Below are 144,179 nucleotides of genomic sequence, written 5' to 3' on the forward strand. Positions count from 1 at the left end.
TGAGCTAAGAGCATACCTTTTTAACATTAGCCAGTAGTCACATAACTTGGGCACCTGGGCCCCCTTTCCTAATTTGGTCTGGTGAGCCTCCTCAGAACTACATGTTCTTAAAGGGGCCAGGCCTTAGGATAGGATCCCCATTACCCTTAAAGGAGACAGGCCATCTTTTTACAAAGGGCTTTGAGTTTGGGGAGAAACTGGGCTTTTAGGCCCCCAACTCATCAAGGTATTTCAGCATGTGCATAACTGTATTCATGTGAGTATTCATGTCATTCTGCACGTGCTGAAGTACCTTGCTGAACTGGATCCAGAATGCAAAGTAATCATAAACCTTTAAACCACTCAGTGGCTACCACTACTCCATAACTTTAAGTCTCACTCACAACAAAATAGTACCTCCCATCAGATCCAGCATATGTATTGCTTCTTGAAATTTTAAACATGATATTAAGCTCTTTATATTACATGAATAGATTAAAAATAGTCATCAGTGATTTTATGAGATCAGCTTGACAATAGATCTCTTTATCCTTCCATTCTAAAGATTTTTTTCCCCTCTCCTTAATATGCAGGGCAGGGTGCACATAAATCCCCCCTGAATCACTGGGAGAATAAGCCCCTAAATTAATGACTGTTGAACCTCTTCCAATATAAGCATTTGAAAGAAAGATACTTAAGGGAAATAGAAAATGACTTTTTTTTCCTGATCTTTTGAAGACTGAATGATTTCCCCCCGCATTCTACAGAAACAGATTCCAGACTAATTTTTCCTACTAGAGGCTTTAAAGTATAAAACTCATCAAACATCTTGTCCTCTGAGACAATGTCATCTAAGTTCAAAGGATGTATAGCCCTGCAAAACTGATGTCTTATTTCAGAGCTAACGCCTTAGCTTTCATTGAATGTTTGATTTGATGAAATTAAACCAGTTTTTACATATTCTATAAATATGAAAAAAATTTTGAAGACAGCCAAATCTCATAGGCCTCTGGAAAAGATTATATATATAACAATATGCAACCAGAGGTAAAACATCCTTTTCAATCCATTTATGCCTATCTTTTTTCCAGGATAGATTTATAAGATACTGTATTTTGCATTTACTTTTTAAATACTATGACTGAAAACAAAAGTCATGCAAGTTATTCATTTTAATGAATGTCATTAAAATGAATGAGTCTGTTTTTCACAATTAAATATCAAAAAGAAAAACTCTGCAGTACAATCATGTTCTAATTTAGTGATGGGTGAACTGTAAGGAGTTTGGAGATTTTGTTTGGTCTGGGTTGCTAAGCAAGAGTCATTCAGAAAACCTCAAGATAGCAGACTCCATTGTCTGAATTTTGATAATACTGATTCAAGTTAGGCTTTTCTCACAGTATTTCCAGACTTTTGGTGGTATTTTAATATTTTAGTTTCCTGTCTCAAGTGAAACAAGGAAGTGCAAAAATAATGAAAATTAGAGATGTATTATAGACCTACACTTCCTCAAAGATCAGGCTTTATAATTCATTGCTCCAAGCCGTGGGCTAGGTAAAATGAGGGACTAACCCCACCTCTATCTCTGTCCACACCTGATATGGAACAATAACCCTTGATTAATTGGTTTAATTTGTAAATTTGAATAAAGAGGTATTTCTTTTTCCCAACCTCACCCATTCTCAGTGACTTTTTTCAATCCTCTTGTAGCAGGTGAGGCTTCAGCTGATAGACCCCTACACATTTAATGACAGGAGGCAATTAGATGCTGTAAGAAGATTTGAAAGTCCATCAGCTCTGAACCAGCTGCTTAACTATGGCTTCACTCTATAATATTATGTATTTAATGATAGCAGGTGAGATTTTTCAAAAGCACCTAAGTGCACAAATCCCAAAAACTTTCAGTGGAACTTGTGTTCCTAAATCACTTAGGGTTCAGCTTTCAATGAGACATAGGTCCCTAAAGAGGTTTGGGGATCTGGACTTACTGACAATTCATATTTATACACTGACTTTCATCTAGAAGGATGTAACCACACATACAGGAGGAAACACCATAATTAGTTCTAACTAACTAAATACAGTCAGACTTTCAATCCCTTTATATTCTTCTTGAGGCAGAGCTCCTTTTCCAAACTGGGATTCTAAAGAGTCTTTGTGGCATCTCTCTTCTGAAGAAATGTTTACTTTTATTCATTCCACTTTGGTCTTCATCACTTCTGACTCCAAGCTGGGCCTCTCACCGATTTGGTCTCTCATTCCCTAACTGCACTCCAAACCATCACCTACAGCAATTCTGCAGTGGACACGTCTTCCCTTAGTCTCATCAAGCCTGAGTTCTGAATCCTAAAATCAGTGCTCTGTCCTCAGTCTCTAACTCTTGACTGATTCCCTAGAAAATTCCTTGCAGTGGTTTTTTTTGGTCCTTTTTTATTGGCTCCAGCCTTCAAGGTAAGAAACATCCAGGGCTCAAATTGAGCTAATACACCTGGTACCTCTTTTACGCTGCCTTTCTTGTTCTCCAGAATTTAATCTTTCACTTTAAAAAAAAAGTGTCTAGCCCATATGGTTCCCGAGATACTCAGGTCACATTTTTCAGGCTAATGGATTGCAGTGATGTCTGTCTGCGCTTCAGAGACTAGTTCTAAGAAGTGAGATCTATTCCCTGGTGATAACTCAGAAGCCCAGCAGTACTACTTTCAGTATCAACATTGTTAACTCACTGCTCATCGAGGTATGTAAGGAAGGAGAGAGGGGATCAAGTTATGCAGCTCTGCACTGTATCCTGCAAGAAATGGAATTTGCCTTTTTGGCAGTACCAGTGAGCAGGCTTGGTAGAAACCACTACTTCCTCTTTGCCTGATCAAAAAGGAACCAAGTCCAAGGAGCCATACACAGCCTACTAGGGCATTTGATCTCCCTATCGGGAAGGCAAGCTCAAAAACCACGTCGGATCATATTTGCCTCTCTGAGGAGAAGACACCTGAGGAGCCCAGCACAGCTCACAGATGTTTTTGTGCTGAATGAGGGGGACCCAAACCCAAATGATCCTGGAGAGCATGCAAGGCCATATTTTTAATCATTTACTGTATATAGCATCTCCTTGTGGGTGGAGCTTAGGAGAGTATCACAATTATTTTGTGTTCCAGTCAGAACCTTGGAATCATCATGCCTTTCCTTTCCTAGGCTGGGTCCCTAGAACTTACTTCCTCTTCTCTGTGTGTGCCAGAGATACTACTGCTCACAGAAGATAGCTTCTACATTTTCTAGTTCTCACATCAACACCTCACCTGTCCTACTCCATGCTGCAGCAACTCACCCCAGGAAAGGGAGTACTAGCCCTTATAGAGTCAATTACAATAATACTTAGCATGTGTTAAGGGTGGCCCTTCATGAATAACTAACTTCTCTCAAGAGACCAGCTTCCTGCTTTCTGGGCAGGAAGTATCATTACAGGAAAGTCTAGCATCATCTCCACAGAAGTGTTGACATTTCCAAGTCCCCTAGTTGCAAGGATCTGAAGTGCTCCAGTAGGCTAAAAATAGACGAGTATTACTGTTGGTGTCTGACACCCCACTTTGGAGTATTTGATATAGTACACACAAGATAAAGTAAAATACTACACTTTGGGGGCATCCTAATATGGCACATTACCAATGTTTTAGTTGAAAGACACTTCCATTCTTATCTTTCTACTGCCTATCTGAGGGTCCATATTCTGCTGTTCTCCTTTCTTTCTTTTGTCAAGATCCTGAACTTGACCATCCCATCATCACTGCTGACCAGGTTACCACCCACTTCTACTTCCCCTACCAATTCTTCCCTGTTTGTGAGCAGCAGGTCAAGAGGAGCATGGCCCCTTGGTGGTTTCTCCAGCACTTGTACCATGAAGTTGTCCACAACACTCTTCAAAAACTTCCTGGATTGTCTGTGCTCTGCTGTATTGCTCTCCCAGTAGATGTCAGAGTTATTGAAGTCTCCCATGAGAACCAGGTCCTGTGATTAGGAAACTTTCACTAATTGTCTGAAGAAAGGCTCGTCTACCTCATCCTTCTGTTCTGGTGGTCTATAACAGATGCCTACAATGACATCACTCTTGTTGCTCTTGCCTCTAAACTTAACCCGGAGACCCTCAACAGGCTTATCTTTGCTTTCATACTGGAAGTCTGAGCAATCATACTGCTCTCTTACATAAAGTGCAACTCCCTTCCACCTTTTCTCCCCTGCCTGTCCTTTCTGAACAGTTTATACACATCCATGACAGTGCTCCAGTTGTGTGCGTTACCCCACCAAGTTTCGGTTATTCCAATTACATCATAGTTCTTTGACTGTGCCAGGACTTCCAATTCCTCCTGCTTGTTTCCCAGTCTTCTTGTGTTCATTTACAGGCACCTAAGATAACTAGCTGACTGCCCTACTTTCTCAGTATGAATCAGGGGGCCTCCCTTGTTGCACCCTCCTCCTTGCACTTTATCTTGGTGTCCCACTTTCCCACTTATCTCCAGGCTTAGGTCCCCAGCCCCAGTGAACCTAGTTTAAAGCCCTCCTCACTAGGATAGCCAGCCTGCCTGTGAAGATGCTCTTCCCTCTCTTCATTAGGTGGATCCCATCTCTTCCTAGCAATCCTTCTTCCTGGAACAACATCCGATGGTCGAAGAATCCAAAGTCCTCCCTCTGACACCACCTGCATAACCACGCATTTACTCTTGCAATTCAATGGTCCCTACCTGGGCCTTTTCCTTCAACAGGGAAGATGGATGAGAACACCACTTGTGCCTCAAGCTCCTTTATCCTTATTCCCAGAGCCATGTAGTCTGCGGTGATCCACTCAAGATCGTTCTTGGCAGTATCATTGGTGCCCACATGGAGAAGCAGGAAGGGGTAGCAGCTTGAGGGCTTGTTAAGTCTCGGCAGACTCTCAATCACATCTTGAATTCTAGCTCCAGGAAAGCAACATGCTTCTTGAGTTTCCCAATCTGGACGGCAGATGGATGACTCCGTCCCCCTTAGGGAGTCCCCAACCACCACCACCCATCTCTTCCTTTTGGGAGTGGTGGTCGTGGAACCCCCATCTATAGGACAAGGCATCCCAGACCTTCTGATTAATGGAGCCTCCTTCTGATCCCTTCCCTTAGCTGAATCATCCAAACCATTCACCTTTACAGTACCTGTGCAGAGAACCTGAAAACGATTGTTTACCTCTATCTGCACTGGGGGTAAATGGGTTCTCCTCTTTCTTCTTCTGGAGAACACATGCTGCCAATTTTCTTCCCCATTCTTCATTTTCTCCTGCACTGCCCTCTCTGATTCTTCCACATGCTGTGTCTACTGTAACAAATCATGACTTCTATCCAGAAAGTCTTTGTTTTCTCTGATGCAACGCAGGGTTGATAGTTGGGTCTCTAGCCCTTTAACCTTTTCTTCCAATATGGAGAACAGCTTGCACTTCATACAGTTAAAGTTGCTTCTAGCCTCTGGAAGAAAGACAAACATGGCACATCCTATGCTGGTCACAACAGCTGATCGCTCACTTTACATATTTTCTTTCCTCTGAGAGCCTCTTCAGATGATGTATTTACTGGTCACCGAAGCCTGAAAGGAAAAACCCTGTGAGGGATCTCCCCCAAGGCAAACTCCCAGGCAAACTCTCTCTGTTTGCTTCTCTTCTCTTCACAGCTCACTTAGTTCGCAACTGGCTGGTTCTATAAGGCTGCTGGCTTGAAGCAGTTGCCCGGGCTAAAGACTCACTCTCCAATCAACCATTTAAGGCCAATCAAAGCCCACTTGGAACAAAGCACTCCCAGTTCACACTTTTCAAACAAATGAGCCCACATTGAAACTGTCAAACAGTCCCTGCAACTAGCACCAGTCACACAAATGGTCTCTCAGATACTCACCCCTCTAGCATACAACACAACTCCTGGTACATATCAGGGATTCTTAGATTGGGTCAGAATGGAGGCCCACCAGAGAGAGTCATTACTGTCAAATTTTGGTAGAATCACCAGTTGGTCTTTTGTGAGTGCTCTTTTTTATTCAAGTGATCTATCAAAGAAATTGCTTTGGTTTCCACATATATCTTTGTATTTATACCTGTCAGTGATAAGAATGTAGTTTCCTTTTATTTCAAATGAATTATTGTCAGTCTTCCTTGTCCCCATGCATACTTTGGAATCCTGTATAAATCTTATCCCATCTAGAATACACTTTGAGTGTATTAGGCATTTGTGCTATGCCTCTTTTGCTTTGATACTGCCTCCTAAGAGAAGGAAGTTTGCTGGATATATGATTTGTTCATCTTTTAACATTATAACAAAGTATTTCAAATCTTTCTGTAAAACGCAAGTAACAAATAAATAAATACTCTGCTTATCTTCCCTGATGGCTATATGCACTGTACCCCACAATCAAGTTATAATGTAACAACTTTTTGATGCATATTTTGAATGCAGAATTTATTCCTCATTTTCTAAAGCAGTTTCATATTGTTTGATTAATTGCTGAAAACTGAACACAGAGATAAAGGGAACTTTGAAATTCATACCTTGGAGTATTAACATGTACTCAGGACTCGATGTAAATGTCAAAGAGAAAAGAGATCTAATGAACTCTTTATTGGTGAAATACATTATTGCAGCTGCATAGAATTCGAAATGGTTTGTAGTTAGCATGTGACTTTAAACCAAAAAAACCACAGAGAAGCTTACTTACTACATGGACTCTCATTCAACATTTATAATGTCTTCTTTTAGGCACCAAAATCATTTGGTGGGCTAGAAGTTGTAGCAGCTGGTCACTTAATTGAGGTTTAGTGGATTTTACTAAGGTTAGCAAATTGTCCAGGAAAGAAGCTGTGTAGCCATACAAGTACTTTTCTTGCTTGAAAATTACAACACCATAAGTTTTCATTTTCCCTGATGTCTTCCCTGCCATAATAATGGCTTCAGGATTTAAATCCTTTGCTGTTATTGTGACTTCAAAGCCTGAAAACTGCAATTGAATGAAGCAGTTCATCTGTCATTATTCAAATATGAAGCAATTATGATGAAATAAAGATAGAATTCCATGGAGAAATACCCCAATCAATTTTCATTTATATTTAACTAGAAACATAAAATGATACTTAGACAAGTAAGTTAGGTATTAAAAACTAAGAACATAAAAATATGAATTACTGACCTTTAACTTATTCATTTCTGAATGTTAGAAGCCCTGTAAATATATTTCACAAATGTTGACAAAAGTCTCGGCTTAGCATGAAAAACTATTCCTTGATTGGTTGGAAAAAGTGTTCAACAGCCTTCTGTGGGTTCTAAGACTCAGATCCACAAAAGGACTTAGGCATTGCAATGCTCAGCACTGACCTTTAGGCACCTAGGAAATCACCTAGGCTCCCTGTACAATGTATGGGGAGAGATACGCACCTTGGAACGTGATGCACAAAAGCCAGACCATGAGGCAGGGAGCCACCTGCGCTAGCCAATAGGAGATGCTGATGAAAGGGGTGTGTTCTAAGCCACATCCCTCTCAGGGAGTATGGCACCTGTCTCTGCTCACAACCCAAAACTGGGTACCCATCTCCCAGAATCAGACAATTCAGGGGCCTAAGTCATTTCTTGCAACTAACTCCACACAACATGGTAGGGGAGGAGGGTAAGGGACGTACCTTATGACTTTTAGCTCAGTGATTAGGGTATTCAGCTGGAATGTAGAAGACCTTCAGGTCAAGTCCCCATTCTGCCTCATGAGAAAAAGGGATTTGAACAGGGATCTGCTAACTCTCAGCTCTGTGTCCCAGCAACTGGCTCATTCTCTCGATCATTAGATCATTCTCACTCTTCCTCTGGCCCAATTAACATTGAATTAAAGTGAAATTTCAATTGGAGAGGTTGGGAATACCCCACATCAGAATATTCCATGAACCGATTGCTGGTACTTGGTACAGGGATTGATCTGAAATTCCCATTTTCCCATATCAGCTGGGGGCAGCTATGGAGCCAGGTTCCAGAGGGACCTGAAGCTGCTGTGGAAAAAAAGGGCCTCCAGTCTTCATGCATATCTTGAGAGATGCACACTTTCAGGGGACTGAACTCCCTGTTTGTTCTGAAAGGAGAACTCTGCCCTCTGTCACCCTCTATCCTTCCGATCACAGAATCTGGGCAAAATTCTGCAAGTGGAACTTATGCAGTTTCTACCTCCCCTGGGTTTTTCAGAAGTTGGGCATGATTTGAGCACATATAATTAAGGAAATCTACATAACAGTAAATTGTGCTGCTCAGAGAATGATCACACACAACTGACAGACTCCTCTTCTCTTTGGTATGAGATTCCCAAATATTGTCATGAATCTGGGTCAGTCCCGTGGGCATTTTTTTCTAACTATACCAAAGTATTTTTTTCCTCCTGCATCTTTAAACACTTACATCTTGTAGTTTAATTTAAAAACATAATTTCTTAAGACCAGCCTAAAATTAAATCTGATCACAATTAAAATCCAGTGGTACTGAATACTGAATTTAAAATCAGAGCCATAAGTAACAAGAAGCATTTTGGTGTATATACGATTAATTACTTTAGCACATAATTATTTCTGATTTTACTTTGACAATCATAACTAAAAGCATTTGAAAATGTAGTTTATAACATTCATTTCTTATACAACAGTTTTTCCACTAGATGTTCTCACTGAATAATATGTAAAATACTGACACCTAATGTTAACTTTCAGTATTATTCATTTAATAAAACTTTTGTATTAAGTTTGTGGGAAAAAATTAAAATTAATTGCTGAATTGTAACTTTACTTTGGTAAAATCTTTATAGCCTCTAACATTTTAAACATAAGATGTTTGGATATTATGGATGCCATCTTATAGGCAGACCCTGAATATATGTAAGAGAATGGGGATTGTATTTATCCTCAGGACTCACTAGTGGAAGTAAGCATAACTCAGAAAAGCTGAAGCATCAAGTGAATTTTGCTTTGCCAAACATCACTCAAATAGACTATACATCCATGTTTGTAGAATTAGTTAGGCAATGTTTACCCTGAGCTTTTTAAGTGCTACAAAAGGGCAAAGTATATAACATTCATTAACAAATTGTTTTCAGATCATAAGTCAAGCTCCACAGGGACTAGGAAGAAATTTTCCTCTGCCTGCAGGTTGTCCACTATCCAATAAAATATTTAGGCACATGCTTAACTTTAAGCATGTGAGGAGTCATGTTCAAGTCATTGTGTTGAAAAAGCTATGCAAATCCTGAAATGCTTTACTAGACTGAGACCACAAACTTCTATCTCCCACTAAACCAAAGGGACTAATGCCTGCTAGTCACTTGTATTTAGTTATTTAGGACTAGATTCCAACACCCTTACTCACCCTAAGTAGTTTGTTATGTAGTCCTGCTAAAAATCAGTGGGACTACTTGTAGAGTAAGGTTTTGTTCACCGTGACTAATGGTGTCAGAATCTGGCCTCTTAAATTTACTAAAAATTATATAGAAGACAAATTGTGTTTACTCCACGGTATTATACAGCAGGTGCTAGCAGAATTTCTCTTATGGTCTATGTCCTACATCATATTCAGTAATTTTTTGCAATCACCACACTATATGCAAGGGTCCTTTTCTAATTTTATGACATGATATACACTCAGGTTTTCTCCCACCTACAGTGTCATGGATTTTATAGTGAAAATATCTGTCTCTTAATAAAAAATGAAAACAAAGCTGTAACTACTGATGCACAGATACCTGAGCTGCAATTCAATAAAGCTTCAGTTTAAATAAAAAGAAACTATTTTAATGTCGCCATAACATCTTTATTATCATGCTTTCCAGAGAATTAAAATCCTCTATTCCTTATATTGGCATTATAAGAAGGTGAACTTATTTTTGGCAGGCACTGATAATATCAAGTCATGATTTATTTTTGTAGTTCTTTTGCATGAACTGACCATAGCCACTGAGCATTACATTCTCTGAAACTGGGGTAATGTTAGTAACAGATACCACCACAACTAATTATTTAACCATCCTGTTCTGCTCTTGGATGGTTTCAGATCATGATACCATAAGGGCAATTGCTGTGCTATCCCCGCAGATCCTGGAGGAAGTTCACAAGGCACAGGACCAGAGCCTCAGTGCTTGATCCAGACTTAACAGACAAGGCTTCTGGGGTGCCCCGTGTGCCATGCCCCTTAACATAGGATCTTGATTTTGCTCACTGAGGTTCAGAGGTGTGTTACAATAGGTGGGGGACATGCCTAGTGCTTTGGGATTCCTACCCTAAAAACGGCCTGTGGGGGACTTTTACCAGCCAATGTAGTTTAGTCCTAAGGCTTCCCCCACTCCTCTTTTGGCTTAAAATTCCAATAAAAAGATGTGCTGAAGTAGCCCTAGAGGCTGTTTTCAGGAAGAATTGAACATCTTATCAAATGGATTATTACCTGTCCTGTTTGGCATATCCTTGAATTATAGATAATCTGTGAAGAACTATAAACTCTTAGGGTCTTGATTTTCATTTACACAAAGTTCTTGTCTACATAAGAAAATTCCACATTAAACTTGAATCAGTTTTTTAAACTGATTTAACTGCACTGGGGCAAATCCCTGTGTGGACGCTCATATTTGAGTTTACCAGTGGCTTATCTCCATTTTGTCAAAGACTGGGAGGTGAGTAGCCATGCCTGGTGGTTGGAGCAGCAGTCAGCAGATAGACGCCAGTGCCAAAGTCAGAAACCAGAGCAGAGGATCAAAACCAGGTTACCTGGTGTTAGGCGAGGTGGGAGTGGGGCTGGATCCAAGGCAGGAGCAAGGATCAGAACAAGCAAGATAGCAGGAAGTGTTTTGAACCACCACCAAACTGCTGCTCTTGCTTGACTTAAGAGATGGTCTGCTAACTTTTCCCGCCAATCAGGCAGTGTACTACAAGCCAGCGGCGCTTGTTACATTGCCCAGAAACCAGCTTTGCTGCGGTTCCTGATTCCTAACATGTTTAAGTTAAGCCACTTCCTAACTGACTTTGGCTAGACCAAAATAAGCCTTGTTTAAACTAAAGAAAGTGTCCTTACAGCTTTTACTGCTGATGTAACTAAATCAGTTTAAAATCTCAGTTAGATAAATCAGTGCAACTTTCTCATGTAGACAAGCCCTGTCTACATAGGTGCAAATGTATTACTCCCCTTAAAGATCCCTTCATGCAGCTAGAGTGGTGTAAAATGACTGCAATATAAATGAGAATTCACCATTTAGGTCTTTTAACTGAACCAAAAATTCAAAACGTTAGGTCCATTTGAGATATTCCCCAAGCACCAACTAATGACTTTACAAAAAATGTAAAAAATTAAACAATCAGATTTTCTTTTAAAAATTTACCTATGTATTTATTTAAACTAAATTTAAACAGAATTGATGCCAATTAAAAATGTAAAAATTGGTTGCAAACTTTTGGTATATTAGTAAAGTAATATGCCTAAAATTTCCATTCTGTGTTACACATCACATTGTTATAGTACAGAGAGATTTTATTTTTCATTTATTGTGGTCTTTACCTGTTCCACTTCTCAACCCTAATGGAATAATACTATATAAAATGTTTTAGAAAAGCCCCATTAAAATGGACAGCACATACAAACTTATGGAGTCAAAGTCAAAGCAGAGAGGAAATATTAGCTTTAATAAAAAGTACAGTCTGTTGTAAATAATTATTCAAGCACCATCTCTTTTTTTGTTTTTGTTTCCAAATTGCAGGGAATATCGCCTAGTCTACTATTAGAAGGACAGAATTGCTCAGAAGAATAAATGCATCTTAGTCAGAAATAGATTAAAAGATACAGCTGAGCCATCAATAAGATCAGGATAGCGCAGCATTGTTTGCTGTTTGCTTTGCAGATGTAATTGCAGATCCCAGGATTTCAATAAATCTGTGTACATCATGGAAAGAATTGTAGAGAGGAACTGGGGCAACACGAAGAGCATTTGGTTCTCGCATGTCACACTGCAAAACAGAAAATGAATGTTCAATAAATTAATGTCACTTCACGTTTATTTTTCACAGCAAAATGCAAAAAGCTCAACTCTTCCTTGCCTTCATGCAGTAACATTAACTAAAAGCCAGACCATCCTCTCTTCCCAAAGTCTTGTGTGTACACCTTTAGTTTTGAGACAATAAAGATACTATGAATAATCGCATATTACAAGAACCTGGGTGGGGGGCAAGATCCTGGCCCATGCTGCTACCGCCTTTACACCACTCTGGTGAAGTAAAGGCCTCCATGGAACATCCCCAATGGAGAAACAACATAGGCAGCCCTAAACCACCCTCCCTTCTATGCAGCCACCAGCATAGGACATGTTGTGGGTAGTGGCCAGCACACTCTGAACTCTGGCTATTCTGTGCTGCAGAGCTGATTTATTTCAGGATCTACATTGTCCCTTGGAGCAGCCCAAAATTAGGGAGGCACATAGCTGGCAAAAAAGCCGCTCTTGTCTCTCACCATGGCCTACACACCTTCTGCACTGTGAATCCTGAGAGGCACAGCACTGAATCTGGCCCAGATTCTTGATTAGAAGTATGCACCAAGTACAATAGTACATTTTAAAATAAGGGTACAAATAATGCCATAAGACGTTATGATTCTGAACTGAAATATTTTGCTGAATAGCATAATCTTCTAAAAATGAAACATTACTGTGCCCAATGACAAGGCTACGGCATTGTGCCCTATGCCATCTTAAAAGCAGTAGTTCCTGGAATTCCTTGGCAGCATCAAAACACATAAGCGTATTCTGCCTACAAGTATTGCCCTTTGGAAACACAAGTCACCAGCAGAAATAGATCTACTATATCATTTATATGGATTAGACAGTCGTCCCTCCAGCACTTCCAACCTCCAAATACAACACATATTACCTTAAATTCACTTTTTTTTTTATTCTGTGCTCACTGGTTACTAGCATGATTGGCTTTGAGTTGCCTTGCTATCTGAGCTCTAGAATATTTCTCTAAAGAAATGACAGCTTTTTACCTCTCTAGTTGTATGCATTGCTAACAATAAGGTTCTGGCTTTTTGAAGATCATTAAAGGAATTGGCTTTGTTTGAAAGCTCCTTTCTGAGCATTATGCTTTATTAGTGTTTGTGTAGTCATGTTGGTCCCAGGATATGAGAGACAAGGTAGGTGACCTAATATCTTTTATTGAACCAACTTCTGTTGGTAGAAGGAACACACTTTTGAGCTTCACAGAGCTCTTCTTCAGACCTAGAGAAAATAACCTTTTAGGTTATTGTAGTTTAAGGCATGGGGTTTGGGTTCATATTTCTGACAGCCACAGCCACTGTGTGAGCTTTGACAAGTGACTTCAGCTATCTGCGTCAGGCTTCCCATCTGTAAAACGTTTCTGTTTTTTCTATGTAGATTACAAGCTCATTGGGGCAGGGACTGTCTCCCATTATGTGTGTAGGCAGCAGCTTCCACAGTTGTGATTAGAGGTGTGTGAATGATTGATTTTTCGGATTGCTGTCCATTCTGGAAAAAAAATCAAAACCAAAACCAAACCTGTTTCAAGGTCAACCCAAAACACATTTTTTAATAGTTCAGTGAATTGAAAAGTCATAAAAAAATGTGTTTCAATTTCAGGCAACTTGAACTCTTTGCTTTTATATATACTTTATATATATAATTTATATATATATAAGCAAAGGAGATTCACAAGGAGACATAGGTTGCTATTCTTAAAACAAGGAGAGTATAGTGGTGCCCTGCTTTTACTCATGAGTTAAGGCACTCACCTGGGAGGTGAGACCCCCTCCCCCAGGTTTAAATCCTTGCTTTAGGACAAGGCCTTAAACCCAGGTTTGCTACAGGCCCAAATGAGTGCCCTAAGCACCACACTATTGGCCACTTTGGTGTGGGCCTCTCTCAGACTTTCCTTTTGAAGCATTCCACTTTGCATAAATAATTAAAACTATCCCTGGTCAGCAGACTAGAACCCAGATATCCCTCTCTCCCAAATGAGCACCCCAGCTACAAAGACATTGCTAGCACCACCACCTCAGTTTTGTGAATGGTGCCTAAGACCCCCTTGTGACTCTAGCCTTCCAAAAATCAAAACATTTTGGATATATCAAAATTAACCATTTGAACATTTCCAATTTTTTCCCATTTGACTGAAACAATTTGCCAAATTAGCACAAATTCATAAAATGTTTCAGTTGACCCAAATCAGAATTTTTCAGGGAAAAAAAAAATCAGACACAAAATCTCAGCTGAGGCTTCCAGGTAGTACTGTAAAACTACTGTTAATGATAATAAATCAGTGCTGTACAGAACAGAGAGAAAGAAAGACCTGGTCTGAACAGCCCATAGTCTAGCAATTGATCTAAAAAACAGGGGTAATAATGTCCATTTATATAAATTGCTTTCACAACAAAGGATGAAGTGTTATGAAAGTATTCTATTATTCCATTTATTCAGTACATAAAAATCTGAAGGCTTTTCTGAACTAGCCATACCTCTCAGTCAACAGAATTAGCCTGGAAATCTCAAGACCTTCTTGTTGAAATTACTGGCACTTTCCAAATGGGTTGGAAATATATTGGGAATAGCCTTCCTTTGTAGTATATTAATGTCAAAACGTTTGGTTTTGACTGGGAGAAAGTAGAGCAGTGATGTATAAAGTAGCAGAATATTTGTTTATGGTGTCTGTGGGGGCAAGGAGGAAGGGGGAAAATGAAGTGAGGAACAAGTTATCCAAACTGCAAAAATATTCTGTTCAAGTTTTGGGTGAAAAATTCATATTCTTGTACTCTGAATATTGATAAATTTTCTCTTTTATTAGAAATGAAAAACTTATCCTCAATAGGCCTGATCCAAAGCCTATTGAAGTTAATTGGAGTCTTTCTCAGGTCCTATATGAAACTATACAAGAATAAAAACAAAATTATTAATTTGGTGCAGTAGAGTCATAAAACAAAGCATAAGAAAATGAGCATCAGGAAGACTGATTTACTTACAGCTACTCCTCTTTTTTCCAGTTCTTTAAATATATATTTGATTGGAGCAGAAAAAACTAGTGTGAGCTGGCATCCTCTTTCCTCAATCTGAGGTGGTGTGATTATTTTTACAAAGGCTTTCTCTGGATTTGCTTTATCCTCGCTGTAGTAATGTTTTATCAGGTACTCCAAGTAACCCGTAAGCAGAATGGATTTCCTTCTCAGTGCTTTCATTGTAGTTTGACCAAAGACCTACAAGGATGTAAATAATAAGAAAGATAAGCTATTGTTGCAGTTGAAAACAAAAACAATAAAATAGAAACCTTCCAAAGAAGGATGAGGCCATTTTTGTCCTTTTCAATAATTTTAATCATTTCAAGAGCCACAATGCTCTGAGGCCTGGATTCCGCCATCCTTAATCATGTGAAGTAGTAGGTTTCTCTGAAAGTAGTGCCACAGGAACTAAGTAGCAACATGCTACCCAGTGCATAGGTGCTGGAACTAAGGGTGCTGTTGCACCTCCTGGCTGGAAGTGGTTTCTATTATATATAGGGTTTACAGAATGGTTCAATGGCTCTGAGCACCCCTACTCTACAAATTGTTCCAGCACTCCTGACCCAGTGTGAATGAGGGTAGCAGAACTGGAAAATACAAGACAAGACTATGTATTTTAAGGCTAGATGAAAAGTGATTCCTTATCTGCTGCTACAATAGTTCTGAGCACATTTACTCATGCACATGGAAATCTGCACACACAAATCAAGTGCCTAGCAGATCAGGTATCTGGTTTGTACATGTAAATATTGTCCATAAATACTGCAGGCTTAATAATGCAACTATAATAAAAAATGTGGGTGCTGGCCCAGGACTGAGAATGCAATAGCAGTTTTAAAAATCATGGATCAGGCCCTGGAACATCCTAAGACTGGCTTTAAAACTGTTTTGTTTTTAATAATAATAAACTTTGAGTCCTTTTTATTTGCCTTCTGGTCTTTGGAGCCTTTAGGATTCCTGTTTTTAAGCTTTTCTCCACAAGTATAATGTTTGGAAACTTCTTTCTTTCTTAAAAAAAGATTCTTACATGACTCCAGGAACTGATGTTTTAAGACAAACTCCAAATTTCACAAGACGCATGATAAAATTGTAATAGGTGGTAACACTGCTTATCCTTGCTGCCACACTGAGGGGGACAAACCATATTGCCAAAAACTGATGAATAAAAAGGAGACATGTTGCTTTCACTTCCCTCAATAGCTGGGCTCAGTTAAGGAGGAAAATTGAAAATATGATTTTAAGGCCAAGTTAAAAAAAAACCAACATTTTTTTTTGTGCATGTGGCAGGGGCAAATGTCAAAATATAAACATCCAAGTACTGATTTTCCCCAAAAATCAGGTAGTTAAATCTAAGGCCAGATTTCAGACCCTAAATTCTAATATATGTACTTGCAACTGATTGTGCCCTCTACTGATTGCAGGCTCAAAAATCAAAACTATGAGGGAGAAATTTCAGAATAGTATTTAAAAATAATACTACATTATAATATGAAAATAAAGGGTCTAAAGTAATTGCAGGAAGAGATAACCAAGAGATCCCACTTAAATTACAGTATGCTGTCTGGAGACTACTCTCCTTCCTGCTGAATATCCACAGTGCATTGACCCCCAACACCACCATGGGCATGGAGTGCCCTAAACACAGCTGAAATGCCACATTTCCAGTATGCTCTGGTGTGCAAGATGTGGCAGGTCAGGCTGAGGCCTTGTAGGAGGATACTGCCACAGTGGAAGTGAGTATGGAATGCGAAAGGAGCAAGAGTGATAAGGGACTAGCACCTGCATGGATTGAAAACCTAAAACTAGACCCATTCCTGTGCAGGAGGTATACAGAAGACTTTGTCGTTACTACAGAACTACTGGATTTACCAGATGGGCAGATTGCCATAGGCCCTGGGGGGTTTTCGCCTTGCTCTGCAGCATGGGGCACAGGTCACTGTGGATGCTAGTGGATTCTCTGGTGGACTCTCTGTACCTTGAAGTTTTTAAACAATTATTTGAGGACATCAGTAACTCAGTCATAGGTTAGGGGTCTATTACAGGAGTGGGTGGGTGAGGTTCTGTGGCCTTCATTGTGTAGGAGGTCAGACTAGATTATCATAATTGTCCCTTCTGACCTTAAAGTGTATGAGTCTATGAGAAAGCCACTAGAAAGCCTGGTTACTCAGGTTTTGTTCAAGGAATATTTGCCCTCTGAGTGGAATTTTTCAAAAAGATTCTTTTTAGTGTGGCCATGGAAATCTTCCAACCCCACACACTTTAACCCATAAAAGAGAACAGATTGTGCCATAACAGTCGCTTTAAGCATTATTAAGACATAACATGCTTTAACACTTGCAGTTTTCATTGTTTCCATTCGAAAAACTGCCTTCTGCTTAATGGGTCCCAGTGTAGGATGGCATACAATTTCATAAGCCATCTCTTGCCAGACATGAAAACTATTCTGTTTCCCACTGTCCTAGAGCACTGGGAAATCCTGTCTGTGCCAAAAGGGTAATGCAGGCATAAAAAGGGGAGTCAGTGGGATATGATCAGATATCACTGTTTGAGACTCCCTGAGGTGGGCTAAATTACATGCACCCACACAAACTGGAGCAGTGACAAACTGGGTCATAGCAGAGTTGTTTTTAGCTTATCTCTAAGGTCACATAAAGTTTAAAAATATATTGAATGTTTAAAGACTAACAAAATAAATTGTCAAACAGAACAAGAAGTATTGCTGTGACCTTTTCAGTCCTTCAATTTAGTATGTAATGCTGGAGAGAAAAGATAGGCTCAGCTGGCGATTTTCTGACTTTAATGGTTTATTTTGTACATGTCTAAGATACTTTTGTTTTTCATAACAAACAGATGGAAAGATAGTATGAGGGGGTTGGTTTTTTGTTTCAGAATTGACTTTACCAGTACAACTAATGCTAATAAAATGGTTTTAGAAACTATTTTTAAAAATTATGCCCTGTTTAGACTGGCCCTCAGAACATTGCTAACCATGACTGTTTAAAGTCAGGGTTTTTAAAACAGTTTCTGAAGACTGAGTATTGCAGCATAGAGCATTCTATGCATAACTGCACCTTTCATCCACAAAGGATCCTTGAGTGATTGATAACTCATTTGTACAAGGATAAATTCACCCATCACAGAAATGCAGTCATGTCTGGAGACGAAGTGTGGCAATATGTGACTGCACCACTACACAGTGCATCTAAAGGAGTCCTGAATGCTTTTCTGTGTGGGCTGAATTCTGCTTTCAAGCTCTCATCATGGGACCATCTGTGCATGGATTACTCCCATCCTACCATCATGGCAAAAATCTCCCGTTCCATGGCTATCAGTGGGGGCAATGTCCTGGTCCAGGAATTAATGCAAGAGGAGAGATCATGGAATATGTGGGCCAGGGAGGTGGATATTATCCTTCCATTGCTCCCATGTACTTCCAAATAAAACAAACAGCCCCAGGCTGTATTTCCTTTCCACCCCCAAACCTATAGTGGTAATCTCTCTTTGAGGAATGCCTCAAAGGACAGATACCAGCTACTGGAGTTTTGCTGCCAGAGAATAGAGGAGATGGGTACTGGGTTCCCAGAGCCAGTGCAACCACCCAAGATCCATGACAGTGGGTGGCCAGATCCTGTTTCTTCCATTGGGAACAAACCTCACCCTCCTGACAAAAGAATTAAGAAGAAACTCTGTGAAGGGAACCTTGTGGAGTTTCCTGGACCTTTCAGAGGTAAACTACGGTGAGGCACAATCTACCCATCAGTTACATTAGTGTGAATCTGGAGGAACTCCACTGAAAACAACAGAGTAAGTTGAAGTCAGGAAGAGACATTATGGAGCTAGAAGTGTGCAACTGAAAACAGAATTTGACCCAGTACATTAAGAACCCTGAAACCTTTGAAACGAGATGTCAAACCAGACAAGTTCAATGAAGCCTGAAATCAGATTAAAAAATTGCCTGATTCTGGGTTTTGAGTCCCGCCAACAAATACTGCCAAGATTCATTTGATTCTTTTGGCAAAGGCAGATAAAATGATTCCAATAAAAAGCATGTCTGGAAAAGGTTAATTTTACCACAATGATTTTACACCAATCTGGCAAGGCTCCTTCAATTTCATCTAATTTTCACTGAGTTCTTATATTCAGATCAACCCAAAATGCAGAACAAGTTTGGGGCCGCAAATCCCACACATACTGAAGCTAATAGGAAGATTTGTGAAAAGTCAACAATAGCTCTCATAACCACAAGTAGTCCTGGTCTAAATTTTACATTTTCAAGAAAGACAAGAATGATGAAACATCTAAGATTACATTCTACAATCTGTAGACTCTTAAAATTCAGAATCATAAGAAATCTAACTACTTACCTCTAAACTAGCATGCAGTGCACAGACCAATAAAATTGGAGGATTTGATAACCGAAATCCATTGATTCCAGGACTTAGTTGTAATTCTGGAAAATGAATAACTACTGTTAGTTGGGCCAAATCTTGACTTTTTACTCAATTAAAACTTTTATTAAATTAAGTGGGTCCTCAGGATTTGGTTCATCAACAGGAAACATGTTTACTCCATTTGCAGCTATTATCCTTTGCTTTGGAGGTGCCCAAATTTTACACAACTGAAGGTTACATCAGCAACTTCCCAGGAGCCAGGGGACTGCCATTAATTTGCATAAAATTGAACATAATAAAATTGCTTTTAGGCCTGATTCCCCTCTCACTTACACTGGTGTAAACTAGTAGCCTCTCTATTGAAATCAATGAGGTATAAATGTAGTACAAAACCAGAGTAAGTGAGAGGGGACTCAGGCTTTTTGTCTTTAATATGAAGAAGTGGCTTGTGGAGACCTCAGATTGCAGTTCTTCATCTTGAGCTAAGCAAAGTCCACTTGGATCAAATGGATTATTACATACAAGGGAAATGTAGTGTCCATAAACCACCCATCTTCATTAAAGTGGCTTTAGGCCACTACAGAACTTGACTTCCAGGCCAGATTTTAGCTACCACTGCTTTAGGCTTTGAAATTTCATGTGATGTCTTATATTGCATTCTTTGAAATATTGTTATTGTTTATCTTTTCAGAGCAAGCACCACAGTTCTTTGATGGGAGGGAGCACCTCTCACTCACTGTGAGGACTTGCTAACCTCATGTAGTTTCTCCCTATCCTCCTCCTGTGAACTGCCCCTACAAAATGTCTTAAAGACAGGCCTTCCCTGAGTAGGAACACAAGGGAGAGGGACTGGGAAGTGTTTGAGGTGACAGATTTCAACTTTTTATGCTTTAGAAGATGACATGTCTGATCCTGGCTCTTCAGTAAGACTAGCCCAGCCCCTCTCTATACTTTTGCCAGAATCTTGCAATATCTCAAAGAGAGGACTGAGGCCAGCAGTGTTGACCCAAAATCAAATTGGCAAGGACTGGCATGAGAAAACCACAAAGCACGTTTCTCTCCCTCCTGCAGGCTGAGGTCTCCTCTAAGCTGGTGTTGGTGGAGGGACTGACCTCCAGATTTAGAAAGTATGTCTGTGTGTCCACATACAAGGCTGGAACACAGACCTTTAGCTTCTTTTGAAACAGGTTATTGTTTTATTTTATATCTCATGAAGTTCTAGCTTGGGGTAATGAAGCAAAAATAGATGGCTATTTTCAGTTAGGGCCAGATTCTGCCGCTTTTATTCATGTTTCCCATTAATTCCAATGGGACTAGCCACCATGTAAGGTACTACTCAATATGAAGGAGAATAGACTCTAGCCTTTATGGGACCCAGTAGGCTAAGTCAGGTGCTTTTGAAAATTTTACCCATAGTTCAAAGGCCTTTTTGTGTGTTTGTTTGAGCAAAATATCCTGAAGCAAAGAACTAGACTGACATGACAATAGACCAAATTCATTCCGGTTGTTACTTCATTGCCTTCAGTGAAGCTGCACAACATCTGGGATGAATTTGGCCTTAATAGGTTTAACACCAGTGAGCAAATATAAAGGCTTATCTTTTCTGTTCAAAATAATGGTGAACAGCAATGCATGCAAGTTATATATCATGTAACATATTTAAAACTGAATGCAGAAATATACATACTGTTTTCCATGAGAAACCTAGTTTTGAATTCATGACCCCACCAGCCTATTAGTCTAAAACATAACATGGAAAAAAAAATGAAAAAACAACAAAATCATGCAATGATATATTTTAAATCTGACACGAGTATTACTAAATAGCTTCTGATACACTAATCAAATTGCATCAGAAATACAGTAAAGTTTGTGGTTAGCTGGCACTAGGAACTTATTTATGTGACTTGGCAATTTCTCTTTAATACTGAAAGAAGATATTTATTATAGTTTTCAAACAATCAATCTACTGAGGATCTATAAAAGTTCATTTTGTCTAAATTCATCTTACAAACTGAAAAATAAAGCAGAAATATTTCCAGTGTTATTTCCTAATGGCTAAAAGCACAAACACAAATCTGCTTTGGTAAATACTGAAAACCAAAGGACATTATAAATCTGACAAATTCAGAAAAGCAAAGATATGAATAGCACACAAAAGATAGACAAAGAGGCCTCAGAGTAAAGGTTGCAGTTGCTTCATCATTCCATTGCTATGTTGTGCTGATGGGAATTCCAACTTGGCAATAAGATTTCAGATTATGAAACTCAGTTACTCAATACTCAATTTACTCAACACTAGGACCCTTTTCTGAATGAAATTTAGTCCAGTTTAATTCACAGCTAGATTTTTGAGACAAAATCCTGAAGACATTGCAGGGTATGGTTTTTGTTATTTTTTTTTTAAATAGCAATTTTACACACATTTAAATAAAATATGAAAACATAAAATTTGAAGTTTTTCATCAAATATTTTGCAATGACCTAGTATTTACCATGAACCAGATGATGGTGCAGCTCATGTGGCCATACAAGGATATGAGGGGAGTAAGACAACCCCACCTCACCTCGTGTATGGTCTCTGTAGACCTGGGGTCTCAGCAGAAAGGGTTAAAGAGTTGCTGGGTGCCCAATACACCTCTCGAAGCAGCTAGGAGGCTTTGTTTTCTGTGGCTCCATCTTCACCATGCCAGCCAACACAACTAAGCTGTCATTGTGTCGAAGGCTTGTATGTGTGTTTGTAATTTGCTACTAGCAAGAGCTAGTAGTAGATTACCTCCTCCTGGAGCAAACAAGGAAGGAAGGAACTGTGTTTCTCTGCAGAACTGCTGGAAAGTCCCAGGCACATGCTGCCCCTTAAAAAGGCCAAATTGGAAAAGTCCAAGACAGATGGGAGTAGACTGGTCAGTTACCCTGTATGTAAAGAATTGTTATACGAGCTAGGTACAGTGACAAGTAAAATGTTTACTTGTTATTTTTGGACAATATGGGTTTCCGTTTCACCCTTATGAATAGAGCCATCACTCTCATCTCATTGTATTATATAAAGCAGTCGCGAGAAATATTATATTGCTGAATAATAGTCTTACTATTCAAAGTCACATGGAATTCAATAGTGAAATATACATTCATTTCAATGAAATTTTGCATGTCAAAAATAATATATTTCAAATAAAACATAATAAAGCTATTGCCCAAATAACTCAAATGCTGATGCTTTGAATCATAAAAAATGCATTAGCAACTGTTTTATGGTACTTTTAAAGTATTTTTCTCTATAATAGTTTACCATAAAACACAATATTACACAATAATATTATTACAAAATCCCATTGAAGTTAACGGTGCAAGTATTCTATTTATTCCAGTAGGCTTAGCATAGCAAAAAACAAACATGAAGTATACTACCTATAATAATAGTCTGTAGTAAGGTTTAAAAAATTACTAAAGAGCAATTTCCCTGTTGGACCATATTGTGTACTCAGGCAATAGGAAACCTATAGACATCATAACTGTCCAAGTAAAGAATGATGAAGGACAACAGATTTTAGTGCAGCTGAGACTCCAAAAGCTTGGAGTTGTATTTGAATGTATTGACTTTGTGCAATTGGCCTAGAAGAGGACCTCTCCTTGGGTTTGTCATATCTAGAACTTGGAAACTGAAATTTCAGGTATTTACTAAAGTTTGGTGATAGAAATGTGTGAAATTTAAAGGTGGTGTAATTTTTTAAAACCATTTTGTCTGTCCCTACCACAACTAAAACACTGACAAGTTGACTTTTTTTTGGCTGTCCTAGCACTCCAGGGGCATCCTACATGATGTGTGGTTAGATGCAGTTTTCATTCTAAACCATCAATCCAATTTTCCCTATGAATGTCACTTTGTTTGATGTACGATATGTCAATAGGCTTCAAAGAGATTACATATATACACACACACACACACACACACACAATCTTTATAAATTAGCGATTAACAGTTAATTTTCCATGAAAAAATTGAAATCAGGGCTGCCACTAGTATTTCAAATTTCAGCCTGTTATGATGTAAAATAACTGAGGTGTTAAATCCTAAACATAAGGGTTTATAAATGTGTAGTAAATATAATAGGCAGTAAAATTGCACGTTAGATGATGTAGTCAAATTTCATATTAAAGAGTAGCTATTTTGCATGCAAAGTGGTATTCTGAAAGGCATTTATTATTTTAAACATTCTAGTTTTCAAAATATCCAGCCTATAACTTTTTATTTCAAATTTGAGCCATGATTTGGCAAAATCTTGTAATAACAAAATGCTTGAAATGACAAAAGCTTTTTAAGTTTCTGTATTTAAAAGTAATTTGTCCCTAATCAAGCAGGGGAATTAAACCGTGTTAGGAGAACTAGCTGTTGTAAACCAGGAATGACTGTTTTATAAACCATGATAAAAAAACCATTTCCGATTAGAGGAGGGACTAGTTCTGGAAACTTGTTTCAATAATCCCTATTGAAAACTAATTTTCATTGGACATTTGCACATATGGTTATTTACACATATAGGTACATTATAACACAATTTGAAATGGCCATTCCAGCTTTATATGTGTATTTGTGCTTCTCATATGTGCTGGATTGACAACCTTCTGCCATCCCACAAACAGCTAGAGAACATGCAACTACAGTTTCTCAAGATTGGCCTGCCAATATGCTTCAGCGCTGATAACCTCCAAGGATGAGAAGGTATTTCAGTCCAAAAAGCAATGCTAATTAGATGGTATTTTTGGTGAGAGGTACATGTGATCATATAACCCCACTTAGAGCTAACTAATGTATTTTCGTTTAAATAAAAATAATTAAATTAAAAAGGGAAAGCACTTTGGTCCATTTTGTCTCTAAAATAAAGCAGGAATCCTAAAGTTCTGCCAAGAAACACTGGGGGGAGGAAGGGATGGCTATCCACTGAACTATACACAGCTACTTTTTAAATGTTTAATATACTATGTTAATACACACTGTTACTTGCCTAATTTTGTAACACAAACAAGGCAGGTAATTAAAGATCATTAATCATACTTCATTGCTCTTGTTTTTACTCAAAAATGTTCTCATTTTACAAATCAAGAGGTAAAGACAGCAGATTTATGGAGGGGAAAAATATGCCAGCTAGTCACATCATCCTCTCATTTGTTCCTATTTCTTTTAAGCACATTTACACCAGGGAACAATCCCTTCAGTAAGTATTTTTATTTAGCTCAGTTTTTTCTCACATCTGTGTGTGTCAGACAGAAGCGCTGGGCATTCATAACTTGAATCATTTCGTTTGTAGTTGCATTAATGATGCAAAAGTGTGGGATATAATGATCACTGTGTATGTGTGGTGAAGACATCAAAGAAGATCCAGTTAAAGAACATAGAAGAAATACAAAAAAAATTCTTTGACCTTTGCTTCTAAGTAACAGATGATCATGCAACTCATTTATAATTTACAACGTGAAGGAACATGTGGTTCATTTGCCTTCTTGGGGGGAGGGGGACCTCGAAACTGTTGAGCAGTGACACAGAAAATAGGCAAACACTGTTAACACAGCCTGACTTTCACAATCCAGGATAAAGCCTTCTATGCACCATTCTGTCATTATATTTTGTGAGGAATCATTTTAAGTGTCATGGGAAAGTATGCTAAAAAGATATAACTGGAAAATAATGTAGAATTAGTGACACTAAATATTAAACTCTCAAACTTCACTGTGTACAGAGCATAATCCCTTTACAAGTCAGATCACAGCCTTGCCTGGAAATTTCTTATGTCTTACTCAGATGATATAGCAATACTATACTACTGAATTTATATAGTTTACCTATGCTTGGCTTTTTAATCCTAATATCTGAATGGATTAAGAAGGATGAGAAAACAAGAGGTAGGAAAATCAGATAAGGAAAAAAGTACAAGAGACTCCTCCATTCCTCTCTTCCCTGCCAAACCTTTGCCCATTCTTAGAAGTAAACTTATGCCTTTAAGATTTGAAATGTTGGATGCTTTCTTTCAAACTACTCTCTTCTGTTATCCAGATGGGAATGCAACCATTAATGCTGGAAATCTCATGAGGAAGTCTGGTCTATGGTGTTGATCAAAACATTTCAGAATTCAAAATTCTGATAAAAATATATGAACTTTTCACAAAAATATTCCTGTCAATTTTGACTATCTCGACTGTTCTCATAAGATTTTCAGTCTACTTTTGGTGACCCAATAGGTGTATATAGTTTGAAAATGCATTTGATTTTTTTAGACTCTTATCTGAACAGAACCAGAACTCTAAACCTCTTGAGATGCTTCCGTCATTAGAAATAATCCTTTTTTTATCACATGATTAACAACTGCTAAAAGGAGTGTTACTTACTTGTAACTGGAGGTTCTTCGAGATCGGTGGTCCTTATCTGAATTCCACTGTGGGGACTACATATTCTCACCATGCATCCCAAATCAAAGAATTTGAAAGTAGAGTCCGTTGGGCCGTGCATGTGCCCTGGCTCACCTCATCCCTCCAACCAAGACGATAAAGGGTGGGGTTGAAGTTAAAGAGGCAGTTGGTCCGCCCTGCTAACTATTGCATTTGTTGGAGGCATGAGGCAAGCCAGGGCACATGTATAGAACAAGAGACACTACTTTCAAATTTCTCAACTCCGGGTGTATGGTGCACGTGCATAATCCCCACAGTGGAATACAACACAGATCATCACTTGAAGAACATGTACAATATGTGGAAAGTAATGTGGTCTAGTCCTGAAACACATGGGGTATGTCTACACAGATGATGGCAAAGTCGCTGCTCTCAGATCAACCTATCTAGATCGATTGAGCGGTCAGTGAAGACCTGCTAAATTGATCCAGAAGTCGACGCTGGTAAACCACCCCTTTAAGTGATGTAGTGCTGTGTCGACAGGCACGCGGTTCCCGTCAGCGCAGTGCAGTGAAGACGCCACGCAGAAGGGAAGCACAACAGTCAACAGGAGTTATACAAGTTATTCTGTGTAGCTTGCGTAACTCCCGTCGACTGCTGCTGAATAGCCAGGTAAGTGTAAACCAGGGCATGGTCTCCCAGTTAGAACTCTTAGCATACATTCTCAATTTTTTTTAGCTGACTTGCAGTTTGATTTAGGATCTGATTTTCAAAGTTAGGCATGCTCAGTTGAACAGATAGTCTCATATACCTAATTACAGGCACCAAAGAATTCATTATCCTCTCAAACCAGTGTAAGTGAGAAAAAGATCAGGCTCAAACATTTCATATTTGCACACAAATCATGTGTTTGTGTATGTGTGTGGTCAGTTAAGGGCTTACTACAAGTTTTGCAGATTGATTTGCACAATTCACAGACAACAGATTGAAAAGGCTCTAGTTCCAAAAAGCCAGTTTTCCCCTTAAAGTAATTCTCACTGCAAACTCACAGAGACAGGTTAGCTTCTATGGGTTTATCGCAGCACTTCACAAAAATGGTGATAGTGTTAGTGAAACTGTTCATTTTATTGACCATTTTTTGTGTGTGTTATGGTCCATAGGTTGGGGCCCTTGCCTGGGACTGAGGAAAACTAGGTCTTGTTCCCTTTACTGTCACAGACTTCCTGTGTAGCTGTGGGCAAGTCATTTGATGCACATAAGGAGTTAGACACCTAACTCCCAGTTTTAGCACAACTGTGATGCACAAAACTCTCGCTGAACCCTCTAGGCACCTAAACTCACTCAGTGCCTAAGTTTTTGAAGGAAAGATCTCTAGGTAGCTATATTTCTGCCTGTGTGCGTGCACACTGCTGCCTCCCTCTAGGCACCTGGACATTAGCTACTCCTGAAGCTCCAGAACAGTTCACAATCCAAGGAAAGAAAGGCCTTCAGCCATGTGAGTTGCATGCAGGGCCCAATCAGGTAGGCACCTTCTGAGCATGCCTACTGGATCAGACCCTGCATGTGAGACCACACAAAACAGCTGGTGGCGGGGGAGGAGCAAGTAATTTTCATAATAAATTTTAGCCCAGTCTTTAGAATACTCAGCTGGGCTGTGGGCTATGCTCAGTTCAAGTCCTCCTTCTACCTGAGAGGGAGAAGGGATTTGAAGTAGACTCTACCATTATTTTCAGGTGAGTGCCTTAGCCACTAGGCTATAGGATATTCTGAAGTGGGCCTCTCAGTGTCTCTGGTTGAAGCTGTTCCACTGTGGCTAAATAAGTTACAAATTAAGTGCAAAATTCTGAAATTTTATTCCTGCTGCAGATGCAAATCTCATTGTAACCTTAAGTATGAAGTAACTACCTATGGTTCTCTAATATACATGCTTGGCTGAGATTTGCATAGGAGCCAACATCCATTGAATTCCAACAACATTCAGGCACCTAACTCCCTTGGAAAATCCCTGCCAAGGCTCCTAGCAGCTATGTTTAGAACCCTATTTGTTTCTATCCATCCAGGGATTCACTTATTGGAACAGGACATGCCCTTTCTCCCGCATGTTAAGGTTAGACAATTTCATAGTTCTCTTCTACATTGGGTCAGTGCTTAATTATAAGTAGGATGTCTGTGGCATTTGAAAAGCTTTGGAACCACAAGTAATTATTAGTCTGCTATTAAAGTAGTTTTGGTCTTTCACATACACTGATGTGCTTTCTTTTGCTTTTTCAAATTGTTACATACACTTAATAATTACAAAATATTTGTAACTAATGAATATTGCTGTACATTATTAATGGACTGCTCTCTTAGAACTCAATAAAAATCCTTAAGAAAGCTGTTACTGTGAAAATACTGCAGGGGACTTTTCATATTTAGCATCTCAGAAGCTTTACTTTGTCAAAAGGCCAAAACAATAGGATTATGTTATAGGCTAATAGTGTGACATGTCTTTCTGTTGAATTATTTGCATTTTCAGTAGCATCTAAAATGATTTATTTTATTTTATTTTCTTCATTTTGGTATGAATGGCCAAACTAACTTTCAGCCCAGAAGCAAATTTTAAGTGCACAAATCTAAATCTCTAAAAATAGTTTTATAACTCAAGTAGTGATGCAAACTCAACTATGGTCATGGTGGGTGATATTATAAATTGACCTAGATTTGAATAATGTTCCTCCTCCTCCTTTCCCCAAAAGTAATTGGCCAATTCAAGTTTCACTTGTGTCACAGGTGGAAATTTTAATGTAGCAGGTTGCAATAGTCGGGGACAATTTCACAGGTAAAAAACCTAGGCTGTTTGGTCAATTAAGTTCAAGCTAATTTACAGCTGAGAAGTATTTGGAGCTAAAGGTTGCATATATCCTCTTCTTAGACTGATTTTTTTCCTTGTTAGACTTTTAGACTCCATACAACTGGGAATATTCCAGTCTCAGCACATGCCCCTCCATATTACCCCTCCAGGTCAAAACAAACAGAGATTGAATTCACTTTTATAACAGGAAACAAGTTTCTGTGATCAGAGTATGTGAAAGAGAAATGACCATTATGTCGGGAATCCAATCAGGGCTTGGTAAATTCACACAGAACTCTTTGGGAAACCTCTAAGGCATTCACAATGAGGGATCATAATTTCATTCTCAGTGGCCATGCGGAAAAAGAAGTATGATCAAACTGCAAAAAGAGCTGGAGCCTAAATTAAACTCTAAGAAAAGATCTTACAAAAAACAACCCCTCCAAGGCTAATGAAGTTGAATTAAAACTGTTAAACCAGCTCATGAGGAACTATTATTACAGAATGCTCATATATCACTTCTACTAGCCAAATATCAGATATATGAAAAGGGGAAATACAGCCAGGAGTATGTTAGCACATTTACCAAAAGGAAATCAAATCTCCTGCCTAACACCAGGAATTAAAAATCGAGCAGGGAGCCAATTTACTCATAATGGAGATATTAATAAAATTCTCACTGATTTCTATAAAGTACTGGATAATGCTGTATTTTTTTAAAAGAAACATGATCAATCTTTCTAGAGTGTTTCAACAAGATTAAATAAAACATGAAACGATAATCCCACCTAAAGATATTTCTGAACTGTGACTTCGGACTTAAAGGAGACTCAGATGGTTTTGATTATTATGATATATTCATATACTCCTTAACCCCTTGAATGGGTCTTTGAGGGAAAAGTATCTAGATGAAATTCTAAATAATGCATACATCTGACTGAACTATAAAATAAAAATTTAAAGTTCCAGGGAGTTATGCTTCTTGTAGGTCTCGGTTGTTTTTGAATATAGAAATCACAATATTAATGAAAGCCCTCAATGAGATTGCAACCCTTATTAGCCAGAATTTATGAATTATAACTAATGTGGTTTTGTCTGCAACAGGTATCAGTCACATTAGGAGAGGTTTTAGGTCACTGGCTGAAGCTAGTCAAATATTGCAAAAGAGGTGTTGAAAAGACAGTGTAATTGGATAAGTTTCACAGAGCCTAAATTTGTGTTGCGGAATTTTCTTATTGGTGATGATGCATGAAAAGGAAGAAACACAGGACTGGCACTTAGAAGTCATCTTTTTACTTGGAAGCTGATCACATTCAACATGGAAATCATTGTCACCTGAAGGTCCCTCCTCATGGTAGAGCTGCACTTTCATTTTTTTGTTGCATTGTAACGGGATCATCAAAACTTGACTCAAGACATGGTGATGGTTGTTGATTTTTATAAATGTGGCCCATAACTGCTTTCATTTTTGTTAGGGATGGAGACTACAAGTCCCAGCATGCAATTCCCAATTTTGATCCAAGTGACCTAGCACTGGTACTTAGAACAAGACAAATGTGATCTAAACGTAGGTTCCTCTGGTTAGGGCTTGACATTTGCAGTAGGTTTAATTACTTTAACATAAGAATGAGTATGTGTGTGTGTGCACACATAATACTGTATTCCTCTATGTGATGGTCCTCACTCAGGAGTTGGTTGGTAGGGGAACATCACCTAGTGGGTCAAGGCTTAGGCCTATGATGTGAAGGGGGGTTGTTGGTAGGGGAGCCCAGGCTCTCTCACTCGACCAGGCTCTGACCTAGGGCCCTTCGAGGGTTATCAGTAATCTGACAGCCAGGGCATGCTTAAGGCTGTTCTCCATGGGCCACTTCCTATCATCCCCCAGGGATTGTCCCAAGGTCGCCATCTGTGTTAAGGCAGCGTGAAGGGTGTCTGCTCACCGCAAGACACCTTCTGGTGGCTGCGTATAGCATGGTAGTTCTCTTTCTCTCTCAGGCAGCAACTGCCTCCTTTTGCAGTCTGGCTCACTCTCCTGGGCCAGATCAGTCCTAGGCTTTCCCCTACTGGGGTAATCCAAACAAAGTAAAGGGGAATCAACAGAAGACAGAGTCCATATAAGTGGAAGTGGGGAATGCTGTCTCTAGTAGATTCTCCCTTCCCTCAAGGAGGGACCTTTAGGAAGTTGTCATGTGGAGAGATTCTGCCTTCCTTTCAGCTCTCCTCTGCTGAAGCTGCAGATTTCAGGTCTGTTCTCTTCTCTGGTCTGCCATCCCCTGAGCTGTTCCCCTGCCCCTTATCTCTTCCTCCAGTTGGAGCATTTCCTACAGGTGTGGCAAGGCAGTTCAGAGCTGACTGAGCCCAGAGCAGTTCTATAACCCCTTGTTGCCCAGGGTAAGGTTTGTACGCCCCATCACATTCTAGTTTTAGAAATTCTATTACAGCTGCTTTGTGTTATAGGATTTGAACAATGTCTCTTCTTTGTGTGTGATGTGGAGGAATTGCTTTTTTTATTTTCCATATAGATTAAGGCAATGCATACTGATTATTATTTGTAATGTGGTAGTAGCGCAAAAAAACCCAGCTGGAATTAAGACTCCAATGTTCAGGGCACTGTAAAAACCACTTAGGAAGTCAGTAGTTTTAATTACATGAAGCGGCAAACCATTTTAGAGGTCTTAACAAAAGCAACTTTGAAGACTGGACTCAGAGTTCAGGAGAAATTGAACGTAAGTGGAATACTTTATGCTGGTAAATTTTGCTGTGTGTGTTTGTGATGGCTATGGCCTTGACCACCCAAAAAGAATTGTATGTGTGATATAAAAAGTGATGAGAATGAATTAATACTGAAGGATCAATTGTACCCTGTGATTAATTCCCTTTGTGCTGCTCCAGCAGCATAGAGGATTTATAGGTTCCTGGAACAGATTTTGTACTACTGCTTCCTGCCCTTTTTGAATTACCTTTCCACAGCACATTCTGAAATTTTGGGGATCTTGAGAGTTGGGTGTATATATATAAATAGATAAGGTGCCAGACAGTAGATGGCACTCAAGAACAGACACTGTTGTTCCTGGATTTTGTAGGGCCAATAAAGCTTTGTCTTATACACTGCAATTGGTTTCCTTCCAGGCAGCTCTTTACATCAGCCTAAGAAAAGGAGGTGCTGGTGTCCAGAAAAATCTTCAGCCAGTGGAAGATCTCATCTGGAACTGTTCCTGCTGATATAAATTGAACAGCCCCAAGGCTACTGTAATATAGATGAAGGGCCAAATCAGCCCTAGAGTTGGGGGGAGAAACAGAAAGAGCATAACAGCACCTGCATCCTTCCCCTCTTCCATGGGTCAGGTGCACTGAGATCAGCTGTGTGTATCATCTGGCCATTCAGACAGGATTAAAGATGTACAGAGAAAGGTAATTCAGTTTTCTGGTGGATTTCAATATTTCCAAATTTGGTTCGATGCCCATTTGGAACAACCCTGCAACCTTTCAGAATGTGCTGTGGAATGGAAATTTAAAAAGGACTGCAACTGTGGACTTTGGGAGCCTTGGGGTCTCTGGCTCAGTGGCAGTTCATTTGGTGGCCTGTTCCTAAAGCAGACCCCTGGAAATCCTGGGAGTCGAGGCTGCCAAGGAGCCAAAAGCCTGGGAGTCAACAAAACCAGCACTTCCAGACTCCTAGCTACCTGGCAGCATGCCTGCTGGGCTGACTGGCAATTGGAGGCTGTAAGCCCCACTAAAGCCAATATCCTATGGGCTTGGGAACCAGGGATCCCAGGCTCTTGGATTCCCATCAGATTGCCTGACAAGATGCAGAGGAACTGACGCCTAGGAGCTCAGATGCCAGGGCTTCCAAGGTCTTGGCTTTCTGTCAGCCTGCCACATGGGCTACTGAGCAGCGAGGCAGGTGAGCTGGCAGGAAACTGTGTTGCACATCACAACTTACTTGAAACCCAACAGTCTCCATGACACATTTTGATTTTGATGAATCAGCATTGGATAAGAAAGAACTTGTAGAGGAAAATGTCCTAAATAGGATGCTTTTTCACTTAGAACACAAGGCTTTGACCTTTTGAAAGGACTAAAGTTGTCAGAGGGTAACATTTAAAAAAAAACAGACATAAAATCCAAAAATTATATGGTACATGAGACGTCTCCAGCCACACATGGGCAAGTAATACATTTTATCCTTATTTTACAGCTAGGAAATCTAAGGCTCAGGGAAGTTAAAAGATTTCTTTAAGAGGCTGACTGGATAAGTTAATTCAGCATGGGGCAGGAGGAAAAAGTCATAGGCTCTAAGTCTGATATTGAATTACTTTGTAATCTTTAGCAAGTTACCTCCCCCATTTCTTCATTGGGAAATGGAGGTAATATCATCTATATACTAGATAATATTTGTAAAGTTCTGAATAAAGGCATAAAGCAATGTCAACACCAGTTAATGGAAGGGGTGTGAACAAAATTCAGTACCATGCTTTTCAAAATACACAGATACATTGGCAGATTTACATGAAATAGGATTCTCAAGTTTTCACATGTTTAATTGAAAACTTCCATCTCCCCAAAAGATTGTGGAAAGTCATAATTTTGGGAAATGTGATCAGATGCAATGAAATGGTGAAAAAAGTGTCAAGGAGTGAACTGTTGGGTGATGTGGGAGGACAAGGGAATGTGAGTGGCATATTACCAAACACACACAAAAATCAATTTTACCTAGCTGTAACAGGTAATATTACTGCAACACATTTACAGCTATATAACACTATAAATATACACAGCTCTTTGTAAACAGAAAGATACATTACTTGTCCTAGGGATATTAAAATTTAATTAAGTCATAGAAATGTAGGGCTGGATGGGACCTTGAGAGCTCATCTCATCTAGCCTCCTGTGCTGAGGCAGGACCAAGTATACCTAGACCATCCCTGACAGGTGTTTGTGTACCCCGTTCTTAGAAATTTCCAATGATGGGGATTTCACAACCATCCTTGAAAATCTATTCCGGTGCTTCACTATCCTGATGCTTAGAAAGTTTTTCATAATACCTAACTTAAATCTCCCTTGCTGCAGATAAGGCATTACTTCTTGTCCTATCTTCCATGGACATGGAAAAAAACTGAACACTGTCTCCTTTATAGCAGCCTTTAACGTATTTGAAGACTTATCAAGACCTCCCTAAGACTTGTTTTCTCAAGACTAGACATGGTTACTCAAGACTAGTTCTTTTTGGTTTTATTTTTTAAACTTTTCCTCATAGGTCAGGTTTTCTAAATCTTTATTTCATTTTACTTGCTCTCTTGTGGACTCTTTCCAATTAGTCCACATCATTCCTATGAAAGGGAACGCCCAAACTGGACACCATACTCCAGGTGAGGCATCAAAAGTGCCAAATAGAGCAGGACAATTATCTCTTGTCTTATATAAATATATATATATGACACTTCTGTTGATAAACCCTAGGATCTTACTAGCCTTTTTTCAATTATATCACATTGGTGACTCCTATTCAATTTGTGATCCATAATAACCCCCAGATCCTTTTCAGAAGCAATACTGCCTAGCCAATTATTCCCCATTTTGTAGTTGTGCTTTTGATTTTTCATTCATAAATGTAGTACTTTGCACTTATCTTTATTTAATTTCATGCTGTTGATTTCAAACCAGTGCTGCAGTTTTTCAAGGTCCTTTTGAATCTTAATCCTGTCATCGGAAGTGCTTGCAACCTCTCCCACCTGGGTCTGATCTGCAAATTTTATAAGCACACTTGCCACAACATTATCAAAGACATCAATGAAAATATTGACTAGTACCAAACCCAGGACAGACCACTGTGAGGTGCCACTAGATTCGTCCCACCAATCTGACAGCAAACCATTGACAACTACCCTTTGAGTATGGTCTTTCAACCAGTTTTGAACCTACCTTAAAGTAATTTAATCTAGACCACATTTCTCTAGTTTGTTTATGAGAATGTAATGTGGGATTATGTTAAAAGCCTTAATAAAATCAAGATATATCATGTCTACACTTTCCCCCCCATCAATCAGACCAGTAACACTGTTGAAGAAAGAAATAATCAGAGGCCCAAAGCTGAAAAGATGAGAGTGGGACTAGATGGAGTTAACATTAACCTGTTTCTCTTTCCTAACCTAAAACTCCCTCCAAAGCTAAATAATGCTCTTGGATATTTGCCATTCACATGGCGAATGCAAGAACATACCCCTGTAGCCCCATCCTGGGACTAGATTGGCCTAATAAATCACTTGTCCCAAGACAATGCAATTAAACCTAATTAGCCAATGACTTTATTCCTAAGCAGTCTCTTCCCAGGGGACATTTTAGCTTTTGGTTTTTAAATTAGCTTAAGGAGCTAAATTGCTCTCATTGACTTGGCAGGGAAATAGTTTAGTTCTGCCATAGTCTAGGATAGTTTATGCACTCAGGAGACACGTGTTGCATTTCATGAACAGCTTACAGCTACATTACCCAACAATTTGAGTCCACTAGTACCAATGACAAATCTTTCTACAAACTGTACTCTGTACATTTTTATCTGTGACCACTAACTTTTGACCGTGCTCCATTGAGCACAGCTGCTTGGAAGTCTCCCACTGTGCTCCTTCACATCCTTCCTTTGGCCAGATTGCTCTTTATTGGCTTGATTTTCAGAAGGGCTGAGATCTGCAGATCCAATTGACTTCAAAGGGAATGCAGGTCAATTAAAATCAAGCCATGTATCTGTTGTCCTTATAAATACCTTCACAAAAGCAGCCACAGTTTTTCCAGTATAGACTAAGCAACATTGTATGGAAACCATTTTTTCTTCCTTAGAATCTCACACTATTCCCAAAGACGAGCAGATGCAGTATCTTTACAGCAGCTTCACTCATTTTTGTCCCAGCACTAAATGCTTAAATCCCAAAATGTGGGGATGTGGCATTTCCTCAGGAACAAAAATAATAGTAATAAAAACCCTGACAATCTAGGAGAAAATGACACAGGAGCCAAGAATATTTACCAGCTGGAAGGGATGGAGATGCAGCAATCAGATACAAAGCCCACAGTTTATAGGTTTGATTTTCAGAGATGCTGAGCATCTGCATGCTGTCAGTGAAGTTATGGGTGCTCAGGACCTCTGAAAAATCAGGCAATTTAGATGGTATTTGCTTGTCTTTAACCAACTTAAAGGTCTAGCTACCAAGATGACATACTGGGATAAGGTTTTTGTAAGAGGATTAACCCAGAGACTGGAGTTTTTATTAAGGACCATGCAGTCAAAAAGAAAGGCGATCCATCAGAAAAGGTTGAATCCTTTCCTCTATAACAGCCAAGAACTTGTCTGAAGAGCCTAAGCTTTTCAAAGTGGGAGACTGGTATGTATTAAATAGCTATGTTCTTCTTGTTTTTCCTTTGATATTTTGTTTCTGTAATAAAAGTGAGATGCTTTTTGGACATCAGCTGTTTCTCCTGTGCGTACAACATTCCACTACCACATCACAGAAACTTTTTATTTTCAAACTCAACTTTAGCATAGATTAGCAGCAGGTAAAGGCTTGATAAATCCTTTTATTTTAAACACAAGACAGTGTACAATATTCCTTTACTCTTCTGCCAAGCCTTATCTAGTGTTCTCCTGACTGCTTTACATACATTTATTTTCCTTTCATCTTTTTAAATTGTGCTGTATTTTTTAATTATAAGGATTCAGCTAGGAACTTTTTTTTTCTTATTTCCTCTAAACCCGGATGCAGTCAGGTTGTTTTGCATATCAGTTGTGCCAGTAGACAACAGGGTTAAACACACTGTTTGATTATAACTGCAAATACTATAATACTTGTTTCTAGAGTGTCTTCCATTCTGGGCACTTTACAAATATTAATTTTTTCTTATAAGAATCCTGTCAGTAAGTTTTAGTCTCATTTTATAAACTGGGAAACTGAGGCACAGAGAAGCTACGGGGAAGAAGTTCAAAGGCACAAAGGAGTAGGCACCTGTCATTTCTGCCTTTGAATATCTCTCCCTGAATGACCCACGTGAGGCTACACAGAAACTGTGTAGTATAGCCAGGAATATAACACAGTCTTCTCCTATATAGCCTTAAATTTCCAGAATTAGATCCTCTTTCTTCATCAGAAAAAAAGAAACATTTATTATTTGGGGTTTGTTTTAACCCCAAACGTAGGGAATCAAAGGCTAATCACACAGCTTCAGTCCTGATCCATACTCCTTACTCTGAATGTGACACCACACATCTTTACGTAAAATGTCAATGTATACCTAGGTGGGGAAATCCAGGTACATATTGCAGTAGTCCAAGCTGACAATCAGTTTGCATTCTAAAAGGTGGAATAGGTATTGAAAGGCTAAACTTGGAGGAGAGGAAGGTGATCAGGAACAGTGAGCATAGATTCACCAAGGCAAGTCATGTCTGACCAACCTGTTTTCCTTCTATGATGAGATGACTAGCTCTGTAGATGTGGGGGAAGCTGTGGATATGATATACCTTGATTTGGCAATGCTTTTTGTATGATCTCCCCCAGTATTCAGGCCAGCAAGTTCAAGAAGTATTGATTGAATGAATGGACCATAAATAGATAGAAAGCTGGCTAGATCATCGGGCTCAATGAGTAGTGATCAGCGGCTTGATGTCTAGTTGGCAGCCGGTATCAAGCGGAGTGCCCCAGGGGTCATTCCTTTGTTCAACGCCTTCATTAATGATCTCAAGGGCGGGGTGGATGAAGATTGCATCCTCAGCAAGTTTTCAAATAACACTAAACTGAGGGGAGTGGTAGATACTCTGGAGGGTAGGGATAGGATACAGAGTGAGCTAGACAAATTGAAGGATTGGGCCAAAAGAAATCTGATGAGGTTCAATAAGGACAAGTGCAGAGTCCTGCACTTAGGACAGAAGAATCCCTTGCATTGCTACAGACTGGGGACCGACTGGCTAGGCAGCAGTTCTGCAGAAAAGGACTTGGGGGTCATAGTGGACAAGAAGCTGGATATAGTGTGCTCTTGTTGCCAAGAAGGCTAATGGCATATTGGCTGCATTAGCAGAAGCATTGCCAGTTTGATCCTGCTTTGAGCAGGGGGTGGACTAGATGACTTCCTGATGTCCCTTCCAACCCTAAACATCTCAGAATCTATGATTCTATGAAAATGAGCCCTGGTGTAAGAAGTGGTCTCAACTCTTGTCAAAGTGAAGAGAATAGAGACCATTGACATCAAAGGTCAATTTTGCCCAAAGTTTTCACTAAAGGAAGAAAGGAAAGATAAGTTAGAAAAATGCCATCTGACATTTTAGATAAAGTTGCTTAGTAATGCTGATCAGGAATTTTTTGATGACTCCGTTTTTCTGTCAGAAAATGTGGATTCGTCTCATCTGAAACTTTTTGTGGGAACATACCGATTTCAACTGAACTTTTGTCAGAAAATGGTTTCTCAGAATTATGGTAAAAAACAGAGAGCCAGCATGAGACTCTAGAGTAGACAATAGCCAGGACAATCACATGGGATGTGGGAAACACAGCTTCAACTCTCAGGTCTGACTTTGGCAGAACAAGGGTCTTGAATGTGGGTCTTTGACATCCCAGATGAATACCCTGACCACTGGGCTCGAGAGTCAGTCTGTGTCCCATGCTCTCCCACTGGAGCTCTTCTGCTTTGGCCCACCAAATATTTAATTATTTATAGAGAGGAGAGCGACTGACTGCAGCGCAGTGGTTAGGGTACTCTTGTGGGAAACCTAATGACTGTTTAATTATATATACAAAGTGGAACAGCTCCAAAAGGAGAGACTGAAAGAGACCCAAAATAGCCAATAACTTGATGGTCAGGGCACTCAGCTGGGATATGAAGGATCTTCATTCAAATTCCTGGTTTACAGCAGGCAGAAAGGGACTTGGACACGGGTCACTCATCTCCTAGGTTAATGACCCGCTCACCAGGCTATTAACTATTCCTGTATGGCTTTGTCTCTCTCTCTCATTTTTGACAAAAAAACTTTGAAAAGTCTCAATTTCACTGATGTGGTATAGGAAAAAAAATGTTGAAATTTCAAAAAGTTGTGGGATGAGAAAACTATTTCTCACTAAGTACCCTGGTTTACCTTGGCCTTTAATTTATACTCTGTTAATTACTGGCAAAAGGGCCCCTGACATACACCTTGGATCTTCATCTTTGAAAGATGCCAGAATGTACATTTTACATTACAAGGCAATAAAACATTTTGATAAATATAATTAGCTAGTCAATAGCTTGACTATGAAGGATGAGATAAATTAAAGAAATCAATAAGGGTGGTTAAAGTGGTTTACATAATATTAGCCATGGATTAAAAACAATATGTCAAATAATTTAAATGACAGATTAACTAGATTGGAATTTAATTACCCATGTGGGGGGTGGCTGAAAGACAAAGAAATTAAAAGATATTTCAGGCTTCTGTGTTTGAATGAACTTGTCTGGCCACTGGGTGTCATCCTTGATCCAATCGACGATTAAAGACTTTTTAGATACAGCATAAAATCTCCAACTTCAATGGCAGTTAAATTCCACTCTATTTGATTGTACAGCATACAGCAAATTGTTCTGCATTTAAATCAGCTATAAAATTGAATACTTTGACATAGACAAATTCTCTTTTGTCTCACTGCTTTATTTGGAAACCTGAAACGGCTGGGTAATGTGGGAGGGGGAAAAAGGAATGCAACTGAGGCATATTAACCACAAACAATTTGATCTTCAAGTCTCAGTATATACAAAATAACTATAGCTGTTAAGGTCCCAACAAAAAATTACGTCTGAAAACTTGGGCTCATAGTCTATTCCTAAATTTTTCACTGTCCTGCTTTTATGACATTGCATTGCTCTGCTTCAAAGTAACTTGACTGAGAAATGGGCTCATGTTGCAAAATTTGCATCCGAAGTTCTATATCCCCAATATTTGCAGCTGTCTGGACTCAGGGTTCTGATCTTGAATTCTGATTCTGAGACTGTTATAGAGATAAAGATAGGGGCTCACCTCAAAGTTCAGATGCAGATCTTGATCTGAACTTCAAAGTTCTGTGGTACTTGGACCCAGAATCTGGCTTCAGTACCATCTCCAGTTTATACAGAAGAAATCTCTGGGTTACAGGTTGGAAGGTTCTGTAACATGTAGATATATTTGTACTAAAAAATGTTCAGTTACCTAGACGTAGTACAAGACTTAATGACTATGTCTGGCGAAACTGGTTCCATAATAGACTCTAAACTTAGCCCATTCCACAAAGACAAGCAGGTGCCTTTTCCAAGGTTTCAGAAGCTGAGGAAAGGGACCCATCTCCCATGTCTGTTTTTCACTCACCTGATGTAAATCAGTCTTCCCACTCTGTCTCTCCAGAAGGCTCACCGAAAAGTCCCTTTCCTCTCTCTTGTCCCCAACTTTTTCCCTCGATAAGACCCTGACCTTTTTCTCCACCCACCCTAAAGAGGCTTGAAGATCCTTGTAGGATCCAACGGGACTGACCACATTAGCCTCAGAGTGCCCAGTGTGTATCTGACTAGGGGTGAAGCCTAAGAGTACTCAAACACAACAGAAGCAAGAAGAGATGGATATTCTGTATGCCCTGTTGGGACAACTCCACAAGGACCATGAAAAACGGTGACCTTGCCTAGAATGATGGGAAAGTGCCGAAATGGGCTAGGTTAGGTAGCCTGTTTTTTTCAAACCTAAAAGCCTATTGGGATGTTGAGGGGCAGGGAACAGAAGGTGCATCTTTTGGAGCAGATGAATTATTTTTTTGTGTGGCGGAGGAAGAGAAGGGAGTAGAAACAGAGAGAGAGGCCAAAGAGCAAGTAGTTCAGGGAAAATAGTAATGAGGGAGAAAGAAAGATGGGAGACAAAATGGGAGAGAGAAGTACTTGATGGAATAGTTCAGATGAGCATCCAGTCTGGCTGGCATTTACCTCAAGCAAATCAAAACTTGTGAGGACCAACTTATAAATGGCTGTAAGCCCTATAATAAGTTCTAGGTTGTGAGCAGTTGAGATGATTCCAAGAACCAATCAGCATTATTGTGCTATCTATTAGGAGTCTAGACAGTCTAGGAGCTGCACATAATGTAATGAAACTGGTTACAATAATATTATTTCTCTTTGAAACTAGATTTTGTTTTCCTTGTTCCAGCTAAAAGAAAAATAAGTACCAGAAATTTCTCCAGATGTTACATCTGAAAAGAAGTGTTTACACTTGTTGATGTATTAAAAATCACAATCCGACTACTTTTAAAACATATGACAGCATCTATATAATGTTTTTTAAAACAAGTATTTCTTTTTATAAAGCCAATCTCTCTTCAGAGAACATAACATTTAATGAATTATGAAGTCTTTGAGAGAACAGATCTTCATGTAATGCTTCCTAGCTTTAAAAATAGATATAATTTTAATGAAAACATGCCACTATTAGAGAAGTATTAGTCAGAGCTAAAACGGCCTTTGATTTTGTTCACCAACTAGAGACTATGATTTTTTTTAAAAAATCTAATTTTAATAGAGAGACAAGGTGGGTGAGATATCTTTTATTGAACCAACTTCAGTTGGTGGATAGGATAAACTTCTGAGCTTACACAGTGCTCTTCTTCAGACCCAAGAAAGGTACTCAGCATTTAAATTTTAAAAGAAAATTTGATGTATTCTCTTTATACTAACCTGTCTTTTAGACATGATTGGGGTTACATATTTTAATGTTATAACCATTTCCTCTTGTTAGATTGCAATATAAAACTGCAAGCAGAGTCTAAGGAGAAGACCTATTTAGGATGTACACGTTTGTATTATTTGTATTTTAAAACTATTATAATTTGCTAAAATTCTCAGTCACCCAGTTTAGCGTAAAATGAGGTTAATTATTTTTGTCTGAATTTGTGTTAGCCAGTATTTACAGTATAGCTGAAAAGTGAAATTGGCAATTAAAAAAACACCACAGTCTGAAAAACTGGAAATCCCACCCCATTTTAAGGCAAGCATAAGAATTTACTTTCTGTAATCTGAAATCGCTCTCCCTGCCTATATACATTTTTCATTCCAACACCCTGACACACTGCCTCTTATAATTTAGGGCAAAACGGAAGAGTTAAGCAATTTCATAGTAGAGATGCAAGAAAACAACAAGCCACAACCATTTATTTTGGTTCATGTTATGGGTTGGGTGTTTTTGTTTTAAACCAATTTGGCCTCATATCCTGCAATGAACTCTGAGTGGAAGGAACCCCATACGTCATTGATTTCAGTGAAGCATCATACAGACTCCAGGGTCTGCACATGTGGAGCTCATTGCAGCACTGTGACCTTAACCCATGACTCTGTAAGCCACTTGCTGATATGAATAACTTTCATTCACATGAGTAATCCCATTCAAATTTGCAGTGTTGTTACAGTCATGCTGTCCCTGGATATTAGAGAAACAAGGTAGGTTCGTAATATATTTTATTGGACCAACTTCTGTTGGTGAAAGAGACAAGCTTTTGAGGTTACATGGAGCTGAAGAAGAACTCTGTGTAAGCTTAAAAGCTTGTCTCTTTCATGAACAGAAATTGGTCCAACAACAGATACTACACCTCACCCATCTTTTCTCTCTAATCCCATTCACAACAGTGGGGTTACTTCTGAAAGTACATATTTGCTAGACCAGGCCTTTAAACTCAACCTCTGTTTGTTTAAAAACTCCCTGAGGTTTAAAGCTGGGAGGCCACTTGGTTTGACTGAATAAAACTGATTAATTCTAACCACAAACTCATAGCAAAAGTCAAAGGGTGAAAACCAAATGGACTGAAATGGAAAAAAGATCTCATGGACCTTTGGGAAGCGAAACTGCAGAGATACACACAGCTCTATTCCTATCCCCTCAGAGGAAAAAAATAAAGCAGCTTTTAGGTAAGTTTTCAAATGTGGTCACATTCATCTATTCTCTTTTGGGGGAAGGGGACAAGACAAAAAAATTAGAACTCACATACTGATCTAGCTTCTTCAATCATAAGTACCATTACCATTTTTTATTTATATAAGAGAAGGTCAAAAACCGGAACTTTACAATTGAACTCCTTCAAATTTGGGAGTGAGGGCTGTTGATATGAATCCCAATTCTGAACCCTCCTTAGAAAAGCCTTCTGTTTCAAATGAATCTTAAGAGAACAGCCCCTTTAATCAGGAGACGTCAGTCCAAGATTTTGGAATTATCACAATAATATACTATTCTTGTGATTTCCTATACTTAAGATATTGAATTCAGAAGACTTTCAGTATTTGGGGGCAAAATCTCAGAAGAAGAATCTTATGAAATTCTAATATTATTGAATCAGAACTTTAGCCCTGGTTGAACCTGGAACCTGAACCTCTAAAACCTTATCCTCGGTCAGACAAACAGAATAAATCAGCAATGTCACAAAGGCAACAGTGTGTGTTTGACAGAGAGAAAGAGAAGTGTTTTCCCATTTAATCTTTACAACACCCTTGTGGGCTTTCTTCAGTATGTAGAAATACTTACGCCGGTTTTATAGTCTGGGAATGTTTCTCATGAATGTAGGCACCAGCTAGGCCTCCTGCTCCAGAATTTAAATACTGTAAAGAATACATTAATAATGTAGACATTTTCTCTCATTATTTCTCACATGCAGCATTCCCTCATCCACCCTCCATTAACAGAGAATGATTCTACACTTTCAGTAGGCTTTAGTTGAAGCTCTTTGGCCTCATCTCTTGTCTTAAAGTGGTGACCTTGGTGAAAATAAATATTTTTAAATATTTCATTTTTTCAGATTTGTCTTAAAAACCACCATACCCAGGATATCTGCATTTACCCCTTAGACAAAGGTTCTGTTTGAGTCTTGGCCCGAGGTTCCAGATGTGATACCTATTTAATCTGAACCTCTTTGTCCATCCTTCTCTGAAATATAATAATTCAAAACATTCTCAAATATTAGAGCAATTCTCACTTTGTAGGAACACCAGCAGGCAAAATCTACTCCCCAGTCATGTAAATGCAGTTCTACATTACCAACAGCATGAGCCAGGTCAAAGCCAACATAGCAACCCTAGAGGAAAGAGAGGATTTTAATATACTTCCTAAAAGGATAATCACCATAAAAGTGACTCTTCAAAAGATAAATTTATAGCTGTGCACATCTGCTCCCCATATAATAGCACCATCAAAGTCATATCTGTTTGATTTGGTATAGAAACAAGTTTTCTCTACAGTATACACACACACATCTATCCCTAAATGAATAATTGTATGGGCTTCTATTCAAGGACACAATTGTAGGCCCCCAAATTTGATCTGTTGTAACATTATGATGATACCTGAAATAAAATAGTATCTATAATGAATAAACTTATATTTAATTATGTTTAATTTATTAAAAGATACAGTAAGACATGCTGCAGAGACAAGCATAACTAATTTATTTATATCAGTTACACAGTAAGGGTCTTATTTTCAGAGCTGCTAAATATCTGAAGCTCCCATTGCCTTGGCAATTTTGGGAGTTTAGCATACATGGAAATCTGTCCTGCAGAATTTTGTAATGGGTAAGGTAGCATCACATACATTACCATGAATTTTAAAATCTGTTGTACTCATCCCTACAGTATCCTACCACCCCCATTCCTCCCTTTACTCTGTTAAAAGGTTATAGGATGGCCACGTCTAGAACTAAAAGAAAAAAAGTTTGCAATAACTAAAGAGACATGAAACAAAAAAGTTTTTTATACACAAAACAACCACTAGATGGCAGCATTTTTAAATTAAAAGGGTGATCTAAAACTTGTACAATAATGCTACACCATTAAAGTGAAGAAAAATAATAGTGTATTTTGTGCATGGACTACAAATTAATACTATTTTACATTTTTCTCTAAAGACACAAACATCTTTTTTACAAGCAGCATGGTAGAAATGAGAGTGAGAGCATGGACTTTAATACGTCTAAGCCCTGTAATAAAACAAAGGATTTTTTAAATCTCTTTTGCTGCCTCTTGCACAAAAGGCGTCTCAGCTAAATTATTAAAAGAATACTTTAGTATACTTAATCCCCTCTATAAACTATCTAGCTAACCGAATGAAACAGCACTTATAAAAATGTGACACGCTAATTCTAACAAAGCTGCTAATGAAGTTGTAAGGCTGGAAAATTCTCTCAAAATGCTGGTATGAACCCCCACTACCTCATCACTTGCCCAATATAAATATTAATGATGGGTGAACTGAAACAGGGTCAGAGTTCAAGTTTGGTTTGATAAGCATTTTATCCATCACATACTGAGAGCTTGTCTACACAGGAGCATTTAGTTATCGTTGAGATGAATCAACAGAAGGTGTGACGTTAATGTGCATTAAACACCTGTGTGGATGCCCTCATTCAGCAGTAAAGTGGCCTTAGTTTACAGTAGCTTAATCCAAGATAAACTACAGTAAGTGAAGGCCACTTTACTGCTGAATGAGAGCATCCTCACAGGTGTTTAACGAACATTAACTTCACACCTTCTGTTGATTCATTTTAACTTTCCTGAGTGTAGACAAACCTGGAGTTGAAACTCATCTGAACATCTTTCACAAGATTCTCATTGGTTCCAGTCAAAATCAGGACTACTGCAGGAATAGCCTTTCTGAGAGTATTTTGATATTTCTAATCTCAGCAGAAACTGGTAACTGGCCAAGATCATATCAGTAAAAATTTAAACAAGTTACTTATTTAAAAATATTTTTCAAGAAGTTCAGTTCATGTTCAAGTTGTGTGTTAGGGTGAGTTCTTAATTCTATTGAACTGGTTCACCCATCCCCAAGAAACATACCAACTTTCTACAAAGAACACATTTAAAAGCACAAAAAAGAGAGCAAAAAAAGTCTGTAGTTTAAAATGTCTGCATGCTGTTGTTGTAGTTGTATTGGTCCCATGATATTAAAGAGACAACGTGGGTGGGGTAATATCTTTTATTGGATCAACTTCTGTTGATGAAAGAGACAAGTTTTTGATCTACAGAGAGCTCTTCTTCAGGTACTTCATACTGTAATGAGTAAGAAGTTCAGTGAGGTAGGACAAGACTCCTTAGAAGGATGAATGGCTTGTGGTTAAGGCACCAGAGTGGGATCCTGAAGATTGGAATTTAGTGCCAGCGGACTTCCTGTTTGAACTTGGGCAAGTCTCATTTCTCTTTACCTCTAGTTGCCATATCTGAAATGGGGATAATCATGCTTCCCTGTCTATTGTGTGGCACTCAGTTATGTAAACAGAAAGACTCTAGATATATAGATTGTAAACAGAAATTAAAACAAACTGAATGAGATCTCACTGTACTGCACCAGCCAAGGGGAGCTGTGTGGGAACGTTGCTTCCGCAAGACATGGGGAGCTCTCCATCTGCTTTTGGCAAAGCAGAGAGATATGTGGTCCCCACTGCCTACTCCTCTTTATTTCAACCTCTGAAAGGCATTGCTTGAAAGTGTCTGAGTAGCTGCTGATACTGGCAGGTAGCAGCTCAGCATGGTCAATGACATTTGGAGAGAAAGAATTGACAGCTTCACACAAGCACAGCTGGGACATTTTAAAAAGAAAGTCAGGAAGAGAAATGAAGATGAAAGATTTTGAAGCACTTCCTACTGGGACTCAAGAGATTAAAAATAGTCTACATGTTGTACACAGTGGACTGAAGGCACAGTATTTTTATTATATAAGTTAGATATGAAAGTGAACTTGGAAGTTAAAGGTTCCTAGAAGTTGGCCATTACTTCACTGTTTCAGGAGACTAGAGGATCACCCCGCTAAAAACAAGGATGAAAAATGGAAAAAAAAAGGAAAGTACTCTATATCCTCCACAGCATAAACCCTGCTGAGGAGAACTTGGCACAATAGGTAGTAATTTTCATTTATCTGAGAGACCGAAGATGGAAAAATAGCTTGAGGTGATTTTTCAAGCTTAATTTAGTTCATTTAATATTTAATGGCTTAATGAAGCTGTCTGTGTTCAGAGTTTTCACTCTGGGAGGAATCTTAGTTTAAGCAGAGAACTTAGGAAGTTGATTTAAAAAAATTCAAAAGGAAATCAGTAACTTAAATTCATAAATAATTGAACTTAGTCTTCTTAAAACACTTTTCAGACATTTTTGAACTTGCCTTTTAAATCTCTGTTTAAGCAGTTTTCAGGCAAACATTGTGGTATACCATTTAAGATCCATGTTTAAAATATTTTAAAGACTTCTTATGAAAAACATTTCCCTCTGCTACATTGGTTGACTATATTACACAGTGGGTCGTTTTTCAAAATATATTTATTGCCCTTCTCTCTTATCACACTTTCATCTTTCTTTTTAGCCTTCCTTCTTTCTTTTCTCCTTACTATACTTTCTGTTCATGAGATGTGCTGGCTTATTAGTCATCAGTGCGGTGGGTCTTGCATTGTGATCTGAACATGATATGATTATGGCTCATTGCAGTATATTTTAATGTGGCATCCCAAAGATTACAGCTTTCTTTTGATAAAGTTTTGCCTCTGGCTTCTAAGAGTTTCATTCTAGCCACCAACAGTTTCATCATCCCCAAGAGAGGCAGAAGAGATGTGGTCTTTAAGGTTCCTGGGCATCAGTCCACCAAAAACTTGAAAGATTAGGGTCAGAAATTGAATGGGGGAGCCATGGAAAATACAGAGCACAAGCGTAATGTGATCCTGCAAGTCTTCCCTACCTAAACATCAGTCCACTAAGTGTTGACATAGAGGGCCGATGTTTTCCATGGATGAGGAAGAGTCAGCTCAAGATATTTTTTCTAGTTATAATTTCTGTCTTGTCTGGGTACATCTTAAACCAACTTTCATCCATCTGCTTATTTCCATGAAGCAATATGACATCTGTGCTAGTCCTATCCACTGAGGAGAGAAAACTAAGTGTCACTGGCATATTGGTCAAAACCTTTCCAAGATAGTTCATATATAAACTGAACAGATGGGAGGAGGGGAGATAGTTCCATGCAGAACGGTACATGTGAAAGCTCCTGTGAAAGAGGAACAGTTGCTCATCATAACTATCTGGGATCTGTCCAAGATGAATGAGTGAAGTCAGCTAAGTGCTATGCCTGACTACTCTTACTAGGCTCTGTAACTGAGTTAGCAGCATTTTGTCTTCAATGACGTTGCAGGAAGTAGTGTAATTACAAATATTGCATTAATTGCTGCTGGTAGATTGCCTAATCTGAAGGAGGCATTGACAAACTTTGTAAATTAAGGGCTAAGGTGTTCCTTTCTAGTTTTCCATCAGCCCCAAAGACACTATTGTGTTATATGTGAAGTGCTCTGAACTGTCTTCATTGGCCTTCAGGATTTTTGGGTGACAGAGCAGAAAGAATGTATTCCTAAATCTACTCATAACCCAAAGATTAATGTGTGAAAGGAAGAGTCTGGCTTTGGATGTAACCTGACACATTCCTACTGTTGTACAGTGAACATGAGTTCTCCAGTTAGAGAGTCTGTGATGGAATACAATGTAAAGGAATAATTTACTCTGAAGTAAAACATAGGTTACTACACTTTTTTTTTACAGTGTGGACACCATCTCAGCAGAGAGATTATTGACCTCATCTTTTCTCACTGACAACTGAGCAACTGACCCCAGCACAACAGAGATTGCTTAATAGTCCTGCATCAGTTATATCAATAGCTTATATGATAAAGCAATATCAATAAATTATTCATGTATTTTAACTATCTTATATATGAAAAGTGGTTTGTCTTTTTTTTTTAAGTTAATCAAGGTATCTAATTTATTTCTTCAATTCATATCTCCTCCTATTTGTACTATTCTTCCTGCCTCAGCTGATCAGCTCTGCATGCTTTTCTGCCATCTTTTCCTCTTCACCTGTAACTTAGGCCTTGCCTACACAAGGTTTAAAAGCAGCTCATTTCAGTTTAGCTTACACTAATTTCTAATTGACTTCAGCTAAACTAAAATAAGTCTAGTTTAAATCAGAATAAGAGTGTCCACACAAGGATTTTCTCAAGTTAAACGAAATTGGTTTAAAGTCACACCTTTAGTTAAACTGGTGCAACTTTCTTGGGTAGACAAGGTCTTGGTTCTCTTTTCTCTTGAACATTCCTCTCTTCTTTGTGGCTCTGGTCTAGTAGGATTGCTCATGTTTCCACTACCTCTCCTTCCAGATCCTCTCTGTAAGGAGAAGCCTGAAAACCTGTAGAGGTAGCTGCAAACAAGATCTGTCAATACCCACATCACCTATGAGCTCAGCACAGACCGGCAAGAGTTACATGGACCACAGACTGGAAATTGCTGAAGTAAATATCTTCAATACTTCAGGTGTCTGAATAAGGTAGGAGAGTTTGTTTCATGATGCCTTGGTATAAATGTATAGTATTTAGATATTTCAGAAGGCAGTATCTGTAAAGGTCTTAGAATGTCTAAAACTTCTTGTCATGCTTTTAAGGCCTCCCAGGCCAGCAATTCATGAATAGTGCTTAGAACTGCATCTTTGTGTTTCATAGGTATTCATTAAATTTGGGATCTTGAATCCAACCTCCCAAAGTCCTGAAGGTTACTGCATCAAAGGAGTTAAATCACTTGACTTTCAATGGAAGTTGAGCGCCTAACTCCCCTAGGTGCTTTTGAAAATCCCTAGAGGAGCCAATTGATACATGTCTCATGCCATCTTTATTTGGAACCATTAAAGTTTTAGATTTGCAGACAGCATTTGACTTCTAATTTGGATGCTAATGGGGTGGACGACTGCTGGAAATTCACTGTCCTCTTAAGTATTTCTATCAGATAGAAGTAATAAAACGTGTGACTTAGATATATATACAAATCCACTGAAAGTTTTAATGGGGACATTGTGGTCTATATGCCTTCCTATGCACACCTCTAACTCCTAATAATAGCATCATCAAAGGATATCAGGGGATTTTCCTAACATCAAGGGAGAAATTCTGACCTTATACGGTCCTATGTCTTGTAAATACCCCTACGAGCAAGGTAAATTGTCATTCCATTCAGAGACAGGCAACAGGAACACAGATGTTACATGATTTGCCAAGCTCATAGAGCACCCACAATGTCCTTAAGAACTTTTTCTTATTTGAAGACTACAGTTTTCCCTGTGTCTACAATCTATTACAGGCAAACTCACTTTCACCTTGTTCTGCCTACTCATCAGAGTTCACTTTTTCTCTAGTCACCAAGTGCAGTTGCCCCAGATAACACTGAGATACCATTCTCAGAAAATCTTACACACTGTACAATATGTATGACTAACTTTCCCATACCGAAAACATAAAACAGTTAAACACATGCATACCTAAACATACAGGGCTTGACTCTCCACTAGTATAGAATGATCTCTCTCTATTCTTCTGAATGGAGCTACACAGCTTTGCAGTAGATGAGGATGTTGCCCATACTATGGAGAACATCTTTAGACCGACACTAAAGTTGGAGGCTTGCAAGATTACCTGTGTTTATAGTTTAGTAGAAAGCTTTTTGGGCTCTCTGATATGTGTCAGAGACATCAGGAATATGACAGATTTCTGAGAAAGAGCAATGCTCCGTGTCTGAGTGGGCGCGTGTGCCCACATACACATGTGTATGCACTTAGCGCTAGCTCTCTAGTGAGTGAATGGTTTCATCTCCCCCAGGATAATCTTCTTTTATGAACAGACATTGTATACTAGCATTTGGCTGCATCTTCTATCAGATTGTCCTTCCCTTTAACCAAAAGGCAGTGTTGTGTGGCTTGATTCATTAGAGTTAGCAAGGGCTAGAGGGTCCTCAAGAAAGATGCTATAAAAATATAATTATTAGATCTATGTGGCTCTAAAACATGTGAACCTAAATTCACCAAAGTGGACACAGGGAGGTGCAATGTCAGGATTCAGCCTGGCAGAGGGCAGACAGTTCTCAATGCCCGTCCTCCCTGGCAGTTTCTGGCACAAGAGAAAGCAGCTTTATGTTGCATTTAGAAAAATTGGATTGCCAGGCGCTGTTCAGTGGGTGCACTCAATTTTTGCCTCCCATGGTCACTGTAGCTAACTCACGGACCTGCACTGTGCCTGAGGGGCTCAGCAGGGGAGAGACAGAAGATAGAACAACACAAGGTAGTGCAAACCTTGGTGTGATCCAGGCCACAGCCTCTAAGGGGTTAACTGTTCAGATACAGCTACACTGCAGGTTTGTAGGACTCCAGTAACATCCAGTATACTAATTCCTTGAGTATCTTAGGTCAGATAGGCTATATCCAATAAAAAATGTCCCTTCTGAAAAGTCTGCTGATCTCTTGTTGATAAGAAAACTTAATTAAGACTCTACCTTCCCCTGCATTCCTGAGGCAATCAAGATGGTTAAAAGAATCCCTTAGACATAGCCAGAATAAGTCTCTAGTACACTGCCTGCAAGTTTCCAAGGCTGAGTCATTGAAAACAAGTCATCTCATGAAGGTGATATACTCAGTATCCTGCCTGTCTCCTGTTAACTGATCAGCTGAGTCAGAAAGCTGTCAGCTCCACAGGGAACTCACCTTGCCCTGCTGTCTGGAAGCAAAATGCTGTGATAGCAGCTGCCAGTGAGTGGGTGAGAAGAGAGAGAACATATCTAAATTCTGTTTAAATATAGAAGTCTAGCACACAGTGCTATAGGTTTAAACAGAGTTTGGGGTATCGTTTCCTTCCCTATTCAGAACCCTTAAGGAAGGGCCTTTCAGAATTTAATAAAGAATAATAGCCTTTCTGTAGATTTTTAAGCCACCCTATAAGATTTCTATGGGAAATGCAGGAATATAACTTAGATAGAACCCTACAGGATACATGCCTGTCCAGTTCTGTTCCGCAAAAGGTGACAGTTAAAATATTTCATGGCGGGAAAAAAGGATTCTTTAAAACTGATTTTAGAGAAGTAGTCTTGGAACAGTTCTACCTTTTCTTTGCCAGCCTTTGTTATTCTGGGGATGTCAAACAGCTGCCCTGTGTAGTACTGCACTCCACTCAGCAGAATTACAGCAACAGAGTCGCCTTCCTTCTCAATTCTGGCAAGGATATCTTCAATTCTCAAGGTCTCCTCCCCCTAAAATAAAGTTAAAGCACATGTTTTACATCCACCTTGGCAGTAATGAAACTGTCATGTCTTATTTCATAACCTATATTTTACTATGTGCTGTGCCGCTTGCCTAGGGAGATCAAAAGCGAATCCCTAGCACAGCAATGATCTACTAAGATAGAGGCAGGAAATAGCCTTTGAGTAGATTACTTCAAAAAATGAAAAATCATTAGAAAGTTATTGTCAAGGTGGTAGATTCCTAAAAACATTTGTTTTGCTTTCTTACATGATACAGTGCTCTTAGTATTTCAGACAGTTTTAATTTACAATATAAAAAGATCTTGGTGCAAACAGAATATATAATGATTTTTGTGTGGCGTTTGAAACTTATGACACCCACAAGCCTTAAATGCTGTCTATTAAGTCTCATGCTTACTTTTCAGTACACACATATTTATATTCCCACAAGGAGCTATTCTAAATCTGCCATATTTATATTTAAAAAAAAAAGTGAGTCTGACATAATCAGAAGTACAAAAGAATCCAAAACTCAAAGTCATTAAATATAAAGAAATTTCAACAGAAAAAAAATCTAATTTTTATTCTTTGTAGCAAGATTTTCCTCCTCTTTCACCCCACATTTCTTCTTAACAAGGTATCACATACAAACACACTGTCTAGGTGATCCCTTGGCAATGAAAACTTGGAATGAAATTAAACTTGCTACTGCAAAGAGTTTGGGTAACATTTGTTAAATTGGAAGTAATTGCTATTATCTTAATCTTTGAACATCTATCAAGGATTCATTAGTTGGCTCTCTCGCCTCACAAGATAACTCAGATTTTAGAATCCAAAAGCTCATCATCCATATTAGAATTAGGTGGCAAAGTTCTTCATGTTGAGAAGGGATGGCAATGTAATCCTTCAAAATGATCTGAATTAAATATTTTTTGAAGCAGACAATCCTTAGATTGTGGTAATGAAGATACAGTATGTTGTCTTTATGGCAATCTTTTATGACAGAAAATTATAAGGAAGGTACATTCTGATGCTTCTGAGTTCACATTCTTTTAGGAACCTATTGCTTTATGGCAATCAAAAATATACTATAAATAACTGTTTTGAAAGATTATTTTCTTCCTAAGAGATGAGCCCAGCAATCTAAGTCAGACAACAAAGATAATATTGGTCCTTAAAATCAGAAATATATGGAGCGCCAAAGAACAGACAATTAGTGGCAATTGATAAGTTTATCTGAAAATTCTAGGCATATGAATAGAAACATAAGAGGAGATCAATATACATAACAAGTGGACAGCAGATGCTAAAGAATTTGGGAGAAGAAACCTTCATTCTTATAGGAAATACACATATATAGCTAATGTTAACAAGGAGAGCACAGTTCTGATATTTATATCACTCACAAACCTTGCGTGGCTTTATCATGAGCATACTTTTCTCCACATCAAGTCCATGAAGTTGAAGCTGAGACTGGACAGCATACTGAAAAAGAATTTCACATACTACATGTTAGCAAAAAACAAACAAGAAGAAAAAACTTACAAGAAATGGTTGAGATTTTTAGATCAACCACGGAATTTAGACACACATCTTTCATTAAAATTAACAGTGAAATCCTGGCCCCATTACATTCAAAAGGGCCAAATTTCCCATTGACTTTAGTGAACCAAGAAGACTCTTTGGAGTAGGAACTGTCCTTTGTTCTGTGATTGAATAACACGTAGCACATACAGTGGGATCCTAGTCCATGACTGGATCTCATAGGCACTAGAAAATACTACTACTAATTCCACCCAACATCTATAACTCTAAGACTACTTTGAATATCTCAGCCAATGATTTTATCACTAAAGAGACTGTACTGATAATGTCAAATATAGTCTAACAGAAATTCTGTGATGTAGACAGTTAGTAATTATAGTACGGTGGTCTGAAGTGAAGGCAGTTGTACAGGTTATTATTGGGTGTCAAAAGAACATAAATGGAGGGCATAGAGTGTGCAGAAATGAAGTCATAGTGAACAAAGGACTAACATGACTGTTGAGCTCTGTAGCTTAGAATAAAGGCAATTGGAAGTTCATGCATCTGTGCTACCGTCTTTGTAACAAATAATCCTATGAGTGATATTTGGAGTCATTTCATTGTGCTTTAAAGATAAAATTTCTTATCAATTTCCAAGAGTTTACTGAGTGGATGATTAAGTAGCACTGGGCCACAAACTTGAAGATTAATTTGCTGTAAGATGTGATGCACGGACTATTGTCTCCTATTTTATAGCACACAAATTATATTTGAAATAGTAATTTAAAGTGCTAAAAAAACAAGCATTTCCATCTCTGTCTGGGGATATACAAGTGTTAATGTTGTGAGTTTTCTATTGATTTGGTTTCCATAAAGTAAAACAGCAACATGAATTAATAAAACAGCTACAACTTCAGTTGATTTAGGCCAGCAGTTTGCTCAATGTCTTTAAAAAGACTAATAAATCAATGTACCCATTCAATATTTTTCTCTTGTAACATTTTTTATTTGAACGAAAGGAGTAAAACTACAATCTGTAAAACATGCTGAGCTCAAAAGCATATGACAGTTTTTATTTTTATTGTAATGTTACCTGGACAAGATTAGCTAATAAATATTCAAATCAAGCTACTGATACTCTTTCCAAAATATGATTAATAATACAAATATGGTGAAATATGAATTTCTTACATGGTCAGAGGGAAAGGCTTTGGCTTCTTGAAGAATTTTATAGCGACTTGGAGTAGGGCTAAAAAAAGATAACTGTTAAAAAAAACAAGATACGTTGAAACATTTATCTAAGTCGAGACTAAAGAATTGATTCCCATGTATAAGTTAAGAAAAGTACAAACAATTTGCATTTATGTAAAGCATGTCAAAATAATCACAGTACACTTGAAAAATATTCAGTCTTTACAATATCTTTGATGTAGAAAACATTTATAATATTGTACCTATTTTACAGATTTGTAAGGAGGGCCACAGAGAGGTTCAGAGTGAAATCCTAAACTTTTTTAAGTTAATGGTAAAATTCCCACCAAATTCAGTGGGGCCAGGATTTCAGCCGGCTTGTATGACCTTGGCCAAATCATGTAAATTACTGGCCGAGACAGAAATAAAAGACAGCAATCCTGAATTTCCATCCCCTTGTTCTAACCACCAAGGTCCAGATTATTCCCTTCTATAGCAAAGCTTGCAGAGGGAGCCCTGAGCTTTCCACAAAGTTCCCACTATCATCCTATGGTGGTGTTGGTGTTTGCTGCCGTCCTCCTGCAATGAACATTGTAGGGGTTACCTCCAAACCTAGATAATCAACAGAAAGCCTGGGTCATTCATTCATTCAGTTACTGTGTCTCTGTACCAGTTCTTGCTCACAGTATCGCCTGTGGCTCCACAACAGCAAGACTTCCAAGGTGATGCTCCACAAAATATATAATACAGCCCCAAGCTGAATGACTCTTCTACCTGTGCACTGTCTGTAGCCTCACCCACTAACCATAGCCCATCCATTTTCTATCCCCCCTCTCATTTAGTGTGGGATCCAAAGTGACAGAATGTCTTTCACAAGATGCAGAGGAAGTGTGGGCTCGGACTGTTCACAGAACTCGGGGGCCATGAAGTGAACTGAGCCTAATGAAGTCAGCTTCCTAGTTTCATAATGAATGGTAAAAAGATTCTTTACCAGATGTTATATTTATATACTAGACTCCTCCACATGATGAGCCACATACCATGCATGCATTTTTGGCTTAAATTGTAAGGAAGTTGTTAACACATCCATTTCTGCAGATGAGAATCTTCTTGAACTCTGGTGTTTTGAGAGGATTGTCAGAGCAGCTGTCAAAATGTCACTCTGGAAATGCATGTGGAAATTCAAGAAACAAATAATAGGTATGTGCACCCACATCTCCTGAACAAGAGTCTTAAATACTACCCTTTAGTCATTGACATATAGTGCACATGAGAAAAGATCAGATTTGTCCTTAAAAGATTTGAGGAAAGGAGCTTTGCTGCCCATCTTATGTGCTTTGTGTTTCCTATGGGCTGAGCAAGGTACTGTATATACAAATACACAGGTCAGAGCACTCAGCATGATTCAGTCCCTGATCCTCTAGGCATCAAGATCATTCTCCTGTGTTTCCTGTAGGAACCTCCACAAGATATTTTAATTAACAAATTAATAAATGAAGAATAAAATCTTTGCAAATTCATGACATAAGGACAAAGTTGATTTGATAACATCAAATTTACTAAATATTGCATAAAAGAGTGAATTTACCATCTGGAGATGCAGATTAACAGTCAGGCCATTCATTAGGGCTACTTCTTCTTTACGAGCACCTGAAAAGTAACAATACAGAAGTTTCTCTCTCTTTTCACCCTTTGTAAAGTCTGGTAAAATGATGTAAAAAGCAAAGGCATGGTTTTCAGTCAATGTCTCAATAGACTAGAAGGTAAACACGTTTGATGTATCATCCCACTGAAATAAAAAGTTTTCCTGTCTGACTCACTGTGTCAGTCTGACAAAAAATATTTATTTTTCAGGTTTGATATAGCAAATAAGAGATAACGAAGTAGCTTCATTTCCCAGCAAAACACCAGTTGATTTATTGTTATCATTAATACCTTAGCTACATTCAACCACAGTGTATGTTTGCTATAAGTATATCTCAAATACAAGACAAAAAGATATATTAGGGAAAATCATCTATTTTTTTCCCCAAATGGTTAGCTTGTAATGCCAAGCTAAAATGCATCCTTAATAAAAAATAAAGACTTTTGCCAAATATAATTATTCATTATTATTGGATGTGCACAATGTCTTACAAAAGAAAAAAAATATTCACCATCAAGCTTTTGGATTCAGCTCTGAGTACAAAGCTCTGAGATAGCCTCCATACATCTATATTAGTTCATAGGAACCTCAGGCACAACTAATGGATTTTTCCCAGTATTGTTCTAACTGCTTATTTATGAACCAACCCTCAAACTCCTATCCGTTGCTGGGGAAGTTTTAGGCAGGATGAAGGACTACGTGTTATGAAAGGCAAAGCTTAGACATGGAAAATGACTAGTTTCCGGATTTGGTTTCATGTCTTTTGTTGCAAAGAATTACAGACACCTGTGCACCCTAAAGATGAATTAGCACTTTGCCAAATCTCTTTGGCTGGAAGAGGGGCTTGTCTGAGTTGTCTAATCATCTCTACTGAGATGGGGTAAGCTTGAGGAGGGGGAGAAGAAAAAGAGAAGCCATAGAAGAATGAGAAAAGACTAATGCTTGAAGGGGAAAGCGAACACATTCACAAAGAGGAGAAGCAGATGAGGAGAAGGATCTTGCACCATGACTCTGTAACCCATTGTGCTCCAGAGAACTGTTCTGTGGGATTGTCTCTGCACCAGCATTGGAAAAATATAGTGCTTGTGAATGGGCCTGAAGTAGAATGGCACATGGCCAGTGGGTTTGGAAACTACATGTATTTACTGCTTCAAACCTTCTGTGTAAGGGATCACACACCTGCAGTAGGCATCAGTTGCTACCACTGAATGAATGGCTAAGCACTGTGCTGTCTAGAATTATTTATTGTTATTAATTATACAGTGCTAGTCACTGTACAAACACAGTAGCAGATGGTCACTGCCTTGAAGAGTTTACAATCTAAAGAGGTCTTCGGTTGGCATGTCATTCAAGCTACCATTGTACCAGATGGAAGGAACCGTGGCAAGGTTCTATGGAGTCAGGAGATTGCCTAAAGAATTCCCCACATAGACTTTCCAGACTTGGTGGGCAGAGGTTTGAAATACTGTGACGTTTGTGGGGGGCAAGCACATCAAACCTGGATTAGGACTAGGTAAGAAACTACTCCACTCCCGCCCAACCAACCCTTCTCTGCTACCCTTTCTTCTTCTGGGCAGATGCTCCTGCAGGTGCCATGCTGCTATGTGGCTGCTATGTGTGCTATGAAGGCAGCCAAATGGAGTTAGTGCTGCTCAGAGCTGTATGAATTGAATCCTCAATTTCTATATGAAAACATGGGGGCTGAAAAAAGGCATGGCACCATGTAGTGATGGGTCCCCTGCCCCTATCTCCCTACTTCCATAAACCCACAGAACCCCTACTAACTAGGCCCAGAGCAGAGCTGGAACTACCTTTCCTCTGCATGTGTCTTGTTGTACTGTTTGACACATGAACAAAAATGCATGCCAATATCCCAAATTAAATATGACACTATTTATCACAAGTCTTAGTCTCCTGTAATTTATATATTTATTTAAAGCTTTCCTTTATTGAATTTCACAGCCACAAAAGCAAGCCTCATCCAAGCTATAGGGATCCTTTATAACCTGCATTGTATTTAAGAAACAACCCTTGTATGATCTAGTTAACCTATTACTATATTAAAAGACCTAGCATTCAAGAGACAAAATGATGTTTGCCACTGCTATCTCCTAACTTTGCACTATATCGCTTCGCTGAGACAGAACAACCGCCTATATATTCTGCTTGATAAATCTTTTCTCTAATGAAAGGAAGCAGTGTTTGTAAAGTACCATCTTTGTTACAACTTTGGAAATAATTCTGATTGTGTTAGGCAGCCATTGCCAGTCACCCCTCTACCCCCATCACTGCAACAGGAGCCTGGTTCTCACCAGAATTTTTGTGCAATGATTGGAAAAGGCTAAAGGCCCCAATCCTAAAAACAGTTTATCACTCAATGTCACCACAAATCTGCTCAGTCTTTCCTCAACAGAGACATTCCTGAGCCCTGAGCACATTGTACAAAAGCAGCAATACAGTTAGTCTTATTTCATCAGAAGGTGATCCTGCCAAGGTTGTAATGTTTTAATAAAAGTATAGTAGGAAAAGCCAAGATTATCGTTTCCCTCTTATGCTATTTGGCTTAAAAAAAGAAAAGAGCTTTCACGTCTAGTGACCTTGACTCTGCATTTCACAATATATTTACCATTGTAACTTTCATTTAAAAAGAAAATGTGTGTGCATTTAATAAGCAAGGTGTTATAGAACTATAAATCTTTAAATGGACAAAAGAAAATCTTTACAACCTTTAGTCCACTCTTGAATAAATCCCACTAGACAACATACACTTACTGCTTCTCAGAATAAGCTATGACTATTCTTCCTCTTCTATAATATGGTAAATATAAACTACCAAACAGTGTTAACATTCTGTTTATGTCCTCCCATTAAACCTACTAAAGGAAAAATTCAGAATTCAGTCTTCCTCTCTCCTTGACACACATTGGTATACTCAGCATTATATGTTGCTGGGGAGAATGCTTAACTGTAAATACCACATTGGAGGAGAACATTTTAATACAGTGTTTTGGTTCATATTTATTCTCTTTGCTTTGTCACTGTTATATAAAAGGGAAAAAAAGAGCCTGAAATAATCAGTCCATATTATGGAGTCATTACTATTCTAAGTCATTGACAATGCATCCATTATTTGGGGGAGCATATTTATTATCTTAATTTGCTCTTTGTCAAAGAAATAATCATCTAGATTCTGCAAACTAGTTCTAAGGAAGTTTCCCACAAATAAAATCCTGCTGGGCTGATTATCTTAATGCCAAATTCCAATTTAGACCACATTTTACAGCCCAGTTATATTACCTTTGGAAAAAAACAAATAGAACATGGGTACATAATGGACCTTAACTGCCATGGGGTGCTACGGGGCTAGAGAACCCTGCCCATTGAAGAATTGAAAACACAACAAAAACAGGTTAATGGTGTGTTGACCTTTATTCATTGTTCACACTGCTTAAAATGGACGAAGCTATAACAACTTCAAAACATTTTGACTCTGGCAAAAGACAGGCAGAAATGTTTATAAGATACACTATAACGGCTTTACGGGTGCTGTGAAAGAGAAGGGCTGAGCAGGGAGATTGGTAACAGCAGAAATGAGATGGCAATACACAAAGATTTAAATTTCCTACTCAACAACTCTCATCAAGCTGTGCATATTTTCTTTTACTGAAGTACTTTAAAATACACTGATTTTATGGTGGAATACATAATGCAACTCTGCAACACAGAACACATTGCCCCAATTCTCAACTTCCTGCACTGCACTTAACATTTGCAGCTAGATTTATCCCTGCACCAGTACTAGCACAGGGTCAGCAGGGAGGATACATGCACCAGACCTATTGTACGCTGTTGCGGGACAAGGTATGAGCTGGTGTGCTGAGACCTCAGCCTAACATGCTGGCCATTATTGTCTCATTGTCTCTTTATAATCCTGTTGATCTGTTGGTATCCATTTGTTATTTCTTGTCTTATACTTAGCTTGTAAATTCTTTGGGGCAGGGACTTTCTTTTGGTTCTGTGTTTGTACATTACCTAATAGAGTAGGGGTGTATGACTAAGGTTCTTAGGCACTACTATAATACAATAATAAAGGTTAGGTCAGCCCCAGGGCTGCTATAACTTGCATCTCCTGCTGCCATAGCTCATTCAGGGCTTGTGGCAATGGAGAATCAGGATGTAGATCTGCCTTGACTATGTGTGCTCCCACTCCAGTCCACCCCTGGAGTGTCTCCTATGCCAGGGCTTATGTGGAGGCAGTGCAGAACTTGCAAAGCATCTCTGAACTGAATAGGCAAAGGTTGTTCCATGCAGGGGTATGTGTTGTCCCCTTGGTGGTGGCACAAAGTGGCCACAGCGCAGAGATGTGCAGTTCAAATTCTGTTCAAGGTCTCTGTCCTGACTTTTAAAGACCTGCATGGAACTGGTGCTAGCTACCTGAGAGATCACATTTCTGTCATTGAACACAACCTCACACAACAGCTACACAGCACCAGAACAATAAATGTTGGCCAGTGGGAAGAGACTTGTGACTGTGGGAGACAGATCTTTCACAAGACCTGGATCAGAACTATGGAACTCACTGCCAGATGAAATAAGAATGACTACTAACTTCTCTGTATTCAGAGCTAATTGCAAAACTCACCTCTACAAAAAGAGGTATTGTTGTACCTCTTAAGTAGTACTACATAGTATGCTTGATAGGTGCCAGGCTTAGATCCTAGACAGAAAAATAATTAAAGCTGTTCACACTATTCACACTGAACAACTAATCAGACTTGGTTTTTATTTATATTTTTTGTGACTTTTCCATGAACAGATTACATTTACAAAAATCACAATCTTTTTTTGTAATTGTTGGAGAGTCAGGGTTACCAGTGTACTCAGGCTAATTGGGTTGTTCACAAACTGACCTCTGGATATTCATAGCCCTGTGAACAGCCACATAAATGGTATGGGGTTTTGTTCTGTGATTTCATAACATTTATGATCTAGAGGAGAGTCTGAAGAAATCATTGGGGTGTTGAAGGGACGATGTAGGAAAAGCTATAAGCACCACAGAAGCAGTACTAGTGAATGTTAAGACATTTAAAGTCTTGTCCTCTTCTGCATAAAAAACCTATTTGGCTATATATATAGATCCCAAATTTTAAAATAGCTGGATTCCTTCCTGACTGAGGGTGAACTTGTTATATTTACATCAAGTAATGGCTGTGGTTGTTACTATGCTGCCTTCTCCGCATCCACTTCTCCCTGGCAGACACTGCTGCTTGCTGGACCCCATTTCTCATTGACACCACTAGTGGGGCTGATGGCCTTCTTTCCTGGTAGCATATATAGTGCCAGCTTGTGTTGCATATATCCAGGAGTGGTGGGAAAGTGAATATACTTGTTTGTACAGAAAGGGATTCCTGTAGTCTCAAATAAAAGCTCTTGCCCAAACATTCACATGAACGAAAACCAATTGCATGTGTGTTTGAGGGAAATTAAACAAACAAACATCTGCCTGTGAGTTGGCTTTTCAGTCTGTGCCCATGATTAGATTTCCTGCTATTATCTCAGGTCTAGTAACCACTGACAGAGTCCTAGCTGGCTGGGAGCATCACTTAACCACCAGGTGGTTTACAAATAGTTTTCCTCTTATTCCTGTTAGAAGTAAACGTTTTCAAAAAAGAAAACAATGAAAACTTTCTTTCATATGAGTTAAGTATCCTAACATGAACTTATATGAGGAATAATCAAAAGGAATGTTCAACATTCTCTAATGTTTCCAGGCATTCCCTTCATTTCCCAGAGTTCCACTATTCTCCCCTTGGCCACAGGTATGTACTGGATTTCCCACTCTGTGTTTCTCTGAAGTAAGAAAAGAGGTCTAGGCTAAAATGGATTTAGCTAACATGCATTAGTCTGATCTAACCTTGACTTTTCCGTAGTGTAGACAAAGGTTAACATCTAATACCTCAATTTAGTGGGTTAATGTTGAGGGTTGGCCTCAATTTGCTAAACTGAAGTAAAAGATGCTAGCTACCACCAACCTAATTTCAATTTATTTTCTTAATCTAGACAAACTCCGGTGTTTGGACAGAGAAAGGGACCAAAGGAGACACTGCCTACACCATTTCCTGTTCCTGAACAGCAATTTGGAAGGCAGCCAAGGTGGAAAACCTATATCATCACTTACACATGGCTCTGAAGAGGAACTACTACGGCAAATTCATACGCAAACCCAATCCATTGAATGTAGGCCTGCTGAGCTTCCCAGGAGCACTCTCCTGGACTGTTTTTCTATTTCTATGATATGAGAGAGACATGGTGAGTGAGGTAATATCTATTATTGGACGAAATTTTGTTGGAGAAAGTCGTTTTCGAGATACACTGTCTTCTTCGGGTCTGGAAAACTTACTGAGAACATCACAGCTCAATACAAGATGGAACCATTGTTTAGCATAAGTAGTAAACACACACTCTAAGGGCTGGTTCACACTGACCCCACGATTCAGCGGCAGTCAACAGGAGTTACGCAAACTATGCAGAGTAGTTTTCTAACTAACGTTGACTGCTCAGCTTCCCTTCTGCGTGCTGTTCACACTACTCTGAACCGACTGGAACAGTGTTCCCGTCGACACAGCACTACGCTACTTGAGGGGGTGGACTTACTCAGTCGACTTCCTGATCGATTGAGTGGGTCTCACTGACCGCTCAATCGATCCTGACAGATCGATCCGGCGGCAGTGATTTTACCACCATCGGTGTAAATGTAGCCTAAAGGACCATTGAAGGTGACCTGTTAACACCTTTGCTGTCATACGACAAAAAAGGGGGGGATTTATGGGTTACAGGTTGTTGTAATAAGCCATAAATCAGTGTCTTTATTAAGACCATTATTTTTAGTGTCTAGCAAAATTAAGAATTTAAACTCCTAGGCTCATATTTTGAAGGTGTTGCACTGGTTTCCTTTGAGTATGCGGAGTCATCATTTTGTGAAAAGTGTTCATCCATGGGTGATATGGTGTTGTTTTACTTTTTTGTGCAAGTTCATTTGAAAGCATAGTGATTGATTGACATTAAACGACACCCCGACATCATCAATTTATCCATACTACCCCTAATCAGAGCTGAATTATCTTGGACTCCCAAAAGACTGAACTTCAGTTCCACCACAGAACCTGATACCATACTAACACATGGAGAACTAGAAGAATTATTTCGCTGACTCCACCTCAAAGAATTTTTTCACAATGACAGCACTCCAATGTCCCCACCGACAATCATGAGAAAAAAGAATCGTCTTATTGGACACCCCACAGAAGATAAAACTACATGCTTGATCATTATATTGATTGCTTCCGGGGGAAAAAATTGACTGTGAAATCGTTAACAAATATCACATCCATCACAATCTCTCTATTGCCAAACGGGCAGTTATACAGTCCTTGAAATCCAACCATCAGATAGTAATCAAACCAGCAGACAAAGGAGGGTGCCATCTTCGTTCTCAACTGTGATGACTACGTTGATGAGGCCAACCAACAACTCTCCAACACCATCCACTATAAATAACTCAGACAAGACCTCCACATCACAATTCACCCAGGAATTTAACAATATCAACAAATCCTTCGCAAACAACAACTCCAAGAAAAACTTTACAAGCTTATCCCCCCATGAACACTCCCCAGGGACCTTCAATGTGTGTACAAACAAGGGAACCAGGCAAAGCCATCATATCTGGCCACGGTACTCTCACTGAAGGAATACCAGGACTCAGAAAAGCCATCCTCAATCCACACACATAAAGGGCCAGCTTCCTCCAGAAACTGACATTCTCCAGAAACTCTACAGTATCAACAACCTCCTTCAGAACACAATCCTTGCCACCATGGATGCCACCTCCCTATACACCAACATCCCTCACAATAACGACATTGATGCCTGCCTCAAATATCTACAAGACAATGGACAACACTCAGGCTATGTCTACATTAGAGATTTTACAGCGATGCAGCTACATGGGTGCAGCTACACGCTGTAAGATCTCTAATGTAGCACCTCTATGCTGATGGGAGAGAGCTCTCCCAGAAATATAATTAATCCACCCCTAATGAGTGGCAGTAACTATGTTGGAAGGAGAAAACCTGAAGACATATCTTCACAGCTATGATGATCAATACCCCTCACAACACACCTTTCAAGATCCATGATCCCTATATATGCTTATCACAACATGTGGTGTACCTCATCCAGTGAAATAAATCCCCCAACAACTATCACTACACTCTTGAATGAACTCTCACAAAAAATGATAGACAACAATCACCATATCACCCACGGATGAACACTTTTCACAAAATGATCTCTCCATATCTGACATCTCAGTCCTTGATCTCAAGGAAACCTGCACAGCACCTTCAAAAAAAATGAGCCTGGGAGCAGAGGTGATGCATGGGGAGAGGGGGAACGTGGGTCAAGTGTCCCCTCCCAGATTTGCTGCTTGGCTTGTACTGACCATGCTCAGTAACACTGCTGAAGCCGGCTGCCTTCGTTCTGCCCCTCCTCTTCCCTGCCCCCCATTATTGGCAGGCATGGGTCTTTTCTACGTAGGAGCTTAAATTCACAACTTTGTTAGACACTAGAAGTCATGGTCTTAACAGACACTGGATTTATGGCTTATTACAACAATCTGTAACTCACTAACCCCCTTTTTTTGTCCTATTACTGCAAAGGTGTTATAGGGACACTTTCCCATGAGCGGTCTCTTAGAATGTATGTTAACTGCTTATGCCAAACAATCTGTTCCACCTTGTATTTAGCTGTGACACTGAGTAACTTTCCCAGACCTGAAGAAGAGTGCTGTGTAGTTTGAAAAGCTTGGCTCTTTCTCCCACAGAAGTTGAGCCAATAAAAGATATTACCTCACCCACCTTGTCTTTTTAGTGTCCTGAAAACAACCTGGCTGCCATCATACTAACTCTAGAATAACCAGGTGCATTCGTTGTTCAGCCTGGCAGATTCTTTACAGAGACGCAAAGTGGGAATTGGTGCTCACAAGCAGCGCCAGTCAAATCAGCACCAGCTGGTCCTGCCCGTATGCTGATGAGATAAACACCTCCTAACCTGGGGCAGGGTTTCATGCTGGATCAGACAGTCATAGACTCTAAGATCAGAGGGGATTATTGTGATGATCTAGTCTGACCTCCTGCACATCGCAGGCCACTGAACCTCATCCATCCACTCCTGTAATAGATCCGTAACCTCTGGCTGAGTTACTGAAGTCTTCAAATCATGATTTAAAAACTTCAAGTTACAGAGAATCCACCATTTACTTGAGTTTTAAACCAGCAAGTGACCTGTGCCCCTTGCTGCAGAGGAAGGTGAAAAAAACCTCCAGCATCTCTGCCACTCTGACCTGGGGGAAAATTCCTCCCCAACCCCAAATATGGCAATCAGTTAGACCCTGAGCATGTAGGCAAGACAAGATAAAGGAAGAAAAGCAGGAAACATCTAGACAACAATCATTTGCTTTAGAAACAAAGGAATGATCATTATTCCATTCCAACTCTCCCTTTAAAAGAGAAATGCAGTGACGTCCACTGCCCTTTAAGAAGGGCTTTGGTTTCATGCATTAGACCAAGAGGTTTATGTTGATCCCAGAAGCCCTCATTGCAATTAGTTTCATGATATATACATGGTCATATATTATTGTCTATATTCATCTCCTAAATCATGTATAGACCTTAAAATAAAGTGTTACTCAGTGTTACTCAGGAAGACTTCTGTGAAACAAAGTGCTGAGAATTTAGTGTTGGATGTAACGTTTCTGGGTTTTCAGCCACAGAACAAAAAAAGTGACATTTTTTCAAAAACAGTTCTGTCTCTGGCTCACATACCCACAATATCAGCCATAAGCTCCACGATGCACTCATCTCCTAAAGCCCAGGGTCGCTTACCATTGAAATGACCATGAACACCTCTGAAAAGGAAGAGAAACAAGTGATGAAAATGTGTGCTGTTCCCTTTCGTACATTGCTAACAACAATAACTCCGTCCTCCTCAGTATGGGGCTTGTATAATCTGAACACAGTTCATTTATTATACCATATGATCTTGGAACAAATGTAACAAACAATGAATTTATTGGCATCTAACAGCGGGTTTTAAAGCCTTGAAAATATTTAATCCAAAATGTTGGCCAATAAATAAAATAAATAAAAAAATAACCAACTCCAAAATGGATGTTTAGAAAACAACCAAGGGCTAGATTACAGCTTTTCACAAGCCCTGTATAAAGGGGCAGCACATAATTGCACTGTCTCAGGAGAAGACTGGGTACAAGATCATTACTTGGGTCCGTGTGTGTGTGTGTGTGGAGAAAGGAAGTCATCTGTACCATCCATATACCTAGCATAACCCTGCTGACTGGTGCATTGTAGAGGGCACTTCCAATCCCTGCCTACCAATTCCATGCGCGGGAGGGGAAGTAGTGACCCTGTGAAGTTGCTTTCCCATCTGCACTGCTAGTGACAATTCTCGTAGCCAGCGCAGGGGAGTAGGTGATGCTATACACCACCTTACTCTTCTGAATGGCTGCATAGCATAAGCCACAATCAACCCCAAAAGACAGCATTTTGCACTGAAAGGATGGAGGAGGATGGACAGGAGGATTTCCTTGCTGCTAGGTAACAGCAATCCTTAACAGAGATGATTTACATCCTCTCTGAATAGGAAAAGCTTTGTCCACTTGAATTCATCATATTGTATAAAATGGCATGCATTTCACTATATATTCAGGGACGAACCTGCTCAACCAGACATTTTATTTTCTCTCTGCTCCCTAAAAAATTATTCAGAGACCTAGAACCCCAGATCCAAATGTCCACTGAATTTGGAGAGTGCATGAAACCCTAACTGGTATTTCTAAATTACATTTTGAAAATGATTCCTCTCTTTACAGGGACCAAACGAGAGCCCTAAAACATTTGGAATCTACACCTCAATCTGAACTATGTGGCTTGAAGTCGTCTCTGCTACAAATACTGCAAAAAGATACATTTGTAAGGTAAGCAATGTACTAACAAATCTATCCATGTAAAACTGCAAAGGTTTAATTACAAAATAAATCAGTATATGAAAAAATAAGACTGGTGTTAATGTAGGGGAATGTTACCCCCGGATTCCTCTCTCATACACTGCATAGTCTTCCTGCTGCTGAACACCGGAGGGCACATGTGAAATCTGAAATGCCTGACTGTATGCGGCTGAATCAAAAAAGAATAAAGCCACTTCAGAAAAGGAACCAGGCCAGTGGGGAACTGGGTGGAAAACAAGAACAACAAGAAGCTGTGAGGAAAGGGGGGAAAAAAAAAAAAAAAAAAAACAACCCTGTAATCTAAATAAACCTTCAGAATTGCAGCAGGCTTATGATGTTCCCCCAAACACAGGGTGAGCCCTCTGGCATGTTAATGCATCAGCAAACAAGTTGTATGAGTCAGCCACCAACTTCAGAAGGGCCTCTAACCTCTGACACCTCTTTTAAATGTTTTTCCCAAGCAGTTCCAAGCCTTCCGCCTGATCAGTTTTTGCCCTGCAGCACCTCTCTTCCACACATATATGAACTTTTTACAATCCTATGGTTTCTGACTGACATGAGCCACATTTACACTTCAGAGGGCAATTCCTAGATTTAGAACCACTGATGTAGAGTACAAAAAAAATTCTGAACTAAACAAAGATTTGTGTTGCCCATCTCCTCTCCACTTTGCTCAGGAAGTGCAAACACCTGCACTGGCCTCTCAGTAGATGCACAATGGAGCAAGGATGGGCAATGACACTGCCACCCCCCCACCTTGCTTGCAAACCACACCATCTGGCCCTAAGATATTAAATGAGAAGAAATTTAACATGGTGGTTATGTCTACACTACCACTTATGTCGGCAAAACTTGTCGCTCAGGGGTGTGACTATTCCACCCATCTGAGTGACATAAGTAACACCTACATATGCTGCTCACTGGGGCATTTTTTTTATGCTGTTCCATTGGCATAGTACGTCTTCACCACACCTGCTGCAGCAGCGCAGCTCTATCAGTACAGCTGTGCCACTGCAGTGCTGTACGTGCAGACATGGCCTGAGACCAAAGGACATTACCTCACCCAATGCAGATACAATCACTGTGGACTGGGCTGAAGCATCTTTTCCCAGCCTTATAATTAATTTCCAAAGAAATAATTTTAATGGGAAATGGACAATGTTCTGGTAGGTAAGTATTATTTACAATTTGGTAGATGGGGAAACTGAGGCAGAGATCAGTGTTTTTTGGGCAAGAAGTCAGTGTCAGAGCCAGGAGGATAAATACTAAGGAGTTTGTAGCTCCTGTTCCTGGGCTTAATCCATAAAACAATTTCTCTTTCTCTCTGTGCAGAGGATAAAAGGTAGACAGCCATCAACTCCCTTTCAAAAATCATTTTAATGATAAGATAGCAACCAAGCAAGCTTTGGCAATATAGATTGTTGATAGGAAAAGAGAAGGATTTTCCTTGGGCTGAATTACCTCTCTGTCTTCACTGGATTTGCAGTTCTGAAAGAGCACTCTAAAGAAGGCTGAGTGGAAAGCGACAACAACCTATGGGATTTTCTTCTTTCTTTAGCTTTCTCTCTTTTTATAGACATTAATGTCCACCTAATGTGAATTTACTGGTGAAAGGTCTCTTCACCACATGCAGCTCTGTAACACAATTTCAGAACTAATTTCCAATTTACCAGGAAAACTGATATGAACCTTGGACACTTTTATATTTTATTTTGGGAGAAAATATTAAAATAAAAGCATAATCGAGAATAGGAGAGGCAATATTAATTATTATTATTCATGTTATTATTATGGAACAGCTTGCAGCCTGTCTCTTTCCTGATGACCAACGTAAATGCTAAGAGACAAAAATTATTACAGCTAAAACGGTACTTAAAGCCATATTCTTGGCTCCTTTTTAATTTTAATCACATGGAACTCTGTAGCCTTTGCTGATGGCACAATACATTCTATTACACTTAGGTTGTAAAATTCTATGCTCTGCCTCACAGAATTTATCTCTCTGAATATTATGCCACCCCATTCCTAAGTCTAATAGATACAGGGAATAATAATCTTTAAGAATTCAGTAACGACTGCAGTGCTCATGGCATTCTGCTCATTGTACATCAGACAGCTATGCTACTGTCTCATTTTGTTTCCATTCTACCCTTAAGTAGTGACAGAGATTTAAGTGGAGGTACCCAAATAAATGAATATATGCATGGTTCATCAAAGCACATAGGAAAAGTTGATACAGACAGAACCATTGTGTAGACTACAGCGAGAGTTTCTCACTGAGTAAATTAATATTTATGCAGTTGCTTGTCTGCAATTTGGCAAGACATCATAATGCCATTTTTCCCTCCAAGTCCTTGGGGTCTATCCCGCAGCTGATTTAAAGTTCACTAGGGAAATAAGGAACTCATTTTCTGCCATGATACCAGCGTTTTGAAGAAGGAAAGTAAAGGGATTTATTTAATCACCAACTTCAAGGGTCTTCTGTTCTCATCCAACTTTGGACAAGGGGGAGAAAGAGAGAATCTTCTTCCCAATCATCTACAAATAAAAGTAAGGATCTTCCTTTGCCAATATTTTATGCAAATAATTTTATGAGCCAATACAGATCTTTACATTTTGATTATAGTTTCAACTATAGAAAGAAAAGAAGAAATGCATAGCGATAAGACTTAAATGGAACAGCAGGATAAAGGCAAAACCAAGAGAAAAAGCAACAGGACATTTAAACCTCTGACATATATCCCAATAAAGATTAAATATTTTCCCCAGAATGAAAGATTCCCATCTCCTCTGACTCATATGCTCTGATTCAGTCTAATGAAAAAAGAATGTTAAATACTAATGAATTTTTATTTTGTGTCTCTTGCCCTGTGTAATTTTTGAGGAACTAGGGGTGGAAGGCAAGAAGGTGAATCAGCTTTCATTCTTATGAGCTACATTGTCACCCACTGAGGACACACTGAATGGCTTCCAGCTATCTAGTCTTTTGACACATCCTCATCATTGTGGTATTTTAAACTCTTTAAGATTTACAGGCCTGGAAGATTAACAGGCCCTAAATAGCTTGTCTGCACAGAATATTCTGGGTACAGCACTGATGCAGCCCCATCTGTGTTAGCAGGCAGCCTGGTTTATATGCCTTTAACCCTGTTCTGGAGGGACTACTTCTATGGGCATGAAGTTGCTTTGTCCTCCATAGGTATGTCCATGCTGAAAAGTTACTGTTGGTAACACTGGACTGTCTTCTAATCCTGTTCAGGGCAAGAATAAACACGTTGTTATAAATGCTGGTGGTCTCTACCATGTCTACACCAGCACTCCCATTGTTACCTACCACACTGCAAAACCAGCATTGTAAATAGAACTAATTCTCTCCCCAGATCCTAATCTGTTTAGATGCTGTATCACATATTTGCTAAGGATATTTGCTATTTTGCCTCTGATTGCAGCTACTGGGCAATGTTCCTTTGCCGCTCTTGCTTATTTGAAATATAAGGCTCCATTTGAATGGACTGGCTTTGAAGTTTGAGAAGAGATCCAAGACCCTAATAAACTGATAGAAAATGGGAAGTACTGTTTTACAAAAAGTCTGGATTCCTGAGATTATTGCTTGTGTAAAATACTAAATTTACTTGCTTTCATAAAGATACATATATTTTGCATAATATTTATTTGATTCCTTTTATTTATTTGTATTACCTCACTTGCCCCCTACTGCAAAATTCTAGATTGGCAACACATAGGGCATTAAACAGCCAACAGTTGTAATAACCTTCAGACACTACTGACCAGGCCCAGAGTTTACCTAGTTGTGCTTGGTAACAAAAAGATAAAAGGCATCATAAGCTAGTTTGAATGGCTTCAGACATCTAACTTCTATTTTTCTTGTTTATTTGTTTTTTTCCTTTTGCATGCTGGCTTCTCCAAGTATAAACTTCTCTACTCTGTTCTATTTTGTACTGACCTAATTTTGACACTCTCAGTTGCCTTAAGTGTCTCTGCAGCTAACAGGGTGATTTTATTTTTTATTATTTTACTTTCTGATATTTTTCTTAGTAAGTTGTTTTGAGACAAATTGTATTTTTGGCAAGAAGCCTTTGTAGATTTGTTACCTCCGTTCAGGAGGTTTGAAATCATGTTTACCCAGATCTTTTGTTTTTTTGTTTTCTTAGATTTAGTTATTGTTTTGAAGGCATTTTTGATCTTATGGAGAATCACGCAGCATCTTCTCTCCTTTTGGATTTTTATATTCGAGTGGGAAAAAAATCCTTCATTATCACAAAGGAATAAAAGAATGGAGAGCAAACCAACAAAGAGGGATAGTGTGGGAGCTGAAATATACTCTCTCTGCATCATTGTAACAGAGAAGAGTGCTATCTAACTTTAACCTTTTGAAAGAAGTCAGCTGTTTCCTTGATAAAGTACGATAATCATACAGAAATGGACGGGGTTGCAATTTTTTTTTTGAATGAATACAAAAATTGCAGAGCTATGCTGAATGAATAGCCAAGAGGAAAAAGTGCTCCACAAAGTTCAAATTCATTCAGAACAACTCCCTCCTCCCCTATAAGAATGCAACCAGCTGCATAAATAAGTTGTAAACCCATTTTTATTAACTGCAACTTTCATCTTTTAAGGATTAAAACAAGCAAGTGCAACGTTTCCACATTTACAGTGTACGTTATGCTTCTGTAGCTACCAATTGCCTATTGTAGAAAATGTATCCATTTATCAGAACCCACTTTCACCTTTCAGCCTCCCCACCTTATCTCTGACCCCTCACCAGGAAGTCACATCTGTTCCAGTCATTTCCTTGTGACTCGCCCCAGGGGGACCCAGAGTTCTGAGGCACCTTACCCACCACCTGCCTTCAGCGTGAAGCATTCTTGTCTGTGCCTGCTGTAGTTCAGCTCCCTGAAATCAACAGCCTCAAACCACACAAGCCCTGCCATCCAGGTCTCTGCAGCCTTCACTTTTTCTGTGCAGCCTACTGATAGGCACACACCAACCCCCGAGTCCTCAGAGAGCTCCTTGCAGTGTCCAGCCTTTAGCCACTGGATGCTCATAGAAATTACCAGGTAAGCTGTCCCCAAAGGAACAGTACATACACCAGCTTGTTTGAGTCAACTGAGGTACAGCTCCGTTATAACATTACTGCACTAATACATTTATAGTGAAAATAATCAGAAGTTTATTATCAAAGGATAAGATGCAGATGACAGTGAATGGGGATAATGGAAGCAGAAATGGTTATGTATAAAACAAAAATATAAAATGCAAATCTGGGTCTACATTTATCTATGGTAATCTTTCCTATTTAATAAATAGATTTATTCACAATTATTCAGTCTTTTTCAGAGCTAGCTTATATTCAGTCAAACTAGGATCCAAGAATTCATGAACACCCTCAGCTCTTCAAGGGGTTTCCTTAATGAATGGGAAAAAATGGTCTTTTTGCCTTCTTCTTATAACCCACAAAGTTTTTATTTTGTCCCCAGAATGAGGATACCGCCACCCTCTCCAGCCCCAGGTTTATTCTCCAGTGTCTTGTCTCCTGTTGGACTGCCCATCCCTCTGTTGACTCGGATGTAAATGGTGCTTTCATTGTATTGACCTACAATGCTTAATCTACATGGCTGACAGAAAGATAGGTAAATCAACTTCCTTTTGTCTGACCCAAAACCTGTTTGTCATCTCCGCCTGGGATGCAAATGTTAAAACATATTTTCAGTACATATACACAACTCCTCAAATATTATCTGTACATACATTTTACAATGATTATGAGAATCAGTATGACAAACCTTTATTAGATACCTCCTCCTTGATCCCCTTTGAAAACAATGTGTTCAGCATAGCAAGTCTGTCAGGCCTTTTAGGAGTTATTGTGAAGAGTGAATCCTTTACAAGAGATAATGGAGGGGTACTTAAGGTCACAATATTCTACCCAGTAAAACTGTCCATTTTTCTTCATTTCTCATCTAACTCACTGATCTGGTTATTCTCTTCCCTTCTACTCTCTGCCCCCTCATTATTATGTATCCCTTCTCTCTAGCCCCTGTTGCAGTTGCCCAGATATATGTTGGACACCTCACAACACACGCTAAGGTATTTTCCCTGCTCCATAGAGCATATGGTCTAAATTTAAGTTGACAATCCCTTAGTGAAGAGGAGAGGGAGGATAAGAGTGACAATAAGGTAACATTGGAATTCAACAGCTCAGTTCCTTCTCTCTTCCTACTTTCATATCTTTTCTTCCCACACTTCTCATAAATAAGATTTTAGGTGGGGTGGCCATGAAAGAAGATATATAAATTACAGTAGATTGAAAAATAGGACTGTCTGCCTATGGGCAAAATTTTGACCTTTCACAGAAAAAAATAAAAATTACTGACGTTTTTCCATTTTTGAATTTTCCAGTAGTAACAAAATTAACATTTTCAAGGAAATTAGAACTTAGAAATTAGAACAAATTAGAACAAGGAAATTTGTTCAAGGAACAATAGAACATGGAAATTTCAAGGAAATTTGTGAACATTTTTGTTTAGCTGCAAGCCCTGGTGAAAAAAAAGTGATAGAAAAATTTTGACTAGCCCTAATAGAAAAGTTTGTATGAAGAAACACTAGAAGATTGCAGTAGTTGAAGCAGCACATAATAAGGGTGTGGGGAAGGAATTTGTCTGCTGAGAGAGAAAGGAAGGGGCAGACTTCAGAGATGTCTTTGGAAATCACCTGTCTTTTTCTCTCTCCTATTCTTCTCCTAACTCTTCCCCATTCCCTCTTCAATTTTGAAGTTAACTTGGTCCCATTAGTGAGCTTGTTGGTAGTGGGAACTCTCCAGGTGTTCTTACATCAGCTCCACATTGGAAGCACTTGCACTAATTGGTGTGGCTCTTCCCACTTTTACTACAGTGCATGCAGTGTGGTTAGCAGAGCTGTAATGTGCAGAGAGACTCTCTGCTGATAGCAGAGCTTCTACTAGCTACATCAGAAGGAGGTCCCCTTTTAGTCACCTGATATAGCTGTTGTCTTTGAATCTAATTGTTCTCAGTATAGCTACACACATAGTGCACCCAGCAGCTGCTGCCTTGCTATTTTTTATGATTCAATTGCAAGTTTAATTGGTTTCTAATAAATTCCCTTTTTAAGCAGCACATGGAGATGTTTGTGAAGTCCCCAGTGCTGAATTTCCTCCAGCTTCTCTTATGCCAGGTCCACTCTGTGGTGCTAGTTCTAATCCATGTTCAGATGCTTGCTCAGACTCTGCTATAGACAGAAAGTTTTGTTCTTCCCATACAGAACAAATTTCCAGGTATGGACCTGGTGTAGGAACAGCTGGGAAACTGCCAACACTAGTAGCCATACTGCCTGCACTGGGTGCCATCAAAAGGGGAATTTGCCTATTTTAAGGTCTGTTGGGATGAATTATAGCAGGTAGGAATACTAACAGGAAGATCATGGGAACTACATTGAATCATGAATATTGGCAAGCAGCATTAATTATATGAGCATGTGCATTCTCTGTGTAAGCACAACTAGAACTTGAATGGAGCTCGTTAAAGTCTGTAGGCTAAAGATTTTCCAGATGAACCAAATGGGAGCCTCCTCTGACTTACCCAATGAAAGCTGGGCTAAACTGATCTCTTCTGTTTGCCTATTTTACAGCTCACACCTTCTAAAGAATATTTCAATTTTGCTAGGAAGACACTGAATATGTATTACCCTTGTCTTGGGGATAGTTTTAACACAATATTCTTCTTAAAAAACCTTCTCAGGCTAGTTCTCCGGATAAGATAAAAGGTTGCCCCCCTGAAGCGAAGATGATTAATGTTTTACATGTCCTGTAATTACTCACGTTCTAGCCCACATATCCAACTCTTCATCCAGGTAAGCTTTAACTTTTTTTGGCTGAAGCCCAAGAGAATTTCCGGCAAAGTATATGCAGCTTTCATTTTCATTCACTAATGTTGGGTCAGCTAGGAGGGGAAAAAATAAAACAGCTCATTTATAACTTTACCAAGTTTCATATAGCTGTATAACAGAAAGGACCCCTCCTACCCAGAAAAACACCTATTTCTTCATCTATCAATCCACATATCGTATCCTGCTACCATACTTCATGCCACAGACTCTCTAAAGAGACAAGTGACAGTGACCACACAGGAGTACTAAGCATTTTGCATTTATCTGACATGAATACACGTAAATCTATTTCCCCCTTCATTTGGTAAATGCGCTCAGTATACATCATTAGAAATATCAAATAAAGGTGTTAAAATACATGCTAGAAACAAATATTAAGGTTACATTTCTTTGTGTACTGATTTCATTTTAAGGCTTTGGAAAAATAGATTAACTTACTAGAATATATCTCTTGCTAGGTTTTGTAATACTTCATGGAACTCAACTAGTAGTACATTTGTCAGAAGTAAAGACAATTTGGGTAACTTCTTAATTAAGCCTTAAAAGGCTTTTTAAAAGCATAAATCAGACAGCAATTTTAATCTAATCTGTTTTACTGATGCTCTGTGCCTGTTTTTCATGCCTATTCTTTTTAACATGAATGATAGAGTGTTGTAAATATTATTCACACTTCTAAATTGGTTCTATTAACAGTTCTTTTGTGGACTGGGAGACAATAATAGTCTCATTGAGACTAAAGAAAAAGTTTTATTCAGAATTTAGAGCTGTAAATCTCACTATTACACCTTAAATTCCAATCAAGCATTAAAACAGGTCATTAATTAAAAGCTAAATTGCTCCTCCATACTGCAGTCCCCTCTTCAGATATCAATGTCCATTGGCTACTGACGCAGAAATCTGGTCCTCCCTCCTTCCCACGTTATTCTACTTTTACATTTGTTATCTTGTGGATTCTCTCTTTTTTGGTTATCAGCTGCTTATTGTTGATCATTTCTCTTTCCCTGACATCTTTAATGCCACATTGCGCTGTAGCTGCTGTCCAAACTGTGCTTGTTTTTTAGCACCATGTTAATTATTCCACCACTTCTCTGACTAGCATATTGACTAGCAAGCCATAACCTTGCACTAGTCACTACTATTCCCCTTTCATTCACAGATCTCTTCATTTTATTAGCTTATGCCACCATCTAGCTCTCTATATAATATAACTGTTGTGCACCTCCTTTTCTTCACACCACTGGCCCTCAAGTTATTTCTGGAGGGGCTTAAGGCTTGGGCCTAGCTCTGTACTGCAGTTTTCCAAAATACTAAAAGAACGTTGGTAAGCACTGGAGCATAATAGTAACAAAAAGACAGCAGCAGCTAAAACACGTGCCCTTACCTAAGGTTGAATATAAAATAATATGTAAAATATAAAAAATATATAAGATTTATATTAAGATTAATTAGATATGATAAAGTAAGTGGCTTCTGCACCTCTTAGAATGATTCCAACAGGTCAGATTTAATAACGTATTTCCTTTTGCACATGGAAGCATAACATTGCTCTACATATAATTTAGAGGTGTATTCCTAATGAATTAAGGTCACCTTTATTCCAAGACCAAGAGCAAGTGATCTTTCAATGATGATCAGTCTAAATGAAGGGAAAATATATAATTTCATCATTATCCCAAAGAAGGAGCTACTGGCTATGCTGGTATGTTATATAGTCATATGCCTTGCTGTAGAATGAAAGATAGATAGTTGTAAACTTCCTAATATCTTCTTTGACCATCTTCCACCATTTTCTTTAGGAAATTATAGTTCAGCAGCTTCAACTGAGGGCACCCCATCAAAGCAAGTGTAATGGGGACTATACAAAGACGTGCTTAGAAGTCTGAATATTTAGCTAACTTTTCCACTGTCATCTCTCTCCATTTGTTCTACTGAACCTCATCCCCTTGCTTGCTAACTCCCAGAATGACGTGATATGGAATTAATCTGTTGGCAGGTTTTCACTTGATTTATGCAGCGTAAACAGTTATTACAATTTACATTTTGATAACAAAGTTAAAGTATTATTATGATATTTGACACTTCTTAGGGTACATAATATTACACCTGTCTCCCATGGATGTTCTCATCTCCCTCTTTCAAGACTATGTTAAAACCTCATTGTAATGTTTTATGTAAATATATAAAGAATACTTGATGGCTAATATCTGTAATGACATTTATCTTCAGGAGCGAGTTATCTAGATCCGCTCATATGTGAAGATAAATGTCACGAAAGATCAGTCATTATGGTATATCTATACAATGTAAATATTTTTTACCTCTGCTGTTCTTCAGGACTGGAGCAGTTTTTAATGACAGTTTAAAAAAAAAAAAAAAAAAAAGAGGACTCAGGATGTGTGAGAACAATGGATTCTGAACACTATTAAAACTTCTACTGCCTTGGACATTGTTGTGCCATCAAAGATGCACACAGTTGTGCAGCGTTGGGGCGTAGGTACGATGGTGAATGGAGGGGGTGGGGAAGAGAAACAATATTACAAGCGTGTTAAAATAGTGAAAAGAGCATATAAATCTCTTTATAGTTGTGTGTATAGAGAGATATACTTTCCTGGACTCTAGGTTGCTGAGATGCTGAGCTAGAGATATTTGAGACAGAGAGAGAGAGAGAGGAATCCATGCCCATATGCCTCTCTGCTATGCATCATGGAGGGGAAAAAAGAACAAAAACGAGACAAAAACGGGAGCAGAGAAAAAAGCTGGTATTCAGAAGAATCCCCCAAATATGCATCTGCCAGAAATCTCTGTGCGCAATCTTTCAGAGCAGATGGATCCTAAACAACTATGCAACCTGTTAAACTAAAATATCCATAATGTGGGCTCAGTCCAGCTGCCATTGAAGTCAGTGACAAAGCTCCCGTTGACTTCAATGAGAGGAAGGATCAGTCCCCACCTGTACATATAGATAACTAATTTGTCTATCCCTCCATGCTCTATGACCATCACAGGGGTCACAGTGTGCTACTTCATTAGGGAATCTAATGGCAGTATAGCAAATGATGTTGCCAGTATTTAGGATGGGCAGGAAGGAGTAGGAAAGCAGAGATGCTTTCATACATTTGTCCAAAGACTCATGGAATCCCCTCTGTCTTCTAGCACGGTTCTCTACCTAACACACTGTTCAGAGGCTGGCTTTTACACCACATTCCTCTGTGTTTTCTGATGTGCCACCGGTACCCCCACTTGCAGAGGAACATGCAGTGGATTATTTGGTAGTTTTGTGGGCAAATATTTCTTCCTATGTGTTGTTACACAGAAAGTAAACTGAGTTCTTTATTTATTTCACAATGGACAAATTTTGCAGAAAGAAACTAGTTATAGATTTACCAGCCAACAGCTTTGGATTTTTCTTGCATTATTTATTAAATGTATCTTGGTAGCTTTCAACAGCAGGAAGGAACAAGTTGTTGCATAGATTTATCATGTAAGGAAGCAGCATGATATCCTTGGAACTTCTAGAATTAGATTGATTTGAAATGGTGTTCACTTTGGGATTAGACTCGTTCATGGGAGAGCTGAAACAGATTTGGTTTCCTAAACCTAAAGTTAGATGATAGTAGGAGTGCTGCAAAGGAAATATATTTGATCTCTCTTTTATAGAATTTCAATGCCAACATATCCTTTCAGACAGCACCAAACTACTGAGCATGGCACTGGTATTGGCTGTGGAGGAGTTCAGGGACAATGCTGATTGACAGTCACTACTAATTGTAGGACCCTTTGTGGAGGTGGAGGTGGGGAAGTGGTAAATTAACTGAATGATTTATGCAGCTAACATCATCAGGTGTCCTTAGTGAAACAAGAAATCAGCTCCCCAGCCCTTGCAACAGAATATAATGTGCTAGTTTAAACTAGGCAAGATATTTTCTACTAACCTTCTCATTTAAAACCATATACTGTTAACATTCACTATTTAAAAAAAATAAACTTCCAACATATGCCCTATGGATAACAATGTTCCTCCTTTGAAAGGCTTTGTTACAAAAATACCATTACTGCAGCCACAAATATTCACTTATTCCTGTGCCTATACCCAAATATTAGATCCATGGTGCTCAGATGAACAGAGTAAATAATAAACAAATAATTACAAAACCTACATATCCTGCTTATACCCTTCTCTGAGCTTCCCAGTACACTGTCTACTCTTCTTTAGATTGCAAGCTCTTCAGGGCAGAGACTGTCAATGTTTTGTCTTGTGCACCTCTCAGCCTTTTACTGGTACTTAAAAACAATCACCTTCTAATTACCCATCTGTCAATATGAAGCAGTTGGATATGTCCAGATTATCATTCCTAACCTTTCTAATTTGAATACAGTCTCCTGTAAATGGGATTCATTTCTGTAATAGAAGCTTCTATTGTAACTACATTGGGAAAGTTAGGATGATATAGGATTTTCTTTTCTGAACCATGTTTTAAAATGAGCCATATTTCAATAACCTTATTCACCCTGAATAGTAAATTACCATTACAGGAGTTCAATGATTTACATGGGACTATTTGTGGTTACTATCACAAATAAAGATATCAGCATTGCCCTAAATATTTTCATCAAGATGAAGCACACATTAAAATTGTACCCGTTTTTGTTTGTTTGTTTGTTTTCACTTTAGCTATAAGTTTGTCACTCATTTCTGCTTTGCTGGTCCCAAGCCTGACATTTAAACTCTAGACAGACACTTTTGTCTATAATTCAGAGTCCTTTCCTAGAGGTGAGAAAATAATGCAAAAAAAAATAAAAAAAATCAATCTTTAATTATTGATGTGCATCTTATTAGCATCCTTTCTTTCTTAGCACCGCCCCTGTGCTTCCTATGAATATCTATTGACATGTATGCTGGCAGGATTGTTTGATGAAACAGGGAATATTAATTGAATATTGTTATGTTCATCCAATTAGGGGAACAGAAACACATTTTGACTTTATCCAATCAAAAGAGTATAAATTTCTAGTGCTCACAATTAACTGTTCACAAGCAAACTACAGACCAAAAAAATTATTCACTGAAATTTAGTGGATCATTTCAAATGACTATATTTGAGAAAGTCTTGATCTATTTGCAGACAATTCATGAACAGAAAAAGAGGAGCAATTGTTCAGGTAATTCAGTATGAACCATTTATTTGCCCACATAATTCCTTTTACCTAAGTGATAGCCCTGTTTATCTTCCTTAGGATCCTGCATTAAATTTCTTGAGTCCTAATAATAAGATATTATATACTCCAACATAACACATATACTGCCTCTTCCATTACCACAAAATAATTGTAACAAAAACCATTACACTAAACTATGTTGTACTGAAGAAGCAATCTCTCGGAGTTGTAAGTTCTTGGAAACATTGCAGTTTCAATCCATTAGATAAAAATTCTTTTGCCTATAATTTTCAATCAGTCACTATATTGTTCAAAGTAGCTGACTGACAGCATAAGCATCATGTAAGTACTGTATTTTCACATTTAATTTAGGATTGGAATGAGAGCGTAAAGCATTCTATGCCAGAATAAGTTGATGGATTGATTTAGCAACACTGAGGACATACTGTGCTCAGATATGACTGCAATTGCTCCATTATCTTACAGGTGACAATAATTTCCAAAGATTTAAAAAAACAACATATGCAGAAGATGCAAAACTCCCCAATATAATTATGATTCTCACTTGGAGGTAGATCCTTGACTTTTGGAATATGGAAACATTCACGGAGGTGTTTCAGCTCATCTTCTTCATCTAAGTGCAAAGCAAGTTTCTCATCTGCTGGATTGCATCCTAGCTGTGAGGCAGTCTGTTCTAAAATGGTCACTGGCAACCCATGAGAAGATGAATCCATTTTCATGTCATTCAATTTCACCTTAAAATGAAAAACATCACAGTTTAAATTCTGCAGGATATCTATTCACTAGTGGCTGATAAGAGACCACTGATGCTGTTTCAATTGAGACCCAAGATTTATTTGATTCCAAGCTTTAAAGCGAAATATTTGAATGGGATGGCAAAACTAAAATTGATCAATTCAAGCATTTACAAGGCAACATATTGCTGTAGCCCCAAAGGCATCTTTTCCCCAGATACAGTGCTGTTTTCTCTTTAAGCTACATCAGCAGCTTCTAAGTTCTACCACTGCACCGATAGCAGTAACAAATTCTATAGTGTCATTCACATTTGCAGGAACTCAAAGCCAGGGGCAGCATTATTATTTTATTGTGTCTGCAATCTGTGCTCTGAAAGAAAGCAGGTGAATAGCAACATTTGAAGTTGTTTTCCAGTCTGTGCAATCTTCAAACTCTTTCAGCTTTTTCACTTACTGAAATAAAATGAATAAATAAATAAAATGAAAGGGATAGGGGAAAAAAAAGAAATAAAAAGGCAGACAAAGACATGAATGGAAGTGTTGTTTTCTAGAACAGGATCTTGAAATAATATTTCACTCTGACTAGACCACATACCTGTTTTTGTTTAACATTATACTTGCTCTGCACTGAGGAAAAGGGGGGAAAATACAGGCCAAGCAGGAAACATTACAGGCCATGTTTTCCAAACAGCATACAAACCGCAACTGTGACATTTGCAAGCCCACTACTCTTCACATAAAAAAACAGATAGACCTATAAGTGAAGGGTCTGGTGCATAAAAAAGTGCCCTTAATACATTTTTAATACATTTTCACAGGCTTACTTGAAAAATTTGGCCTTATAAATCATTTGTCAAAGAATATTCGTCTTTGAAGTAGTTCCTGTGAATTATGGGCTATGTCTTATGCACCCTCTGATCCCCTGCTGTGTTCTGCAACCCAAAGAGCACTTGGGAAACTGGCTTAATCAGCTGGTTGGGGATTGCCCCAGTTTAAGGAAATCTCTAGGCAGCTAGAATGCACTCTATATCACTCTCTTTAACAGCCCCAGAGGAAAGGCTGCTATAAATTACACACTAGACCAGATCAGCCCTGATAATCAGAGAAAGACAAAGTTGGTTTAAAGTCACCTTTCCCCTCTCTCTTCAGCTGTACCAAAGATCGCTCTGCTGCAATTGAGAATTGGGCCTATATTCTGCCACTATTCTTACCTATGTCTACCTCTGGTAAAAATTATTCTACTAAACAGCAACATGGCCACATAACCACTTGCAAATTCCTGGGTTTATTGAGATGCCTCTGTTCCATAAAACTACAGACACTACAGTGAAGGGGTCATATATCTATCAATCACACAACCAATACAGGTGAGATCTTATAGTCACAATGCACCGTGTGGATGCTAGAGTTGGGATCCACAAAGATACTCAGGTGCCTTCAGCCCAGACTTAGTTGCCTAACTTTTGGGTTTAGGAGCTTAAGTCCCAGTTTTGGTTCCCCTGTGATCCATAAAACTGCTGCTCAACCCTGTAGGCACCCAAACTCACTTGCTGCCTAAATTGTTAAGGTAGAAGTTTCCTAGGCATATGTGTTTCTGCTTGTAAGCATGTCGCACTGTTGCCACTTTAGGTGTCAGGATGCCTAAGAACCAGAGCATTTCACAAATGAGGGGAAGACAAGCGTTTGGGCACCTATGACATGTGGGGGACCTGAGCTGGTAGGTGTGCTAAGAAGCTGCCTAGTGGGTTGGATCCCATTCAAAATCTGGCCAGAGGACAAGGTGGCCTTATAACTGTTAGCCCAGTAGTTAGCACATTTGCCTGAGATGTGGGAAACAGGCTCAATTCCTTTTTCTCTGCCAGAGGGAGAGGGAAGGATTTGAACAAGTGTCTCCCACCTCTCAGGAGAAGTGGTTCCTCAATCTCTCCTGATGAGGCTGTTCCACTGTGGATACATAATGAAAGTGATTGGAGCAGGGGGACCAGACCCAGGAAGTCCCACCTAACCATGGGGCTACAGAATCATTCTCACATTCTGCGTCCCTCTCTAGCCCTATGCCTGTCTCACTGTGGATACATATGTAGAGCAAGAATGATTCTGTAGCACAGTGGGAGGGCGCCCACCTGGGAGATCCCCAGTCCAGTCTCCTGCTTCAGTCACTTTTTAATTATTTACCCACACTGGAACAGCTTCAATTGGAGAAGGTTGCCCTAGGTCAGAATATCCTATAGCTCAGTGATTAGAGCACTTGGCTGAAAGGTAGGAAACCCCAGTTCAAGTCCTCTCTCTCTTCTATCAGAAGGGGAAATTGAACAAGGATCTCTCACCACACAGGCAAGTTCTCTAGCCATTGGGCATCTCCTCCTCTGGCAGATTTGTGTAGAGTGAGGCAGGTACCTAACTCATTCTGGCAAGAAACAAGTTAGGCTTCAATGTCCCCTAAGTCCAGGAGCAGGGTTCCCATTCGTGGATCACTAAGCAGAGATAGGTGCCTCCCTCCGGCCCAGATTTAGGCACCTCTGAGACAGCGGTGGTGGTTAGCAAACACCCCTCTTGTCAGCAACTGCCATTGACTAGTTTAAGTTGCTTCTCTGATGTTGGCTTCTAAGGGAGCCATGCTGAGATAGCTTTAAAAGGGCAAAACTGCAAAGAATGGGGCAGACAAACTGATGTTTGCTGATATTTATTCTTCCATAGGATATACCAAGCCAGCAACAGGCAGCTTCTGATCACCCCACTGGTTATTCAGAAGATAGAAATACAGTTTCCTTAATGTTATCCAGATCTTTGGCTAGCACCGAAACAGTCACATCAATATGATGGAGATTACTGAAAATCTTTATCCATCATATGTAAATAAAAATTCTACCAATCCCAAAGTATTGTACATATAACCAAATAGGTCAATGAATAGTTCAGATCTTACCCAAATACATGCTTAAAGCCAATGCCTATTAACTAAACTATAATTAAAAAAAAAAAAAAAGAAATAGTATTGGTTAAAAGATCATATACATACAGATGAGAACAAAAGCTTATGTCAATTTCAAAATAGAAATAACTGAGTTGCAAAATTCTTAATCTGCAAAGTATCCAGAAATTACCCAAACAGCTTGGGGGTCATCAGTCCTTGTTTAGAATTTCTTTGTTAGAAATCCAGTCCAGAGAAATGAACCCAGAAATGAAGACCAAATAGTCCATGTACAGAGTTTGTTCAAATTCTCCCATGAGAATTAACAGAGCCGACAGGAACAAGTTGGGATCTTAGACTTATGACTCAAACCTTTCCTTTCAAGGCTCAAGCCCTCCTAAAATAAACGGGATTGGGTCAGAGGCTTCTTTTATAGTCTTTTAGCAGGCTATGACAGTCATTGGACAGCAGACATCACTCACAAGAGGTAATCCTTGGGTGCATAATAGGTCATTATACTTCTTTGAAGTCACATCTCCTTTTTTCTAAGCACATCATTAACTAGCTACATTAGCACAAGGCAATCTGCAATTTACAACCATTCACAGGTATTTACTACTTAAACTTTAAAGAGAAATAAAACAATAGTATTGTTACATTCGAGTTCCATCTAATACCTTCTAATACCTTCTTTTGATCTTTGAACTAACAGGCTATAGTGACAGATAGGAACTATTTGGTTACCTTGGTAATCACTTACAAGATTATAGGTAAATACTTGCAAATTCTAACAATCCAAGATTTAACCTCAAAGTCTTAGCTATTTACAATGAATGGCCCTAATTACCATTTGGATTTCTTTTCAATGTGTTCTCAAAGGTTGTGCTTTTGGATTATTCAGCCTGATAGGCTTACCCTTTCTTGCCCAGTGTCACAGCTTCCCACCTAGAATTCTGGCTTTTGTGGATCACATTCTTTGGTGTCTCAGTCTTTGTGGATCTTGCTGTTGTTCCTGTGACTTTCTAGGTGACTAAAAGTTAGGTTCCATCACACACAGCATTACAAGGCTTAAATCCATTGATGTATCCCTCCCAGCCTACAGCCCGAAAAGATCAAGACCTCCTCTAAACAAAAACATACTATTTCCTTTCTGTCTGATAAAGAAAGGTAAAAAAAAATCACCCTTCTCCATTCTGATTTTATTTGTGTTAGGGATAGGATATTACTCCAAAAAGAAGCTATGGGAGAAGCAGTATGATTATAGGGTAATAGTCTATGGATCATTAGATTCATTGTCTTTCACCTACTTCAGGTTTTTGTAATTCTTAAATGGCCCTGTTATCTGGCTCAGAAATCCATCATAACACAATATTCTAATTCATAAACTTTTAAAAAAATAAATAAATCTTTAATAGATGATAGCTAAAATAAAGGTGAACATGTGACAAAAAACTACATTCAGATCAAATGGGTTCATATCTAATCAACAGGTTAAAATCAAAGGAATGAATTATCCTCATATGATCTCCATCTAACAATCCAGGGAGACAACAGTTGGGGTTTACCCTTAAGTCCCAAAATCACAGAGCATATTCAGTGCCAGGTTAATATCAACCTATACTGCAGCCAAATGACTAGGATCGGAGGTCCAAATTACTATCAGTTTCAGTTAACTGACATTTAGGTTATGATCATAATGCCAAGTGTATAATGGCCCTGACAGACTTTAATTACATAGTAGCAATCCTTCCTCTGCTACCAAGATATAGTTATAAAAAGAGATCACACATGAAATTATATGGACAACAGTTTCTATGTAGTTTAAGGCTGCTGCACATGGGAGATTAGTCTTAGCTACTGTTGCTGTATCAGTTCTGTAGATATTAAATTACCTATTTTTCTCTCTGTATCTCTCTCTCTCACACATGCACACACAGCTCATCTGATAAGAAAGCAAAGGTTGACATTTAAGTTTGAACTTCTCAGATGATCTTTCAGTTTCTCAACTCTTTAGCGTGGTTGTTTGCAGCAGCTGGAAAAATAGTTGATGATGTTTTGTTTCTAGTGACTCAGCTCAGCTGATTAGTGTTAATGGACCCATTGGCTAGCTGACTAGGAAGCTTTGTGTGCTTGTCTGTGACAAGTCTAAATGTTGCTGGTATTACTAAGCTCCTTACCCTTCAATGGCCAGATGTGGAAGGGAAACAGGCCTTCTGTCAGGTACTGTGACACTGCATGGCGAGGACCAGCTTTCACCTATGACAACACCTCTTATGGGTTATAATTAGAGCTGGGCAAAATTTTTCAGACAAATAATTTATTTGCCAAAAAATACAGATTTGGTTGACTCATGGTTACTCCATGAAGCTGATGCAAATTCACTAGATAGTAGATGGTGGTGCCGGTGCCCAGCTTACAGCCTTTAGCCCAGTGGATAAGGTCCTCACCTAGGACAAGGAGACCCAGCTTTAGATCCTTGCCCTGGAACAGTGATTTCAACCCAGCTCTCCCTCCTCCCAATGAGCATCCCAGCCCCCAAGATAGAGGCTACTCTGGGGAGGGTCTCTCTCCATTTCTCCTGTTGAAGCTATTCCACTTTGCATAAAAGACTAGAATATTCATTGGGCTGGAGAAAGAACATGAGATTGAATTTATAGCCTGTAGATAGGATACTCACATGACAGAGGGGATACCTAAGTTCAGGTCTCTACTTCATCTCCTTTTCCCTTCACTCCTTGTTCCACTTTTTGTGCTCTTTAAAAAAAGCCCTAAAACAAAATGGTTTACTCCAAACATGTGCTGTTCAACCCAGAACTAACTTTTTTGATTAGCTAAAGCTTTTTAGATTCAGTTCAACTCAATTATTTTTTAAAGTATTATGATTTTGGAAATGCCAGTGAACAAAAAAAAGAGACTCATTGACTTTAATGTCAGAAGGGGACCATCATGATCATCTAATCAGATCTCTACATTGCAGGCCACCAGAACCTCATCCACTCCTGAAATAGACCCCGAACCACTGGCTGAGTTACTGTAGTTATTTGCCCAGCTGTAATTATAACCTAGCTTATGCCTCCCCTGATAACTCCTCCTGGGGTCCCTCAAGGAATCAGAACAGGGTTCACCCTCTGGAGCTACTTGACATTGGCCAATTAAATTTGATTCAGTAATATTTATGAAACTGAGGAATTTTTGCCAAATTAGCTAATGATCTGAGGAGTCCAGAAAACCCAGCCAGCCTTGTATGCTGGTTGGTAACGCTGGGCATCACTGGCATGGACAACTCTGCTTTTCTTCAAAAATACCATGTGCCAGAGGTGACTTTTACTTTCCAAATTTTGAATTCCAAAAACTGTTAACTGAATCATTAGTTCAGAGCCTATGTTCCAGTAACTTTCACTAAGAATGAAGAGGAAAGTCTCAGACAGCACTGAGATCCATAGGTGAACCCTAGGGGACAGCCCTAACTTTGGCAGCCTGTGGCCCATCTAATTTACACCAGGGACCTCCTCTCCAAATAGAGTTACCACCTTTGAAATCCAAAAACACCCAGTACCTCCCTACCACAAGGCAAGCCCATTGCATCCCCAACCACAAGGCAACCCTGCAACCAAACCCCTTCAACAGCCACTTATAGTGTCTAGGGAGAACACATATAGATAAAATTGATAACATAATTGATAACAAAGGCCCTTTGTTTTATCAGCAGATTTTGCCACCCAATCTTTGTTTCATTTAGCCAGTTGTCATTGAATGTTCAGTTTTCAATGCAAGCTTTTTTCCCCCAGGAGTGTAGTAGGATCATTCGCACCATTGCCCTGATCTTCCATTATTTAATATGACTCTCACATCTCACTCTCATCTCAAACCCTCTCTCACACACGTGATGTGCTTGCTTGTTGGTGGGCAGGCAGCTGGTGTATTTTAAACAGTTTTGATCTGTTATCGATTAAACTGAGCAAGTGGGAACACTGTGGGATCTTTAACTGGATACAGAAACTTTTAACCTTAGATATCCCAGTTTATTGTGATGATTATGCAAAAATTGAGACCCCATGTTAAAAAAAGAGGCAGATTAATTTTTTTTCTGGCAACTGGCAAATCCATTAAATAAACAACCATGTCAGTCAAATATTGGCCAGGTGGAAACCCTCACATGCCTAAGAGCAACCCATGCGTAGGACAGTGCAAAGATGATTTAGCCACCTTACGCACCACCTACCCCTTTTCTCCTAGACTGCGAGGTCTGTTTTGCACATCTCAGAACCATGACACAGAATCTCACCCTTAAACTTGCCATTCACCACTTTTTAATAAGGCCTATGTAGGCCCAATAGCTATCACCCTAGATTAATGGCCACTATACTCCAGATGACTATCTTTTGCCTGACAAGCAAATATTACTCCCACACCACCCTGGAGGCATGATCCAAAGTCCACAGAAGTAAAAGTGAGTCCCTCCATTGAATCCAATAGACTTTGGAGCAGGTCCTTGGGTACCCTGTCACTGTTGCCTTTTTCTATACTTGATCAATGACTTCCATTTACTAAGATTCTTATTTATATTAAATTTTGACAGCAAATATAACAAATATTCATTTTTAGCTTCTAGATATATGTAAGTGTTTGGAGGTATGTGACACAAACATTATGAAAAAAGATAAAACTACCAAAATAAAAATCAATCAAAATCCAGTTGAGGAATGGAATCCCAGAAACCCAGTTCTGAAACCAAAATAAGTAAATATTTATTGTCTTTGGAATAGGAGTTAGGCTTGCTGGATGCTAAACTATGAAAGCCTATGAAGCCTTTATGACTGGCATAACTGCTAATTGCTGCTGAACAGAGCCATGCAATTATTTCACATAATTCTCAACATTTGTTATTTTCTACATGTACAGAAAAGAAAACCTTTATTGTTGAGAATTTTGTAAACATTGTTCTACCCAATTATTGACAGTTAACTGAAAAAATATGCCCTGTATTCCTCTCCAGTTGAAATGCAGAGACCCATTAATGCAAAGGTCTCATCCCACCTTGATCAAATGGTTCACTTTAGGATTTTGTCAAGATGGGGCAGGTTTTCACTGACAAATAAAAATGGTCAGAACAAGCATATATATATGTTGAGGTGATGTGACTTCCTCCTCTACTTTTGCCCCTTCAACTTTCTGATGCCTATGTGGTTTTCTAGAGACAACATTTCTTTTCTAGAACTGAAAAGAAGATATGTTTCTAGTGGAACTCAGTTTCTTTTTATGTTTCTACCTGTATTTTCCACAGTCTCTTCGGTTTCTCTTCCTTCTCCCCTGTGAATGCTGATGTCTGTTCCCCCACATCTCTTATCATTCCCCTTTTTACTGCCACTCCTTGCTCATTCTTCCCTATCTGACACCAGTTTTTGTTCTCCTCCTCTTACTTCATATCATTCTCTTCCTTGTATGTTACTGCTTCGCCTTCTGCCCCCACCTCATACATGCAATGATTTGATGAAAAAGACTCACCAGTGGCTATTGACAATCTCCTGTTGTCAGGCAGAACAGATGCAGCCAAAATTAAGCAAGCTGAAAAACAGTCATTTTATCAGCACAAATATCAGTTTTATTATTACATTTCTGATTAACCCTATAGAACACAAAGAACATATAATACTTAAACACCGCTGACACTAAAAGCAGTGTGGTTCTTTCTATTTTGCCCTGTATGTGTAGTTTACTGACTCAAAAAAATCTCAGAAAGGAAATGTTAACAAACCATCCTATCAAACGTACAGGAAAAGGACCAGAAGGTTTAATTATAAGAACTATCATTTGATTATTTTAGATCCATTTTATACTATTTGTATAGCTCTATTCTCTGCCTATATAATTGTATCATTGTATTTTTATTATTCAGCTGTAACCCCCCTATATTTTCCTAAATTGTTCAAAGCTGATTACTCACAATACTTTCCGCTTAACATGGTGCTGCCATAAGGCATAACACTGAGCCTCTACTTAAAGCTGAATCAGTAACCTCTTTTAAGAGGTTACTGATTCATCACGTGAAGAACATTTGTTCTGCTTTTTGCCCTCCAACAGCAGTTCACTAGATTGCCAAAGGTAGTTTAACCCATAGAACATTTTCCAGGCTGCTGGCCAAATAAATGCTTAAGAGGGTTACAGGAGTACAATGTTAGTCTGTAGTCTCAAGGGTTAAAAGACACCAGCTGAATGCACCAATAGCATTGTTAGAGGCGGTAAAGGACTAAAGTACTACAGAACTGTATTCTTTAAAAAAAAACAAAGTTAAAGTACAAGGGTCTAATCTTGCATCTCATGGTCATGTTAGTAATTCTAATTCATATGAATATAGTTTGCAGGATCAGTCCCTAAACAAATTTGCTTTCTAAACTTACATCATCCTAACAGAGTTTTCAAAACACTGCATTAAATTCAAGTAAGTTACAGAACTGTAAGTAATGGAAAAAATCTAAATATAATATTCACAGCATGCCTGTTACAATATAAAGACAAACATTCAGTAAACATACAATTATATAATGAAATAAGTTACACACTACAGTGTCACATCTGCAGCAACAGAATGTGACAGACTGGAATTACAATAAGTTCAGTTACTTTACATAGGCACATATTGATCTTATCAAAAACTGACAGTGTTAACTGTAATTTCACACACAAAGCTCATCTTTCTACTCCATAGTAAAACCACATTACCCTGCAGTTAGCAGCCATTTCAGACAAAGAATAAGGAAGTTCTTAAACACTCAAACAGTGTAGTGATAAGAACAGTTTTTCCCACAGTCATGCATTTTCTATGTAAAGACTGAACAGCACTCTCTCTGAACACGTGACCATCCGCAGTTAACCAGAAGTCAGATACGTGAAACTTATTCTCTGACCATGGCGAAATTAATTGTAACACAACAAAAACTAAACAAAATTTAACTTTCTCATGTAGAGATACATTAATGGATCACTCCTATCAACTTAGAGTTTCTCTGCACTTGAAGCTGGGGACAGAGTGTAACTACAGCCGTAGGTAAAAATAGGAAGTAGCTTCAGTGGTGCAAGTGGCTAGACACCCTGAGGTATGTGCCTATTTGAGAAACTAGGCACATACTCTGGCAACACTGAACTAGTTGACCACTGGTGGGTGCTGGGAAAATTCACGATGGGGTGAAGAGAAATCTTTGCTAGCCACCCAATTTAGTCATTGGTTGGAAATTGTAAATGAAATCAAAACATTAATACACACTTTAAAAGCATATACAGCATATGATAAGATACTTGTACCTGAAAAAGCATAATAGGTCTGAAAAGTATGAACAAAGACTAGCTTCCTCACACAGCTATTTTCTTTTTTTTTTTTATGACAATGTCAATGCCATAATGACAATGTCAGCAATGTTGGCTGACCTAATACTTTAAATTATGATTTGTAAGCCAGGTCTGAATGACTCTCCCCTTACTGCTAGTGTTGAGCTGGAGGGTGAGGGGGAAAGGCTTCAGGACCACACTATATTTTAGATATCCAGCAGACAGAGGAGCGGTGTTCCCCAAGTGATCGGTTTTGGCTGGTGCTGGGTTACAAATCACTTTAGTTATTGAATGAGGGGGTAATTAAATGTTGTTATCTTTCTTGTATGAGTAAAGGGCAGCAGAACTGTGCTTAGCTTGACCTGACTGAGGGGGGTCACCGTCAACTGAGCTGCATTCACTAAGCAGGGGGGTCGGATGCCATAGCTCAGTGGAGACGGGGGAGGAGGGGAGAGACAGGTGTTTTGCTTGGTAGTGTGTGGCTTTCTAAGAGTCACAATCACTATTTGACTTGCTCCTCTGTCTCCTGTTAAAAGATAGAGCTGAGTAGGCTCCACAGAGAGTCTCTTGTTTTGTTAAGTGACCATTGGAGCTGAAATCACTGATAATCAAGTCTAAGTACTTAGACCTGCTGAAATCAGAGACACCTGAGTAGAACCTCCAGAGACCAACCCACAGAGGTCAGAGGGGCAGGTGGCAGCAGAAGGTGAAGATGCAAGGCTATAAGCAATGGAGCAGTGGAGTGAATGGTGGCACAACGAACAATAGCAGCCAGGGTGAGTGGCAAGCAGCTGAAGGAACAAGTAAGGTTCTTTCTCCTTCCCCCTCCCCTGTGGGAGATGAACAGATGCAAAAGCACCTCTGAACTCATCCCCTTTTGGCCTGCTTGTTGCTACTATATTCACCAGAATTATATAAATATTCCATCTGGAACAATGAGGACTTGGCCATTGGAAAGTTCCCTGATGCAAAGGATGACTTATTACCGCACATTCTCCTAGTCTGCTAGTGTTGACTCTGTCTAGTTTACCTCATAGTAATACTAAAGTGCCTTGTTTCCACTGTGTTTTTCCACAGGATAGTTAAGCTCCCTTAGTTATCCACTTTTCACCCCTTCTTTGGTCAGTGACGAGGAGCCCTGAGAAAGCGAGCAGAGGCCACTTTTAAGGCTGTTCTCTCCCACATGCAATGTCCAGAGACATTGGTAGTCCATAAAAGTAAGTTAGGATGCATCTTACACAGCCTTGTTTGGCCATGCAGATGATGAGACAATTTTGCTTATGTGTCACCTGCACAACTATGGTCAGGAATGACCAAAGCAATATGGAGCCACTTTTAGAATCAAAGACACACTTTAACTTGCTGTACTATTTATTTTTAAATTTATATACTGACTTCTGTACTTTCCCCCCTGAATTCTGGTAGGCATATGTCCCTTTTCTAGATTTAGCCTTTGACTCTCCAAAGAGTCATTATGCAGTGAGCTAGAAATATGGGCCCAAGACTAAATGAACTCTTGCTAGTATCTGCCTTCCTACAGATGTTTATAATCCTCAGATATTCCCCTTACTTGAACTAAAAATTTCAGGAGGTGACTCACCTTTCAGAGGGACCTTTATTAATATTCTCTAAAGAATTGCTACAACATTATAAACTGATTGCCTCACTTGGACTGTGATCTGAACCCTCACTTTTTGGTGAGTTGTTCTAAGGAAGGTTACAGGTCTCCATAGGGATTGTATGCAATCTTTGAAAAGTGCATTTCCCTCGAGCAAGCCATAAAAACTCAGGACAGTTGCTAAAGATCACTCAAGATATATTATTGAAAGCACAATTTCAAAGTGTTCATTTTACTTATTTTATGTTACCATATACATTAAGTATATTAAGCATTTCCCTAATACAAGGTATATTAAGTACAGCTGATTGCAATAAAATGCTGTTTTCTAGAGCAGAGAAAAATATCTGTGTCACATTTAAGGTTTTACTCACTTCCACAGAATAAATTACAAACATTTGACACAATGCTTCCCCTACCCCTCACTGGTTCAGTGAATGTTATGTCTGTTAACTTCTTTGTTTTTCATTTGACTGAGGAAAGCTAATAAGAAAAAAACCAATTCAAACAAACAAATAAAAACTTCTGGCTCTGTCTTGATAAGGTCAGGTTGTAGAATCTTCCCAGCAATTTAACTTTGCTCCCTCCTTTCAGAATATATTTATCCTGGCAGCCAAGCTTCTGTACAAAGTAAAAACAATTAAGCTAAAGTTGGCAAAATGGCACAGAAAAAAAAAGTCATCCTTTTTAATGAAACTGGATAGAAAAATCCAGGAAGAAAGAAACTAAATGCAAGTCCAAAATATATTTATATGCATACAGTTTCATGCGTTCTTTATGATTTTAGCTATCTAGAAAGTTTAATGGGATGGTTAAAAACAATGTTTGAGCTTAAGAGTCCAGTAGACTATTGACAGAAGTCAAAGTGCAAAAGTAAGATAATTTATTTAATGTCTTGTAACTAAAACAGTTTGCTACATTCTCTTCAAATTTTTCAGAAAATTTCTTTAATTTGACAAATATCAGAACAGGATTTTTCTAGCCAAAATACAGTGGGGTTAAAATAGAGCTGTAAGTGCTGGTTACAATTTATATGAGACTTGTCAATAATTAAGTATTTATTTTTTAAATTATATAGCATTTTATAAATAACTTACATTTTGCTTTTAAAAACTTTTATACCTATAGACGACAAAACATTCCATACAAAAGCAAACTAAATTAAACAATTAATCATGAGAGTAACTGGGGAAAGCACAATAAATGAAAAATTCCCACAGACTAGCATGTTTAGCTATTCCCACCCCAAAAAAATAACCAATAGCCATCCTTTAATGTATTTAGTGGCCTATTGCGATAAGAAGGAGTCTTTACATTAGCTTCAATAGAGTATGTATTGTAAATTTCATATAGTCATCCAGTTTTTAACTTACATACATTTATACCACTGTAATTGCATAACCATTCCACCTGTTCACTATCTCCAGAAAAGAATAAACTATTACATATTAACTATGTCCCCTATTTCTGGTGTGTCTGAAACTCAGATAAAACATAGTTCTACAATAATCCGTAGATAATATACACACCTCAGTTATGTCACCTGTTACTTATCTTGTCTCAAAAAGAAATCAAAACATTTCTATTTTATTAAAACTAAAAATAAACATGTCTATCTGCAAATTTCAGACCACCTTCAAGGGAAATTAATGAATGCTGCTAATAGCTGGATCCAAGGAGGCATTAGGAAGAGACAATCAGGAGGAAAGGCAATATATAACCTTTAGAGGGGACAATTAGAGATCAATTATTAGTCACAGAACAGCGTTCTGAAGCTGCTTCTTCATTAATCAAAGATTATCCCAAATTAGAATGTTTAATTATTCGCAGAGACAAAGGTTTTGTATATTGTCTCAAAAAACTGCTAGTAGGCTCATGAAATACATTTTCAACTCCCATCGATCATTTCATTTAGAAAATGATTTTAAAGCTGTAGTTAAAGAATGTTTAGTTGCAGCCTAAAACCAAAAGACAAACCCCACTTCAGAAACATGCAAAAACAGCTGGATTTTAAGGCAAACACTACTGAGCTATTTGTGCAGTTCTAAAGTTAAAAAGGCTACAGCACTTTGTTTCACTAGGACAGTCCTAGTATTTCATCTGATGTCCTAGTGACCTACACACCTGATATCCCAATTTCTTATTGCATCAGTCAAAAATATATTTGAAAATAACTACACAAGCCTAATCTAAAATCCATTGAAATCAATGGAAAGAATCCGATTGTCCTCAATAGCCTTTGAATGAGGCTCAGCATTTATCCGTTAGGCACTGCTATTGTGAGTAGAATTTGCTTTGTGTTTATCAAGAACAGTTGAGAGAAACAATGATGAACAATGTTTGGAGAGAACAGAAAAATCAGATAAGTGTAGCCACTATCCAAGCTGTTCTTTTGCTTAAAGTGACCATTACCATTATTTTCATATTACAATTATTCAGATCCCTAATTTACTGGGGTAGGGGGGTGAGGGGGAATCCTCTAGTACCGGAAATAAATGCATGTTACTGTTGAGTCAAAAGCTGGCAATAGTGACACCAGTGAGTATTTTATAAAGCATACTTTATCTGTTGTGTAAGTATTTCACACCCTTTAAAAATATTGCCACAAAGGGTAATGGTGTTTTCTTTTGAAAATATGTTCACCTTACCTAAAATAAAATGGAATAAACTTCACTAGAGCAAAGATTTGCAAATGAAAACAAAGAGGCTTTGTGCAGCTAGATCCCCCAGCTAAACACAGATAAGGCTTCCTATCACTTAAGCCTAAGGCTTCTTTAAGCCTAGAGCCCATAGAGTGACAGACAGATGGTCTAAAGTAGCTTTCCTATTACTGATTATATTATGTCTCAGAGAATCAGGTGATTCCTCTTTATTAGCCTTGTTAATTCTCCATCAGCCATTTAGACCTGGCCTTTCGATTTGTAGCTGTTAGAAGAGTAGTACTGTTATGTTTCAAATACAGAGAATATGCTCACTCAAAGCAACAAACAATATAGGCCCTGATCCTTCAAACACTTATGTATGTGCTTAACTTCGCTACTGTTATTTGTGCCATTGAGTGGGAGGAAGAGGAGGAGGAGAGAGGAAGGACAATGGTAACAGTAAGTTCCCACAGTCACTCAATAAAAATCTAGTTTGCTTTGTTTTCTCTTTTGAGCAGCTTTCTCCCTCCTTAACTTGTCCCAGACTTCATGGAGGACGAGTTTTTGACTGAGCTGAGGAATAGGCGACAAAAAACAGGTGTAATGCAGTGGCATACCAAACTTCTTCAGGTCCTCAATAGCCCACCAGAGGGACTCAAGGTGCCTCAGCTACTAGGCTTTATAGGCACAAGACCTAGTGGACCCAATAGTCACCCAGACATATGGCTATAGTGAAGGGATATTTTATTAAGTCTCAGGAAAGGTTGTAAACTATCCCAGGTACGGTGGCTAAAGCAGTTAGACTCCAAGTTCCAACAAAGTCATTCCTAGCTTGGTCCCTAGGGACAGGCCAAGAGAAGGTCGGGCTCCTCAGACCTACTTTTTGGGGTGCCTTCTCTGGTCCATTCCTTGATTAAAGGCAAGTAGATAACTTGCAGGTTTTCTGGCCAGGATCAGTCCATGGTTTGTATGAGTTAGGGTGCCCTCTCTGTTGTTCCAGCTGTCATGTCTGCCAGTCACTGCCTACTCTTCTTGAAGTTTTTCAGTTTCTGCTTCCTTAGCTGGCTTCCTGCTGTGCACACAGTTCCTCAGCTTCTGAAGCCTGCTTTCCAGATCTGCTCCCTCACAGCTTATCATGTGTCCAATGCCCATGCTGTTCCTAGTTGACCAGGCATTCCTCCAGCAGCTCTCCAGTTTCCATGCTTAGCTATCAGCTCACCATGTCACCTTTCCAGCCCCTCCTGCTCCAGCCACTGCCCGCCTACTGTGTGGAATCATTTTTGGATGAGACGCAACGTTTCTGTAAATTCACCACACAGGTTTGGGGATTGTGTTCCAAACATATGGTGGAGCATGGAAGATGGCACAGATGAAACCATTTGTTGTTGCCTAGCAGTCCCTTTGTACTCATTACACTCATAGGGCAGATGTAAAAAGCATTCCCTGGTGAAAAGCGCTGACACAAAGATCTTTTCCTCAAAGCAGAGGGAGTACATCAGGAAATTCTATGGTGGGCTGAGGGTATGAGAAAATATGGTCATGGCATCTCTAGTTCCTGTCACTATAATCTCCATGGGGGTGTGGCAGTTATGAGTTAAGGCAACCCTCAAAGGAGACACAAGCTATTTCCCATTGGTCCTGATGCATGCCCTGGTGCCGGTGCAGAGATTAATTTCCCCAGACACATTTGTGAGAGAAGGAGATTTAAAGACTGGCATCATTGGCAAAGCAAGCAAGGTGGGATGAATACAAAAAGGAGATCAATCCTGAGATGTAGGGAGGAGCTGTTTGGTAGAGTCTTGAAGGCAAGGGCAAGAAGAAGTTTGAGCATGTTGTAGTAGATCACCCTCTCTCGGCTCTATCAGCAGCATGGAGCAGGGTTTTAAACTTGCTGCATGCCAAGATACAGGATAAGTCCCATGCATCCCAACAGTCTTGTAACTGTTTCTTCATTCTTTTAAATATGGCATTTCTGAACATTATTTCAGCTTTCACATATGGCTTTCTGCCAAACATGAAGCAAAATGATGGATAGCTAGTCATAGTGAGGAGTTTATTGTAGTTAAGGTCAACTCTTGAATCATCTCAGTCCATTTTTCTTATGCTCAAGGGAAAAAGTCCGTTTCATAGTTTGGGTAAACCTTTCAATTCTCTCCTCATGGGGAAGGGAAGTGCTGCTTAGAATTATTTAAATGTTTCAGTTGATAACATCGTACAGAAAAGTTGCCATGAGAACTGGCTCCTTAATCCAGTTATATTTTGGAGAGCTGGCAGTTAGCATAACTATCACCAGTGGCTTATGTACAATGTTGTGGCTTCCACTGACTTCAGTCAGAGTTGGATCAGACCCTTAGAGATTCAAATGGAAGAGTTTTACCACTATATTAATGTTTTGATTTATCTCACTGTTTAAGAGGCACACAATTTAGCTGTCAATTTCAAGAAAGTCCATCCCCAATTCTATCATTAATTGTCCTGGAAATTGCTTATTGACTCTCAGAAAATGCTGGTAGTATTTTACATAAGAACCCTTGTGCTAAAACCAGATTTTCTATAGCATCGAGGGCTTTTCTGAGGCACCATTAAATGGAGGAAATTCATTTTACAACTCAGACAACTAAAATGTATTTCAAAAAGTCTTGGAAAAGAATTAAATATGAAAGCTTTTTTACATAATTTGTATTTAAATTATAAACAAAAAACATCAGATATACAGATCAATTCATGTCTTTCTAGCTAATCAATGGCATCTGTATGGCACTCCATTGTCTTGATGCAGAATGACGACTTATCACATCAAGCTATTATAATATTGCAAAAACAATCCCGGAAATATTCATGAAACATTAAGAATGTGCTGCTGCACTTTGCACCAGACTGCCTTAACTCTATCACCCCCATCCTTTGCTCCACATAGAAACACATGAGTAAGAGGGGTTTTCTGGACACGTCCTTCTCATGTACCGTAACTGCCTTTGCCTTTTACACTCTTTTAGGTTCAGCACCAATGCAGTTCTTATCTCTGCAAGACTGAGAATTCTGCTCCTGACCCAACAAAGCATTTAAGCACTTCAGTGGTACTACTCAGATACTTAAAGTTAAGCATCCCCCCATAAGACTGCCGTATTTTCATGTTAATTTTTATCTAATGAAGGAATATTCCATAATCCCAATATGATTAATGTGGGCACGTTTCCTATAATTACTGGTAGAATTAGTTTACAGAATTTGCAGTTTTTAATCACTAGTGAGGACTTCAATATCTTTCTACAGTACGTTTGCTGAGAAATGTTACCTTGAGTGAATGACAGATTGTAAATCTAAGCTTTACTTAGATTGTAAACTCCTTTGGTGCAAGAAGTGTTTTTTCATAACATGTACAGTACCTAGCACAGAGTCCCAGTTCCTGACTGAAGCTATTTACGTGCTACTGCAATGCAAATAATGATCACGATCATGTTAACATAAGAGCTGACTTTTTATTCAGAATTGTCAAGATGCCACTATCACACTGTCTGGAGGGGCTCACGACCATGAGTGCCTTCCTCGGGGCAAACTGTTAAAAACAGGGCACGCCCTCCCATAGTGATGGTATGTCCTGTAATTAGATTGCAGTAGGCCCGTGACAAATGTGAACTCTTGGATCACTAACAGTCTTACCACGGAGCAGTGATTCTCAGTCATTTACCACATGCAGCTCTCTATGTGTTATGTGGGTTTCATCTACATAATATATATACTACCTGCATGACCCTGAGAATGTCACATGGGCTGCACTGCCCTGGAAGTCACAGACAATGCCTTTCACCTCTCCAGTCTATCTTGCCACCCAGGCAAGCTGGACCTAGTGATAAATGGTCACCTACACCAAAAATCTCACAATATTCAGGTTGCTTTCAGTCTCAAGCGATCAGTCACTTACCCCAGATCAGTTGGTATTTTAGATCTTACAAAGACAATGTTTGTAGCCAATTCTGTAATAAACTAACTTCAAAGGTTTATTAACTAGGCAAAAGAAATGAGAGTTATTTACAGGTTAAAGCAAAGAAACATACACAAATAAGTTGCAATCTAAATCCTAAGAGTGACAGAGTTGTAGTGATCTGTCAATTCAAAGCGTCTTTCAGGGTAACCACTGGGGATCTCTGACTTCAGTTTAGCATTTCAGGCCCTGTGAGAGTTCAAGCAACAGATATATGGAAAATTTTCCTGTGTCTTTGTTCTATTTCCTTCATTTAGCATCCAAGTCCATAGGATGAGCTTCTTTGCATGTACTATTTCCAAGGTGCAATAGGGCCATTAACCAGTCCTCTGTATTAAGATGTTCCTTGATGGCCATATGATTTTGATAGTTCTTCTGGATGGGTGAGGGAAAATGCTTTTCCCATCTGAGTTCACAAGCTCAGAGGAAACATTTTCAAAGTTATAAAGCAAAAAACTTACATATTTAATTACAGCATGAAATATAGACTTTACAAATAAGATTAATGCATGCAGCAACTTACAAATATTCTATAAAGTCTAAACACTAAATTCATCCTTATAAGACTTCCTATTTTGCGCAATACTAAGACATAAGTGAATTGGTCTGGTCTCCAGTTATGAGTTTGTCAGTTATTAGCTAATGCCTGCAGCCTTGGCAAAAGCTAACACCTGGCCTGCCAGCCACCAGACACTCTTGTAAAACAGTTACACAATTTTATTCCACTTTTAAAAAATCAAGACTAACTATACTAGTGCATAAAGCATTTTACATTCCGATTTTTAAAACAATTGCTATCATTTAGGAATACTCCACTTGAAAACTGGTTTCAAACCCTGACATAATGGAGCTCTTACACAATATTGCCAAGCTTAAGCCAGAGAGTAATATTTGTGGCTATCTAGACTCAGTAATAAACTCCCCAAAATAAGATTTATTATGGAAGTTCTTGGCCATAGCTTTACAAAAACAGAAGACTATCATCTGTCTCTCTGGATAGGGTAGAAATCACCTTTATCAGGAGCTGTCACAGAATTGTTATTGAATATCAAATTATTTCTATACCATATGACAAAGAAGCATTTTAAATTCTCATTGAGAAGTTAGATGCGACACCTACTGAGTTGGGGCCAAACTTGCAAACAGGTTGTGGGCCATAGGCTCAGCCCACTAGTCCCTTTGTGTAGTTCCAGTAGTGCAAAGAGTCCATAATGCCGCCTCAACCAACCTACTGAGGACTTCTCCTTTATAAAGGAAAATGCTTGGGAGCTGTAGAGCTACCATGATGACTCTATCCTTTTCGAGTCCCCTGTGCCCAGCATCCGGTATAAGGAATGTTTCTGGAAGGAATCAGGGGTGGGCTAGAACTCTTCAATGCCACATAAATCCCTTAGGATGATAAATAATTAGATGCTACTTAGAGCAACTTTGAGACCACTTTTAGTTGCACATGAGGTTGAACTGGTCTCTGGACATTCCCAAGATCAGGAGAATACATACATGACTTAAAGCCACTTTTATCTCTCCTCCTCCAGGCTTTCATTGAACTCGGAGGATCCGGCGATGCATTTGGTGCACCAATTACAGTCATTGGTAATTCTGTGCATGGAATCTTACAACTCTGGGACCATAAGCAAATGACTCCTCGGTAAATCTTAAATAATATTTTTTTTAAAAATAACTCTAGGTCCTTTCCCAAAGTGTCCAGTACAGGAGGAAAAAGCCCATGTACATGCACAAAGCATGGAAACTGTGCTTCTCAAGACCACTGGATTAATATTTTTTAAGAAACATGTTTTTTATAAATTATGCATCTTTCACATTAAATAAGTAAAAACGCATTTTAAAAAATTACACTTGTAGCTCGTTAGCTCATTTTATCATTTGTGTTCTCTATTGTTATGGTTAATTCATATGTTATTTCATGTATAATCGGTGTGTGATGAATAGAGTTAAGTTGTAGGTATAGGTATAGATTTTAAGTAGAATAGGCTCATAGGAGTATAAGATTGACAAGTATTTAGGAGTATGTTTGTGTATTAGGTACACAAGTAAAGTAAGGTTGTAACGCAAGGCCTACAGACTAAGGCCTGTAAGATTGCACCTTAGTCACACTAGGCCTCAGGCTTAAGGATGCTTGACATAAGTAGCTGACCCAGGAATAATCCTGTACCAGTAAAGTTGCAAAATTAATGTGAAGAATGTGCCAACAGGTGATGTTCCAGGAAAAATAAATTGAAATGTACCCATCTAGACCACAAGACACCCCATTGTAACATCATGAAAAGTTCTGCTCTTACCACAAGTTAATGTGGGAACATGGTTATGTAATTATTTATAAGATGCTAATGAAAATTAGCAGAACTAAGAGGACAGCCTATGAACAGCAGGGAACCCCAAAATGTATGGGGTGAGGAAGTACAGGTAAGGAAAAGGAGGTTGGAGCCCTCATGTATATGCACTAGCTGTTAGGAATGGTCGTAACGGGATAAAAAGGGTTCCCTGTTATGGATGAGGTGGGAAGATCCCTCTATCCATGACCACCTGTTGAGTCTGTATCATCTTTAGATATGCGACTAAGAATTTGGCACTGGCCACTGCTTGGGCTCTCAGGTTGTCTGTACGTGTATGTGAGTGTAATTTATAACTTAAAAAAAATTCTTGTTCGTATTGTATTTGCAATTCTGTGGAGAATTTAAAGTGTAACTTTCATCCTCTTGATCTGAAAACTGTAGCAGCACAGGAGCGGAGTTCACTCCCTAGGGATATTATAGTTTAACACAGGACTATACATTCTATTTTAGAGAGGCTACACACTCTTCCCTCCCACCACATCCCTTTCCTCTGCCAGAGGATGCATGTGCTTTAGACTGCACAATAAGAGGGTCCAAACACCTTGCATGGGATCCAAAATAACTTCTCCTGCCAACCACCGCCACACTGAGGACTGAAGATGAGGCTCATTTGAAACTTGCCCACATGAGAACAATAGGGGCCTCTGGTACAGTAGAGCATTTAAAGGCCTCCATCTTTCCTCCTGCATCTCTTTTGCACCTCTTCTGGGCTTTGCCAGGGAAAGCAGTAAGACCGAATTGCTGTCCTGAACACACCATTTTGTGGCAGCATATAACATATGCATGACATAAGATCCATATTACACAAGGTCCTTGCATTCTTTTCTGTTCTATTTAGATTTCATTACCACACACACCTCCAGAAGACTCAATATAACTTGTAATCAGACAAACTGATTCTGTTTGTAAAAGTACACAACAAACTTCTCAGCTGTGAGCACAGATTCTGTATTTCTCTCAAATACAAATTCATACAACTTTATATTCATAAATGCCTGAAAATCTTGGTTTTTAATGGAAATGTGATACAGCTTTAAATATAACATCTCTGGGTGGCATACGTGGTGCTTGTGAATGCAATGTCTTCCTATAGCAAACATATGACGGGAATATGAAATGCTAGTTTTCTGTTACAGCTTAGCTGTTGTATCTGAGATCAATCCACCTCTGACAGAGTTAAATCAGTCAGACAATATTTATTATTGCAGCCTAGAAACATAGTTTTAGCCTACAAATATTGCCATTAAATTGTTATATTGTTCTGAGGTAACACTATTACGTATTTAATGGTTGTTTCACAAACATGTTTTTGTATAAGCAGACTATTCTGTCATTGGGAATGCTAACTTTTGCTTCCATCACTTCTTTTACCAACAAACGTGGATCCATAATGTATCATTCACTTCCACACCAATAGCTATCCTTTTTCAATGCAACTTAAACTACTTAATAGTGAGGTCATTAGAAAAAGAAATACCCATATGTACATGGTTATAAAAGCAATATTAACTAAGCAATTTGAAAGTGTTTTTGTGGGAACAGACACAAAATGAGATACATTTTATGCATATAGTTAACTGTAAAATTAGTTGTCAAAATGATTTTGAATTGAAAATTAGCAACATGATAGTCAGCAAGAAAATTGTCTTGCATAACTTTTTTTTCAACTTTTAAATTTCCTGAGAGGATTTTACTGGAAATGGTACTTAACCTTTATATGTCAAGATCTTGGAACATCTAGGTCCACACTTGTACAGTCAGGCCAATTATCTTCAATTAAGCAGTAAAAGTATGAAGTTCTGTCAGTGCCAGTACTAATTCTCTAGCCACATACTATATGTTCAGAAGCACTCTAAGGGTTAAACCTGAATCATCTTCCAGTAACATCTTAATGAAACACACCTTTGTGTAAATTCACCATTAAATATCTTTCATTTGGATAAGGTTTTACAGCAGCCTTAAAAAATCAAACAGTTCGGTTACCCTAATTTGACAGAGAAGGTATATTGCCCTATTGCCTTATAGGAGTCTCTTAAGTATACACCATAGATATTTCTTCTGGAGAGGGACCATAGAAAACAATGTGGTGCCTGTGTTTGTTGTAAACCAGCAAATTTATTGGAGCAGTTCATTTTAAAAAATCTATTATGAAAAGATTACAATCACCTACTCTGTAAGAACAATGGTAATAGATATCTACCACACTGATCACAGTTACACGGCCATTTTGTTATCTGGTGTTGAAAGGAGGGCAAAATAAAAAGGTATATATTATATGTAGTCATGTTTTAGAGATAGAAAAATGCAGCAAGAACCTTTCAGTACCTTTTCCTCATAAGTAACAGATAATTCACTGAAGTGTTCTTATTAGCTAAAAGGTATTGATTATAAAAGGTATAAAATATACATCTGTACAAATTATTCTGACATTACCACCACTCAGAGCAGTGCTAAATGGGTAGGAGAAAAAAAAAAGTTGTTTAAGGACCAGCAGGTAAGATGAGTTTTCCTTGCATCCCCCATGTACCTTTGAACTCCCTGAGGATCATCCGCATCCCACTTTTATTCTTAATCAAAGTTGATATCAGTACGTTTAAAGTATGTACTACCTTTGATTATTATTTCTGTAAAGCCACTGTGACAGGCAGTACATACCTTTTAGGACCCAAGGGCAATGATGTTGTGATATCCCCAACCCAAAAACCTCACGGTTTTTTTTCAGTGATGGAGAGCGAGGGGAAGAGACTGATATAAAACAATGGAAAAAAGTTTAAAAACCCATGCAGGTTTTATTAAACGAAGCACAAAGTGCATTAGTATGCGATTCACTTTGTAAGCATCTTTATTCCTCAAACATAAAAAGGCACATTATCCAAAATGAAAAGCTTGCAATTCCCTAAGTGAAACACAAGAACATAGTAATCCAGTCCCTAGTCTACTAATTCATTAGGCCTGTCACCTTTTACATCTGCCCTTAGATACCAAGAGACTGTTTTTTTACCAATGCCAGCCTATTACAAAGTTGCAATCAGAACAATCCAGATGTGCTAAAAAACATGCTCGCTCAATGCTGAGCTGGCTAGACAAGAATACAGTTCTTTTAAAATGGACTCTGTTTTGATTTCAACTGTCCTTTCTGCTTTCATATAATTTCCCATAGTGTTCGTTCTTTGACCATTTTGATTAAAAGAACTTTTGACACATGCTCTTGTGCAAGAGTAACAGAAAAGGAGATGAGGAGCTCGATGTGTCTAAAATTGATTACACTCCCCTTTTTCCTGTACCTCAGTTTTACTTGATGCTAAAGAACAGACTTGTGGTGTGTATTTTCAGGACTTTTAAAAAACATTATGCAACATTAAACCTCAGAGCTATGGTATGCAAAACCCTGAATGAATGTGTTAGTAACAGCTGCCATTCAAGCTCAGAGAGAGCATACAATTTGTATATCTACACTACCACGTGTGTCAGTATAATTTATGTCGCTTAGGGGTGTGAATAAGCCACCCTCCTGAGTAACATAAATTCCGCTGATATAGCAGTGTCCACAGTGGCGCTTAAGTCAGTGTGAGAGCTCTTCCAGTCAACATAGCCATCACCATTCATTGGGGTGGGTTAATTAATGATCTTCTTTTGGCTTAGAGTAGCTACACTAGAGATCTTACAGCAGCACAGCTGCAATATCAGTGCTGCTATAAGATCTCTAGTGTAGCCATAGCCTTAGTGAGCAAACATTTAATACATCCACAGACATTTTCAAATAGCATTAGAAATACTTTTGAATAGCTCCTTAAAACTATTAGGCTGTAAATCTTTCAGCGTTCCTTATACAGATTTCTTCACTTTGTTGTTGTTACATATATTTCAGTGCAAGGTATCCACAGAATACGCACACACAAACACTTTTATACTTTGGTACACACATGCAGACACGTTCCCTTCCAGTCTCTATTGCATGGCCTAAAAATTGTGTGTATTACCTGGATTTTCCAGAACTTACACCAAACACCTCAGAATTGCTTCAGAAAAATGGCAGTCCAACGAGCCTTAGAGCAACAGAAGATCCAGTTCCTGAACGTATAGCCAACTTTCTCCTCAGTTTCTAGCAAGATAGGAAATCTGTAGCCACTGTTCAGAGGTATAGGTATTGGAATGCAGCATTCCAAGGAGAGACATCTCTTGGTTCTGCATTGATCAGCAGGATAAATCCACAGGTTTATCTCCAATTCCCATATTTATGACATTTTCCTCCATGAGCTCTGATTGACTCAGATCTCAGATAGTGACTATATGGAACCTGCAAGACTGCTTGCCCTTAATGGAAACTTTCTATACATCTTCAGAAAAAGCCACAAAGCATGTCTAATAACAACCATACTTATCCTCTAGTCTAGACATCACTGGATCATTTTAAATTGCCCTGTCTACTTTCTATATCTATACAGACACACCAAGGAGTCGCTAAAATGTATATCTCCTCCCTATTGCTTCTCTCCCTTCCTCTGGGCTTAAAAATGTAGTAATCAAATGCTTCTGCTATATGTATATATATATATGTAGGTTACAAAAGCACAGATCTGTGGTAGAGAACTGGAACTTCAATTTTAAATGCTAGAAGACAAATAAGGAACTCAGGATTGTATACCCATTTCCCACAACCACATTTTAGCCTTTTCTCCCTCTTCTGGGCTCATTTTTACAAGTTATATTGAGGCTCAGTCATGTTGGCTAAAGAATGAAAAGGTTCTGTAGCATCTGTGAATTGTTTTTTTTTTTTTTTTTAATTTTGTCCTTGTTTGGTTCTAGTTAATTAGATCAAACTAGATCTCTAATGAAACTGTAGTGTCAGCCTGTAATCTGTCAACTCTCTAAAACTTCCTTCAATTGCTTTTGCCAATTTAGTGCCTCTCTGTAGAATCCTTTGTTTGTTAAGTGCATGCTATGTTTTGATCAAAGGCTTTCTTGTTCACAGTACAAGTTTCAAGACACCTATGGTAGGCAGATGCAAATTTAGAGACAAAAATCTTCCACAGAGTTCCAGTAACTGTCCTAAATTGGGTAGCCTAGACATCAGTCCTTTTTCAACCAACCATGAAGTTAATTATAATTGTGGAAGAATATTTGAAATTCCACAATAAGATTTAGGGCTTTGTTAGGTGTTACGTTTTAATAAAGGTTTAAATAGCTAGAATCTGGTGAGCTTCAGATCAGACCTTAGGATCCATGAGTTTGATCAGAGATTAACTTACCCTTATTGCTATGTAATTTGAATATTAGGGAGTAGCAACTCCATTACTGAATCTTTTATTTTAATGACTTTATTTGTTAATAGTGTTTTGCAGTATGGGGCTCAGATGCTGTGGCAATGATCACCACTGTAACATTTTGAAATGAATAAAAACCATTTCCAGCCATACAACTTCTTGAAGACTTATGTCAAAGATCAGAATTAAACTTTGGCTCTGCACTTTCCACTGGAAAAAAACTAACAAAAAATTCCCAGTCTCTTATAATTTCTAGAGTTTATTAAACAAGGAGATTAAGTGACTCACTCCCAACCCTGCAATCTAATTAATAATGATGTCAGTGTGAACAAATAACAGGTTTTGCAGCTGAAACTGAATTGAATTCTGTTAAAAGAATATGAAGATTGTAGGAGATCATCTAAAAAGGCATCCTTACCTCATCTTTTTAAACTGTGAGAAACAAGATTTGGAAGTGCATGTTTATCATCCTCACTGATTCTCGCAATCCAAAGTTTCTATAATGGAAGCTTGGTTCTGATCCTTGATCAATACAACCTGCTTTGATTTTACATTAAGTGAAAAAATCCCTCAAGGATCAGGTTTTTCATGCACATTCAATTGAACAGAAAATACATTTTTAAATGATAAATAGCTCCTTATTTTTAGCTGCAGAGTAATTCCTTTTAAAAGCTTGCTCTAAAGTTTTCCCTTTCTGTATATGATTGACTCTACATAACATTTTGTGATGCTCTGTATGAAAGATTTTATCTAAAAATAAATCATATTCTATTTTAAAGTGATGGGCATTTTCTCTGGTGAGTTTGTATAGATCTCATTAGTTAAGTAATTTTTTATTCGGAAGGACCTTATGAAAATCTATTGTACAAAGCAACCTACTTTACAGCTTTATGCAACAAAAGCAATTGGCCTTGATTTTCCACTCACACCAATGTAAATCAAGAATAACCCATTTGAAGTTGATGGGCTAAAACCAGTGTAAGTGAAAAAAGAATCAGGAGCATAGTTAAGTGTGGGTTTAGCCATGAAATCTTTGCTAGAGTCTGAGGCTATGGCTACACTAGAGAGCTTACCGCAGCTGCACCAATGCAGCTCTGTCGCTGTAAGCTCTCTAGTGTAGCTGCTTTCAAATTAATTAATCCACCCCTGACAAGCGGCAGTAGCTATGTCAGCGGGAGAAGCTCTCCTGACCACATAGTGCTGTTCACCCTGGTGCTTAGGTCGGTGTAACGTATGTCGCTCAGGGGGGTTGCTTATTCACACCCCTGAGTGACATAAGTGGTAATGCTGACATAACCTTTGGTTTGATTGTGGTGGAGCCTAAATGTGAGCGAAAAGCAGAATCTCTCTCCACTCTGCTTACATAACCTGGAATTTGGGCTTTTGTAAAATGCTGTCTTTTGTGATGTCCCCAGAATGTATACACAGTACATTCATTAGGGCTTGTCTACATGGCAGAAAAATGCTATCTACAGAAGTGTAATTTCTAAAGCACATTAACATGTTACACATTAATTGGTCCACGTAGACCCTGCTGGTGTGCGCTAAAGTTTCCCTTGTGGGCATTAACATAGTATGGTTTCAAACAGCATTATGCTACAGGTACATCAGCAAGTAATACACGGGCCAATTAATGTACAACAAATTAATGAGCTTTAGAAATCAGGCCCCCTCACCCCACATACAGTGCATTAACTCACTGTGTAGATAACCTTTACTTTAAGGAACTGGATGCTCTTTCAGAGCCTCTTGAATTCAACAATGACAGTGTATTACTGGCTTAATATAGCATATTTTATAGATATATGTGGAGGCGATATCAATGTGATAAATTTGTCATCTGACTCTGTAGTGTCAGGCATTATTTTACTATTCCACCTGCCCTATGCTCTCTAATCCATCTCCCCAGTATTTAAGGTAACATTCTAAACTCCTGGGCAACTTGAAATCATTTATATTTGCATTGTTTTTATTAAATCAGCCTTCCTAGTAATTATTCTTCTTCTTTCTCCCCCAAAATAACTTTTTGTTTGACTGTGCAGAGAGCTCACACCTAGCCTCAACGAGGTGACAATGGATTTAAGCAAGTCTGTCTTGAAGATATGCTTTAGTCAAACAAGTTATTGGGATCCATACCTGGTTAACTAGGTGAAATTCTATGGCCTGCATTATACATGAGGTAAGATTAGATGATCTAAAGGTCCCTTCTGTTCTTAAAAAAAAACCTCTGAATATACATACTAAATGATTTCCTTAATTGGGCCAATGTGATTAGATAGAAATTATAAGCATCAATTTAGCAATGAGCTCCATGTAGGTGAACCCCTGTGGCTGCTTGGAAGATTACTCAACTCAATGGGCCCCTACAGGACAGGGGTCCACTTTCACAGAACTCATTGCAGGACTGTGGGGTCTGAGTTTTCAGACCCCCCAGGCTTTTTAAAACTCAATCATCTCTTCAAAAGAAAGATAATCACTGCACGTAGAGTCCAATGTCTATTTTTCAGAGCTTCCCACTTTAATAAACCACAGTGTGGATATATGCAAGAAATTAAATGATCCAGTAGATGGTAAGAACAATTGTAATAGTCTTCATTATACAAGTATTTCTATTTTAAAAAGCCTCTAACAGAAAAGCAATAGTGGGTGTTCAGATTGTCTTAATTCCTAGTTTCAGGAATCATTCAAGCAAGTAAACTCAAAACAGCTGCAGTAATTGGCTAAAATTACCACTTTTAATGACACAAATTATACTAGAGTGATGTTTAATGAAAGCTACAATTCCCAGCTTCTATAACCAAAATGTAAAACACTCCCCTAAATTGTGTTGCTGACCTCCCTAGTTTAATACCCTGCTAATCTTTGAAAATTGGAAACAAATGCTTCAATTAAGAGACAATTAATGCAACAATAAACAGATGGCCAGACAGAGCTTCCTACTACAAATGAGTCAGACCTGAAGGGGGAACATTTGACCTTTACTATTTAAAATAAAGAAAACTTTAAAAAAAAAAAAATAAGGAAACAGTTATTCTTGTCTCATCCCATATGGTGTTATGGTTTGAAAAGTGAAAATAAAAAGATGATTTAAATCAGTATTTTGGTCTAGAGAATAGGAAGTAAGTGCAGATAGGACAGGGAAAAAGAGGAAGTTGTAGGAGTGAGTGTGGAAGGATTTACAATGGAGTTTGTGTCCTAAGGACTAGCAAACAAACAAAGCCACCGTTATTGCTAAACAACTGGATGGTCAAATAAAGTTACATATTATATCCAGGTAGTTATCTAATCATTTTCCACTGGGGCTACAAACAAGTCCCACTGAATTCAGTTGAGCCAGGATTTCACGCAGTATAGTTTAGGCAAGACTGCATATAGATACTCAGTTGCGTCAGGAATATTTTAATACAAATTGGTAAATTGCTACTTCCTCGGTTCACTGCTTCTTTTTAAAAGATAATGCTGGCTTCAGAAATTAGCACCACCTCAAACAGCAATATACTGCAGAGATTTGAATGGAAATATTTGTATAGTGTTTGGGAAGGGGAAAACTAGAACTAGAGTCATAGGGGGGACTCGGGCACTTAAATGCCCCTTTAAGTGCCTACATCCAACATTTAGGCACCAGTGGCATTCACAAAAAACACTGCTCAGCTTTAGCCTAACCCTACAGGGGCATGGAGTTCCTAGGTGCCAGAGCTCCCCAGGCACCTAATTTTCTTCTGCTAGGCAAGCTGCTCAGTGCATAATTCACTCCTAAATCCTGGCAGGATTCACCAACTAGGCATTCCCCCTACCTATCTTGCCTGTGGGGCCTGATCCAGTAGGCATGCTCAGAGACTGCCTAAGAGCATGCCTAGTGGCTTGGGCCCCTCAGAAAACAACAATGGTGGTGGTTGTGTGACCAACCCTTTGTCTTGTAGCCCAGTGATTAGAGCACTCACCCAGGATTTGGAGACCAGCTTTCAAATCCTTCCTCAGCCTAATGTGGAGCAGGGACTTGAACCCAGGTCTTCAAACCACTGGACTGGGATGCTTCTGGGTCGGGCTCTCGCAATGTCTCAGGTTGGAGCTGTTCTATTTTGTATGAAATACTTAAGTAGTAATTGGAGCAGGGAGTAGAACCTGAGTCATCCAGGTGTAGGCACTGACCACTAAGCTATAGAACCAGACTCATTCTCTCTCTGCCCTTTTTTTGACAAGAGCGGTCTTGGCTTAGGTGCCTAACTCCAGGTGAGGGTTCATGGCTATGAATCCTGAGCAGAAATAGGTACCTGCCTTCAGCCCAGAGTTAGATGCTTAACTGCCTTTGAGCAACAAGGGTTAGACCACTCCCTTCTCATAGACTCAGATGGGACCATTGTGATCATCTAGTCTGACCTTCTGCACATCGCAGACCATAGAACCTTACTCTTTGGCCATTGGAGATATTTGCTACTAGCAGTTGAAACTGGGCCTCATGCCACTGTAGGAAACATCATCATACCATCTCTTCCAAAAACTTATCAAGATCAGTCTTGAAGCCAGCTAGGATTTTACCCCCACAGATCCCCCTGGGAGGTCGTTTCAGAACTTCATTCCTTTGATGGTTAGAAATCTTCATCTAATTTCAAGTCTTAACTTGTTGATGGCTAGTTTATGTCCATTTGTTGCAACATCAGTCCCCTTGGTGATTCCAGCCCACAGCCCTTGCAAAAATATGGCTGGTGGAAAATAATATATTTTTGTTAACAAGAAATAAGTCTTTTTCCTCTTATTTCAATTAGGAATGATTGCTAGCTTGATTAAAACATTGCCTTTACCTCTGATTGATGGTAAAAGTTCATGGGGAAAAAATGTGCTGTTTTTCCTGCTATAGGTCTACCAAACAAGACATTTTTCCTGATAGTCATCTTATTTTTTCCTTTCCCTATTTGAATCTATTACTCTGAGGGCCTGTCTCCAGGATAGGGTAATACACACTACAGGGCTGTGTTTTCTAAAGCACGCTAACATGTGCATAAATCAGTCCGTGTAGACACTGCTGGGGCATACTAATGGTTCCTTAGTGCGCTTACACAAAGGAACCTTTAGTCGCACTGAGAACCACCTAAACCAGGGGTTTTCAACTCCACCAGTGGTACGCGGAAGACGGCTCGGTGGTACGCGAGGCAAAACCTCGCCGCCGATTCCGCCGCCGAATTTACCACCTGCCGCCACCGCCGAAAAAGCTCACTGCCGCAGAATCCCCCCTGCCGCCGGCGAAAAAGCTAGCCACCGCCACCCCCCCCCCCTCCCATGCCGCCGAATGTCCCCCCCCTCCCGCCGGCGAAAAAGACCAATGCCGCCAAGAAGCCCCAAACACCCTGCCGCCGAAAATGGTCAAACGGCAGCAAGGCTTCAGCAGAGGGCATTGATCCCTCCATGGAACTCGACCTATTCACCGAGTCCCACTCTGGCTAGGTACAGTCAGGCGAAGCGGTACGTGACCTGACTGTACCTGTCCCGAGTGGTACTCGGGGAAAAAAAGGTTGAGAACCGCTGACCTAAACCACAAGCTGAAATGGAGAGATTTCACCATTGATCAAATTCATGAATACTTTTAATACCCTTCTTTCACATGTCAATGACAGTAACAATTTTCCCTTCAAAATTAAGGTATTTGTAGTAAAAACTCTTTACATATACAGTATAAAGTCAAATAATTGAGCCACCTTGTCTGGCAGTAGAATTATTCTGATGATTCTCCGCCACAAGTTCACCTAGTCATTTGTGCCACACTGCACACTTGTGCAAATCAGTGCCAGCAGGTTCTCTCCTACACTGGAAAAGGCTTCTTCTGTACCTTTAAGATTCAGAAGAAAGCTTTTTGTGTGGCTCAGGTGAGAGAGATGTGTGTGCTCGAATCACAAGCCAACTTTCCCAAAGAGCGGTTCCTGAAGCAACAATTGCAGGGACGGATTGAGTGGAAGAGGAAAGCAGAGTCTCCCATCAGAAAGCAGAGAGAGGGGGGAAGGGCATAAGTCATTAGAACTGGAAATGACCAAGCAGCAGCAAGATAGGATAGAAAATAATAAAGGGGGAGGTTTAAAGGAGGCAGAGATTTAGTGTAAGCAGAGTTCACACGAGCAGCACTTAAAAGTAAAACTAGAACTTTAAGAAGGGATGAATACAGAAGGCCATTAGTGAACAAGACTGAAGAACAATCTCTTAAGCAAAATAAACTAAAACTGACCATTTTTCAGTAAACGGTGTGGGAACTCAATATTCTAGGTAAAGAAGAAAGTTCCCAGGGACAGCAACAGATCAGTTGACCATTTCCAACACCAAAACAAATAAAGATTCTTCTTAATGATTGGGATCTCTTTTCCCTTCCAGTTTTCTCCTGACAGATTTTAGGGATAGAGATTTGTGAAATGTTTATTTACAATTTGTTGTATTCACATGAAAAACTTTTTGGCTGAAGGGTGCTAGAGGATGAAAGATATTTTTTTCCTCGATTTCTACAGTCAGTTTACACCTGAACCATAATATTTGATTATCCTTGTCATTATCTTAGCTCTATTAGATTTCAGGGTTGCAAATATTGTTACTGTTCATTAAACTATCCCACCCCTTGTAAAAATCCAGCCAGCAGCATCTGACTTGGTTTTCTGCATGAAGGAACTTCACAACTTGACACTATACTGCATTAAAGAGGTACTGGTTCTTAGTTCATCCTTCAGTTTCACTGAATGACCGTTGAAGGAACTGTTCAGTTTTCAGTATGTTTTCATTCATTTGGAAAAAGTCTAGCAAATTTCCATTCAGTTGTCTAACATAGTCCTGTGTCTGTGCTACACATAATGAAAAAGAAAAACATGATTCATAAATGTTATCACACATTAAAGTGTGAGTTTGCTTTGCTATGATTACCCATCATTTGCCATTGTAAGTATGTAACTGACTGGCCAGCATGCTCCCTGGTAGCAGACTACTCCATTAGAGCTCTCTGCTGTCTGCCTTTCTGGACCTACAGTAGTCTGCTGCTTCTTGCAAGTTGGCTCTCTGGCAAGGTCACATGAAGTCCCAATCTGTCTTGGGTATCAACAGTCCAACAAATAATAGTCCATCAACTTCATATTGGACCTTTGGTCCAAATCATGACTCACTAGTCCTTAGCCCTGGTATTGGGAGGTTTCTGTAGTCCTGACCCCTTGTCAGAGCTGTTTTACACTCCACCTCCCTCATGGGCCTGTAGGGGAACTCAGGCCCTCTGTCTCCACTGCGTTATAGTCCAGGCCTGAGAGTTGCCACCTCTGAGGTGCACAAAACCCTGGGACATTCAGGCTGAACCTGAGCCTATAACCCTGGACAACTGGCAATGTTTACTGAGCACCCCTAGAGATTTCCTGGGACAACTACCTCAGAAAAGGACATTCTTAAGAAAACCTAAACAGCTGGCAACCATAGCTCTGACTGCACAGACCCCTGGGTGCCTCCCTGGACCACTTCCTGCCTTAACCTGCCATTTCCTACCTCAACTTGTCTTAGATTTTGGCCTCAGCCTCTTCCCAGGCTCACCATAGGTCCTTAGGCCAAGTCTGTGTTTGCTGTCTGCCCTAGCCAGGAACAGGAAGCTAGGCTAAAAACTGCTTATTGCTCTATCCTGCCCAGAAGGTCACAGGCCCAGAGTGCTTGTGCTGTCTGCCCTAGCCAGGAGGTCTGGGCTAAAGACTGCTGACTGCTCTGCCCTGCCTCACAGGTGAAGGCAGAGCCATTGATTATTAATTGATGGTTTGTTGCCCATCACAGCGAGTCATAGTGGCCTCCCTCTGAGCCTGGAACCGAGGGACCACTACAGGAGGTAAGACTAGATAATCACAATGGAGAAAAAAAATATAATGCAATTCAGCAAGCAGGACAAGCAGGATTTCATGCTTTGTTACCACCTTCACCTTCACTTCCCAGCTGATGGCTACACAGTGATGATAGGGACAACAACCCAATGTGAAGAGCCAGCCCCCATTTATTTCTTTTGCCCCCATCCTCCATTTTATAGGCCAAGAAGATTCCTCAAATAGGATGATACCAAGATAAATATAGTTATTTCCCCTGGGTAGTCAGGGAGTTGGAATGTTTTAGTATGGGGAGACTTTTACCTGAAAGTATGGTCTCCAGACTACACAGGCCCTTCACAGAGAGGCATGGTCTTAGTCCCCTTCTTTCAGCATGAAAACACTTAGCTGGCATCAGGCCAAGAAGAATAAATAAATACTATATCTCATCTGACATCTTAAGTGCCCCTGTGTGCTTTCACAAGTACCGCTAAAGTGCGTGGACACTGTTGCAAGTATGGTCCATCTCAACCTGTGCAGACTCCGCTATGCCTTATGCATAGGAGCACAACAATCATCCCCTGTGGAGTCCAGCACCTTGTTGACTAATATATTCATAAGGTAGTCAGCATCTATCATATTAATAATATATATAAGGACAGAATTAGCAGGCCTGCTGTTTCCAAAAGAACACTACACTACAGATTACTATTTACGCGTTAGAACACGGTTCTACTTAATACCCAGCACTTAGATTTGTTTATAGAGAAATCAAGTATAAGTTTATTTAACAAAGATCAGAGATTCAAATGATAAACAAAATATTGAAAACAAATAGTTACATATAAAATCAAATCATAACACATTCTAGAGAGTAAGTTTAACTAATAAGATGTCCTCTTGTCTAATAAGATACAGTTTACCCAAAGTCCTTCTCACAGCATTTTTCAACTAGGATGACTGAGACCCTCCTTTCATAAAACTAAACCCACTGGCAGCGTGTCTCCCCAGATCTCTCTGCACCCCTCGATATATTAAACTAGTCCTTTGTTCTTCACCCTAAGCAGGGTTCCCTCCCCTGATGTTTACCTCTTCCTGTTAATTTTTTTCTACTGAAGTCTCCACGATCTCTTTATTAACATTTAATTTAGGGCTGGTCACATTGGAAATTTATATCAGCATAGCTAGCTCTTCAGGTGGTATAAATAAATCGACACCCTGAGAGATGGCAATCTAACCCCCTCCTCCCCCAACATAAAAGAATTCTTCCATCAACCTGGTTACCACCTCTTGGGGAGATGAATTAGTTACAGTGATGGGAGAACTCTCCTCCACCCCCATTACTGTAGTCAGTGTCTACCCTGAAGTGCTGCAGCTGTACTGCTGTAGCATTTTAGGTGTAGACATACGCTCAGCATGCAAACAGATTTTCATTGCAAGACACATAATATACATTGGTCAATCAGGGTGATAAATGTCTCCCATTTACCACTTGATTATCCTGTCTTATAAGGCATGTTATTTCTAGGTGACCTGCCTTTAAGTTCACGTCTTTACAACACACACACACACACACACACACACACACACACACACACACACGTGCATTTTGCAAAGGTTATGATGACCAGAGTGACACAGACTTTCAGCATAAACCTTACATGACACTGTTTGTGAACTAGAATGTCTCAACCAAATTTCACTATTGTGAAACAAGACTCTCAACCAGATGCAGGGAATCCCTATAACTCTTTTATACCCTTGTGACCTCTGCCAAGTGGCATCAAGAGAGCCTTGGGTCACACTTACAGCTTTGATCAAATGAGATTACTGGACACTGTCCTTAGTGGGTTCTCTAGGGAGCTCTGCAAGAATTTCAGAAACATCCCATTTCCAGTCTCAGAAACCTATGAAAAAGCCACAACATGAATGAAATCCTCCATGATCGATTCCAGAGCTGACATTACAACCTGCTGACCATCCTACTTCTAGCTTCAGAGAATCAGGAACAAAGCAGGACCCTGTCTGAAACTTCTGTAATTCCTAGGGGAGGCTTGTTTTCAAAGCTTTCCCATTTTACTATCCCCATACAATTCTTACGTTTTGTAGATGGATGGAAGTCTCTCTCTTTTCTCAGCTTTGATCATCACCATTAGATCTTACATGTGCTTCCAGGGTCTCTTTCCAGCATCATGATAGTAATAATAGCAGCTTTAGAGAAGCCACATCTCTTCCCAGACTTTTTTGAAATCAGGTTTCCATATAAAGGAAAAGCTGAAGCAAACACACAGAGTGATGTTTCATGTAGTATTTTGGATTCAAGAAAAACAGTCACTGGTACCGGGGAAGTCAATCATAGGCCTGAGCTGATGATGAGTATTATCAGGTACAAAAGGCAATCCTTGTATGTATAAATAGGGGAGCAGTAAATATAAATAGGGCGCTGATTGATTGTACTTCTGTATATGGCATTGAAGAGACTAGCACTGAAATATTCTGTAAGGTTTGTTGTCCATATTTTAAAATGGATGTTGGAAAAAACGGATAGAAGGCAGAAAAGAGCCACAACAGTAATTAAAGGGCTGGAGAAATACCTTACAGTGAGAGACTAATAGAGATCAAACTGTTTAGCTTATCAAAGAGAGATTTAGAGGTGATTTGATTACAGCATATAAGTACCTACATGGGGATAAAATACCAGGTACTACATGGCTGTTTAATCTATCAAAGAAAACTATCACAAGAACCAGTAGCTGGAAACTGAAGCCAGACAAATTAAAATGAGAAATTATGCACAATATTTTAAACAGTAAGTGTTTAACCAGCATTGGAACATACTACCAAGAGAAATGGTGGTGTCTCCAGCTTTTGGAGTCTTCAAATCAAGACCAGAAAATATGCTTTAGCCAATACACAAATTATGCTGTAGGCAAATGCAAATTATTGGGTTCAATACAGGGGTAACCAAGTGAAATTTAGTGGCCAGTGTGGTAAACGGGGTCAGACTACATGATCTCATGGCCCCTTCTGGCCTTCAAATCTATGAATTTGTGAAATATACCTAATGTGTAGCTGGTCAGTTAATAGTGGAAGTGGACCCTTCATGAAAACTCAAATGTGAAAATTATCCATCCAAACTATTTGATGAATAGTTATAAATATTTACACACTTGAATGTGCTAGCTAAAAAAAGGGGGATAAATTCAGAGCTAATTTTACTCATGACTGACTTCCCTTACTCTAGTGCTATCACGTTTTAAAATATTGCAACTTCAACAGCCTCTTAATTTTGTTCTTTTGCGTGAAGACCTAATGTAATTGTACTAAATCAAATTTCAAAAGTAAAATGACTTTCTGCTGAATAGTCTATGGGTTACAGAAACATGTTCCACACAAACTTATGGATGTGCAAGACGGAAGTAATGTTTAATGTTCTCAAGTTTGTAAAGGCTATCCATGGTAAACATGTAGGGTAGAATAAGTATAAATATGCCTCCATAAACCGATAATATATGGAATTATTACCATATGCTTTTGGCACAAATAAGCATAAAGTGTATGCAAAGTACATGGAACATATTACAATACTGTACTAGTTTGCAAAGAACTTACTATTGGCTAAATTGTGACAGGATCACAAGGATCCTTCCCCACTCAGCACAGGTCATGCAATGATCTTTTACATGAAATGCAGTGTTGCAGTAAATACTTATATGCTAGTGTGGGCTCATGAGAACTCTTGTTCAAAATGAGGGAAGGTCAGGGTGATTTCGATGTTTTGAGAAACATTGTTAAAGCTTCCTGTCAAAAATGATTTATCCCTAGGAGTCAAAAAATACTTCCATAACACTTCTGCTTTTTGGAATGTACTAGACTGTATTGAACATCTGCAGTTTTCAAAAAAAACACTCCTGGGGACCCACTTAGTCTCCACTTCTACTGTTTCTTCAAATTATACAACTTGGCTCCTATGCTCTGCATAAATAAACAGAATAAACTTTTCAGGAGTGAAGTATAAATACGCCACTACGTAGTAAATGAAGTCAAGTTTTTATTTTCTCCTTCCCTGGTTACAAGTAAACGTCTTTATTAAAAGGGGAAACAAATGAATAGGTTCCCTAGCCCCTCACCCTTATTTTCTGGTAGGTTACACATGCCCCTGGAACATGGGTGTTATTTTTGTGTGGGGTCTCTTATTAAGTTATTGGCAGCCCATCACTGGCTCTATAGCAGTATACTAGATGTCAGCATATTTGTTTTATACTGTCATGGCTTGGGCCCAAAGATCCTATTCAACGAGCTCATGAAAGATATGTCAGACCTGTCACTTTATTACAAAAATAATGCTATGCATTTACAAATGGTGACAACACACAGGTATACACATCCAGCTCTCTGATCAGTTGTCAGACTTTTCAGGGATACAGAGAGGATAATATTCCTTCAAAATCTAACTCTGTCCCTTTGCTAATCTCCTGTCAACCCAATTCGCCTTGCTGTTATCTGGCCCATACTGTATTTTATTTTAGAACTCTTTAATTAAACCCTGAAGCAAATTACAAATGCATGACATCACTTATGAGTCAGCACTTTGGTTAACAATGGCTGAAGGTTTTTTTTAAAGTCATAAACATTTGAAATGTCTGGATCTAAAGTACAGTGTGTTCACTCAAGTGCTTTGAAATGTAAATCAGCAAGTCCAACAGACTGAAACTCATTCTGATTTACTTAGAAATGTCAGAACAAGAGAGGCTTTACAAGTGTAATGCCTTATTTAACAAACCTTTTGAAAAGACCATGATGGAACACGGAAGTTTGTTGCTTTTAAAATCTTTTCAAGAGTGATCTGTCTGACCACAGCTAAAAGACCTTTCTCAACAAAACTTTGAGCATACTGGTACAAAGTATTCTCAAAGTACACAGTGTGCACTCAGTGTACTAAAGACACTTATTAATTTTATATGTAGCACAATATAGTGTTGTGAAGATTAGAAGGCTCAGTGAACAATCCTGGTGCTCTTACTCAAGCAGACTCAAGTAGGAGTTTTGCCTGAATAAGGATTTGAGTATCAAACTCTGGAACTTTAATCAACCCTGATTCTCTGCAATTCAAATTACACTGCAGCTGTACTGCATGCAAAAGAGCCATTGGTTTTTGCTGAATCTAGTTTCTCTGCAGGGAAGATCATGAAATCATCAGAATCCGCTTAACAGGGATACCTCTCTGGACAGCCGTTTGTCCCCTTTAACATGATGAACAGAGACCCCAGTTTAACAGTAGTGCTTGTCTCTAGACAATGTCCCTCTCAATGTATTCTTTGAACAGGCAGCCCCATCAAGGGCTCAACCTCAACCTCAGTCCTTGGCTTGGGGAGGGTAAGATATGCATTCACAGTGCCTTCCTGATATCTCCTAGAGCTCTAGTGCATTCTCTGTAACTGGAAACGGATGACTTGAGGCTTCTCTGCACATACAACCTTAAACCAAATAACTAAGGAGTTTGTCTACACACAAAAACAACGAGAGTTCTGTAGCACTTTAAGGACAGATTTAATTTCTGCAGGCATAAGCTTTCGTGGGCTCCAGCCCACTTCCTCAGATGTCTACACACAAAAGGTAGTGACTATAATGATCTAGTTAAGGGTACAAACTTTGTAGTGTGGATGCAGTCAGGGGCGTATTATCCATTAGGCACAGTGTCTAGGGCCTACGAAAGTTTCAGGGCCTACAAAAAAAATTTTATATATAATTTTTTATTTTTATTTTAAAAACTATTTATTAATAGCTTAAAATCAAATGAGTTATTTTGGTCGGGTGGCCTACAAAGGCAAGTGTGCCTAGGGCCTACGAAGGTCTTAAAACGGCCCTGGATGCAGTTATACTGCTATAAATGTGATTGGGGTATAGCTGATGTCCATAGAGGAAGGGGGATAAATTCTGTACTGTCAGAAGGCACCTTTATGCCAGTATAACTGTTCCCATATAATTGTATCAGCGAAATGATATACTAAGTGAAGTAGTGATACCAGTACAAAATTTGTGTGTAGACCAAGCCTAAACTAGTTTTCACTAATACCTTATGTAATTTTACTGCGAGACTTGTGTGGACACTTATTTTGGATTGAGAATACCCTATTTCTATTTAATTTAAATTGGCAAAAAAACCCTTAGGATTAGATTTCAGTTAGAGCTATGAATACACAGCACTTCTGAAAACAGGTCCCTCATTTGTCAAATTGGGCAACCCAAAACCCTGGCACTTAAGCTCTGTAGTGCCCAGTACAGTAAGGAACTATGAAAGCATAGCACCCTGGTGTAGATACAGCATACGCTGATGGGAGAAGTTTCTCTGGAGGAGTACCTCCATCCTGAAGGACACTGGCTATACCAACAGTAGCACTCTTCCATTGACACAGCTGCATCTACACTGAGGGCATAGTTTGGCACAACTCCTGCCAACCCACTGCCAGATGCTTGGGCCCTGGCCCTTCCCAGGTCCCCACTGCTTGCCACGTCCCTCCTCACTCCCCGCCCTCAAGAAATGCCCCCCACCCAGCACAGTTCTTCTCACCCCTCCGCCCCGTGACACCTACAGCTCACTGCACCCCTGCCTGGAAGTGGTGTGTGGATGGGGCTGGAGGCAAAACAGGGAACTAGCTTCTTGTTGACACAGCTACGTCTCTAGGAGGTGGTTTTTTCCCCTCCCCGCCACATCCCAAACAAAGCTATACTAATATCTGTTTTAAGTATAGACCAAGTCTTAGAGGACACTAGTCTTATTTCAGCATGAAGCAGCTTGCAATCCACCCTTTGGGATAGTCTACACTCAAAAAACATCCCGCTGAGCAACAAATTTTACCAGCATAAGCACAAGTGTAGACAAGCCCTAATTAGTGAACTTCACACTAGCATTTCTACCTGTCTCATGCTGTGGTAGATCCTGATGCCATAGATTTGACAACATTGTGAAAATTGGCTTTTTTAAAATTATTTTTAATCATTAAGATAATGCCCAGAGCAAAGATTGATGTTTGTTACAATTAATAAATAAATATATAAAAACAATGTATTGTATTATAAAATACCATACATTTTTAAACTTGTATTTTAATTAATAAATGAAGCAAACCTGTAAACACAAGGACAGCGACTGTCAGATTTCTGATGTGTTATCACCATTTTCATATCTGAGTGTGTCAACCTATTTGAAACTGATAGGACAGAAGTAGAAAGCGTGGCATAGCTCACTCAGTGGGATTTCACAAAATCACCTCACTTATAGAAAACAACATAGCTGCTCTTACTCATTCCCCCACTCTTCTAAGTATAGGGTCTGCTACAAAATAGACACATAGAATTAAGGTATAAATACCTTGTGTCCCTTTCTCTATCCTACACCTATCAAGATTAACATTTGAAAGACTTGAATTTTCTTTAGAATGCATGGAGAAAAAAGTGATATGCCAGCTGCGAGGAATTGCTACAGTCAGGGAATCTAAGTTTTCTGTAACACCCTTTTAACCAGGTCTTTTAACCATATCTAAAATATTCCCATTTAGTTATGGGGTGGAGAATACAGCAGTTTCTTGGCCACCTGGAGGGACTGCTGGTAATACAAGAAGAGGAAAAAAATAATTGCTGAGCCCCTTCTGTGAAGGGAACAGTCAGGATTGTTTCATACTTGTCAGATTCTTTTTTTTTTTTTACCTGGAGGGTAGGCTTTGTGGTCTAAGCATCACGCTTGAACCAATTAGGCTCCGTGGAACTAAACATTCAAATCATGGCAGGGTCAACTCAGCTCTTCCTCCTTCTGAGGTAGATGTGATCAAATGAGCTTCATGTAGTTTATTGTATATAGGTATCTTTTGGATGAGACCTGAGAAACTGGAGTCCAGGGGCATTTCTGATGTGTAGGGGTTGACTGCAGTGCTTCTGGCTAAAACTTGCCCTTTCAGGGATATTACTTCAAGTTCTGACAATATTATGTCTCCGGAACCATTGAAGTGCAAGTTTTGTGCAGTTATATAAGATGTTAACATATGCACAGTGGTAAAAATAAGCTCTTAATATTATTGAAATAACAGAGATGAAAATGTACAGAAGAATGGTTCAAGTACCAAGGTAATGGGTAATCTGATAGCAGCGGAGATAAGACATACCTCGTCAGTATCAAAATGAGTTACTAGAGTACTTAGGGAAACAATATTTATTTTCAGACTAGATGGGCCATTAACAGCAATGTATGTGTCCTTGTATTTAAGTAGTTTCATTGACTTCAAATAGCAGCTATAAATGTATCTGAGGATAACACTGACACCTTTTAACTGACACCTGATAAGGTCATCAAGAGTAGGCAATTTTGAATGACAGTCAAAGAACCCATGTCATGGGATCACCACCTATCCGTCAAAGATCCCCTTCCTAGCTGCCCGCCTACTCCAGTCCAACACCTGTCTTCCCAACTTTACCTTTGTATTTACTCTGCCAGGTTGTGAAGGATTGAGCCTACCTTATCACTCTCTCTCCTCTGGCTGGAGCCAGCCTGGTGCCTGCAGAGCCAGCTCTCACCCTGGAGAAATCCTGCCTGTGGCCCTCTCCCAGAATCTAGGCAAGGTAGTCTGCAGTTCAGTTAATTGCTGGGAGTTTTATTTAAAACCTTCACAAAAGCAGGCTGTGAAGCTTTGATCCTTTCTCCATGAAGTGTGTATAGGTTAAGCCCCTTTTCACCCCAGTCTGTCCCTAACCCATGAGTTCATCAATTCCACATTCCTACTGGCTCTTACCTCAGAGCCCTTTGTACTAATAGGGCTTCCCCTCCTCTTCTTTCTGTCCCTTGGAGAAGCTGATCCTCCCAACAGTTGCTCCAGACTGATATCTCCATTTGCCCCCTCCAATTTCCTACTCCTTTAAGGAGGATCAGCCATTATTAAGTTGCCCATCTGGGGCTAATTAGCCAGCCAGCTAGCTGCAGGCCTCTGACCCCAGAGGAATAATATCCCTTTTACCTTCACACAGCATTATTAGATACTGAACATTTTCCACTCCACCTGGCCTTCATACAGCTTTATATCATTTTCTCAGAACAAACAAAAATATTTTATGCTACTTGGGCTTGCTATAGCATCACCGAAGACTCCCAATCTTACCCTTGTTCACACCCCTTTCATGGGGAACACTTATGGGAGCCTTCACTCTTTCTGTCCAGCTGACCTTGGAGTCCTGCCAGAGTCTCTCTAGCCTCTATCACCTTTTCCTATTTTCTCTCTATTGAGTGTTCCCCAGCTCCATTGACCTTTATAGAGACCAGCTATTAGGACCCACAGGACCTCATTAGGACCCACAGGATGTCAGTTAATTAGTTGCAGGTGAGGAGGGCAATATCCCCTCCCACTTAAAGGGGCCAGGCCTACGTGTAATAACAACCTGCTTCTAACAAGGATTAAGGCTAGATTCACAAAGGTTTTTAGACATCTAATCTCCAGATTTAGGTGCCTAAAACCTATTTTTTGGGAACCCTTGTGATTTACCAAACTCTAGCTCATCTGCTGCCTAAACCTGTAGGTGCCTAATTTCTCTTACTCTCTTGGTAAGATTTTACAGTCAGAATACCCTAGGTGCCTCCTTTTCTTGTTCTGGGCATGCACTCTGCTGCCTCACTCTAGCAGTCTGGAGGCCTATGTCCCCAGCTAAGCCCCAGAGTGATTCATGAACTGGGGTAAGACAGGCACTTTCCTACCTAACTCACATATGGGGCCTGAGCCAGGAGGTGTGTTCAGGGGCCACCTAATCTCACACCTAACGGCCAGGGGATGCTCCCTTATAATCTTTAGCCCAGCAGTTAGAACATTTAGTTGGGATGCGGGAGACCCCCCCGCAGTGCAAGTTCTCCCTCTGCCTGATGAGGACAAGGGATTTACATAAGGATCTGTTATTGCTATGGAATATTCTGATAGAAGGGGGTCTCCATCAATCTCTCCTACTGAAGTTGCTCCACTTTAATTAAATAATTGACTATTAATTAGGCAAAAGGAAGAGAGAGAGAATGACTCTATAGCCAGGGGGCCAGGGCACTCAAATGAGAGGTGGTAGATCCTGGTTTTTAAATCCCTTTGTATCATCAAGCATGGGGGAACAGGAGCCAGTGATCTTGCTGCGAAGTAGGTAGGTGCTCAAGCCACTGGCCTAAATGAAGAACCTTCTCTTGCATGCTAGTTTTGTGTGGAGTTAGGCAGCCTATGAGCATGCCTACCAGATCAGGCCCCATACACCAGTTAGACAGAGGAGAACCTATCTTCCCCTGTTCATGCATTCCAAGCAGAGATGGAGATAGGTTTGTAAGGCCAGGCTGCAGGGAAGCACCTATCTCCAAGCAAGGGATGGGGTTTAGCATACACCCACTTGTCAGCATTTCCCATTGGCTAGTTTAGGGATACCCTCCCTACCCTGCCGGCTTTGTGAATCACATTCTAAGGCTCCTCTCTCTCCATTTGTTGTATGGAGAGCCTAGGCACCTAAGTCATGCTTTGTGAATCACAGCATTGTTCCTGTGATTCTCTGGGTGCCTAAAAGTTAGGTATAGTGATGCTGAGTATCACTATACCTAAGTCCCTTTGTGAATCTAGCCCTTAGTGTTTGAAGCAGGACTGAAAGACACTAAGACTTGTCCATACATAAACTTGCACTAAAATAACTAAACTGGTTTTAATTCACACCTTCCGTTATTTCCATACAAGTCTGTGTTCCGACCCAAGAACTTCTTAATGCCAACTAGTAAGGGGGTACAGAGGGATTACAAAATCTCCTGATTCTGGTAGGTACATTCTGGTTCACCAAAGAATAACATGTGAGGTCTCAAATGAAAGCTGGTGTCACACTGGTCATCATGTCATTGTGAAATGAAGGTAGTGCACTATGAAAGGAGTTATATACATATACTTAAAATATGTTCTTAAAGTCTGTATGAAGTTATTAGTCACTAGCAAAGGTGAAAAGCAGATTTTCTGTCCACAGAAGTAACCTACCCGTCTATGTGTTAACATGTAAACTAAGTATTGTCTCTTTCACAGTGGGTCCCCTTCATCAATCTGAACTGAATGCAAATGAAGGATTGTAAGAAAGAACTTCAGAAAGAAGCTAACAGGAAATGAAATACAGAGGGGAAAGAGAACCTTATCTTGAGGTGCATATCAAAGGTATGCTTGAGTATATTTGGGAGGACAAAGGGGATGCCTAGGCTCCCTTCACTGAGGGAGTAAAAGGACAGCACTTTTGCTTCATGAAAAAGGAGTCTCATCGGGGTTTGGTTGAAAATGTTGGAGAGAACTTTGGATGAGATAAGTTCTTTTGACAAAAGAGTAACAAGTTGGGTGTTCAGTCTCTAGAAAGCATGGTATGATTTTGTTTTACATTTAACCATTGGTTTCCAATATCCTTACTCACTATTACTTCCATCCACATTCTTTGATGATTAACTTAATGTTTTCACTATAAATATATCTAAGTGCTGTGATGTTAAGCAAAATGATGATCCTGAGCTGAATCTTACAAGTTGGTGTGTATTATACCTTTGGGAATAGCAGGTTTGGTAATTCTGTGAGTGTTCAGTGGATAAGTGAGTAGTCACTGCAGGGAACACTCCAAATATTTAGGGGTCACCATGTGTCTGTTGCTACCTGTAAGAGAGAGTGAGGCCCGAGGGGGCCTGGAAAGTAATGCTTGTGTTGCCAGAAGCTGTTGGTTTCAGGGAGCTGACCCCCAGCAGGCACAGACAAGACTACTTCACATTAAAGACAGATAGCGTTGGAGTGCCTCAGAACCCTGGGAAGCATCACATATGTGTGGATGTTTTTATTCCAAAATAATTGCCCATACACAGACTTGCATTGAAATAATGAAAGGCGTGAAGGGAAAATTGTGATTCAGCTTGTTTAGTGCTAGCTGGTGGGTAGACAAGGCCTTACAGTCCAATACTGATCTGTTTTGCTGGAGTTCTGAAAGTAGGCTGCTACATCTGTAAGGCACAAGGTGCACTTTGCTTTTGCCATCTACTTACTAATCTTCTTCAAGAGTGTATATGCTCATAAATATATTTGATCAAGGTACAGTGTTCTTTGGGTCAGTTAATGTATCACCCATTAAGGGATCAAGCAACCTGGCATGAAGGGTAACTGCTCAGCAACCTTGATATCATGCACACCAAAGTATAGCTTTTATTTAGTCTATGTAATAATCTCCCCAGGGAAATGTTGGGATCCTAATTACATAAATCATTTAAAATGTGACTAGAACAGTTACTGCCAAATGTGAGATAGCACACTATCCTCCATCGGCAGGGGCATGGAAAACATTACATTAGAAGTGTATTCCACCTCAGTGTATTCCAACCCACTGAGAATTCATAGGCTCATTCGTACTATTGTTCACAATCAGGGCTCTAGGATACACCTTGCTGCACATGAGCAGGCCCCCATTGAAGTCAGTGTGGTTCAGCATCAACAAAGGAGGTCTGCACATGTGCAACAAGTTGCTGGATTGGAATTATATGTGTAGACATTTAGTCTTAATGAACCACTAAAGCACCGTGTCAGGACAGCATACATATGAAAGGTCTACAGCACATCCACCATGTTGCAAACCTTTATTTTCAGAGGTGGATCTCCTTGGTCAGCTCCATAGGTTCCCTCAGTACTTCCTCTTCTTCTGCCACTTTAGTGACTCTGTCTTCTTTCACTGGTTGGCTCATGGCTACAATTTCTCCCCCTCTGCTTGCCATCACAACTGCTAACCAAGTGCCCTATTTTTCATCTCCAATTTGTACTATGATTCTACATACACAACCATAAATTGCTAGGAATAGATACAGTACTTACTGGCAATGACAGTTCTCAGAAACATCCCTGGTTAAGATGTTCATTTATCCAGAAAAAACATTTCACTCTGGGACAAAGTTGTACAGAATTTAAAGGGATGTTCCGAATTCAAATTAGGTTAATTTGTCCTGCCCTGGAATCCTCTTTTCCTGTAGATTTAGACAAGACTCAAAGGCATCTCTTTGTTTCTCTGATTTTTTAAATCTGTATAGGGCTGTTTTGACTACAGCTTTAAAATACAAATTGGTGCACAGTCCCCTTGAAGCCTGTGTGAAGATTAAATCTATAATACCCTTCCTGATACTTTTGATAAAGTCTTAAGTGAAGATTCCAGAAACATACTGCATACAAATTAATGTGCTGCTACGTGATTTTTCATAGGTATTTTCACAAGCATAAAAATGACTGATTTTTACTCAACCATTGGATTTTGATTTTTAATCACTGCAGGCTAGATGTTCAGCTGGTGAAAATCAGCATAGCTCAATTGATATGCTTCGTGATTTACACCCAATAAGTCTCTTAGAACCAAAGAAAAAGTAAAAGGCTTTCTGATATATATTAAGACTCTGAACTTTGGCTGCATTGCAGCCACTTTCCATTGAATCACCAGCTCAAAGCATTGGATGATCACCCTAATGGCACAGACCTGGCAGTGACCCAAGAACCTCTTAATGCTAGCTGACCTGGGGGGTGCAGAGGGATTAGGAGAATCTGCTGATTCTGGTATGTACATTCTGGTTCATCAAATCATGTTATGTGAGGTCTCAAATAAAAGCTGGTGTCACACTGGTCATCAGTATTATTGTGGAATGTATGTACTGTGCAAGGAGTTACGTGTCTGTACCAGAAAATTATGTTCTTAAGCATGTAATGTAAAAGAAGGTCACCAAAAGATGACATGCCTTAGACCAGTCCCTCCAGACAGGAAGTAAGAAACATGCATCTCGCTGTTGGAATGTAAATTAAGCATTTTAAAGTAACATAATGGATTCCTATTTACATACAAAGACAAATGTTAACAAAGTGTGGACGTGCCCCTGGAACCAGGGAGCAGCGTCCGGTTTTTCCCTCTCTGGGTCTTCCTCAGAGGGGGACCACCCCTCCCGGCTACCCCTCACCGGGAGCAGTCTTGTGCCCTTTTCAGGGCACGCAGTCTATGCCCCAGGCCCGCAGGCAGGGCTGGCGAGGCAAGCAGTTTAAAGCCAGGCCCGCAGGCAGGGCTGGCGAGGCAAGCAGTTTAAAGCCAGGCCCGCAGGCAGGGCTGGCGAGGCAAGCAGTTTAAAGCCAGGCCCGCAGGCAGGGCTGGCGAGGCAAGCAGTTTAAAGCCAGGCCCGCAGGCAGGGCTGGCGAGGCGAGCAGTTTAAAGCCAGGCCCGCAGGCAGGGCTGGCAGGTGAGCAGTTTAAAGCCAGGCCCGCAGGCAGGGCTGGCAGGTGAGCAAGCTGCTCTCTGGAACGGCACGGCGGGGAAGGCTTCCTCACGGAGGATAGGGAAGGGGGGAGGGAGACGCAGGCCCGCCTGTCTCCACTGCGTCCCAGCCCAGGGCCCTGGCAGTGGCAACAGCGTTTGCCACTGGGTCGGCGGGGCTCCGGCTGCAACACGCCGCCCGGGTTGCCCCTGACTCAGCCACCAACGTGCGGCTATCCCTGGGCTTCTTCCTCCCCGAAACCCCCGGTACCTACCTCCTCTGGGTCGCTGAGGTGGGGTAGACCTGCTAGGCCCTCATCGTCCACAGGCGGCAGCTCGGGTAGCTCTATGGGCTCATCTTCGGAGGGTAGCTCCTCCAGGTCCTGCGGTCCCCAGGCCTCGGGCAGGGCCAGTAGGTTCTTGGGGTCCCAGGCTCGGCACTGCTCTGGCAGGTCTGGTTCTGGTTCCCAAGCCCCGGGTGTCTCCGGGGGGTTCTCCTCCAGCTCGTAGTCCGCAGGGAGCCCTGACGGGCCTTCTTCTGGCTCCCAGGCCATGGGGGTCTCTGGTGGGCCCTCCAACTCCCAGGCCATAGGGTACCTGGGGGAGGCCTCGGTTGATCCCCAGGCTGGGTTTAAGACCGGCCACTCCCTCTCAGCCCGGCTCCCCGGCCCGGCCTTGGCTAGGAGGTCCGGAGGGGACACATCCTTCCCCTTCGGCCGCCTCCCTCCAACTGAGCTCACCGGCCTGGCTCTTAAAGGCCTAGCCCCGCCCCCGTGCTTCCGGTCAGGTGGGGCCACCGGGGCCTTTAAAGGCCTAGACCCGCCCCCTTGCTTCTGGTCAGGGCTCTCCCTGGGGCAGGCCTCTGTCAGCCAGGGTGGGTCTGGCTACCTCTCTGGGTCCTCCTCAGAGGGGGACCACCCCTCCCGGCTACAAAAGAGATGTGAAGGCAAGAGGAACGGAGCACAAAGGGGAAAAAACAAAACAATCCACAAAGGACTATGATGAAAGACAATGAACTTTGGTGGTATTTCTAGAAGACAAAGAAGGCAACCTGACATCCTGCACCTAGAAAGTAAATGCACAGTATGTTTGCATTCATTAAAGCACAGTCTCAGCCAGACCTTGGTTGAAAATGCTGGAGAGGATTTTGGATGCAATAAACTTCTTTAGACAGGAAGTTAACCCGTTAGTTAAGTTATGTCTCAAGAAAGCATGTTATGATTGTTCTATATGTAATCATTTGTTCCAAAACCCTTACTCACTATTACTTGAATCTTTGATAATAAATGTATTCTCTATGTATATCTAAGTGCTGTGGTGTTAAGCAAAGTGCTGGTCCCGAGTTGAATCGTACAAGGTGGTATGTAAGGTTCCCTTAGGAATAGCAGACCTGGTAGTTCTGTGAGTATCCAGTAGATAAGGGGCTGGACACTACAAGGAATGCAGCATAGGAGCAATCTCTTGGGGCCATTGGCAGATGGTATAAATTATAGCTGTCCTCAGTGGCATAGCGAGGAATAGAAGTTTGAGTGGGCCACACTTTATGGTGGACAGGCAATGGCAATGGTCCAGTCTTTCCTTCCCCTCACAGTCATCCCCACTACCTGGCCAGAGTCCCAGTCTCCCTTTCCGTCTGTTCTCCTCAGATGGTTTCACCTTGCAGTGTCTGTCAGCAAAGGGCAGCGCCAGTCAGGGCATAGCCTACACCACCTCCTACACCCTCTCCTGCCCACCTGACACAAAAATCAATTTCAAGCTGCTGTGCCCTGGCCCTGATTGCTGCCTCCTCCCTGGAAAGCCTGTAGAACGTGGCCGGACTGGTGCCAGCCAGTCTGTGGCTCTCCCTCTGTGTCAATCTCAGAGGGAGGCCACACCTCCTGGGACCTATGCCCTTCGGGGAGTCCAAATTAAGGGGCTGCCTCTGGCCCTCAGTAGGGTGAGCCTTGGTTCAGGCCGCTCGTTTGGGGAAATAGGCTCTTGCCCCCATGGGGCGTGCCAGCAGTCTATGGTCCGGCCCTCAGCCAGGGACAGGCCAGCAAAGGGAAACAGTACTCAGCCCTCAGCAGGGCAAGGGCACAGTCTATAGCTTAGCCTCCCTGAAGGGCAGGCAAGCAAACACAGGCTCGATCCCCTAGCAGGGCGAGCAGCAGTATCTGGCCCAGCCCTTCGGTAGGGCAGGCAGGCAAACACACACAGGCTCAAGCCCTTAGTGGGGTGAGCAGCAGTCTATGGCCCGGCCCTTAGGCAGGGCAGGGCAGAGGGACAGCAGTCTCTAACCCTTAGCAGGGTGAGTAAGTAGTCTATAGTCGGCCTTCAGCAGGGCATGTCTGGCAGTAAGGGACAGGTTCTGGTGCTCAGCAGGCATTCACACCAGGTTGGGGTAGGGAAGGAGGGAGGGGGATGCAGGTCCACCCATCTCCACTGCGTCCCAGTCCAGGGCCTGAGGGGGTGTCCTGTAACTGGGTCAACGGGGCTCCCGCCGAAATGCATTGACTCACAGCGAGTGTCAGCTCAGCCGCACCGTAGTCGGCTTCCCTGGGCTTCTTCCTCCCACCCTCCCCTAGAGTACCTGTAGCTAGTCGTCTCCCTCTGGGTCGCTGGGGAAGAAGGCATGCAGGAGTCCCATGAGTCCCTCACCGTCAATCGGCAGCAGGTCCGGAAACTATGCGGGGTTCTCTGCAGAGGGCAGTTCCTCTAAGTCCTCAGGGTCCCCGGCAGTAGGCAGCTCCGGCAGGTCCTCAGGGTCCCCGGCAGTAGGCAGCTCCGGCAGGTCCTCAGGGTCCCCGGCAGTAGGCAGCTCTGGCAGGTCCTCAGGGTCCCCGGCAGTAGGCAGCTCCGGCAGGTCCTCAGGGTCCCCGGCAGTAGGCAGCTCAGGCAGGCCTTTCTCTGGGTTGTAGGATCCAGGGGTCTCCCTCCACTCGTATGGCTCAGGCAGCTCCTCTGGATCCACAGGGCCCCTATGCCATGGGTAGATCCAGAAACTTCTCCTCTGGATTGATGTTGGGCACAGCCCTAGGCTCAAGCACCAAGGGAGAGGCATCCTTCTCCCTCGGCCACTGGCCCCTGACTGAGCGAATAGGCCTGTGTTTTAAAGGCCTAGCCCCGCCTACCTGCTTCCAGTCAGGTGTTGTCTTCCTGGGTTCCAATCCCCAGGGGCGGTTTGGCGCTCCCTCTCCGTCAATCTCAGAGGGAGACCACACCTCCCGGCTACAGGCCACTAACTCATATACGAATGTGACCAGAATTCTTCCAGCATGGCCCAGCTGCTGGCTTCTTCTGCTCTGTACTGCTCATTCATTCAGTGAGGTGCTGCAGCCAGCACCAATGGAACCAAGCTCAGAAAATGACAAGGCAAAACAGTCACAGTGTAACTTTCTGAAGCGTCTGTCCTGGATTGCAAGTGTTGGAGTGAAGCTCCAAACCGCTCTGCCTCTGGCAACATTGAGCCTGTTTGTCCAGTTCCTGAGCTCCTGCCTTTAGGGTGCATGGTTTTAATAAACAAGCAAACAAAAAAGAAGTCTGTTAATAAATTTACTGAACTAAGGCATTCACACAGGCTCAGATTTGAGTAGGCCTGGGTGCTAACTGAGTGGGCCGTAGTCCACATGTTGCCATGTCCCTCCTCAGGCTAATGTATTTTTTGCCAGAGGACTGTACCACAACCCAGTATTGGGAGAGTACGAAGTTAGTATTCCTTTGCACCACCTCCCCTAGGAATACTGCAGCTGATGATCTAGGCTTAACGTTAGAGTTTTTGTGGGTCTTCCAAAAACAATGTATGGTTATTGTGTTTACTTTCTAGAGATCGCTGCTAGAAGTCCCCAAATAATCTATTTTACTATAGCTGTTGATTTACTTATTGAGATGATTAGCAAAAGTGATGCTTACTGTTTTATCACTCAAGAAGTGTTAGACTTCAAGGTAGCTTACATGGTTTTTTGTTCCACAAGAAGCAGAAATTCTCTTTAATAACCTGATATATATCTGTGGTTGTCGCTCTGTATCTGGAATTAAAACATAAGAATTTAGACAAAGAGAACTGAAAGGAAAGTGTACCATTCTTCCACCCACCTCCCTTCGAGAAATTCCACAATTATTGTGAAGAGAGTCTGCAGAAATTCAGCACATTTTGGTAAATCCCTGTAGATTTCTATACTTGTAGCAAAGAAGGAAGAAATTATTGTGTGTCACTATACATTGTAGCATTGGGAATGCATCTTGCAAGCATAATGGTGGCTGTGATACAGCTGATTCTTTTGTGATTGTTACCTTTATGAATGGAACAACTGTGTACTAATTTTTCTCCAACCCAAAAATCAAGAATCCCTGAAAATAGGGAAAAGATACACAAAGTCGATGTGGCTGTTAATAATAATGTAGCCTATATAGAACATGAAAATATAGCTCACAAAGAGACCACTCTGCAGTCCTCTAACAGACAATGACAGAGCTATGCACACATCCTCTACAAAGTACATTCTTTAGAGTCCATCATCAGTTGTGCTTTTACTCTGAGAATTCATCGGTTAGCTGAAAAGGCATAACAATAGCTGGCCAAGGACAGTGTGTACAATGCCTTTTCACACAGAGCAAGAGCAATCAAAAGATCCAGATATATTTGGTTTGCCTGGGAAACATACTTAGGCTTGGTCTACACTAGAGGGTTTTGTTGACAAAAGTCACATTTTGTCAACAAAGTTGCCCTGTTTTGTCGACAAAATAAAATCACCTCGACAAGAGGCGTAGAGATTTTTGTGACAAGCTTTTAGTGACAAATCGTCAGTGTAGACACTGCTGTATGTTTCTGTCATGGTAATTGGCCTCCAGAAATGTCCCACAATGCTATTCCTGACCATTCCGGATATCTGTTGGCACTCTGCTGATCTACAGCCACCCGCCCCTCCCCCTTTGCAGTCGCGGTAGGTTTGAAATTTTTATTCCACTTCCTGATTGGTCAGTGTGGAGAGCTTGCATCTCATCTTTCCAGCTAACCATGGCAGCTCTATGCAGCAAACACTCTCCCACTTGGAGCACACCAGAGCTGCTGGACCTGATCAGCATTTAGGGAGAATCATCCGGGTACTCCAGCTCTGCTCCAGCCAAAGGAACTTTGATACCTACAGTCAGATTTCTCATGCCATGGCAGAGAAGGGCTATGAGTGGGACATGCTGCAGTGCTAAGCTAAAATCAAGGAGCTGCAGCAGAGCTACCACAAGGCCAGGGAGGCAAACCATCACTCTGGTGCAGAGCCAAAGAGCTGCCGTTTTACAAAGGGCTGGAATCCATCCTCAGTGGCGACCCCTCATCCACCCCCAAGATGCCCATAGACACCTCTGCGGCCCTGGGGCCACCGATACTGGACTGAACCCTGACGAAGCGGTCATCGGTGAGGAAGTGGAGCTGGAGGATGACCCAGAGCTGTGGAGCATTCCGGTTGCTGAGGTTGGGAGTCAGGAGCTGTTTTCGACCCCAGAAGGCTACAGCCAGCCCCAGCCCTTCAGGTCTGGTGCTCAGGACGCAGGAGAAGGGAGATCTGGTAAGTGTTTAGAAGCTGATTCTGCTTGTGTACTGGAGGCATGGGGGTCCTTAGCTTGGCTAAAACATACAGGTGCTTGAAGAGATAGAATTGCACAGGAGTAGCTGCGTTTGCATGTGTTTTCCCATTCCATTGCGCATCTAGGCAGTATGGCTGAGAAGCTCGTTAATGCACACTGAGATTTCACGGCTATCCTCTGGTGTGACCTCTAGGAAACTTTCTTCGAGGTACTCCCCAATTCTCTGCCTCAGATTCCTGGGCAAAGCAACTGTGTAGGTCACTTTCTCATGCCAATTGGCAATCATTTGAGTGGGGACTAAGGCAGCGCACAGACATACAGCATAGGGACCTGGTTTGAAGCTGCTTGCATGGAGGAGATGCATCCTATCATCCTTGCTGACTTTAAGGAGTGAGACATCTGCTTCTATGGCCCCTGCCTGTGGAGAATGGTGGCAGTTTGAAATTTGTTTTCCCCATGTACCTGCATTTATGCCCCAAGCGAGCACTCACCCAGAACCCAGGACACAGACCTACTTGTATCGTCTTGCCCCCTTCCCAACTCACCATTCTCAGGCTGATCAAGGAGCTCTACTCTGCGCAGGGGGACAGGGAGAATGAGGTGTGTTTCACAATGATTCATGTGTACTGTAGGGCACTCACAATAATGGTTTTGTTCACTGTTTCTTGTTCTTACACAGATGTGACCTTTGCAGCCAAGGCCCCTACGCCAGTGGACTGCCTACAACTGATAAGGAAGAGACCCCGGAGAAGCAAGGAGGAGATGTTCCAGGAACTCCTCCTGTCCTCTGAGGCGTCCAAAAGAGAGAAAAGGGCATTGAGACAATCGATGTAAGAATCTAAGAAGATGAACAGACGGGAATAGAAGGAAAACCAGGAGAGAATTTTAGCTGGCCATGAGCGAATGATCAAGGCCATGCAGGAGCAGACAGAATTTCTAAAGACAATAGTGTCATTGCAGACAAGCTCGGGCCTCCCTTCAGCCACAACAGAACTTCTTCCCCTGCACTCCATCAACTCCCCCTACACATTCCTACCGAAGTCATGAGCCATCTCGCTACCCTTTTCATTCCATCCCCTCAGACATGGAATATGTGTGCCATCTATTGCCCCGCCACAGGTAGCAATCCCATTGCTGCAGAGCCATCCACTATTTCACGCACACTGCCAGTGCCACACTCCTTCGCAGCAGAATGTGATTAATGGCCCTGCACACTTGCGATAACACAGCTCCAATGGTGGACTTGCTGACTCCAAACTGATTAGCGATTGACCGGTAGCAGTCTGGAGTTACCTGCTCCCATACAGTGATTGCCACGCACTTCTCCACTGAGAGGGCAGCTCTCATTCCGGTGTCCTTGCACCATAGGCAGGGGCCAGCTACTCACAGAGTCCCATGAAGGTGGCTTTGTGCACTTGAAAGTTCTGTAGCGACTGCTCGTCATCCCAGCCCTGCAGAACTCTGTGATCCCACAACTCAGTGATTGTCTCACTCACCGAGAAGCGGCAATTCACCATGTGCAGACGTTTCATGAATGACAACAGTAATGCGGTGCTGTTTGTCTTCATGTCACTCAGCAGATCAGGCTCCTCGGATTCCTGTTCCGATTTGGAGCTCATGATGTACTGTGGGACCAGCCGTGATGGATTCAGAACTCTGAAAGCAACAGTGGACAGTAGTGCGGGATCCATCTTTTCAGATACAGATCGCGGGTGTGCAATAAATGGTGGGGAGCCGTTGAAAAAATGACACAAGGAATGACACAATGCAAAGCAACACAGTGAATGATGACACGGAAACACAATGCACCATGGGACATTGAGCCAGCACCCAGGCTGCTCTGCGCTTCTCTCCCCCATCCCAGAATTCCTAGTGGCAGAAGCTGCTGAGTTGCACTGTGGGAAAGCTGATGCACTGCTCTCACTATCAATATTACAGCACCAAGTGTGGACACATTTTTGCAACAAAATGAGCGCTGTGTGGACAGGCGCAAGTGCTGTAATTATAGTGCTTTTTTATCACCAAAAAAACTACCGTCAACAAAATTTTCTAGTGTAGCCAAGGCCTTAATGTATGGGAACACAGACAAGGATAAGAGCAGGAAAGATAAATTATCTTGCTCCTGGTTACAGTCAGTCTGTGGATAGAAGTAGATTGACACAGTGAGTACATACAGCGTAGTTGTAACCATGTCAGTCCCAGGATATTAGAGAGACAAGGTGGGTGAGGTAATATCTTTTATTGGACTGATTTCTGCTGGTGAGAGAGGCAAGCTTTTGAGAAACACAGAGCTTTCTTCAGATCTGGGAAAGGTTCTCTGAGCCTCACAACTGAATGCAAGGTGGAAAAGATTGTTTAGCAGAAGCTGTTAGCACATATTCTAAGGGATCTTTCAAGATAGAGTGGCCCATTAACACCTCTGCAGGCATAGGATAAAAAGAGGGGGCTAGTAGGTTGCAGATTGTTGTAGTAAACCATAAATCCAGTGTCTCTTCAGTTCAGAGTTCAAATTCATAACTCTGCTAGACACTAAAAATCACGGATTGAACAGAGACACTGGATTTATGCTTTATTACAACAATCTGTAACCCGCTAACCCCCTATTTTTGTCCTATGATGCAGAGGTGTTAACAGGCCATTCTATCTTGAATGGTCCCTTAGAATATGTGCTAACTGCTTATGCTAAACAATCTGTTCCACCTTGCATTCAGTTGTGACACTCATCAGCATACTACCACATTTCCCAGACCGGAAGAAGAGCTCCGTGTGGCTGGAAAGCTCATCTCTCTCTCACCAGCAGAAGTTGGTACAATAAAAGATATTACCTCATTCACCTTGTCACCACTGAGTACAAGTATGATGAGCAAGAGATTGTAAGTACCTGTGAGCAGAGAGCACACTGACCTAACCAATACACTGAACTCCCTTCCATTTTCTCTACTTCTATTATCTATCTTTGTTGATAATTCTCTCATTCTTCTCAGAGATCAGAGAGGGGGGAAAGAAGTAAGTGGCACTGAATCTCTCCATACAACAATTGGATATTTCCTTCAACAGTGAGATAGTTAACTGTTGCTAATTAAACTGGAAGCTGTAGATTTTAGTGTCAGCTACCCACCAAGATGAATAGGGATAGTACATACTTCTCAGAAATATACATCTCCCCTACCTCATGCAAATCCTAAGTAAACCCATTTTACATCAGACAACTCTGTCCCAGTATTGAGGATACTTCAGTTACCCCTTGCTATAACAGAACTACACCCAGCCATCAATACCTTTCAGGCTGCTTCAGTGACATACCCTTTCAGCTAAGTCCCATTTAGGTCCACTCATTCCAGAGAAGAATGTTTGCAAGCCTTACACTAGGGCCTGAAAATACCCCTCTTCCTCAGTATCTCGTTGTTTTTGCTGTATACAAACTAACATGGCTACCCCTCTGGAACAGTAGACTCAGATAATCTCTGCCCATTGTTGCAAACTCTCATGATTTTTGTCAAGAGTCTCGTGATAATTATTGATTTCCTTAAAGCCGCAACTCCGGGATTCAAGTGGATATGTGAGATTTCAGCCTTCATCCTTAAAGAAAAAAGTAAGTTTCTAGCCCTCGTGGCTGTGGAGGAAGGTTCAAAATGTGACCCCAGTGCACCCTAAAGACTCAAAAAGCAGAAGGCAAATAAAAACAACACCAAATCTATCGTTTTTACACAATCTCATGATTTTTGGTGAGCCTAACTCTTGATTTTTGAACATGTGGGGTTAACAATAATGCTAGTCTCAGAAAGAAGCTACAAGCCCAAATCCCCTTCCCACTCAATCCCCTGCTGCTAGCCTTTCTTCCATTTAAATCCCACACCCTGGCCAGGTGTGGCAGGGCTGGACTAATGGACTGGGACTGGCCATCTCCAGGAAGCCTCGCAACTCCCAGGGGTAGGCTGCCCTGTCACAGCAGAAGTCTAAGAAAGGATGGGGGAGAGAAAAAAACCTCCCTGGTGGCTTAAGATACAGTGGCTCATCTGCCACTGCTACCGCCATGGCTAACTGTAATACCCAATGCAGCCCCTACATGAGGATTTAGGCCTGTGGATCTATAGTGGTGCATATGCCAGACATTTCCCTTAACCAATCTTGTCACATTCTAGGATGCAATCTAAACCAGTGAGAGGCTGTGTCACTGCCTCCCCTATAATCCTGGGTGCCACACAACACTTTGCCGTTGTATAAATACTCTTTTGGCTATACCATTGTCACATTCAGGGCTGTACACACAAACATTCAGGTTGTGACCTGCATGCTGCTAGGCTGTTTGTGAGTGGCCCAGATTAGGAGTTACAACAGCAAAGCTTTGTGAGGCACCCAAGATTGCAGGTCAAGTGGTGACACAACCCCTCTCTGGTCTGCACTGCACCCTGGAATGTGACACACTCCCAGTACTGTAACATGCAGAGTGTCCCTGAGTGACCTCATTTCACGTTCTATAAAGCAGAATCACAGTTGCTTTGCTGGGTATAAAGTTTTTGGGAGGGGACAGTGGGGAGAGAGGCCCCTGACACCTATTTTTTCCATTCTGTCTGACGATTCAGCACTGCATCATTTCACTTTCAGAAGAATGTGTTCACAGATATAAAGGCTGGAAACTAATATTCTTTTCTTTAAATGGAAGTATAGACTGAGCAGCTGATTGGGCAACCTGAGAATTATTGGTAAAATGCACCATCATATACTGGATTAATAACTCTCTAATCCTTTCAATCATCTGGCTCATCACCTTAGTGTTATAGTTGGGTCCTCTTTCATTTTCCTCACACATCCAGACTGTTGTTAAATGTGAGTGGTTCTTTCTTTCTAATATCTCCAAAATTTGCTTCCTCCTCCCCCTCCTTGTTGCCAGGACTGAGTCGATGGAGTCTGGATTCATCTCTATTCCGTTTGCCTCGGAAATCTTTCGAAAAATATTGACAACTCTGGTCTCACTGGACATGCTCAGATTTGACAATATTACATTCTGAGTGTCAGCCTGTAACAGTAAACATCCATTTTAAATGAACTAGAATTAAACAGCAAAAACAGGCTGTGACAGGGGGCTGGGTGAAAGTAGACAGAGCTAGCCCCCTGGCCACTGGAGCCCTAGTTGAGGGACATTGAAGCCAGCGAGGTAAGTCTGCAGGGAGCGGGCCAATGAGGAGCAGCTGCCAGGCTTGTTAGCAAGGCTCTATAAAGGCTCAGAGGAAGGATATGCAGGGGGGAGCAAACAGCCTGAAAGGAGGAAGTCACAACAGGAAGTGAGATCCCCTTGGTCAGTGGCTGAAACCGTACAGCCCTGAGGCTGGACTGCATGTCAATAGACAGTGCTGGGTAGCAACCTGTAAATAAAGTGTGCTGGTGGGAGCATGAAGCTGAAATCCATGACTGGTTTGTGGGCACAGAGGACCTGAGCAGCAGGAGGGCCCTGTGTGAACCTGTTACACAGACTGAAAAGGAAAATCCCCAAAACAACATGCCCAAGAGTCTGATTGCAAAATTGCAATGTAAATTCTAACCAACTAGAAAACTATATAAAGGAGGGAGCCCAGCTCCTGACCTGTGCCCAAGATGAGGTTGGTGCAGTTTAAGAAGGTTGTACTGCTGTTGTCTCCAGTGCAAATCAGATGAAACATGCAGCTTTTCTATTTTACACCAGCTACCTGTGGCCCCAAAGAGGTATTCTAGTAGTTAATGTTTACAAGGATGTACAGATACCCCAACCACACCCTTTTCCCTCCCACCATGTTCCCTGCACAAGGGGATCAAGAAGTGGAGTGGTCTAGAAACTGCTCTGGGACCTCCAAACATCCCCCACGTAGGGAAATCCTCAGATGGCTACTCATCTTTAGGGCTGGTTTGAGCCACCAACATGGACAGGAGGATCAGGTCCAGAGTGCCAAATCAAATAGGCACAGCTTACATACTTCCCCTGGCTGGAGATACACATCGCAAGTTTCAGAGGTTTCCTAGTTCACACCTCATAAGGGACATCACTTGTAGTAGTGACACCTGTGGGTGAGTTATTTGCTGCAGGGATCAAACCTAGGATCCTCTGGATCTTCACATTTGTTGCATTGCCATTGATTATAAGTCCCTTTATCCTGCCCCTGTTCTTCTACTGCAACCCCTCAGCTTCACAACCTTAATCAGTTTGTCTGCTGGTGTTTCTCACTTCCCTTCCTCCTCTTCTTTTAGGAATATCTTGAGATGACATGAGCTGTGAGGCCAGCACTTACTTGGTGTCAAGCAGCTTTATATATCCTTTTCTTTTGGTGTTGTTAGAATTGTGTTGTAAATATCACAGTACACTTATATTATTATCACTAGAAGTCTTAACCAGAGATTAAGACCTCATAGAGCAGGGTGCGGTACGCAACTGTAATAAAAAGAGTGCCCCAAAGAGCCTGCAGTCAGTGAATGAAGGAGGTTGGAGTCTGCATGAAGAACAGCTGAGTGAAAATGAACTCAGCTGTCATGACCCACAAGCCTCAAACCCAGATCTCCAGAAGCAGCCATGCTTCAACCCTTCACTTGGCAGCCTGCTGACAACTGCTGGCCCAGGACCCGTGAAGCCCAGCCCCAGTTTGATGCTTCACCCTGATGCCCCATTGGCAGAGTCCCAGAGTAGCTGATTGGTCTGTTGGCTCTCTTTAAGCCAGCAACAGGACCAGAAAGCTCTCTGAACAACTGGGATCCGTCCTGCTCTGGAGTGTATGCCTTTTGGCTTCGACCTCTGACTTGTGGTTCTGACCTCTAGTTTATCTCCTGCCTCTTACCACCTGGTAACTTGACCCAGCCTGACTCTGGTTCTCTGACAACCTGTGGTTCTCAGCTCCAGTTTGTCTCCTGAGTCTGATCTCCAGGTATAAGCTGACTCTTGGCTCCTGACTGTGGATTTTGGCTCTGACCACTAGGCATGGCTGCCAATGACCCAGCTCTGACACTGGGATAAAACCAAATGATTCTCAGTCTCATTGGTAGAAATCAATGCTTTCACAAATAGGTAAACATTACCACCTAGGTATCTTCAGATATCCTCAGACAGTTATGATAGGATGAAATCTTGGTCATGATGGACTCACCACAGGCCCAGGAAAATCAAATATCAGTGTTTATCATAAACACCCCCTACCATATCTGGCTCTGAATGAGACCATTCCTCTCAGATGTTATTTGGTGTACAATGGTTGATGGATTTGTTATCTCTAGGCCAGACAACTGCAACTCATTCTACTGACGTCTAGACAAGAAGAAGTTCACAAGCTACAAAACAATTGACCATCACCTAAGTGGATGAGTGAGTCAACAAGAACATGTTTCTAGTGCTCCTATCCATATTATACCAAATCAGCTTCAAAATTCTTATTTACAAAGCTCTCAGTGGGATAGTCCATGTTAACTTCGGCTGCCCCTCTGTCAGGGTCCCACCATGATAGCTACTGTCATCAGGTACACTGCTGATTAGAGCCAAGGTATACTTTAATTTTAAAGTAGAGTCTTATCAAAAGTGGCCCAAACACGTTGGAAAACTTTCCCACAAAGGTGAATAGGGAAATCCTACTTTAGCCATCTTCAAGACAAGTTGAAAGCCACCTCTCTTCACTGTTGCATTCCTTAAAGAACTACAGCAGAAGCAAATCCAACATCATGTTTAAATGCCACAGCCAATGATTAAACTTGGAGCATGACAAAAACATGACATCTCAAACAAAATATCCTCCCTCTTCCATTATTACAACCTGGCTAGAGAGAGAGAACTGACTGGCCTTCTGGGCAGTTCTCATTGTTTGTTATAATCCATGTACATGCTCAGATACTATGGTGATAGGTGCTTAAGAAATGCTGATAGATGGATAAAATCAATACATATGCTATTAAATCAGGTTGCTGGATTAGTGGGTTAACTGTGAAAGGGTGATAAAAATGAATATTTTAATTATGAAAACAGATTAGGTAATGACAATTTTGTTTAAATAGTTTTCATTATCAGAACAAAACTGTGACCTTGAGCCTCGCCCCATAGAAGAGATAAAGGGAAATTGTGATGGTATCTGAAAAGTAATCATCCCTTCCCCACTTCTTCTTTTGGTGTTATCTCTAAAGGGAGAGAAAGATGCACTGAACAAGTTCTAAGCCTACTGAATACCAAACAACGTGTCTCACCTTAGAGTCAACAATTAGATCATTTTTGGTCTAATGCATAATGTAAAGAGTCTTCAATAAATGTCAGAAACTGCCTCAGACCCTCAGCTATAGAGTTCTCAGTGTGGGCTAGGAGTGGCTGGAAAGGCCATTGTTTGTATGCCACAGCCTTTGGGCTCCTCTAAATGATGCTGGCTGCAAATGATTCCATTGGTCAATGTAGAGAGGCAGAGAACAATCCTAGTACACCTGAAAGTTGGGACTATGGCATCTGAATTCTTATTCTGCCCTAAACAATAACCTGTTAAAAACCCTAATTGTATTTGTCAATATGTGATATTAAAATGTGTTTAGAAAGGCTGGATTCTGCAAGGTGCAGAACACCATGGCGCTGAGCCAGCAAAGCACGAAAGCATGCGCATAACTTTAAGCATGGGAGTAGTCCCACTGGCATAAGTGCTTTGCTGAATCACAGCCTGAGTGTTTGGCATCTTTCAGGACTGAGTCCTACATGACTGTGATAGATAGTTTTTGCTAAGGATATCAGAGTGATCTAGAGTAATGCATACACTGTCTGCATTTCAAATGAAGATTTTTAATATTTTAATCAAAATTAAAAAGCATTTTTGAGAGAACGCATTCCCTAGTGGTTTGAGGATGGGGCTGGAACTGGTCTCTTCAGTTCTAATTCTGACTGTGGCCCTAACTCACTGATTAGTCTATAGGCAAGTATGTTTCTGTATCTCAGTTTCTCCATCTAATTAAAACTTACCTCAAACAGCCATTGTGAGGGTTCCTTGGGAAATGTTGTTGAAGCATTCTGAAGCTGTACATATACATTCTAAGAATAACAGCGAGAGTCCTGTAGCATCTTAAAGGCTAACAAATTTATCTGGGCATTTATTTGGATTTGCATTTATTTGGATGCATCCGACAAAGTGTGTTTCTGCCGACAAAGTGTGTTTCTGCCCACAAAAGCTTATGCCCAAATAAATTTGTTAGTCTTTAAGGTGCCACAGGACTCTCGTTGTTTTGCTAAAAACAGACTAACTTGGCTACCCCTCTGGAACTCATTCTAAGAATAAGAATTATTGTAACGTTAGTACAGTACAAAGTTTGATACAAATCCGTGAACTACACAACTGGTTACAATCCTTTAATCATAGTCTCAAATATAAAGAAATTATCAACTATATGAAAAAATAGTTGACTACTTTAAAAAATAATTTTGTAAAGCTTTTATTCTTATATCCATTTTTATTGAAATGTCAGAATGCACCAAACCCCCTATTTTTACTTTAAGAT

The 144,179-nt window shown here is 40.1% G+C and overlaps 1 protein-coding gene across 6 annotated transcripts; it reads right to left on the reverse strand.

Moving 5' to 3' along the window:
* Positions 1-11,365: 11,365 nt before the first annotated feature.
* On the reverse strand, positions 11,366-89,919 carry KYNU (kynureninase). 6 transcript variants are annotated; one of them, XM_067549504.1, is made up of 15 exons: positions 89,844-89,919; positions 89,405-89,464; positions 80,799-80,988; positions 75,009-75,129; positions 65,955-66,037; positions 56,014-56,075; positions 54,426-54,497; positions 53,121-53,195; positions 51,573-51,719; positions 43,607-43,705; positions 43,159-43,232; positions 21,105-21,157; positions 19,391-19,476; positions 14,994-15,224; positions 11,367-11,977 (listed from the first exon to the last, which is right to left on the reverse strand). In XM_067549504.1, the coding sequence occupies exons 3-15, from the start codon at positions 80,971-80,973 to the stop codon at positions 11,834-11,836; spliced, it is 1,422 nt and encodes a 473-aa protein (XP_067405605.1). In that variant the 5' UTR covers positions 80,974-80,988; positions 89,405-89,464; positions 89,844-89,919; the 3' UTR covers positions 11,367-11,833. The 6 variants fall into 6 exon arrangements, with proteins under 6 accessions (XP_067405609.1, XP_067405605.1, XP_067405606.1 ...); XM_067549505.1 differs by lacking the exon at positions 89,405-89,464 and having other exon boundaries at positions 89,844-89,872; XM_067549507.1 differs by lacking the exons at positions 89,405-89,464; positions 89,844-89,919 and adding an exon at positions 86,577-86,675.
* Positions 89,920-144,179: the final 54,260 nt, after the last annotated feature.

This window comes from Emydura macquarii, unplaced genomic scaffold (genome assembly GCF_026122565.2).
Source record: "Emydura macquarii macquarii isolate MOO-44397 ecotype Brisbane River unplaced genomic scaffold, CSIRO-AGI_Emac_v2 contig_1253, whole genome shotgun sequence".
In the NCBI taxonomy this organism is placed as follows: Eukaryota; Metazoa; Chordata; order Testudines; family Chelidae; genus Emydura; species Emydura macquarii.

Coding starts and splice junctions, on each gene's coding strand:
- KYNU (XM_067549504.1), bottom strand. CDS start 80,973: ATGAAAATGGATTCATCTTCTCATGGGTTGCCAGTGACCATTTTAGAA. Junction 51,720..53,120: donor TCATGATAAAGCCACGCAAG/GTTTGTGAGTGA, acceptor ACTTTATTTTAG/GGGGAGGAGACCTTGAGAAT. Junction 43,233..43,606: donor CCTGCTGGTGTTCCTACAAA/GTGAGAATTGCT, acceptor TATTCTTTACAG/TATTTAAATTCTGGAGCAGG.